This window comes from Dendrobates tinctorius, unplaced genomic scaffold (genome assembly GCF_039654945.1).
Source record: "Dendrobates tinctorius isolate UK_male_01 unplaced genomic scaffold, ASM3965494v1 ptg000342l, whole genome shotgun sequence".
Classification (NCBI taxonomy): domain Eukaryota; kingdom Metazoa; phylum Chordata; class Amphibia; order Anura; family Dendrobatidae; genus Dendrobates; species Dendrobates tinctorius.
The window spans coordinates 3,532,662-3,650,337 of NW_027362008.1; the positions used below are offsets into that span (position 1 = coordinate 3,532,662).

Consider the following 117,676-nt stretch of genomic DNA (forward strand, 5'->3'; position numbering starts at 1 on the left):
ACTGTATACCGGTGATGAATGGTTCATGTATTACTGCCTTACCATTGTGCACTACTGTATACCGGTGATGGATGGTTCATGTATTACTGCCTTACCATTGTGGACTACTGTATACCGGTGATGAATGGTTCTTGTATTACTGCCTTACCATTGTGGACTACTGTATACCGGTGATGAGTGGTTCATGTATTACTGCCTTACCATTGTGGTCTACTGTATACCGGTGAAGAGTGGTTCATGTATTACTGCCTTACCATTGTGGAGTACTGTATACCGGTGATGGATGGTTCATGTATTACTGCCTTACCATTGTGGACTACTGTATACCGGTGATGGATGGTTCTTGTATTACTGCCTTACCATTGTGGACTACTGTATACCGGTGATGAATGGTTCATGTATTACTGCCTTACCATTGTGCACTACTGTATACCGGTGATGAATGGTTCATGTATTACTGCCTTACCATTGTGGGCTACTGTATACCGGTGATGGATGGTTCATGTATTACTGCTTTACCATTGTGGACTACTATATACCGGTGATGAGTGGTTCATGTATTACTGCCTTACCATTGTGCACTACTGTATACCGGTGATGAGTGGTTCATGTATTACTGCCTTACCATTGTGGTCTACTGTATATCGGTGATGAATGGTTCTTGTATTACTGCCTTACCATTGTGGTCTACTGTATATCGGTGATGAGTGGTTCTTGTATTACTGCCTTACCATTGTGGACTACTGTATACCGGTGATGAGTGGTTCTTGTATCACTGCCTTACCATTGTGGTCTACTGTATATCGGTGATGAGTGGTTCATGTATTACTGCCTTACCATTGTGGTCTACTGTATATCGGTGATGAGTGGTTCTTGTATTACTGCCTTACCATTGTGGACTACTCTATACCGGTGATGAGTGGTTCTTGTTTTACTGCCTTACCATTGTGGACTACTGTATACCGGTGATGAGTGGTTCTTGTATTACTGCCTTACCATTGTGGACTACTGTATACCGGTGATGAGTGGTTCTTGTATTACTGCCTTACCATTGTGGACTACTGTATATCGGTGATGAGTGGTTCTTGTATTACTGCCTTACCATTGTGGTCTACTGTATATCGGTGATGAATGGTTCTTGTATTACTGCCTTACCATTGTGGTCTACTGTATATCGGTGATGAATGGTTCTTGTATTACTGCCTTACCATTGTGGTCTACTGTATATCGGTGATGAGTGGTTCTTGTATTACTGCCTTACCATTGTGGACTACTGTATACCGGTGATGAGTGGTTCTTGTATTACTGCCTTACCATTGTGGACTACTGTATATCGGTGATGAGTGGTTCTTGTATTACTGCCTTACCATTGTGGTCTACTGTATATCGGTGATGAATGGTTCTTGTATTACTGCCTTACCATTGTGGTCTACTGTATATCGGTGATGAGTGGTTCTTGTATTACTGCCTTACCATTGTGGACTACTGTATACCGGTGATGAGTGGTTCTTGTATCACTGCCTTACCATTGTGGTCTACTGTATATCGGTGATGAGTGGTTCATGTATTACTGCCTTACCATTGTGGTCTACTGTATATCGGTGATGAGTGGTTCTTGTATTACTGCCTTACCATTGTGGACTACTGTATACCGGTGATGAGTGGTTCTTGTATTACTGCCTTACCATTGTGGACTACTGTATACCGGTGATGAGTGGTTCATGTATTACTGCCTTACCATTGTGGTCTACTGTATATCGGTGATGAGTGGTTCTTGTATTACTGCCTTACCATTGTGGTCTACTGTATATCGGTGATGAGTGGTTCTTGTATTACTGCCTTACCATTGTGGACTACTGTATATCGGTGATGAGTGGTTCTTGTATTACTGCCTTACCATTGTGGTCTACTGTATATCGGTGATGAATGGTTCTTGTATTACTGCCTTACCATTGTGGACTACTGTATATCGGTGATGAGTGGTTCTTGTATTACTGCCTTACCATTGTGGTCTACTGTATATCGGTGATGAGTGGTTCTTGTATTACTGCCTTACCATTGTGGTCTACTGTATATCGGTGATGAGTGGTTCTTGTATTACTGCCTTACCATTGTGTACTACTGTATACCGGTGATGAATGGTTCATGTATTACTGCCTTACCATTGTGGACTACTGTATATCGGTGATGAGTGGTTCTTGTATTACTGCCTTACCATTGTGGACTACTGTATATCGGTGATGAGTGGTTCTTGTATTACTGCCTTACCATTGTGCACTACTGTATATCGGTGATGAATGGTTCATGTATTACTGCCTTACCATTGTGGTCTACTGTATATCGGTGATGAGTGGTTCTTGTATTACTGCCTTACCATTGTGGACTACTGTATACCGGTGATGAGTGGTTCTTGTATTACTGCCTTACCATTGTGGACTACTGTATATCGGTGATGAGTGGTTCTTGTATTACTGCCTTACCATTGTGGACTACTGTATATCGGTGATGAGTGGTTCTTGTATTACTGCCTTACCATTGTGGTCTACTGTATATCGGTGATGAGTGGTTCTTGTATTACTGCCTTACCATTGTGGACTACTGTATACCGGTGATGAGTGGTTCTTGTATTACTGCCTTACCATTGTGGACTACTGTATATCGGTGATGAGTGGTTCTTGTATTACTGCCTTACCATTGTGGACTACTGTATATCGGTGATGAGTGGTTCTTGTATTACTGCCTTACCATTGTGGTCTACTGTATATCGGTGATGAATGGTTCATGTATTACTGCCTTACCATTGTGGTCTACTGTATATCGGTGATGAGTGGTTCTTGTATTACTGCCTTACCATTGTGGACTACTGTATACCGGTGATGAGTGGTTCATGTATTACTGCCTTACCATTGTGGTCTACTGTATATCGGTGATGAGTGGTTCATGTATTACTGCCTTACCATTGTGCACTACTGTATACCGGTGATGAGTGGTTCATGTATTACTGCCTTACCATTGTGGTCTACTGTATATCGGTGATGAATGGTTCTTGTATTACTGCCTTACCATTGTGGTCTACTGTATATCGGTGATGAGTGGTTCTTGTATTACTGCCTTACCATTGTGGACTACTGTATACCGGTGATGAGTGGTTCTTGTATCACTGCCTTACCATTGTGGTCTACTGTATATCGGTGATGAGTGGTTCATGTATTACTGCCTTACCATTGTGGACTACTGTATATCGGTGATGAGTGGTTCTTGTATTACTGCCTTACCATTGTGGACTACTGTATACCGGTGATGAGTGGTTCTTGTATTACTGCCTTACCATTGTGGTCTACTGTATATCGGTGATGAATGGTTCTTGTATTACTGCCTTACCATTGTGGTCTACTGTATATCGGTGATGAGTGGTTCATGTATTACTGCCTTACCATTGTGGTCTACTGTATATCGGTGATGAGTGGTTCTTGTATTACTGCCTTACCATTGTGCACTACTGTATACCGGTGATGAGTGGTTCTTGTATCACTGCCTTACCATTGTGGTCTACTGTATATCGGTGATGAGTGGTTCATGTATTACTGCCTTACCATTGTGCACTACTGTATACCGGTGATGAGTGGTTCTTGTATTACTGCCTTACCATTGTGGTCTACTGTATATCGGTGATGAGTGGTTCTTGTATTACTGCCTTACCATTGTGGACTACTGTATACCGGTGATGAGTGGTTCTTGTATCACTGCCTTACCATTGTGGTCTACTGTATATCGGTGATGAGTGGTTCTTGTATCACTGCCTTACCATTGTGCACTACTGTATACCGGTGATGAGTGGTTCTTGTATTACTGCCTTACCATTGTGGTCTACTGTATATCGGTGATGAGTGGTTCTTGTATTACTGCCTTACCATTGTGGACTACTGTATACCGGTGATGAGTGGTTCTTGTATCACTGCCTTACCATTGTGGTCTACTGTATATCGGTGATGAGTGGTTCATGTATTACTGCCTTACCATTGTGGACTACTGTATATCGGTGATGAGTGGTTCTTGTATTACTGCCTTACCATTGTGGACTACTGTATACCGGTGATGAGTGGTTCTTGTATTACTGCCTTACCATTGTGGTCTACTGTATATCGGTGATGAATGGTTCTTGTATTACTGCCTTACCATTGTGGTCTACTGTATATCGGTGATGAGTGGTTCATGTATTACTGCCTTACCATTGTGGTCTACTGTATATCGGTGATGAGTGGTTCTTGTATTACTGCCTTACCATTGTGGACTACTGTATACCGGTGATGAGTGGTTCTTGTATCACTGCCTTACCATTGTGGTCTACTGTATATCGGTGATGAGTGGTTCATGTATTACTGCCTTACCATTGTGGTCTACTGTATATCGGTGATGAGTGGTTCTTGTATTACTGCCTTACCATTGTGGACTACTGTATACCGGTGATGAGTGGTTCTTGTATTACTGCCTTACCATTGTGGTCTACTGTATATCGGTGATGAATGGTTCTTGTATTACTGCCTTACCATTGTGGTCTACTGTATATCGGTGATGAGTGGTTCTTGTATTACTGCCTTACCATTGTGGACTACTGTATACCGGTGATGAGTGGTTCATGTATTACTGCCTTACCATTGTGGACTACTGTATACCGGTGATGAATGGTTCATGTATTACTGCCTTACCATTGTGGTCTACTGTATACTGGTGATGAATGGTTCATGTATTACTGCCTTACCATTGTGCACTACTGTATACCGGTGATGGATGGTTCATGTATTACTGCCTTACCATTGTGGACTACTGTATACCTGTGATGAATGGTTCTTGTATTACTGCCTTACCATTGTGGACTACTGTATACCGGTGATGAGTGGTTCATGTATTACTGCCTTACCATTGTGGACTACTGTATACCGGTGATGAATGGTTCATGTATTACTGCCTTACCATTGTGCACTACTGTATACCGGTGATGAGTGGTTCATGTATTACTGCCTTACCATTGTGGAGTACTGTATACCGGTGATGGATGGTTCATGTATTACTGCCTTACCATTGTGGACTACTGTATACCGGTGATGGATGGTTCATGTATTACTGCCTTACCATTGTGGACTACTGTATACCGGTGATGAATGGTTCATGTATTACTGCCTTACCATTGTGCACTACTGTATACCGGTGATGAATGGTTCATGTATTACTGCCTTACCATTGTGGGCTACTGTATACCGGTGATGGATGGTTCATGTATTACTGCCTTACCATTGTGGACTACTGTATACCGGTGATGAATGGTTCATGTATTACTGCCTTACCATTGTGGACTACTGTATACCGGTGATGAGTGGTTCATGTATTACTGCCTTACCATTGTGCACTACTGTATACCGGTGATGAATGGTTCATGTATTACTGCCTTACCATTGTGCACTACTGTATACCGGTGATGGATGGTTCATGTATTACTGCCTTACCATTGTGGACTACTGTATACCGGTGATGAATGGTTCATGTATTACTGCCTTACCATTGTGGACTACTGTATACCGGTGATGAATGGTTCATGTATTACTGCCTTACCATTGTGGACTACTGTATACCGGTGATGAATGGTTCATGTATTACTGCCTTACCATTGTGGACTACTGTATACCGGTGATGGATGGTTCATGTATTACTGCCTTACCATTGTGGACTACTGTATACCGGTGATGAATGGTTCATGTATTACTGCCTTACCATTGTGCACTACTGTATACCGGTGATGAATGGTTCATGTATTACTGCCTTACCATTGTGCACTACTGTATACCGGTGATGGATGGTTCATGTATTACTGCCTTACCATTGTGGACTACTGTATACCGGTGATGAATGGTTCATGTATTACTGCCTTACCATTGTGGGCTACTGTATACCGGTGATGGATGGTTCATGTATTACTGCCTTACCATTGTGCACTACTGTATACCGGTGATGAATGGTTCATGTATTACTGCCTTACCATTGTGCACTACTGTATACCGGTGATGGATGGTTCATGTATTACTGCCTTACCATTGTGGACTACTGTATACCGGTGATGAATGGTTCATGTATTACTGCCTTACCATTGTGGACTACTGTATACCGGTGATGGATGGTTCATGTACTACTGCCTTACCATTGTGCACTACTGTATACCGGTGATGGATGGTTCATGTATTACTGCCTTACCATTGTGGACTACTGTATACCGGTGATGAATGGTTCATGTATTACTGCCTTACCATTGTGGACTACTGTATACCGGTGATGAATGGTTCATGTATTACTGCCTTACCATTGTGCACTACTGTATACCGGTGATGAATGGTTCATGTATTACTGCCTTACTATTGTGGACTACTGTATACCGGTGATGGATGGTTCATGTATTACTGCCTTACCATTGTGCACTACTGTATACCGGTGATGAATGGTTCATAGATCATAGATCATAGAATCGTAGAGTTGGAAGGGACCTCCTGGGCCATCTGGTCCAACCCCCTGCTCAAAGCAGGATTCGCTAAATCATCCCAGTTAGATGTCTGTCCAGCCTCTGTTTGAAGACTTCCATTGAAGGAGAACTCACCACTTCTCGTGGCAGCCTGTTCCACTCATTGATCACTCTAACTGTCAAAAAGTTTTTTCTAATATCTAATCTGTGTCTCCTCCCATTCAGCTTCATCCCATTGCTTCTAGTCTTTCCTTGTGCAAATGAGAATAAAGTTGATCCTTCTACAATGTGACAGCCCTTTAGATATTTGTAGACAGCTATTAAGTCTCCTCTCAGTCTTCTCTTTCGCAAACTAAACATTCCCAAATCCTGCAACCTTTCCTCATAAGACAGGGTTTGCAGACCGGTCACCATTCTGGTCGCTCTTTTCTGAACTTGCTCCAGTTTGTTGATGTCTTTTTTAAAATGTGGTGCCCAAAACTGGACACAATATTCCAGATGAGGTCTGACCAAAGAGGAGTAGAGGGAAATAATTACTTCACGTGATCTAGACTGTATGCTTCTGTTAATACATCCTAGAATTGCATTTGCCTTTTTTGCTGCTGCATCACACTGTTGACTCATATTCAGTCTGTGATCTATTAGTATACCCAAGTCTTTTTCACATGTGCTGTCACTTAGCCCTATTCCTCCCATTCTATATATGCTTTTTTCATTTTTATTGCCCAGATGTAGTACTTTGCATTTCTCCCTGTTAAAAACCATTCTGTTAGTTGCTGCCCACTTCTCCAGTTTATTTAAATCTTTTTGAATCCTCTCTCTCTCTTCTCTAGTATTAGCTATCCCTCCTAGCTTTGTGTCATCAGCAAATTTAATCAGTTTACCCTCAATTCCTTCATCTAAATCGTTGATAAAGATGTTGAACAATACAGGGCCCAGGACAGAGCCCTGTGGTACCCCACTTGAGACATTCTTCCAACTAAATGTGCAGCCATTTACGACCACTCTTTGGGTCCGATCACTAAGCCAGTTATGAATCCACCTAACAGTTGCCTTGTCCATTCCATACTTAGTCATTTTTTCAATAAGGATTGTATGAGAGACTTTGTCAAATGCTTTGCTGAAGTCAAGATATACTATATCTACAGCATTTCCTTGATCCACCCAATCAGTAATACCATCATAGAAGGAAATTAAATTAGTCTGACATGACTTATTAGTTACAAACCCATGCTGACTCTGTTTAATCACTTCATTCTTATCCAGGTATTGACATACATGTTGTTTAATAATTTGTTCAAAGATCTTTCCTGGTATAGAAGTCAGACTCACCGGCCTATAGTTGCCTGGGTCCACCTTCTTCCCCTTTTTGAAGATAGGAACAACATTTGCTCTTCTCCAGTCTTCTGGCACTTCTCCTGTTCTCCAAGAATTTTCAAAGATTATGGAGAGGGGTTCAAAAATTTCTTCTGCTATCTCCTTCAGTACTCTGGGGTGTAATTCATCTGGACCTGGAGACTTGAATACATTTAGGTTAGCTAAGTGTTTCCTCACTATCTTTCTGTTTATAGATATCCTGGATTCTTCTATTCCCTTAATAGGACAGTGAATAACAGTTGATGTTACATTTCCTTTCATGTATTACTGCCTTACCATTGTGCACTACTGTATACCGGTGATGAGTGGTTCATGTATTACTGCCTTACCATTGTGGACTACTGTATACCGGTGATGAGTGGTTCATGTATTTCTGCCTTACCATTGTGCACTACTGTATACCGGTGATGAATGGTTCATGTAGTACTGCCTTACCATTGTGGACTACTGTATACCGGTGATGAGTGGTTCATGTATTACTGCCTTACCATTGTGCACTACTGTATACCGGTGATGAGTGGTTCATGTATTTCTGCCTTACCATTGTGCACTACTGTATACTGGTGATGAGTGGTTCATGTATTACTGCCTTACCATTGTGGACTACTGTATACCGGTGATGGATGGTTCATGTATTACTGCCTTACCATTGTGCACTACTGTATACCGGTGATGAATGGTTCATGTATTACTGCCTTACCATTGTGGACTACTGTATACCGGTGATGGATGGTTCATGTATTACTGCCTTACCATTGTGTACTACTGTATACCGGTGATGGATGGTTCATGTATTACTGCCTTACCATTGTGGTCTACTGTATACCGGTGATGAATGGTTCATGTATTACTGCCTTACCATTGTGGACTACTGTATACCGGTGATGAGTGGTTCATGTATTACTGCCTTACCATTGTGGACTACTGTATACCGGTGATGGATGGTTCATGTATTACTGCCTTACCATTGTGGTCTACTGTATACCGGTGATGAGTGGTTCATGTATTACTGCCTTACCATTGTGCACTACTGTATACCGGTGATGAATGGTTCATGTATTACTGCCTTACCATTGTGGACTACTGTATACCGGTGATGAATGGTTCATGTATTACTGCCTTACCATTGTGCACTACTGTATACCGGTGATGAATGGTTCTTGTATTACTGCCTTACCATTGTGCACTACTGTATACCGGTGATGGATGGTTCATGTATTACTGCCTTACCATTGTGGACTACTGTATACCGGTGATGAGTGGTTCATGTATTACTGCCTTACCATTGTGCACTACTGTATACCGGTGATGAGTGGTTCATGTATTACTGCCTTACCATTGTGCACTACTGTATACCGGAGATGAGTGGTTCATGTATTACTGCCTTACCATTGTGGACTACTGTATACCGGTGATGAGTGGTTCATGTATTACTGTCTTACCATTGTGGTCTACTGTATACCGGTGATGAGTGGTTCATGTATTACTGCCTTACCATTGTGCACTACTGTATACCGGAGATGAGTGGTTCATGTATTACTGCCTTACCATTGTGGACTACTGTATACCGGTGATGAATGGTTCATGTATTACTGCCTTACCATTGTGCACTACTGTATACCGGTGATGAGTGGTTCATGTATTACTGCCTTACCATTGTGCACTACTGTATACCGGAGATGAGTGGTTCATGTATTACTGCCTTACCATTGTGGACTACTGTATACCGGTGATGAGTGGTTCATGTATTACTGTCTTACCATTGTGGTCTACTGTATACCGGTGATGAGTGGTTCATGTATTACTGCCTTACCATTGTGCACTACTGTATACCGGAGATGAGTGGTTCATGTATTACTGTCTTACCATTGTGGACTACTGTATACCGGTGATGAGTGGTTCATGTATTACTGCCTTACCATTGTGCACTACTGTATACCGGTGATGAGTGGTTCATGTATTACTGCCTTACCATTGTGCACTACTGTATACCGGAGATGAGTGGTTCATGTATTACTGTCTTACCATTGTGGACTACTGTATACCGGTGATGAGTGGTTCATGTATTACTGCCTTACCATTGTGGTCTACTGTATACCGGTGATGAGTGGTTCATGTATTACTGCCTTACCATTGTGCACTACTGTATACCGGAGATGAGTGGTTCATGTATTACTGCCTTACCATTGTGGTCTACTGTATACCGGTGATGAGTGGTTCATGTATTACTGCCTTACCATTGTGCACTACTGTATACCGGAGATGAGTGGTTCATGTATTACTGTCTTACCATTGTGGACTACTGTATACCGGTGATGAGTGGTTCATGTATTACTGCCTTACCATTGTGCACTACTGTATACCGGTGATGAGTGGTTCATGTATTACTGCCTTACCATTGTGCACTACTGTATACCGGAGATGAGTGGTTCATGTATTACTGTCTTACCATTGTGGACTACTGTATACCGGTGATGAGTGGTTCATGTATTACTGCCTTACCATTGTGGTCTACTGTATACCGGTGATGAGTGGTTCATGTATTACTGCCTTACCATTGTGCACTACTGTATACCGGAGATGAGTGGTTCATGTATTACTGCCTTACCATTGTGGACTACTGTATACCGGTGATGAGTGGTTCATGTATTACTGCCTTACCATTGTGGACTACTGTATACCGGTGATGAGTGGTTCATGTATTACTGTCTTACCATTGTGGTCTACTGTATACCGGTGATGAGTGGTTCATGTATTACTGCCTTACCATTGTGGACTACTGTATACCGGTGATGGATGGTTCATGTATTACTGCCTTACCATTGTGAACTACTGTATACCGGTGATGAATGGTTCATGTATTACTGCCTTACCATTGTGGTCTACTGTATACAGGTGATGAGTGGTTCTTGTATTACTGCCTTACCATTGTGCACTACTGTATACCGGTGATGAGTGGTTCATGTATTACTGCCTTACCATTGTGAACTACTGTATACCGGTGATGAGTGGTTCATGTATTACTGCCTTACCATTGTGGACTACTGTATACCGGTGATGAGTGGTTCATGTATTACTGCCTTACCATTGTGAACTACTGTATACAGGTGATGAGTGGTTCATGTATTACTGCCTTACCATTGTGGACTACTGTATACCGGTGATGAGTGGTTCTTGTATTACTGCCTTACCATTGTGGTCTACTGTATACCGGTGATGAGTGGTTCATGTATCACTGCCTTACCATTGTGGTCTACTGTATACCGGTGATGAGTGGTTCATGTATTACTGCCTTACCATTGTGAACTACTGTATACCGGTGATGAGTGGTTCATGTATTACTGCCTTACCATTGTGAACTACTGTATACCGGTGATGAGTGGTTCATGTATTACTGCCTTACCATTGTGGTCTACTGTATACAGGTGATGAGTGGTTCTTGTATTACTGCCTTACCATTGTGAACTACTGTATACCGGTGATGAGTGGTTCATGTATTACTGCCTTACCATTGTGAACTACTGTATACCGGTGATGAGTGGTTCATGTATTACTGCCTTACCATTGTGGTCTACTGTATACCGGTGATGAGTGGTTCATGTATCACTGCCTTACCATTGTGGTCTACTGTATACCGGTGATGAGTGGTTCATGTATTACTGCCTTACCATTGTGGACTACTGTATACCGGTGATGAGTGGTTCATGTATTACTGCCTTACCATTGTGGTCTACTGTATACCGGTGATGAGTGGTTCATGTATCACTGCCTTACCATTGTGTACTACTGTATACCGGTGATGGATGGTTCATGTATTACTGCCTTACCATTGTGTACTACTGTATACCGGTGATGAATGGTTCATGTATTACTGCCTTACCATTGTGCTCTACTGTATACCGGTGATGAATGGTTCATGTATTACTGCCTTATCATTGTGGACTACTGTATACCGGTGATGGATGGTTCATGTATTACTGCCTTACCATTGTGAACTACTGTATACCGGTGATGAATGGTTCATGTATTACTGCCTTACCATTGTGGTCTACTGTATACAGGTGATGAGTGGTTCTTGTATTACTGCCTTACCATTGTGCACTACTGTATACCGGTGATGAGTGGTTCATGTATTACTGCCTTACCATTGTGGACTACTGTATACCGGTGATGAGTGGTTCATGTATTACTGCCTTACCATTGTGAACTACTGTATACCGGTGATGAGTGGTTCATGTATTACTGCCTTACCATTGTGCACTACTGTATACCGGTGATGAGTGGTTCATGTATTACTGCCTTACCATTGTGGACTACTGTATACCGGTGATGAGTGGTTCATGTATTACTGCCTTACCATTGTGAACTACTGTATACCAGTGATGAGTGGTTCATGTATTACTGCCTTACCATTGTGGACTACTGTATACCGGTGATGGATGGTTCATGTATTACTGCCTTACCATTGTGGACTACTGTATACCGGTGATGGATGGTTCATGTATTACTGCCTTACCATTGTGGTCTACTGTATACAGGTGATGAGTGGTTCTTGTATTACTGCCTTACCATTGTGCACTACTGTATACCGGTGATGAGTGGTTCATGTATTACTGCCTTACCATTGTGGACTACTGTATACCAGTGATGAGTGGTTCATGTATTACTGCCTTACCATTGTGGTCTACTGTATACAGGTGATGAGTGGTTCATGTATTACTGCCTTACCATTGTGAACTACTGTATACCGGTGATGAATGGTTCATGTATTACTGCCTTACCATTGTGGTCTACTGTATACAGGTGATGAGTGGTTCTTGTATTACTGCCTTACCATTGTGCACTACTGTATACCGGTGATGAGTGGTTCATGTATTACTGCCTTACCATTGTGGACTACTGTATACCGGTGATGAGTGGTTCATGTATTACTGCCTTACCATTGTGAACTACTGTATACCGGTGATGAGTGGTTCATGTATTACTGCCTTACCATTGTGCACTACTGTATACCGGTGATGAGTGGTTCATGTATTACTGCCTTACCATTGTGGACTACTGTATACCGGTGATGAGTGGTTCATGTATTACTGCCTTACCATTGTGAACTACTGTATACCAGTGATGAGTGGTTCATGTATTACTGCCTTACCATTGTGCACTACTGTATACCGGTGATGAGTGGTTCATGTATTACTGCCTTACCATTGTGCACTACTGTATACCGGTGATGAGTGGTTCATGTATTACTGCCTTACCATTGTGAACTACTGTATACCGGTGATGAGTGGTTCATGTATTACTGCCTTACCATTGTGCACTACTGTATACCGGTGATGAGTGGTTCATGTATTACTGCCTTACCATTGTGCACTACTGTATACCGGTGATGAGTGGTTCATGTATTACTGCCTTACCATTGTGGACTACTGTATACCGGTGATGAGTGGTTCATGTATTACTGCCTTACCATTGTGCACTACTGTATACCGGTGATGAGTGGTTCATGTATTACTGCCTTACCATTGTGAACTACTGTATACCGGTGATGAGTGGTTCATGTATTACTGCCTTACCATTGTGAACTTCTGTATACCGGTGATGAGTGGTTCATGTATTACTGCCTTACCATTGTGGACTACTGTATACCGGTGATGAGTGGTTCATGTATTACTGCCTTACCATTGTGCACTACTGTATACCGGTGATGAGTGGTTCATGTATTACTGCCTTACCATTGTGGACTACTGTATACCGGTGATGAGTGGTTCATGTATTACTGCCTTACCATTGTGAACTTCTGTATACCGGTGATGAGTGGTTCATGTATTACTGCCTTACCATTGTGGACTACTGTATACCGGTGATGAGTGGTTCATGTATTACTGCCTTACCATTGTGGACTACTGTATACCGGTGATGGATGGTTCATGTATTACTGCCTTACCATTGTGGACTACTGTATACCGGTGATGGATGGTTCATGTATTACTGCCTTACCATTGTGGTCTACTGTATACAGGTGATGAGTGGTTCTTGTATTACTGCCTTACCATTGTGCACTACTGTATACCGGTGATGAGTGGTTCATGTATTACTGCCTTACCATTGTGAACTACTGTATACCAGTGATGAGTGGTTCATGTATTACTGCCTTACCATTGTGGTCTACTGTATACAGGTGATGAGTGGTTCATGTATTACTGCCTTACCATTGTGAACTACTGTATACCGGTGATGAATGGTTCATGTATTACTGCCTTACCATTGTGGTCTACTGTATACAGGTGATGAGTGGTTCTTGTATTACTGCCTTACCATTGTGCACTACTGTATACCGGTGATGAGTGGTTCATGTATTACTGCCTTACCATTGTGGACTACTGTATACCGGTGATGAGTGGTTCATGTATTACTGCCTTACCATTGTGAACTACTGTATACCGGTGATGAGTGGTTCATGTATTACTGCCTTACCATTGTGCACTACTGTATACCGGTGATGAGTGGTTCATGTATTACTGCCTTACCATTGTGGACTACTGTATACCGGTGATGAGTGGTTCATGTATTACTGCCTTACCATTGTGAACTACTGTATACCGGTGATGAGTGGTTCATGTATTACTGCCTTACCATTGTGCACTACTGTATACCGGTGATGAGTGGTTCATGTATTACTGCCTTACCATTGTGGACTACTGTATACCGGTGATGAGTGGTTCATGTATTACTGCCTTACCATTGTGAACTACTGTATACCGGTGATGAGTGGTTCATGTATTACTGCCTTACCATTGTGCACTACTGTATACCGGTGATGAGTGGTTCATGTATTACTGCCTTACCATTGTGCACTACTGTATACCGGTGATGAGTGGTTCATGTATTACTGCCTTACCATTGTGAACTACTGTATACCGGTGATGAGTGGTTCATGTATTACTGCCTTACCATTGTGGACTACTGTATACCGGTGATGAGTGGTTCATGTATTACTGCCTTACCATTGTGAACTTCTGTATACCGGTGATGAGTGGTTCATGTATTACTGCCTTACCATTGTGCACTACTGTATACCGGTGATGAGTGGTTCATGTATTACTGCCTTACCATTGTGAACTACTGTATACCGGTGATGAGTGGTTCATGTATTACTGCCTTACCATTGTGGACTACTGTATACCGGTGATGAGTGGTTCATGTATTACTGCCTTACCATTGTGAACTTCTGTATACCGGTGATGAGTGGTTCATGTATTACTGCCTTACCATTGTGCACTACTGTATACCGGTGATGAGTGGTTCATGTATTACTGCCTTACCATTGTGAACTACTGTATACCGGTGATGAGTGGTTCATGTATTACTGCCTTACCATTGTGTACTACTGTATACAGGTGATGAGTGGTTCATGTATTACTGCCTTACCATTGTGGACTACTGTATACCGGTGATGAGTGGTTCATGTATTACTGCCTTACCATTGTGAACTACTGTATACCGGTGATGAGTGGTTCATGTATTACTGCCTTACCATTGTGGTCTACTGTATACCGGTGATGAGTGGTTCATGTATCACTGCCTTACCATTGTGGTCTACTGTATACCGGTGATGAGTGGTTCATGTATTACTGCCTTACCATTGTGGACTACTGTATACCGGTGATGAGTGGTTCATGTATTACTGCCTTATCATTGTGGTCTACTGTATACCGGTGATGAGTGGTTCATGTATCACTGCCTTACCATTGTGTACTACTGTATACCGGTGATGGATGGTTCATGTATTACTGCCTTACCATTGTGTACTACTGTATACCGGTGATGAATGGTTCATGTATTACTGCCTTACCATTGTGCTCTACTGTATACCGGTGATGAATGGTTCATGTATTACTGCCTTATCATTGTGGACTACTGTATACCGGTGATGGATGGTTCATGTATTACTGCCTTACCATTGTGCACTACTGTATACAGGTGATGGATGGTTCATGTATTACTGCCTTACCATTGTGCACTACTGTATACCGGTGATGAATGGTTCATGTATTACTGCCTTACCATTGTGCTCTACTGTATACCGGTGATGAATGGTTCATGTATTACTGCCTTATCATTGTGGACTACTGTATACCGGTGATGGATGGTTCATGTATTACTGCCTTACCATTGTGCACTACTGTATACCGGTGATGAGTGGTTCATGTATTACTGCCTTACCATTGTGCACTACTGTATACCGGTGATGAATGGTTCATGTATTACTGCCTTACCATTGTGCTCTACTGTATACCGGTGATGAATGGTTCATGTATTACTGCCTTATCATTGTGGACTACTGTATACCGGTGATGGATGGTTCATGTATTACTGCCTTACCATTGTGCACTACTGTATACCGGTGATGAGTGGTTCATGTATTACTGCCTTACCATTGTGCACTACTGTATACCGGTGATGAATGGTTCATGTATTACTGCCTTACCATTGTGCTCTACTGTATACCGGTGATGAATGGTTCATGTATTACTGCCTTATCATTGTGGACTACTGTATACCGGTGATGGATGGTTCATGTATTACTGCCTTATCATTGTGCTCTACTGTATACCGGTGATGAGTGGTTCATGTATTACTGCCTTACCATTGTGCACTACTGTATACCGGTGATGAATGGTTCATGTATTACTGCCTTACCATTGTGCACTACTGTATACCGGTGATGAATGGTTCATGTATTACTGCCTTATCATTGTGGACTACTGTATACCGGTGATGGATGGTTCATGTATTACTGCCTTACCATTGTGCTCTACTGTATACCGGTGATGAATGGTTCATGTATTACTGCCTTACCATTGTGCTCTACTGTATACCGGTGATGGATGGTTCATGTATTACTGCCTTACCATTGTGCACTACTGTATACCGGTGATGAGTGGTTCATGTATTACTGCCTTACCATTGTGCTCTACTGTATACCGGTGATGAATGGTTCATGTATTACTGCCTTATCATTGTGGACTACTGTATACCGGTGATGGATGGTTCATGTATTACTGCCTTACCATTGTGCTCTACTGTATACCGGTGATGAGTGGTTCATGTATTACTGCCTTACCATTGTGCACTACTGTATACCGGTGATGAGAGGTTCTTGATTATTGATCCAAGCTCTGGAACGATCTGTAAAATCCTCGGCAGATGGTTAGTGAGGGGACATCAGTGATGTGTGACAAGCTTTATGTCTCTGCCTCCTTCAGTGCCTGACAGTCATGTGTGACACTCAGCTTCCTCCTCTGCTGGTTGCAGGGTCAGGTTTTGGCTCTGGGTTACTTCTCCTTCCTGATGTTCCTATATCCTCTGGTGGTCGTGTCTGTGGATATAGAACACGGCCGCGTGTGATATATTGGGGGCTGTTATTCGGGAGGTTATAGGGGCAGTGAGACCCCGGGCTGTAGCTCTCCGTGTGTGATCGCAGTCTGCACTTTAGGGTCCGGCTGTATACAGGGGGTGGGGAGCTGCTGTGTTACTGTCTCCCAGATAGAGTCTGTGCCCGCAGCCGGCCGGGTGAGCTCTGCAGGCAGCGGATGGGAGCCGTCCAGGGCTGCAGGGAGATGACACAGCAGGGGGCTTCCTCCATGGGGGTCGTCATCTCAGGCTCCTGCACCAGGTCCGTCCATAACAGATGCATCAGAGACACTAACCCTGGGTCACCACTGAGGAAGGGGCCGAGTCACAGGTGATGTAGTAGGGCGCCCCCTCACAAGTGTAATGGCTGATAACAAGAACACAGGTCCTGCCCTCAGGAAGAAGCTGCTGCACCCAGCAGCAAACGACCTGCGGTGACGTCACTGCCATGTGATCAGGGGGCGGAGCTCAGAAGTGATCACATGACGGTGACGTCACCACAGGTCCTTCACCACCTCTCCTGAGCCGCGCCCACTGATCATATGACGGTGACGTCAGCACAGGTCCTGCGCTCTCAGTGCGGCGGCTCCGTCCTGGTGGTGCGAGCCGCTCGTGTTCTCTGTTATCAGCCAGCAGCAGATCTCCGCGCCAGTCAGGTAAGATCCCTGGAGGGGAAGAGGGGGGGGGGATTTCATTTTTTTACATTGTCCCTGAGTGTTTGGTGGCTGCAGTCTGTGACGCCGAGGAGGGCGGAATCCTGAGGGAATGCTCGTCTCACAGGCCGGGTGCACACGGAGTGAGAATTCCGGAATTCCATTCCGTGGGAAAATCGCATTTTAAATTCCCGCAGAAAAATTAGCGATTTGGAAGCGTAATTAGCAGAATGCTCGCGGTTTCCCGGCGATCTGGAGCATCGCTTGGAGAACTGATTCACAGGTTGGTCGCACTCGTCATACACAGTGTTTGACTAGTGTGTCCAACTTTTTACTGCCGAGGCGGCATCACTAGTAAGATAGGATGCTAAAAATAAAAATCGGGTTCTATGCACCGTCCGGCGCAGCGTCCTCAGGCCTCAGCGGTGCTCCCGTTCCCAGTAATTCCTGGCGAGACCTTTGATGATGTCGCGGTCTCACGAGGAATAGGGACCACTACAGTATCGTGAGACCGCGACATCATCAAAGGTCTCACCAGGCATTACTGGGAACGGGAGCATCGCTGAGGCCGGGAAGGCTGCGCCGGACGGTGCATAGAACCCGATTTTTATTTTTTATTCTCCTTTTTACAGGGATATGGTACCCAAAGCCGGGAGGACAGTCTCCTCTCCTCCGGACCCTGGGCACCATCCGCACATGGTCTGCTTACTTTTCGCATTGGTGTGCACAGCGACATACGGGAAGTAAGCGGAACAATGCGGGTGCGGGATCGCTGCGATTCCGCTAAATAATGAGCATGCTGCATATTCCTCTGCAATGAAAATCCGCAGCATTAGCACAGATGTGTGGAATCCCATCGGAATGCATGCAATGCTGTTTTTTTGGATTTTCGCAGCAAAATCGCACATTAAAAAAAGCGACATGTGAACGCAGCCTTAGGCTGTGCGCCCACGTAACCGTTTTTACCAGCAAAAACGCTTAAAAATCGCATAAAAGAAGCATCCCATTCATTTTGATGCATTTTGAACTTTTTGTGCCTATTGATGCGTTTTTTTCCGCGAAATATATGCTTTGCAGTAAAAAACGCAGCCTGCTCATTAATTTTGCAGAAAATTCCGCGTTTTTAGCTGTTTTCTATGTCTCTGGGTGCGCGCTGAAAAAAGTGCTTCAAAAACGCGCGTTTTCTGGGAAGGAGTCCGGTTTTGATGCAGAGATTTTCTGCATGCGTGGGCACATAGGCTAAGGCTGTGCCCACGTTGCGTTTTTCATGTGTTTCCGCCGTGTTTTTGCCGCAGCGGAGACGCTTAAAAACGCTAATAAAACGCATCCCATGCAGTCCTATGGGATTCCCCGTTGCCGTGCCCATGCTGTGGATTTTTTCGCTGCAGAATCGCATAGCGGTAAAATCCGCAGCATGTCCATTATTTCTGCGGAATCACTGCGATTCCGCACTCATAGGATTGCATTGATGTCCGGCGTTGAGAGGTCCGGCGCCTGCGCACTGCAGTATTCTGCTCTGCCCTCAACAGAGCAAAGCAGTGCGCCTGCGCCGGAGCCATTACAGGATGGGAGAAGAGGATGTCACCGTTAGAAGATGGGAGGCACCGGACGGGACGGCGACACTCATTGGACCGTACCGGACGCCGGGGTGAGTATAATCTAACCCTTTTTTCTTGTCTTTCAGGTTACATCGGGGCTTATCTACAGCATTACAGAATGCATTACAGAACGCTGGAGAGAAGCCCCTGATGGCGGAGGCCACAGCTCAGAGGCAAAAAATAGGTGACAGATTCCCTTTAAGTGATGCTGTTAGTAATTAAACAGCAGTGACTGGAATTTTCTCCTGCTGCTGTCACAAATAGACACCGGCTGTGAAGCAGATCTTCTGACAAAGCTCCATACGTGGTACCAACAGAGGTTAGGATGCAGCTCACATATACCACAAGATTGTAGGAGTGAGGCCAGTCTGACAATCAGACTGCTTCATCATCATCATCATCATCATTATGATTATTTATATAGCACCATAAATTCCATGGTGCTGTACATTAGACGGGGTGACATCAAAATACAAATATCACAGTAAACAAACTAACAATGACAGACTGGTACAGAGGGGAGAGGACCCTGCCCTTGCCGGCTTACATTCTACAGGATGGGGAAGGAGACAGTAGGTCGGGGGTTGCAGTAGCTCCGATGGTGTGGAGGTGGATGCGTGGTCATTACAGGTTGTAAGATTTTTTGGAGAGGTGGGTTTTCAGGTTCCATCTGAAGGATTCGAGGGTGGTGGATAACCAGACGTGTTGGGGCAAAGAATTCCAGAGAATGTGGGATATTTGGGAGAAATCTTGGAGGTGATTGGGTGAGGAGCGAATAAGCGTGGAGGAGAGAAGGAGGTCTTGGGAGGACCGGAGATTATAAGAGGGAAGATATTCAGAGATTAGTTCTGAAATATACGGAGGAGAAAGGTTGTGGATGACTTTGTAGGTCAGCGTTAGTAGTTTAAACTGGATATGCTGGGAAATTGGGAGCCAGTGAAAGAACTGGCAAAGAGGGGACGCAGGAGTGTAGCGAGGAGAGAGATTAATTAGTTAGGCAGCAGAGTTAAGGATGGACTGGAGGGGTTAGAAGGTAGGCCTCAGAAGAGGATGTTGCAGTAGTCAAGGCGGAAGATGATGAGGGCATGCACAAGCATTTTGGTAGAGTGAGGGTTGAGGAAAGGACGGATTCTGTAAATATTTTTGAGCTGGAGGTGGCGAGATCTTGGATGTGTGATTTGAAGGACAGGGCAGAGTCAAGAGTTACTCCGAGGCAGCGGATTACCGGGACAGTGGAAAGTGTGAATTCATTTGTTGTGATAGATAGATCAGGTATGCGAGATGGAGGAAAGATAACTAGTTCGGATTTGTCCACATTGAGTGTGAGGAACCGAGAGGAGAAGAACGCGGATATGGCTGATAGTCACTCTGGGATTCTGGAGAAGTGACATCTGGGCCAGAGAGGTAGATCTGAGTGTCATCAGCATATAGATGGTACTGGAAGCCATAGGACTTTGAGTTGTCCCAGGCCAAGGGTATAGATTGAGAAGAGAAGGGGTCCTAGGACAGAGCCTTGAGGCACTCCAACAGAGAGAGGGTGTGATGAGAAGGTAGTGTGGGAGTAGGAAACGCTAAATGTGTGGTTGGTAAGGTGTGAGGAAATCCAGGATAGGGCAAGGTCTTTGACACCATAGGAAGAGAGGATCTGTAGTAGGAGGCAATGGTCAACTGTGACGAAGGTAGAGGACAGGTCTAGAAGGAGGAGTATAGAGTATTGTCCGTTTGCTTTGGCTGTAAGTAAGTTGTTAGTAAGTTTGGTCAGGGCAGTCTCAGTGGAATGGTGGGGACTGAAGCCAGATTGTAGATTGTCGAAGAGCGAGTTATATGCAAAGTGAGAGGAAAGTTCAGCATGGATGTGCTTCTCAAGGAGTTTGGAAGCAAATGGGATTAAAGATATTGGGCGATAGCTGGACATAGCGCTTGGGTCAAGGGAAGGCTTTTTGAGGATAGATGTGATTGTGGCATGTTTGAAAGCAGTGGGGAATATACCAGAAGTTAGTAATAGGTTGAAGAGATGGGTTAGGGATGGGATTAGTGTAGTGCTGAGGTTGGGGAGGAGATGAGATGGGGTCAAGCGCACAAGTGGTGAGGTGTGATTTGGAGAGAAGATGAGCAAGCTCTCCTTCAGTGATTTTGGAAAGGGAAGTTATGGAGTTAGGACATTGGTCTGGCATACAAAGGGGTTGTGGTGGTCGGACAACAAAGACTTGCCTTGTTTGGTCTATCTTATTTTTGAAGTGCGTGGCACTTGGCACTCGGCCGAGATTAGGAAAATCGGAAGGGGCAGTGGTGGCAGTGATGGGCAAAGGAGGTAGTTAAAAGTATTGAACAACTGTTTAGGGTTGTGGGATAAGGAAGATACAAGGGATGTAGAGTAGGCCTGTTTAGCAAAGGTGAGAGCTGATTTGAATGTGAGTGTTGCTTGTTTGAGTGCAGTGAAGTCGTCTTGGGAATGCGTTTTCTTCCAGCGCCGTTCAGCAATTCTGGATACTTGCCGAAGCTTTTTAGTGGTGTTATTGTGCCAGGGTTGTCTATCGATTCGTCGCACTCTGTTATGCATGACAGGGCGACCGACTCGATGACTGATGCAAAAGTGGCATTGTAGAAAAAAGTGGCACTGTCTGTCATGGAGGGAGGATATGGAGGACAGTGGTAGAATAGATTCAGAGAGTGTGCGAGTGTCTAGATGTGCGAGGTTTCTGCGGGGGTGTGCGTGTTGATGGACATGGGTGACAGGTGAGGAGGACAGTGATGAGAAACTGAGTAGATGGTGGTTGGATAGAGGAAGAGGGGAGGTGGTGAAGTTAGAGAGCAGAGACGGGTGAAGACCAGGTCTAATGTGTGTCCATCTGTGTGGGTGGCTGAGGAGGACCACTGAGTAAGTCCAAAGGATGAAGTAAGGGACAGGAGTTTGGAAGCTGCCAACTGGTGGGTGTCAATGGGGATGTTGAAGTCAACCATGATGATAGTGGGAATGTCAGCAGAGATAAAGTGAAGAAGCCAGGTGAAGAATTGGTCAATAAAGGGAGTTGTCGGGCCCGGAGGTCGGTATATGACGGCAATTTGAAGGTTGGAGGGGGAGTAAATGTGGACAGAGTGAACTTAAAAAGAGGAGAGGACAAGGGAGGGTAGAGGTGGTATTGGGTTAAAGGTGCAGTTGGAAGAAAGGAGAAGGCCCTCTCCTCTGCCATGTCTGTTGCCAGGGCGAGGAGTGTGGGTGAATTGGAGGCCGCCGTAACATAGCGCAGCAGGGGAGGCTGTGTCGGAAGGTGTTAGCCATGTTTCGGTGAGGCCCAGGAAGGAAAGATTATGAGAGGTTAAGAGGTTGTGAATCACGTGGAGTTTATTGCAGATGGAGCGGGCATTCCAGAGAGAGGGAGCAGGGTGGTGGGCGTTAAGGGCACGAATTTGAGGTAGGCAAGATTTAGGGTGTTTATCTTGTGTTGGGAGCGATAGAAGGGGGTAATAATGGGAGGTATGAGATGTGGGGATCCAGGATTGGGAGACATGTCGCCAGCAGTGAGGAGAAGCAGAGACAGAGCAGGTGGGAGGAGAGTGGGCGACTTGTTTTGTGTTTTATTAGGAGAGATCTGAGGTTGAGGAGCAGGTCAGAGGAGGAGGTCAGGGTCATGTACCCACCTCTCAGCACGTGACTTGGTTTTGTGCCTGCAAGCCTTAATCTATCTCTTCTCACTGAATCCAGCATTCAACCTCTGTCCTATGCTGCAGTGGGAGCATAAATCACACCTCGAAACAGACCACACACTCCGTTTCATACACGCTGCCACCACTCACCGAATACACGGGCTATTAGTCTCAGAAATATTACTACTACAGTCTGCCAATTACCAGGATCATACACTTTAAGGCTATGGATTCTTTAGAGCATACAAGTTTCAGACTTATTAAAGTTTTAAGCTTTAATAGAAAAATTACAGTGCTTACAATAAAAGGATATACAAAATATGGAAATAAAAAGTGACATACAAATATGCAAAAACAGTGATAAAATAAAAAGGATAAAATAGCAGAAATACCTGCAATGTTTCCATCTGCAGTTATTCTGTTTCCAGAGGGAGGAGAAGCAAACTATGGCACACATCCGCCTTCCAGGCTGCCCCCACATGTGAACATCTTTCTTTGTGTAAAGGCCTAATTTATAGATTTGACATAGAGATCAGATTTCTAGACCAGCCTCTCATGTTAATATTCTAATTGCTGGTTTGTGACTGGCCCATGACGACTCTGCCAATGAATACATTATTTTCCTCTGAAAACTCTTTGTGTAACCTTTCTCATTGATAGATAGTGTCAAGCTGCGATTGGCATCTCTCTTAGAAGAGTCAGAAGGTGTGAAATGTTTCCACTTTGTGTGTTCTCAGCAAGGCCCTCTGGGGAGACAGGAGACTGCCTTTCTCAGGATAACATATGTTGGGAACTTTGTGAAGAGCTGCAGCCTCAAACAGATGTTAATTACTGCTGGTCATACATCCATATATATACATATTTCACTACACCTCCCTCCTTATGAACGTACATGGGGGTTGGCTTACAGGTCAGCTCCCGAGCGCGTATCTGGCTCCGCCCCACCTTGGCGAGATAAGCCATCAGCATTGCCTTGATCGATTCCTTTCTTATGTTGAATTGTGGAATCATATTGCTGTAATATCAGGCTCCATCTAAGCAATTTCCCGTTGTCCCCAACTACTCTGTTGCGCCAACTCAATGGGTTATGATCTGCTATCACAGTGAAGTTGCGCCCATATAGGTATGGTTGCAGTTTCTGTAGGGCCCACACAGTTGCTAAACATTCCTTTTCAATGGTGGCATACGCCACTTCTCTGGGTAGACGTTTCCTGCTTAGGTAGAGAATTGGGTGCTCCTCACCTTGCTGGTTCACCTGGCTGAGAACCGCTCCTAGCCCGTAGTTGCTGGCATCTATCTGCACTACAAACCTGCAAGTGAAATCTGGGGCCTGAAGGACGGGTGAACTAACCAATGCCGACTTTAGGGCAGAAAATTATTCCTAACACTGAGGGGTCCAGGAAACAATTTGGGGAATCTTCCTCCTGGTCAGATCAGTTAGCGGCTGGGCCAGAGCGCTGTAGTTTGGTACAAACCTCCTATAGTAGTCAGCCGTACCCAGGAAGGACAGTGCCTGCTTCTTGGTTCGTGGGGTGGGCCAGGCTGTAATGGCTTCTACCTTCCCTGGCTCAGGTTTTAGCAGTCGTCCCCCCACCCGGTGTCCGAGGTATTGGACTTCACGCATGGCTACCTGACACTTCCCCGGCTTCACAGTAAGGCCTGCATTGTTAAGCCTTTCCAACACCTGAGAAAGATGTACAAGGTGTTCCGCCCAACAATTAATGAAAATGGCTATATCATCGAGATAAGCAACGGCAAAGCCATCAAATCCTTCTGACAAGTCATTAACCAACCTCTGGAAGGAGGCAGGGGCATTTTTCATACCAAATGGCATCACCGGGAACTCAAACAGCCCGAATGGCGTTATAAAAGCAGACCTCTCCTGAGCTTCTGTGGTCAGGGATATCTGCCAATATCCCCTGCTTATTAAGTCCGTGATAGTGAGATATGATGCATTACCCAGCTGCTCTAACAGCTCGTCTATCCTCGGCATGGGGTAGACCTCACATGTAGTAAGTAGATTTAATTTCCTGTAGTCTACACAGAATCTGGTAGTACGGTCCTTTTTCAGGACCAGAACCACAGGCGAGGCCCAGGCGCTCTGGGATTTTTGTATTACATTCAGGTTTAGCATCTCCTCTATCTGTTCCCTCATGTGTGCCTTCACCTCTGCTGACACCCGGTATGCAGACTGTCTTACTGGGCGATTGGTACCAGTGTCTACATGGTGAGTGGCTAAGTGAGTCCTCCAGGCTCCCCTGTGAAGACTTCTGTGAACTCGCTGAGCACCCCCATCAGCTCCGACCTCTGACTGTGGGATAGCTTGGGGTTAACCTCTACTGACTCCAGGGACTCCCTATACGGAGTCCCAGCCCCCACATCTAGTAACAGATCAGCCTCCCCCTCTTCAGGCAGGCTACAGACAGGAAACACACAGGGCTGCCTGTCATGATGAGCCTTCACCATATTTCCCTGGAATACCTTCTGACGCTTGGCATGCTCCTCTAGGGTCGCTACATAGATAACAGCATTTAGCCGCTTGTGTACAGTGTATGGTCCGTCCCGTGAGGCCTGTAATTTATTCTGTAACATAGGGACCAGCACCCGAAACCTTCTGCCCCTCCTCCTAGGCCCTCAGTCTGGCATTACAGTGGTACCAGACCTTCTGGTTGATTTGGGCCTGGGTCATGTTCTCATGGGCTGGGTTGCTCAGTTTTTGCATTTCCCTGAGCCACAGTACATATTTGACCACCGAGACGCCCGTAGTTTTGGGGTCGCCCTCCCAACAGTCCTTAATCAAATCAAGTGGCCCCCTGACCCTCCCCCCATAAACCAGTTCAAAGGGGGAGAATCCTGTAGATGCCTGGGGTACCTCTCTGTACACAGATGAGGGAGGCACCGCTCCCAGTCTCTTCCTCCAGTCTCCACCAGCAGTTTGAGCATTTGTTTTAATGTTCCGTTAAAACGCTCGTAGAGTCCGTTGGTTTGGGGATGACAGGCGCTGCCACAAAATGCTGCACTTGTATTTTCTCGCAGAGGCTTTCCATCAGATCGGACATGAGTTGGGTTCCCTGATCGGTTACCATTTCCCTGGTGAAACCCACAAGAGAGCAGACAGTCAGTAAAGCCTCCGCCACTTTGTCTGCTCAGATGGAGGACAGCGCCGCAGCTTCCGGATATCATGTACTATAGTCCACCACTGTGAGGATGAACTTTTTGCCAGAGCTGCTAGGGATTTCAAGTGGCCCTATGATATCCACAGCCACTCGCTGGAAAGGCTCATCGATCACTGGCAGTGCTATCAATGGGGCTTTCTGTATATCCCCAGAAATCTGACAAACTATGCAGGATCGACAGTAGTTGGCTATATCTGTCCCCATCTTGGGCCAATAACAGTTATGTGTCAGGCGAGCTTTAGCCATTTCTATTCCAAGGTGTCCATCCAGAGGACTTTCATGAGCAGTTCTCAATAATGGTTCCCTAAATAGATAAGGAACGACCAGCCGCTTTTCACAGTCCCAAGGTTCTGTGGTATCTTTTCTTTTCAATGTTCTTTTTATTGAGTTTTAAAGCATAACAATGAATAAAATGAATCAATGTTACATTATAGAATGCAGTGCTTGACAAATACATTACGGATTATTCAAGATGCCCGCAGTACAAACACACCCTTCCCGTCTGCGTTACGCATTTTTTACTAATGAAATATAGTTTGGTATCTGAGCATAAAGAGAACTGCTCAGATTAGTGTAAATAACAGAACTAGTGTCCCTGGCTCAATTATAACACTCCACTCCTCCAGTTTAGCCATTTGGGACAATAAGATATAAAGTTATAGATAGTGAGAGCAAGAAGAGAGAAAGTAGGAAGAAATAGAAAGTGAATGGCGGGGGGGGGCAGTGGCACGTCGCTAGATAGCGTCCTGTGTCATGTCCGAATGCATGCTTGATCTAAAGATAATCCAAGGTCTCCTGGAATGGTACTAAAGAGAGATTCACTAGTGCTACCAACTCAGCCATGTGGTATAGGTGGTCTATTTTAACCCCTTCCTGACATCAGACGTACTATCACGGGATAGTACGTCTAGCGTGATCAGCGGCGCCCACGTGGTGAGCGCCGCTGATCGCGGTCGGGTGTCAGCTGATTATCACAGCTGACACCCGGCACTATGTGTCAGGGGCGGTCACGGACCGCCCCCGACACGTTAACCCCTTGCACACCGCGATCAAACATGATCGCGGTGTACCGGGAGTTAAAGGGAAGCATCGGCAGGGAGGGGGCTCCCTCCGTGCTTCCCTGAGCCCCCCACGGCAGCGCAATGTGCAGCGCTGCTGCGGGGGGACTCCTTTCCTCCAGGCCTCCGGATCCAAGATGGCGACCGGGGCCTTCGGGGGCCTGGAGGAAGCTGGCTTCCTCAGTGCCTGCAAAGCGCAGGCATGAGGAAGCCTTGTGCACTGCCTGTGACAGATTGCTGATCTGTCACAGTGATCTGTGATGTGACAGATCAGCGATCTGTCACAGGACAGTGATGTCCCACCTGGGACTATGTAATAAATTAAAAAAAAAAATAAAAAAAAAGTGTAAAAATAATTTAAAAAAAATCGCCAAATAAATTAGTAAAAAAAAAAAAAAAATATTCCCCAATAAATTCATTTTTTGAAAATAAAAAAAAACCAAAACAATAAAAGTACACATATTAGGTATCACCGCGTCCGTAACGACCCGCCCTATAAAACTGTCCCATTAGTTAACCCCTTTAGCGAACCCCTTAAAAAAATAAAAAAAAAACGAAGCAAAAAATAATGATTTATTATCATACCGCCAAACAAAAAGTGTAATAACGCGCGATCAAAAAGACGCATATAAATATCCATGGTACCGCTGAAAACGTCATCTTGTCCCGCAAAAAACGAGCCGCCACACAGCATCATCAGCGAAAAAATAAAAAAGTTATAGCTCGCAGAATAAAGCGATGCAAAAATTTTTTATATAAAATAGTTTTCATTGCATAAAACCGACAAAACATAAAAAAAAGACCTAAATGAGGTATCGCTGTAACCGTACTGACCCGAAGAATAAAACCGCTTTATCAATTTTACCGCACGTGGAACGGTGTAAACGTACCCCCCAAAAGAAATTCATGAAACGCTGGTTTTTGTTCATTCTGCGTCCCAAAAATCGGAATAAAAAGCGATCAAAAAATGTCACATGCCCGAAAATGGTACCAATAAAAACGTCAACTCGTCCCGCAAAAAATAAGACCTCACATGACTCAGTGGGTCACAATACGGAAAAATTATAGCTCTCAATATGTGGTGATGCAAAAACTATTTTACAATAAAAAGCGTCTTTTAGCGTGCGACAGCTGCCAAAAATAAAAACCGCCATAAATAGTAAATCAAACCCCCCGTTATCACCCCCTTAGTTAGGGAAAAATAATAAAATAAAAAAATGTATTTATTTCCATTTTTCCGTTAGGGTTAGGGCTAGGGTTAGAGCTTGGTTTAGGGCTGGGATTAGGGTTAGGGTTAGGGCTGAGATTAGGGTTAGGGCTGAGATTAGGGTTAGGGCTGAGATTAGGGTTAGGGGCGTGTTGGGGTTCGGGTTGGAGTTAGAATTGGGGGCTCTCCAAATGCAACATTGCGTCTGATCTCAATTCCAGCCAATTCTGAGTTGAAAAAGTCATATGGTGCTGCTTCCCTTCCAAGCTCTGCCATGCGCCCAAACAGTGTTTTACCCCCACATGTAGGGTAGCAGCCTACTCAGGACAAATTGCAAAACAATTTTTGGGGTCCAATTTCTCCTGTTACCCTTAGGAAAATAAAAAATTGGGGGCAAAAATATCATTTTTGTAAAAAAAAAATGATTTTTTTATTTTCACGTCCGAGCGTTATAAACTTCTGTGAAGCACTTGGGGGTTCAAAGTGCTCACCACACATCTAGATAAGTTCCGTGGGGGGTCTAGTGTCCAAAATGGGGGCACTTGTGGGGAGTTTCAATAGTTTAGGTACATCAGGGGCTCTCCAAACGCACATGACACCCGCAGACCATTCCATCAAAGTCTGCATTCCAAAATGGCACTGCTTCCCTTCCGAGCCCCGACGTGTGCCCATACAGTAGTTTTCTCCCACATATGGGGTGTCAGCGTACTCAGGACAAATTGGACAACAACTTTTGGGGTTCAATTTCTCCTGTTACCCTTGGGAAAATAAAAAAAATGGTGACTAAAAGATCATGTTTGTGGAAAAAATACGAATTTTTTATTTTCACGCCCGGGCGTTATAAACTTCTGTGAAGCACTGGGGTGTTCAAAGTGCTCACCACACATCTAGATAAGTTCCTTAGGGGGTCTAGTTTACAAAATGGTGTCATTTGTGGGGGGTTTCCACTGTTTAGGTACATCAGGGGTTTTCCAATCGCGACATGGTGTCCGATCTCAATTCCAGCCAAAAACGTCAAATGGCGCTGCTTCCCTTCCGAGCTCTGCCATGCGCCCAAATAGTGGTTTACCCCCACATGTGGGGTATCAGCGTACTCAGGACAAATTGCACAATAACTTTTAGGGTGCTGTTACCCTTGGAAAAATAAGAATTGAGGGTGAAAAGATCATTTTTGTGGAAAAAATATGATTTTTTAATTGTACGGCTTTATGTTATAAACTTCTGTGAAGCCCTTGGGGGTTCAAAGTTCTCACCACACATCTAGATAAGTTCCTTAGGGGGTCTAGTTTCCAAAATGGTGTCATTTGTGGGGGGTTTCCACTGTTTTGGTACATCAGGGGTTTTCCAATCGCGACATGATGTCCGATCTCAATTCCAGCCAAAAACGTCAAATGGCGCTGCTTCCCTTCCGAGCTCTGCCATGCGCCCAAATAGTGGTTTACCCCCACATGTGGGGTATCTGCATACTCAGGACAAATTGCACAATAACTTTTAGGGTCCTGTTACCCTTGGGAAAATAAAAATTGGGGTGAAAAGATCATTTTTGTGGAAAAAATATGATTTTTTTAATTGTACCGCTGTACGTTATAAACTTCTGTAAAGCCCTTGTGGGTTCAAAGTTCTCACCACATATCTAGATAAGTTCCTTGGGGGGTCTAGTTTCCAAAATGGGGTCACTTGTAGGGGGTTTCCACTGTTTAGGTACATCAGGGACTCTCCAAACGTGACATGGCGTCCGATCTGAATTCCAGCCAATTTTGCATTGAAAAAGTCAAACGGCGCTCCTTCCATTCTGAGCTCTGCCATGCGCCGAAACAGTCGTTCCCCCCCCACAAATCAGGTATCAGCGTACTCAGGACAAATTGCACAATAACTTTTGCAGTCCAATTTCTCCTGTTACCGTTGGTAAAATAAAAAAAATTGAACCTGAAGTATTTTTTTTGTGAAAAAAAGTTAGATGTTCATTTTTTTTTTAAATATTCAAAAAAATTCCTGTGATGCACCTAAAGGGTTAATAAACTTCTTGAATGTGGTTTTGAGCACCTTAAGGGGTGCAGTTTTTAGAATGGAGTCACTTTTGGGTATTTTCTATCATATAGACCCCTCAAAGTGGCTTCAAATGTGATGTGGTCCTAAAAATAAAATGGTGTTGTAAAAATGAGAAATCGCTGGTCAACTTTTAACCCTTATAACTTCCTAACAAAAAAAAATTTTGGTTCCAAAATTGTGCTGGTGTAAAGTAAACATGTGGGAAATGTTAGTTATCAAGTTTTTTGTGTGCCGTATCTCTGTGATTTAAGGGCATAAAAATTCAAAGTTGGAAAATTGCAAAATTTTCAAAATTTTTGCCAAATTTCTGTTTTTTTCACAAATAAACGCAAGTTATTTGAATGAAATTTTACCACTAACATGAAGTACAATATGTCACGAGAAAACAGTGTCAGAGTCACTGGGATCCATGGAAGCGTTCCAGAGTTATGACCTTATAAAGGTACAGTGGTCAGAATTGTAAAAATTGGCCCGGTCATGAACGTGCAAACCACCCTTGGGGGTGAAGGGGTTAAAGAGCAATTGTTGACGTGTGGGAACATTCTCAGACTTCCAGTGAATGGGTATTAAAAGCTTGGCTGCCGCTATTATATTATTAACCAGTGCGGATAATTTTTTATCACTCGGCCAGACCGGAAAATTCAAAAGGGTGGTTTCCGGCGTTAGTGTGGCTGTCTTTCCAGTTATCTTTTTGATGACACATTCAGTAAGCGACCAAAAGCGTTTTATGACTGGGCAGTGTCATGGTCACGTGTGTCTGGACGCAGAAGATACCGCAAGGCGGACCCATAACACACGTGACCCTGGATACAGCGCCTCCAGTGGCGAATTTAAGTAATAAGGGGGAACCTGGGAAACATTAACAATGGTGGGCCCTGCAATAGGGAATGGGGACGTGGAGACCTCCTGCACTCCCCTGAGCCAGTATCCCTGCACGCCTTACGTTCCCTATACAGGCTCCGCACCTGTCGCCGCACGCGAACCTTAAACCCTTGCTCGCCCTGACCCTAAACCCTCACTAGGGAATCGGTCGGTGCGGAGACTAATCCCACCACTGCACTAGAGACACAAAAGGAAAGAAGACAATACAGGGGAAACACCACTTAGCTTGATGCTCTGTGCTTACGCTCCTGCAACAGAGCCCCACCACCTGCGTGCGTCTTCTCCTCCACCCGGATCCATCACCATAACAGGATCCTTCACCATAGTGCAGCCTTGGAGCAGAGTCCATCACCAGTTGCAGCAGTCCAGTCACAGAGTCCCAAGGATGAGTCAGCCTCTGCCAAGAATCTAAGCATGCTTGAGTCCAGCTCTCGGCAACCAAGTCGAGCATGCCGAGTGCAACTCTCTCCATAGTCGCCACTCCACCAAGCCATGCACGCACTTCCCGCCGACACCATAAACTGCGACTCCTCCACACCATGCCAGCAATTCCTGCAGACACCATTAGCTGCCACTCGTCTCCTCTGGCTGACTGCGCAGGACTCCTCTTCAGCTCCATCCTTCCACCAGGCTCTCACAAACTCAGAATCAATGAATGAATATCACCAGCAGTGATTGCACACCCTGAGACTCATTTATACAGCCCCACACCTGATTCATAATTACGTGCGCATTAAACCTAAAGTGCGATACCACTAACCACCACCGGGGACAGTCAAGTCACTTTGGCAACTTGCCAAAAGGAAAAAAAAGTTCACTCTGTGCTTTTAAAACTGTCAGATCCACTTCAGATCATGACAGGCAGGACCACCATATATGGAGATAGTCGCCTTCTCCGATGCCACATCTCCAACATTTCGTGTGATGATTCACCCGCCAGGCCTGGTATTGTGTTAGTGTCCAGATGATATATTTCACTATCTTATAAGAATTTTCTTGGGTTCTAACACATTTAGTCGGACCATGGGAGTATTTATAGATGTGAAGTACCTGGTCTTGTGAGAAAGCATAGCCCAGGTCTTTTTCCCACTTTGCTATATTTGCGTGTTCCAAACATTGTTCTGCCAGGAGGAGCGCGTAGTATATAGTGGATAATATTTTTGTGGGCTTATTTGATTTAGAACATAGAGTCTCGAAGGGCGTAAGTTTGCACGTGAGGTCAGTGTTGTAGTGAAATCTTTTCAATGTCGTTTTTATTGTGGAATATTGTATGAAGTTAATGTTGGCTAGTCCAGGTAGTTTGCGGAGTTCAGGAAGTGGTGGGAGCACTCCATCAATTAATAGCTGGTCAATTGAGATTCTTCGCCTTGGCGGGGCCTCGTCAGTCGTGGAGTCGATAGAGTGAGTTAAGATGTCCGATAGCAATAATATTGGTGACGAGGGGGGTGTCGAGATGCTATATGTTGTGGCCCAAACTTTTAGCAGTGGCCCCCTTTTGAGTAGGTCAATAAAAGCTGTCTAATGGGTAGAGGCGATAGTTCTTTTTCCACCGCCACCCATTGCTTGTCATGTGAATCTCGGATTATATGTATTGACCTCGATAGCACCGAAGCGTAATCATATTATCTAATATCAGGAGCACCCATTCCCCCCCTTGCCCTTGGCAGGGTCAGTGTGTGGAAAGCTATTCGTGGCTTCGTCTTATTCCACATATACTTAGGAAAAAGTGAATTCACTCTAGTTAAATAAGAATCTGGTATTTGGATAGGTAGCATTGGGAACATATAGGTGAATTTTGGTAATATCAGGCTTTTTAAAAGGTTTTTTCTCCCTGTCCATGATAGGAACGAGTCTCTCCGTGATCCGATTGTATTTACCACCTGTTCTAACAATGGATCATAGTTATATTTTATCAATTCTTTTTCTGTTCTGGCTATTTTGACTCCCAAATATGTGATAAAGTTTTTGGGCCAGGCAAACGGGTATTCCTTTTTCAGTTTATTTAGGATATGTGTTGGGACATTTTAATCTAATGCCTCCGATTTTGACACATTCACTTTGTAATTAGAGACACTGCCATGTTCTTCCAGTATTCTCTTGAGAGCTGGAAAGCTTCTAATTGGCTTCGTCATTGTGACCAGTAAGTCATCGGCGAAGGCTGCGGATGAATAGGTTTGCTTTCCAATTTTTATGCCCTCTGTTTCTGGGCATTGCTGTATTGCAGTTAGAAGCGGCTCCATTGTCGGCACAAAAAGCAGTGGCGACAGCGGGCGCCCCTGGCGAGCGCCATTTCCTAGAGTGAATGTGTCTGTGAGTGAACCAGTAATATCGATGCGTGCCTTCGGATTTTTGTACAATGTCATCATGGTAAGAACTGTTTGTCTCGGGAATCCAAACCCCAGTAACGTTTCTTCTAAATAAGTCCAATCTACCCTGTCAAAAGCCTTTTCGGCATCTGTACCCAGCAGCACCAAAGGGAGTTTGTTCTTTTTCGTGTGTTGCATAAGATGTATTATTTTGTACGCGTTATCTCTCTCCCCCCCCCCCCCCCACAAAGCCCGTCTGGTTTAGGGAAATTACCGACGGTAGGACCTTTGCTAGTCTGTTCGCTAGCATTTTTGCAAATAACTTCAGGTCTACATTGAGTAGCGAGATTGGCCTGTAGCTGCTGCATTGTTCCTGATCTTTGCCTTCCTTATATATTAAAGATGTTTTTGCTTCCAAAGCTTGGGCTGGAAATTGATCTTTGCCCAGAATGGAATTACACATTCTCAGCAGGCGCACATTGAGGATGGGGGAAAAGGTCTTATAATAGGTTATTGGTAGGCCGTCCGGTCCAGGTGGTTTTCCCTTTGGGCTTTTCGACAGGGCTGACCCGAGCTCATCTACTCTAAATGGCTTAGTTAATTGAGATGGTTGCGTTTCTGTCAGTTGAGGCAGATTCAGTCGGGCTAAAAATCTCCCAATTGCCCTCTTCCTATTTTGTTGATCCTCATATGTCTCTTTCTGGCGAATGCTATAAAGTTGTTTGTAATATTCTAGGAACTCTGACTCTATTTGCGCATAATTTTGTGAGTGCTTAATCCTCCTGGTTTTTTAATTGAATGTATATATGTGCGATTTTGGCGCTTTCTTATACTCGAGAGCATAAATTTAGTAGCTTTGTCTCCTTGTACAAACATTCTATTTCGCCACGTGGCATACCATTTTGCAGATTTTTTGTTTAAAAAAATCTTTCATCTGTTGTCTCTTTTTGGTTAGCGCGTTTAGCCAATTTGTATCTGGATGTTTCTTGTGTAAGGTCTCTAGTTCAAAGATCTCTTCGTATAGTGTGTTTGTGTCGTGCTGCCTCTTCTTAGTCAGATATGAAGTGATTGAAATTAGCTCCCCTCTTATTACTGATTTATGCGCTTCCCATAAAGTAGGGATTGGAACATCTTCTGTATCATTTTGTGTAAAATATTGTTCGAGTGTTTTGGATATGCGAGCACGGATCTCTGGGTCCGTCAAAATTGACTCGTTTAGGCGCCATGTTCTTGTGAGGGAAAAAGGCTTGGGTAGCGTCATTTGGAGTGTAACTATTGAATGGTCAGAATGAATGTTTGGAAGTAGTTTTGAGGCAACGGCGTTGGGGAGTAATCGTCTCGGGATTAGTATGTAGTCCAGTCTATGGTAGGTCTTATGAGGATGAGAATAGTATGTGAAGTCTTTGTCACCGGGCTGTAAATATCTCCAAATATCTATCATCTGCATTGCTCTAATTTTAGTTTTAATTTTAATCAAGTCTCGCTGGGAAATTGAGCTTTTCTTTCTTGTGGTGTCCAACTGAGGGTCTAGTGCTACATTCAGGTCTCCCCCTAGGACTAGTGTCCCTTCCCTAAATTTTTCTATTTTCGCAAAGGTTGCCAATAGCCACTTCAAGTGTTTCTTGTTCGGGGCGTAAAGGATACAGATAGTGTACATGTTCCCCGCCAATAGTCCCTTTACGAATATGTATGTCCCGTTTGAGTCTGCTTTTATGTCATGTATCTGAAACGGTATTCCTTTCGCTATCGCCACCGAAGTACCCCTAGATCCCGTTTGTGTGGTTGTAGCGTGGTACCATGAGTGGTAATATGAGCGTTCAAAATTAGGGAGTTTTCCTGATTTTAAAGTGTGTTTCCTGAACCATCAAAATGTCTATTTTTTGTTTTTTAAGCATGTCTAATGTTCGACGTCTAGTGTTCGGCGAGTTTAAGCCGTTTGCGTTTAGAGAGGCAAAAGTAAATACCTTATTATGAATTGCCATAGGGTTGAGAGGTTTGGCGAGTGAATCTTTTTTGTCTTTGTGACCTTTTCTGAATCGGATGCTTCTTGTTACTGGAACTTGGATAAAGGCTGGGGGGGGGGGGGAGAGAGACAGGAGGCGAAAAACAGATAGGAAAAAAGAAGAAAACAAGTCGTGATGAGAATCATGTATAGCATGACAAACAAAAAGTTATAAATAACGTATCTACTGAACTTAATCATTGTACTTGTAGACTTTTTGAGGGAAAACTATTCTATGAAATTCAGAGCCCAGTGGGCCCAATCTAACTAAGTATTCTAGTAATACTAAACCAGTTGCCATCGCTACTAAGCAGCGGTGTCGGTCTGAAACCCAGATATATCAAATCTGGAACCTTATTTTTAACAGTAGAGTCCACGGCCAAACAGCCGACCAACAAGAGGTTCGCTTATTCAGGTTGCTCCGTCATCTCCTCATGAGCTTGGGGATTTAGCCATCTTTTTCCTTTGTTTCTGGAGTTTCGGAGTCCCCACCACCTGCCAGGAAGGTGGATTTGGCAGGTGTCGGTAATTTGAGGCGGCATGAAGCGTCTCTAAGTCTGGATCGTGTTCCAAGGAGATGTCTAGAGTCTTGCAGATTTCTTTGATGTCTGTGGATGATCTGGCTTGAAGTTTTTTGTCTCCCGCTGTAATATAGATTCCAAATAGGAACAACCAACGGTATCGATAGCCTTTTTGTGTTAGGGCTTCTGTCAGTGGTTTTAGAATTTTACGTTTTTTAAGAGTTGTGGCTAACAAGTCCTGAAAAAGTCTGATCTGTGAGCCTTCATATAGGATTTCCTGCGCTTCTCGGGCCCTGCGTAGGATCAAGTCTTTCACCCGGTAGTCAAGGAAACGACACAGCACATCTCTTGGGGGTTCTCCTTGTTTGGGTCTGGGACGCCAAGACCTGTTCACTCTTACGAGTTCAATGTCTTTGGGGTCGTCGTCTAGTAGAAGATTAGAAAAGATCTCAGTGGACGCTTTGGTTAACGCCTCCATAGCCACAGACTCCGGGAGCCCCTTTATACGGATGTTATTCCTTCGCTCTCGGTCTTCGTGGTCTTCTAGTGTAGTTTGGATCATGTGGATCTGGCTTTCATGCTCATTAAGGCAATCATGCATGGAGTTAGCCTGTTGCGTCAAGGTCGTCTGGTAACTTTCAACCACTTCGAGGCTGTGACTTTGTTGTGTAATGTCCTGCTTTATCTCCGCCAGTTCTCTTCCAATAGGTTCCAAAGCTCTTGAGAGGATCCTTTTGATAAATGAGCGGGTCACCAGGGTGTCTTTCGTGGCTCCCCCTCTATCTGAATCACTCTCCAGATCTGTTTCTGAGTCTTCTTCCATTTGAGAGTCTGTTTGCCATGAAGATTTAATAGGGTCCGGGAAAGTGGCTTGCTTCTTCAGAAATGTATCTACATCCGCTTGTGTTAGAGATTTTGTGGCTCTGGTAGTGCTCTTCAGATTTTTAACCATGGTTTTTCCCGTAATTGCTGCTGCTGGGCTCTGAGATTTGCTTTATGTTGTTGTATTGTTAATTTCCCCCTGTCTACATGTTACGGGGTTAGGGGTGCATTCTAAGCTTGGATTCCATATAGGAGAATTGAATTTTCCTGCGACAGTAGGTGGAGGTAATTAGTGGCTCTTGTATTGGTTCAGGGCGATAAGAAGTTGTTCTATCCTCTGGCACAAATTTTATAATAACTGCTATTCGGCCTGAAGGAAGATTTGTCAGGGATTTTTTTTTTTCCTTATTATAGTGGTTGGGATTTTGGAGAAATAGTTCCCCCTGTTGTTCACTGGGGGTTGCTCACTCCTTCCTTTTGGAACTCCACCTGTGTCGCAGGGGTTAAAGATATGAGGCTCCTATGTTACAGTGTCTTCTCTGGTCTCCACTGACTAATGTCAAAATGGCCACTGTGCGGCTGGTATAAAGTTCAGATATCCAGCTCCAATTCCTGTTTTAATGATCAGGATGCCTCGTGCAATCAGAGGTCATATAACAGTAAGAGCGCAGTCACATTGGGGCAGAGAGCATGAGAGCCCAGTTGTAACTTCCCTCCTCTGCCTCAGGATAGCTCCCGGCGTCTTTTCCTCCTCCTCCCTCTCAAGCACCACAGCACCAGAGGAAATATGGCGCCCGCCCGGTCTCAGAAAAGGGCGCGAATCCTACCGCCCACTCCCCGCGACCGGTCTCCACGTCCCCGGTCCAGCGAGGTAGCCAAACACTGAGGACCGCCACCCCCCAGAAACAAGCGTGCACCAACCAGCCTCTGAAGTCCCGGTCTCCGCTCAGTGCGGTCCGGCCGGGAGGAAGGGAGAGGCGTCCGCAGCACAGCAGGCAGGACTCCCGTTCCGTGCTCTCCCGTTGAGCTCCCAGGTAGGAGGGGGGGGAGGGAGGGCCGCGGCAGCGGGGGATCGCTCCCGTCCGGTCCCAAGTGGCGCGAGTGTGTGGCTCAGGGATTCCGTACTTCTGCAGGTTAAACTATTCCCGCTCTGTGGTCCCGAGCTTGTAGATAAGGAGCCTTCCTGTTCTCCTCGCCTGGGACCCCACAGGCCTCTCCACACCGCTTCTGAAAACAGCTGCTAAAACAGGCTATTCTTCTGTTTTGTGTCTGTGCCAGATGGTGCTGTGAGAGACTCGCACCCCTCTGTTGTAAATCCAATTGATTGAAGTTCGTATTCTTCACAGATTATTTAGATTTTTGTCAGGAGCTCCAGACATACACGTCTTTCTGCTTCAGCAGTCAGGCCATGCCCCCGGTTCTGTAGTATCAGTGGGGAGAGTCTCTTTATACTGTCTGCCCTGCTCCAGGATATTCTCTCTTTGTCAGAAGCAGTGGGGGGTTGGTCTGCGAGACATCTGAGCTTCTCCAGACTGACATCTGTCCGCTGGGCCTCCTGGAAGCTCTGACTGTCAGTCTGCAGCCCCAGGCCTAGTGTGAATGCCAGTCTCTGGTCTGAAGCTGAGACTTCATTGTCGGTTATCGGAAACCTTGGTGGGTCTGCCATGTGAGGAGGTGCCTGGGCCACTGTATGGTCCTCCTGTTCTGGCAGTTCTGTCTGAGACTCATCCTCTAATCTCTGGGGTTGAGTCTGAGCCGCAGCCTGACTCCGGTCACAGTGGCCACATACGTACATTCCTGTGCACGGGATCTCTGTAGCATATACTTGCAAGGGAGGGATATAGTGGGACACCATCCTCCCCAAGTCTGTGCCTAGCAACACATTGGTGGGAATAGCCCCTGATACTCCCACTTCTCTCAGTCCTTTCCCTGCTCCCCAGTCCAGGTACACACAGGCCATGGGCACGGCAGGGCTGACACCTCCAGTCCCGGTTATAGACAGTCTTTCCTGGTATGATATCTGCAGGGGTTACCATTGCTGGATGCACCAGAGTCACCTCTGCCCCAGTGTCTCTGAGACCAGTGGTGACTTTATTACCAACAGTGACAGATTGACAGTTCTCATTGGTCCAGATGGCTTTGTGGTTGTAGTTGGGCATTTCTCCCTATCAGGGCAGACAGCGCTAACATGTCCCACTTTGTTGCAAGAGAAGCATCGGCGTGCATCGCCTAAAGAATGTCTATTCCCCGGGACCTCATAGGAGGTGGGCATGGGCAGCACTGGTGATCGGCCGGCAGAGGGAGAAGGGTCCCCGTTTGGCTTACTCCCCTTCCAGCTGAATCCCAATGGCTTCTGCACCTCAGGCATCCTGTTAGCCACATAGCCGTCAGCAATCCTTGCAGCCTGATCCGCAGTTTGTGGCTCCCGATCACACACAAATTGTCGTACATCCGTGGGACACATATGAAGAAATTGATCCTTGACCATAAGATCTGTTAAGTCCTCAAAAATGTTAACAGAAAGTCCCCTGATCCATTGGTGGAACGTGGTCCTCAAGGTGGTCACGACATCCGCATAGCTGTTAGTTGATCCACGTTGTAGATACCAGAACTTTCTCCGATACACTTCTGGGGTTAGGTTGTACTTCCTGATCAGGGCCTCTTTTATTGCCTCATAGTTCCATTATAGAAATCCGCAGGTGTAAAAACACAGAAGTCCGCAGTAAATCTGCACTATATCTGCAGGTAAAACGCTGTCCATTTTACCTGCGGATATAGCAAAATCCATGCGGAAAAATCCGCACCAGTATCCGCAACGTGTGCTCATACCCTTAAGGCAAACAGCAAAAAAAAAATAGTAAACAGTTAAACTTCTGTAGCTAATGGGCATGAAGCATGTCTCTAAAAGGATACAGCAGAAATACAGGATACAGCAGGAACATGCCAGAAATATAACCCCCTGCTATAGATGCTTCATTATTATTATTACTATGTGTCATTATTGCTATCAATCTGACAATCGATCTGCTTCATCCTCAGGTATGTCCACTGGCTGCCTGCAGGATCCATCGGTCGTGGTCGGTGACTTCTTGTAGATGTGATCTGAGCCTTAGTTACAGGATCCATCGGTCGTGGTCGGTGACTTCTTGTAGATGTGATCTGAGCCTTAGTTACAGGATCCATCGGTCGTGGTCGGTGACGTCTTGTAGATGTGATCGTAGCCTTAGTTACAGGATCCATCGGTCGTGGTCGGTGACGTCTTGTAGATGTGATCGGAGCCTTAGTTACAGGATCCATCGGTCGTGGTCGGTGACGTCTTGTAGATGTGATCGGAGCCTTAGTTACAGGATCCATCGGTCGTGGTCGGTGACGTCTTGTAGATGTGATCGGATCCTTAGTTACAGGATCCATCGGTCGTGGTTGGTGATGTCTTGTAGATGTGATCGGAGCCTTAGATACAGGATCCATCGGTCCTGGTCACTGACATCTTGTAGATGTGATCGGAGCCTTAGTTACCGGATCCATGTCTTGTAGATGAGATCAGAGCCTTAGTTACAGGATCCATCGGTCGTGGTCGGTGTCGTCTTGTAGATGTGATCGGAGCCTTAGTTACAGGATCCATTGGCCGTGGTCGATGACATCTTGTAGATGTGATCGAAGCCTTAGTTACAGGATCCATCGGTCATGGTCGTGATCGTCTTGTAGATGTGATCGGAGCCTTAGTTACAGGATCCATCGGTCGTGGTTGGTGATGTCTTGTAGATGTGATCGGAGCCTTAGATACAGGATCCATCGGTCCTGGTCACTGACATCTTGTAGATGTGATCGGAGCCTTAGTTACCGGATCCATGTCTTGTAGATGAGATCAGAGCCTTAGTTACAGGATCCATCGGTCGTGGTCGGTGTCGTCTTGTAGATGTGATCGGAGCCTTAGTTACAGGATCCATTGGCCGTGGTCGATGACATCTTGTAGATGTGATCAAAGCCTTAGTTACAGGATCCATCGGTCATGGTCGTGATCGTCTTGTAGATGTGATCGGAGCCTTAGTTACAGGATCCATCGGTCGTGGTCGGTGACGTCTTGTAGATGTGATTGGAGCCTTAGTTACCGGATCCACGTTTTGTAGATGAGATCAGAGCCTTAGTTACAGGATCCATCGGTGGTGGTCGGTGACGTCTTGTAGATGTGATCGGAGCCTTAGTTACAGGATCCATTGGTCGTGGTCACTGACGTCTTGTAGATGTGATTGAAGCCTTAGTTACAGGATCCATCGTTCGTGGTCGGTGACGTCTTGTAGATGTGATTGGAGCCTTAGTTACCGGATCCACGTCTTGTAGATGAGATCAGAGCCTTAGTTACAGGATCCATCGGTGGTGGTCGGTGACGTCTTGTAGATGTGATCGGAGCCTTAGTTACAGGATCCATCGGTCGTGGTCGGTGACGTCTTGTAGATGTGATCAGAGCCTTAGTTACAGGATCCATTGGTCGTGGTCACTGACGTCTTGTAGATGCGATTGAAGCCTTAGTGACAGGATCCATTGTTCGTGGTCACTGACGTCTTGTAGATGTGATCGGAGCCTTAGTTACAGGATCCATCGGTCGTGGTCGGTGTCGTCTTGTAGATGTGATCGGAGCCTTAGTTACAGGATCCATCGGTCGTGGTCGGTGACGTCTTGTAGATGTGATTGGAGCCTTAGTTACCGGATCCACGTTTTGTAGATGAGATCAGAGCCTTAGTTACAGGATCCATCGGTGGTGGTCGGTGACGTCTTGTAGATGTGATCGGAGCCTTAGTTACAGGATCCATCGGTGGTGGTCGGTGACGTCTTGTAGATGTGATCGGAGCCTTAGTTACCGGATCCACGTCTTGTAGATGAGATCAGAGCCTTAGTTACAGGATCCATCGGTGGTGGTCGGTGACGTCTTGTAGATGTGATTGGAGCCTTAGTTACCGGATCCACGTCTTGTAGATGAGATCAGAGCCTTAGTTACAGGATCCATCGGTGGTGGTCGGTGACGTCTTGTAGATGTGATCGGAGCCTTAGTTACAGGATCCATTGGTCGTGGTCACTGACGTCTTGTAGATGTGATTGAAGCCTTAGTTACAGGATCCATCGTTCGTGGTCGGTGACGTCTTGTAGATGTGATCGGAGCCTTAGTTACCGGATCCACGTCTTGTAGATGAGATCAGAGCCTTAGTTACAGGATCCATTGGTGGTGGTCGGTGACGTCTTGTAGATGTGATCGGAGCCTTAGTTACAGGATCCATCGGTCGTGGTCGGTGACGTCTTGTAGATGTGATCGGAGCCTTAGTTACAGGATCCATTGGTCGTGGTCACTGACGTCTTGTAGATGCGATTGAAGCCTTAGTTACAGGATCCATCGTTCGTGGTCACTGACGTCTTGTAGATGTGATCGGAGCCTTAGTTACAGGATCCATCGGTCGTGGTCGGTGTCGTCTTGTAGATGTGATTGGAGCCTTAGTTACAGGATCCATCGGTCGTGGTCGGTGACGTCTTGTAGATGTGATCGGAGCCTTAGTTACAGGATCCATCGGTCGTGGTCGGTGACGTCCTGTAGATGTGATCGGAGCCTTAGTTACAGGATCCATCGGTCGTGGTCGGTGACGTCTTGTAGATGTGATCGGAGCCTTAGTTACAGGATCAATCGGTCGTGGTCGGTGACGTCTTGTAGATTTGATCGGAGCCTTAGTTACAGGATCCATCGGTGGTGGTCGGTGACGTCTTGTAGATGTGATCGGAGCCTTAGTTACCGGATCCACGTCTTGTAGATGCGATTGAAGCCTTAGTTACAGGATCCATCGTTCGTGGTCACTGACGTCTTGTAGATGTGATCGGAACCTTAGTTACAGGATCCATCGGTCGTGGTCGGTGTCGTCTTGTAGATGTGATTGGAGCCTTAGTTACAGGATCCATCGGTCGTGGTCGGTGACGTCTTGTAGATGTGATCGGAGCCTTAGTTACAGGATCCATCGGTCGTGGTCGGTGACGTCCTGTAGATTTGATCGGAGCCTTAGTTACAGGATCCATCGGTCGTGGTCGGTGACGTCTTGTAGATGTGATCGGAGCCTTAGTTACAGGATCCATCGGTCGTGGTCGGTGACGTCTTGTAGATTTGATCGGAGCCTTAGTTACAGGATCCATCGGTCGTGGTCGGTGACGTCTTGTAGATGTGATCGGAGCTTTAGTTACAGGATCCATCGGTCGTAGTCGGTGTCGTCTTGTAGATGTGATTGGAGCCTTAGTTACAGGATCCACGTTTTGTAGATGAGATCAGAGCCTTAGTTACAGGATCCATCGGTCGTGGTCGGTGACGTCTTGTAGATGTGATCGGAGCCTTAGTTACAGGATCCATCGCTCGTGGTCGGTGTCGTCTTGTAGATGTGATCGGAGCTTTAGTTACAGGATCCATCGGTCGTGGTCGGTGTCGTCTTGTAGATGTGATCGGAGCTTTAGTTACAGGATCCATCGGTTGTGGTCGGTGACGTCTTGTAGATGTGATCGGAGCCTTAGTTACAGGATCCATTGGTCGTGGTCACTGACGTCTTGTAGATGCGATTGAAGCCTTAGTTACAGGATCCATCGTTCGTGGTCACTGACGTCTTGTAGATGTGATCGGAGCCTTAGTTACAGGATCCATCGGTCGTGGTCGGTGTCGTCTTGTAGATGTGATTGGAGCCTTAGTTACAGGATCCATCGGTCGTGGTCGGTGACGTCTTGTAGATGTGATCGGAGCCTTAGTTACAGGATCCATCGGTCGTGGTCGGTGACGTCCTGTAGATGTGATCGGAGCCTTAGTTACAGGATCCATCGGTCGTGGTCGGTGACGTCTTGTAGATGTGATCGGAGCCTTAGTTACAGGATCCATCGGTCGTGGTCGGTGACGTCTTGTAGATTTGATCGGAGCCTTAGTTACAGGATCCATCGGTCGTGGTCGGTGACGTCTTGTAGATGTGATCGGAGCCTTAGTTACAGGATCCATCGGTCGTGGTCGGTGTCGTCTTGTAGATGTGATCGGAGCTTTAGTTACAGGATCCATCGGTCGTGGTCGGTGTCGTCTTGTAGATGTGATTGGAGCCTTAGTTACAGGATCCATCGGTCGTGGTCGGTGTCGTCTTGTAGATGTGATTGGAGCCTTATTTACAGGATCCATCGGTCGTGGTCGGTGTCGTCTTGTAGATGTGATTGGAGCCTTATTTACAGAATCCATCGGTCGTGGTCGGTGTCATCTTGTAGATGTGATCGGAGCCTTAGTTACAGGATCCATCGGTCGTGGTCGGTGACGACTTGTAGATGTGATCGGAGCCTTAGTTACAGGATCCATCGGTCGTGGTCGGTGTCGTCTTGTAGATGTGATCGGAGCTTTAGTTACAGGATCCATCAGTCATGGTTGATGGCATTTTGTTCAAGTGATCAGAGTCTGTTGGACCACTATGGAATATTCTGTTACCGTTAAATAATTGTCCGTGCTTGTATTCCTCCTACAATTCATGGCTCTGAGGACCTGCTTCTCTCGAGGCTCAGCGACTACGGTTCTGTATCTTGCGTTATATTGTCCTCTGTGATTTCCATCTTCTCCTTTATCATGAAGATAACGGCAGGACGAGATCCCTCCAGCTGATCCAGTGCTCATCCCTCCTCCTGAATGACCCCCAAGGATGGACGAGGACAGGAATGAGATCACCAGGAGATTATTACACTTTGCCCTGGAGATCATCTCCCTGCTGAGCGGAGAGGTAACTCCTCTACATTTGTCAGTAGGATTTTCACTAGTACTTCATATACAGCTGGGATTGTGTTTTCCATCTTTTCCCTAAGTGTCTTTCTCCATACACAGGATTACACAATAGTGAGGAAGACACCGGGGGACTGTGTGACTCCCATCATCCATCTCCAGGAGTCAGGAGGGCGGAGCCAGGGCCCCATCACAGAGCCTCCCCCGCACTCCCCGATACATGAGATGAACAAGAAGATCCTGGAGCTCAGCAACAAGATGATCGAGCTGCTTAGCGGAGAGGTGACTGCTGGGACATTTTACAGGACAGCACTGGAGGATTCTGGGTGATGAGGGGAGAGGTGACTGCTGGGACATAATACAGGATGGCACTGGAGGATTCTGGGTGATGACCGGAGAGGTGACTGCTGGGACATTATACAGGACTGCACTGGAGGATTCTGGGTGATGAGGGGAGAGGTGACTGCTGGGACATTATATAGGACGGCACTGGAGGATTCTGGGTGATGAGCGGAGAGGTGACTGCTGGGACATTATACAGGACGGCACTGGAGGATTCTGGGTGATGAGCGGAGAGGTGACTGCTGGGACATTATACAGGACGGCACTGGAGGATTCTGGGTGATGAGAGGAGAGGTGACTGCTGGGACATTATACAGGATGGCACTGGAGGATTCTGGGTGATGACCGGAGAGGTGACTGCTGGGACATTATACAGGACAGCACTGGAGGATTCTGGGTGATGAGGGGAGAGGTGACTGCTGGGACATTATACAGGATGGCACTGGAGGATTCTGGGTGATGACCGGAGAGGTGACTGCTGGGACATTATACAGGACTGCACTGGAGGATTCTGGGTGATGACCGGAGAGGTGACTGCTGGGACATTATACAGGACAGCACTGGAGGATTCTGGGTGATGAGGGGAGAGGTGACTGCTGGGACATTATACAGGATGGCACTGGAGGATTCTGGGTGATGACCGGAGAGGTGACTGCTGGGAAATTATACAGGACTGCACTGGAGGATTCTGGGTGATGAGCGGAGAGGTGACTGCTGGGACATTATACAGGACAGCACTGGAGGATTCTGGGTGATGAGGGGAGAGGTGACTGCTGGGACATTATACAGGACTGCACTGGAGGATTCTGGGTGATGAGCGGAGAGGTGACTGCTGGGACATTATACAGGACGGCACTGGAGGATTCTGGGTGATGAGCGGAGAGGTGACTGCTGGGACATTATACAGGACGGCACTGGAGGATTCTGGGTGATGAGAGGAGAGGTGACTGCTGGGACATTATACAGGACGGCACTGGAGGATTCTGGGTGATGAGGGGAGAGGTGACTGCTGGGACATTATACAGGACTGCACTGGAGGATTCTGGGTGATGAGGGGAGAGGTGACTGCTGGGACATTATACAGGATGGCACTGGAGGATTCTGGGTGATGAGCGGAGAGGTGACTGCTGGGACATTATACAGGACGGCACTGGAGGATTCTGGGTGATGAGCGGAGAGGTGACTGCTGGGACATTATACAGGACGGCACTGGAGGATTCTGGGTGATGAGAGGAGAGGTGACTGCTGGGACATTATACAGGATGGCACTGGAGGATTCTGGGTGATGACCGGAGAGGTGACTGCTGGGACATTATACAGGACAGCACTGGAGGATTCTGGGTGATGAGGGGAGAGGTGACTGCTGGGACATTATACAGGATGGCACTGGAGGATTCTGGGTGATGAGAGGAGAGGTGACTGCTGGGACATTATACAGGAGGGCACTGGAGGATTCTGGGTGATGAGAGGAGAGGTGACTGCTGGGACATTATACAGGATGGCACTGGAGGATTCTGGGTGATGAGGGGAGAGGTGACTGCTGGGACATTATACAGGACTGCACTGGAGGATTCTGGGTGATGACCGGAGAGGTGACTGCTGGGACATTATACAGGACAGCACTGGAGGATTCTGGGTGATGAGGGGAGAGGTGACTGCTGGGACATTATACAGGATGGCACTGGAGGATTCTGGGTGATGACCGGAGAGGTGACTGCTGGGACATTATACAGGACTGCACTGGAGGATTCTGGGTGATGACCGGAGAGGTGACTGCTGGGACATTATACAGGACAGCACTGGAGGATTCTGGGTGATGAGGGGAGAGGTGACTGCTGGGACATTATACAGGACGGCACTGGAGGATTCTGGGTGATGACCGGAGAGGTGACTGCTGGGACATTATACAGGACTGCACTGGAGGATTCTGGGTGATGAGCGGAGAGGTGACTGCTGGGACATTATACAGGACGGCACTGGAGGATTCTGGGTGATGAGCGGAGAGGTGACTGCTGGGACATTGTACAGGACGGCACTGGAGGATTCTGGGTGATGAGAGGAGAGGTGACTGCTGGGACATTATACAGGACGGCACTGGAGGATTCTGGGTGATGAGGGGAGAGGTGACTGCTGGGACATTATACAGGACGGCACTGGAGGATTCTGGGTGATGAGAGGAGAGGTGACTGCTGGGACATTATACAGGACGGCACTGGAGGATTCTGGGTGATGAGAGGAGAGGTGACTGCTGGGACATTATACAGGACGGCACTGGAGGATTCTGGGTGATGAGCGGAGAGGTGACTGCTGGGACATTATACAGGATGTCACTGGAGGATTCTGGGTGATGAGAGGAGAGGTGACTGCTGGGACATTATACAGGACGGCACTGGAGGATTCTGGGTGATGAGGGGAGAGGTGACTGCTGGGACATTATACAGGATGGCACTGGAGGATTCTGGGTGATGAGCGGAGAGGTGACTGCTGGGACATTATACAGGAGAGCACTGGAGGATTCTGGGTGATGAGGGGAGAGGTGACTGCTGGGACATTATACAGGACGGCACTGGAGGATTCTGGGTGATGAGGGGAGAGGTGACTGCTGGGACATTATACAGGACAGCACTGGAGGATTCTGGGTGATGAGGGGAGAGGTGACTGCTGGGACATTATACAGGACGGCACTGGAGGATTCTGGGTGATGAGAGGAGAGGTGACTGCTGGGACATTATACAGGATGGCACTGGAGGATTCTGGGTGATGACCGGAGAGGTGACTGCTGGGACATTATACAGGACGGCACTGGAGGATTCTGGGTGATGAGGGGAGAGGTGACTGCTGGGACATTATACAGGACGGCACTGGAGGATTCTGGGTGATGAGGGGAGAGGTGACTGCTGGGACATTATACAGGACGGCACTGGAGGATTCTGGGTGATGAGAGGAGAGGTGACTGCTGGGACATTATACAGGATGGCACTGGAGGATTCTGGGTGATGAGCGGAGAGGTGACTGCTGGGACATTATACAGGACAGCACTGGAGGATTCTGGGTGATGAGGGGAGAGGTGACTGCTGGGACATTATACAGGATGGCACTGGAGGATTCTGGGTGATGACCGGAGAGGTGACTGCTGGGACATTATACAGGACTGCACTGGAGGATTCTGGGTGATGACCGGAGAGGTGACTGCTGGGACATTATACAGGACAGCACTGGAGGATTCTGGGTGATGAGGGGAGAGGTGACTGCTGGGACATTATACAGGACGGCACTGGAGGATTCTGGGTGATGAGAGGAGAGGTGACTGCTGGGACATTATACAGGATGGCACTGGAGGATTCTGGGTGATGAGCGGAGAGGTGACTGCTGGGACATTATACAGGACAGCACTGGAGGATTCTGGGTGATGAGGGGAGAGGTGACTGCTGGGACATTATACAGGATGGCACTGGAGGATTCTGGGTGATGACCGGAGAGGTGACTGCTGGGACATTATACAGGACTGCACTGGAGGATTCTGGGTGATGACCGGAGAGGTGACTGCTGGGACATTATACAGGACAGCACTGGAGGATTCTGGGTGATGAGGGGAGAGGTGACTGCTGGGACATTATACAGGATGGCACTGGAGGATTCTGGGTGATGACCGGAGAGGTGACTGCTGGGACATTATACAGGACTGCACTGGAGGATTCTGGGTGATGAGCGGAGAGGTGACTGCTGGGACATTATACAGGACAGCACTGGAGGATTCTGGGTGATGAGGGGAGAGGTGACTGCTGGGACATTATACAGGACTGCACTGGAGGATTCTGGGTGATGAGCGGAGAGGTGACTGCTGGGACATTATACAGGACGGCACTGGAGGATTCTGGGTGATGAGAGGAGAGGTGACTGCTGGGACATTATACAGGACGGCACTGGAGGATTCTGGGTGATGAGGGGAGAGGTGACTGCTGGGACATTATACAGGACGGCACTGGAGGATTCTGGGTGATGAGGGGAGAGGTGACTGCTGGGACATTATACAGGATGGCACTGGAGGATTCTGGGTGATGACCGGAGAGGTGACTGCTGGGACATTATACAGGACGGCACTGGAGGATTCTGGGTGATGAGCGGAGAGGTGACTGCTGGGACATTATACAGGACGGCACTGGAGGATTCTGGGTGATGAGAGGAGAGGTGACTGCTGGGACATTATACAGGATGGCACTGGAGGATTCTGGGTGATGACCGGAGAGGTGACTGCTGGGACATTATACAGGACAGCACTGGAGGATTCTGGGTGATGAGGGGAGAGGTGACTGCTGGGACATTATACAGGATGGCACTGGAGGATTCTGGGTGATGAGGGGAGAGGTGACTGCTGGGACATTATACAGGATGGCACTGGAGGATTCTGGGTGATGAGAGGAGAGGTGACTGCTGGGACATTATACAGGAGGGCACTGGAGGATTCTGGGTGATGAGAGGAGAGGTGACTGCTGGGACATTATACAGGATGGCACTGGAGGATTCTGGGTGATGAGGGGAGAGGTGACTGCTGGGACATTATACAGGACTGCACTGGAGGATTCTGGGTGATGACCGGAGAGGTGACTGCTGGGACATTATACAGGACAGCACTGGAGGATTCTGGGTGATGAGGGGAGAGGTGACTGCTGGGACATTATACAGGATGGCACTGGAGGATTCTGGGTGATGACCGGAGAGGTGACTGCTGGGACATTATACAGGACTGCACTGGAGGATTCTGGGTGATAACCGGAGAGGTGACTGCTGGGACATTATACAGGACAGCACTGGAGGATTCTGGGTGATGAGGGGAGAGGTGACTGCTGGGACATTATACAGGACGGCACTGGAGGATTCTGGGTGATGACCGGAGAGGTGACTGCTGGGACATTATACAGGACTGCACTGGAGGATTCTGGGTGATGAGCGGAGAGGTGACTGCTGGGACATTATACAGGACGGCACTGGAGGATTCTGGGTGATGAGCGGAGAGGTGACTGCTGGGACATTGTACAGGACGGCACTGGAGGATTCTGGGTGATGAGAGGAGAGGTGACTGCTGGGACATTATACAGGACGGCACTGGAGGATTCTGGGTGATGAGGGGAGAGGTGACTGCTGGGACATTATACAGGACGGCACTGGAGGATTCTGGGTGATGAGAGGAGAGGTGACTGCTGGGACATTATACAGGACGGCACTGGAGGATTCTGGGTGATGAGCGGAGAGGTGACTGCTGGGACATTATACAGGATGTCACTGGAGGATTCTGGGTGATGAGAGGAGAGGTGACTGCTGGGACATTATACAGGACGGCACTGGAGGATTCTGGGTGATGAGGGGAGAGGTGACTGCTGGGACATTATACAGGATGGCACTGGAGGATTCTGGGTGATGAGCGGAGAGGTGACTGCTGGGACATTATACAGGAGAGCACTGGAGGATTCTGGGTGATGAGGGGAGAGGTGACTGCTGGGACATTATACAGGACGGCACTGGAGGATTCTGGGTGATGAGGGGAGAGGTGACTGCTGGGACATTATACAGGACGGCACTGGAGGATTCTGGGTGATGAGCGGAGAGGTGACTGCTGGGACATTATACAGGACGGCACTGGAGGATTCTGGGTGATGAGGGGAGAGGTGACTGCTGGGACATTATACAGGACGGCACTGGAGGATTCTGGGTGATGAGCGGAGAGGTGACTGCTGGGACATTATACAGGACGGCACTGGAGGATTCTGGGTGATGACCGGAGAGGTGACTGCTGGGACATTATACAGGACGGCACTGGAGGATTCTGGGTGATGAGCGGAGAGGTGACTGCTGGGACATTATACAGGACGGCACTGGAGGATTCTGGGTGATGAGCGGAGAGGTGACTGCTGGGACATTATACAGGACGGCACTGGAGGATTCTGGGTGATGAGGGGAGAGGAGACTGCTGGGACATTATACAGGACGGCACTGGAGGATTCTGGGTGATGAGGGGAGAGGAGACTGCTGGGACATTATACAGGACGGCACTGGAGGATTCTGGGTGATGAGGGGAGAGGAGACTGCTGGGACATTATACAGGACGCACTGGAGGATTCTTGGTGATGAGCGGAGAGGTGACTGCTGGGACATTATACAGGACAGCACTGGAGGATTCTGGGTGATGAGGGGAGAGGAGACTGCTGGGACATTATACAGGACGGCACTGGAGGATTCTGGGTGATGAGCGGAGAGGTGACTGCTGGGACATTATACAGGACGGCACTGGAGGATTCTGGGTGATGAGGGGAGAGGTGACTGCTGGGACATTATACAGGACGGCACTGGAGGATTCTGGGTGATGAGCGGAGAGGTGACTGCTGGGACATTATACAGGACGGCACTGGAGGATTCTGGGTGATGAGGGGAGAGGTGACTGCTGGGACATTATACAGGACGGCACTGGAGAATTCTGGGTGATGAGGGGAGAGGTGACTGCTGGGACATTATACAGGACGGCACTGGAGAATTCTGGGTGATGAGCGGAGAGGTGACTGCTGGGACATTATACAGGACGGCACTGGAGGATTCTGGGTGATGAGCGGAGAGGTGACTGCTGGGACATTATACAGGACGGCACTGGAGGATTCTGGGTGATGAGCGGAGAGGTGACTGCTGGGACATTATACAGGACGGCACTGGAGGATTCTGGGTGATGAGGGGAGAGGTGACTGCTGGGACATTATACAGGACGGCACTGGAGAATTCTGGGTGATGAGGGGAGAGGTGACTGCTGGGACATTATACAGGACGGCACTGGAGAATTCTGGGTGATGAGCGGAGAGGTGACTGCTGGGACATTATACAGGACGGCACTGGAGGATTCTGGGTGATGAGCGGAGAGGTGACTGCTGGGACATTATACAGGACGGCACTGGAGGATTCTGGGTGATGAGAGGAGAGGTGACTGCTGGGACATTATACAGGACGGCACTGGAGGATTCTGGGTGATGAGGGGAGAGGTGACTGCTGGGACATTATACAGGACGGCACTGGAGGATTCTGGGTGATGAGGGGAGAGGTGACTGCTGGGACATTATACAGGATGTCACTGGAGGATTCTGGGTGATGAGAGGAGAGGTGACTGCTGGGACATTATACAGGACGGCACTGGAGGATTCTGGGTGATGAGGGGAGAGGTGACTGCTGGGACATTATACAGGACGGCACTGGAGGATTCTGGGTGATGAGCGGAGAGGTGACTGCTGGGACATTATACAGGACGGCACTGGAGGATTCTGGGTGATGAGCGGAGAGGTGACTGCTGGGACATTATACAGGACGGCACTGGAGGATTCTGGGTGATGAGAGGAGAGGTGACTGCTGGGACATTATACAGGACGGCACTGGAGGATTCTGGGTGATGAGGGGAGAGGTGACTGCTGGGACATTATACAGGACGGCACTGGAGGATTCTGGGTGATGAGGGGAGAGGTGACTGCTGGGACATTATACAGGACGGCACTGGAGGATTCTGGGTGATGAGCGGAGAGGTGACTGCTGGGACATTATACAGGACGGCACTGGAGGATTCTGGGTGATGAGCGGAGAGGTGACTGCTGGGACATTATACAGGATGGCACTGGAGGATTCTGGGTGATGAGCGGAGAGGTGACTGCTGGGACATTATACAGGATGGCACCGGAGGATTCTGGGTGATGAGAGGAGAGGTGACTGCTGGGACATTATACAGGACGGCACTGGAGGATTCTGGGTGATGAGGGGAGAGGTGACTGCTGGGACATTATACAGGACGGCACTGGAGGATTCTGGGTGATGAGCGGAGAGGTGACTGCTGGGACATTATACAGGATGGCACTGGAGGATTCTGGGTGATGAGAGGAGAGGTGACTGCTGGGACATTATACAGGACGGCACTGGAGGATTCTGGGTGATGAGGGGAGAGGTGACTGCTGGGACATTATACAGGACGGCACTGGAGGATTCTGGGTGATGAGCGGAGAGGTGACTGCTGGGACATTATACAGGACGGCACTGGAGGATTCTGGGTGATGAGGGGAGAGGTGACTGCTGGGACATTATACAGGACGGCACTGGAGGATTCTGGGTGATGAGCGGAGAGGTGACTGCTGGGACATTATACAGGACGGCACTGGAGGATTCTGGTTGATGAGGGGAGAGGTGACTGCTGGGACATTATACAGGACGGCACTGGAGAATTCTGGGTGATGAGCGGAGAGGTGACTGCTGGGACATTATACAGGAGGGCACTGGAGGATTCTGGGTGATGAGCGGAGAGGTGACTGCTGGGACATTATACAGGATGGCACTGGAGGATTCTGGGTGATGAGCGGAGAGGTGACTGCTGGGACATTATACAGGATGGCACTGGAGGATTCTTGGTGATGAGCGGAGAGGTGACTGCTGGGACATTATACAGGACGGCACTGGAGGATTCTGGGTGATGAGGGGAGAGGTGACTGCTGGGACATTATACAGGACGGCACTGGAGAATTCTGGGTGATGAGCGGAGAGGTGACTACTGGGACATTATACAGGAGGGCACTGGAGGATTCTGGGTGATGAGCGGAGAGGTGACTGCTGGGACATTATACAGGATGGCACTGGAGGATTCTGGGTGATGAGCGGAGAGGTGACTGCTGGGACATTATACAGGATGGCACTGGAGGATTCTTGGTGATGAGCGGAGAGGTGACTGCTGGGACATTATACAGGACGGCACTGGAGGATTCTGGGTGATGAGGGGAGAGGTGACTGCTGGGACATTATACAGGATGGCACTGGAGGATTCTGGGTGATGAGGGGAGAGGTGACTGCTGGGACATTATACAGGACGGCACTGGAGGATTCTGGGTGATGAGCGGAGAGGTGACTGCTGGGACATTATACAGGACGGCACTGGAGGATTCTGGGTGATGAGCGGAGAGGTGACTGCTGGGACATTATACAGGATGGCACTGGAGGATTCTTGGTGATGAGCGGAGAGGAGACTGCTGGGACATTATACAGGACGGCACTGGAGGATTCTGGGTAATGAGCGGAGAGGTGACTGCTGGGACATTATACAGGACGGCACTGGAGGATTCTGGGTGATGAGGGGAGAGGTGACTGCTGGGACATTATACAGGATGGCACTGGAGGATTCTGGGTGATGAGGGGAGAGGTGACTGCTGGGACATTATACAGGACGGCACTGGAGGATTCTGGGTGATGAGCGGAGAGGTGACTGCTGGGACATTATACAGGACGGCACTGGAGGATTCTGGGTGATGAGCGGAGAGGTGACTGCTGGGATATTATACAGGAAGGTACTGGAGGATTCTGGGTGATGAGGGGAGAGGTGACTGCTGGGACATTATACAGGACGGCACTGGAGGATTCTGGGTGATGAGAGGAGAGGTGACTGCTGGGACATTATACAGGACGGCACTGGAGGATTCTGGGTGATGAGCGGAGAGGTGACTGCTGGGATATTATACATGAAGGTACTGGAGGATTCTGGGTGATGACGGTGTCGTTGTTGTCAGGTTCCTATAAGGTGTCAGGACGTCGCTGTCTACCTCTCAGTGGAGGAGTGGGAGTATCTGGAAGGAAACCAGGATCTATACCAGGACGTGATGATGGAGGAGCACCGGCCTATTACACCACGAGGTGAGGAGGGATATTATAGACTGTAGTGCAGTGGTATCCAGTAATGAGTAGTGATGAGGCAGTAACCCAGCAAAGTTCAAAACAAAATGGATTTTAATGTCCAACTCACAGCAAACCATAGCACATAATATCCTCCGCATCACATCCGGGAAATATTGCCTCTGGATTTCAGTCAATAAACATGCCAGTCCACCTCCGGATCACTGCTGGGCACAGGACACTCTACCTCCGAGACCTGTTATCGTGGGTGACTGCAAAGTCGTGTACGCTGTGTGTGCCAGGCCTTTCAGCTCCCTTGGCTGTTTGGCTCCTCTTGCCTGTGTTGCCTCTCCAGAGCTTCCTGCTCTGCACTCTTGCAAGACAAGGCTGACACTCACCCTGACACACCCAAACCCTTTACTACAGGGTTTTTAACAGGAATTTGTAGCCATGGGCCACATGGAAAAACTGGGCTGGGAATGAAACAGACTGCACCACCAACATCCTGTAGTCTGTTTCAAAACACAAAAGCCCAAAGCAGGTTTTCCCTAAATCTGCATTGGACAACCAGCATGTCCAAAACATATACTCACTTTTATTCTGCATTGCTATCACAGCTATGGCTGTGACTGCAATGCACTCCCATGGCCTCAATACACCTCTTTGCGCAACCTGGGGGGAACACACAGTGATCTACACTGGTCACTGCCTCACAATACTCACACACATATTGCCGTGATCACTGGTTTTGAGGTTTAAATCTTGAAGGGAACCTGACATGTGAAGAAAAAAAAAAACGCTATTAGGGCTCATACTCACATGCGAGAAACTCGGACGAGTCTCGCACATCAATACCCGGCACAGCTGCTGGTACTCGAATCAGAGCGTTCAGCTGCTTGAATTTCTATGCAGCAGAACACTCCGATCAGTGCCGGCGGCAGTGCTGGGTATTGACGTGCGACACTTGTCCGAGTTTCTTGCATGTATGAGCGCTTACTCTGCTGACTTGGGGTTATTAGCATTAGTCGTGTGGCTGTGCACTTGCCAGCCTGGCTATTGGAAGAAAAGTCTGCAGGGATGTAACCTTTGGGACATGTCTCTTCTTTTTAATACTGTGGTGTAGTGACCACTGTGTCCGCTAGGGGGCGCTGTGTGGATGTCCTAGGAGAGATGATGAATGGTAGAATACTGAATGACCGTTGTGTATCTCAAGGTGGGTGGCCTTGAAATGGAGACTTATGTGTGTGTTGATCAGCAGTAATAATGCTGAGGTGCTGTTTCAACGTGTCCGGCAGAAGTCTCCAGGTAGCTGGTGAGTTGGGCGCGACTAGTTACCTACAAATCCACCCAGGGGTGTGGTTAAGAACGATATTGTAAAGAGTGTGAGAATGGTTCAAGGACCTGTGATGAGCTCATAGCCATGTGACCTAGTGGCCGTGGCTAAGGACCATATAAGGTGGCCAGGGTAGGTCACATGGGTGAATGCTTGGACCCGGTTGGTCCGTTGTGGAAGGTCCCGCTGGGAAGATTGGGGTTCCTGCCTGATATCTGTGAATGCTGTGAGTAATGTTATGATTGGGTCACCGAGGAGGAAAACCAGACCAAGCTAAGCCACAGAAAACCAGAGAGGTTGGTAACTAGCAGATTGCAGACCCCTGATACACACAACTAGCAGTAGCCGTGGAGCGTACCTACAATGATTCTAGACGCCTCGACACAGCCGGAGGACTAAATAAGCCTAAAGCAAGAAGAGGGGAAATCTAAACTGCCCCAGAGCAGACCCCAAAGGAATAGATAGCCCCCAAACATATATTGTCGATGAAAACACAAACACAGGTAGGAAAATAGGCTGAGCAAACGATGGGGCCCACACTAACTAGAAAGGACAGGAAAGGAAAGATACTGTCTGCAATCACACCTAAAAACCCTGCAAAAATACACTTCTGATAGCAAATAAACCCCTGAAGTCACTAGACTTCCCCCATTATATCAGCACTCTGGCATATTCTGAAAACAGAGCAAAAAGAGGACAATCTAATAAGGGACAAAAAGCAAACTGTCACAAACAGTAACATCAGAATGGAAATTCAGCACAGCCCCAGCCGGGGCTGGCTGACCACACAAAACTGAATAGACAAAACCAAATCAAATGTGAACAATAGCAAAGAACACTTAGCTTGAGAATGCAGGGACTGAACTGGAAACTAAGATCTCAGGAGGCAGGAAAAATCACCAGCAGGGATAGAGGGAGTCGGCTGTCTTAAATCCAGTCAGAGACTCCAGATGTCCAATCGTCGTCCTCATTATCAGGTGGCAGATGTCTGTTAATTAGATCAGCTTCATTACCTCCTGTAACCAGTGAGCCTGGAAAGAGAACTCACGACTCTTCTGCCAATACAACCAGCTCCACCACCCTCGCCAGCAACCAGAGGCAGACCAGAAAGTGAATTCACTACAGTACCCCCCCCTTGAGGAGGGGTCACCGAACCCTCATCCACGCCACCAGGCCGATAAGGAAGGGCCCGGTGAAAAGCACGAACCAATCTATCGGCATGAATGTCAGAAGCAGAGACCCAAGAATTATCCTCCTTGCCATAACCCTTCCATTTGACCAAGTACTGGAGTCTCCGTCTAGCCAAACGAGAATCCAATATTTTCTCTACCTCATATTCCACATTGCCTTTAACCAATACAGGGTCAGGAGGTGCCGCCATAGGAACTACTGGCTCAACAAACCTCTTCAACAGAGATTTATGAAACACGTTATAGATCTTGAACGTAACTGGAAGAGCCAATCGAAAAGAAACAGGATTAAGAATCTCCAAAATCTTATAAGGTCCAATAAATCTTGGCTTAAACTTAGGAGACGCAACCTTCATAGAGATATTCTTTGACGACCACCAAACCATATCACCCACTTTAAACCGGGGACCAATGGTCCTATGCCAGTTGGAAAACCGCTTGGCCTTTTCCTGAGAGAGGGACAACTTATCCACCACTTGGTCCCAAATCTGCTGCATTCTCTCTACCACAGTGTCCACACTTGGGCAGGCTGAACATTCCACTTGCCCTGAAGAAAATTGAGGATTCTGTAACCCAAAGTTATAGAAAAAGGGCAACATCAAAGTGGCAGAACTAGCTGTTTAGCGCGAATTCGGCCAAGGGCAAATATGAGACCCAGTCATCCTGATCAGCAGATATAAAACATCTCAAATAGAACTCCAAAGTCTGGTTTGTTCTCTCCATCTGCCCATTGGTCTGAGGATGAAACGCAGAGGAGAAGGATAACTGAATTCCCAGATTGGAACAAAAAGCTTTCCAGAATCTGGAAACAAACTGGACTCCTCTGTCCGAAACAATGTTCTCAGGAATCCCATACAACCGAACCACCTGTTGTAAAAACAAGGGCACCAACTCTGTATAAGTTGGCAACTTTGGGAGTGGTACAAGATGGACCATCTTAGAAAATCTATCTCAAATCACCCAGATAACAGTCATTCTCTGAGAGACAGGAAGAGCAGAAATAAAATCCATTGAGATATGGGTCCATGGCCTCTTGGGCACCGGCAGGGGCATCAACAACCCACTAGAATGCGAGCAGGATTTAGACCGAGAACAAGTCCCACAGGACTGCACAAAATTCCTGACATCATGAGATAAGGCAGTCCACCAAAAAGACCGACTCACCAAATCTCTGGTACCAAAAATACCTGGATGACCAGCCAATGCAGAGCAATGAACTTTAAACATCACTCTCTTCCTCCACTGGTCAGGAACATGCAATTTTCCCATAGGACAACGCTCAGGTTTGTCCTCCTGAAATTCCTCCAGGGCGCGTCTCAATTTGGGCGAGATGGCAGAATTACCCCCTCACCTAGGATCGTAGTAGGCTCGGTCACAATAAGAGAATCAGCAAAGAAACTCCTAGAAACTGCGTCTGCCTTAACATTCTTAGTGCCCGGAAGAAAAGAGACCACAAAATTAAAACGCGTGAAAAACAAGGCCCACCTAGCCTGTCTAGGATTCAAGCGTTTGGCCGACTCCAGATAAATCAAATTCTTGTGGTCGGTGAGGACCACAACTTGATGTCTAGCTCCCTCCAACCAGTGTCTCCACTCTTCAAATGCCCATTTCATGGCCAACAATTCCCGATTCCCCACGTCATATTTACGTTCAGATGGGGAGAACTTTCGAGAAAAGAAGGCACAGGGATTCATTTTAGAAGTCATCGGATCTTTTTGGGACAAAACAGATCCTGCACCAATCTCAGAAGCATCTACCTCCACCTTAAATGGAAGTGAGACATCAGGTTTCCATAGAACCGGAGCAGAAGTGAATCTCCGCTTAAGCTCCTGAAATGCCGAGACTGCCTCTGGAGACCAATTCAGCACATCAGCGCCCTTCTTGGTCAGATCAGTCAGTGGTTTGACAATACGAGAAAAATTACCTATAAATTTACGATAAAAATTAGCGAAACCCAAAAACTTCTGGAGAGCCTTCAAAAAAGTAAGCTGAACCCAATCATAAATGGCCTGTACCTTGGCCGGGTCCATTTCAATAGTCGACGGAGACAAAATAAATCCCAAAAATGAAATCCTCTGTACACCAAAGAGGCATTTCGATCCCTTAACATACAGGGAATTTTCCCTCAAAATCCGGAACACAGTCCGGACATGTTCCACATGAGGATCCCAATCACTGGAAAAGATCAAAATATCATCCAGATAGATGATCAAAAACTTATCCACAAAGTCCCGGAAAATATCATTCATAAAGGATTGGAAGACAGAAGGGGCATTAGTGAGCCCAAAAGGCATCACCAGGTACTCAAAATGTCCCTCCGGAGTATTAAACGCCGTCTTCCATTCATCACCGTGCTTGATGCGAATAAGATTATACGCCCCCTGAGGTCAAGCTTGGTAAAGCAGCAGAATAAATCTGGAGAATAAATCAGACATCAGAGGTAACTGGTACTGATATTTAACCGTCATCTTGTTAAGGGAATGATAATCTATACACGGTCTTAATGAACCATCTTTCTTGGTCACAAAACAAAACTCAGCACCTAAGGGTGACGAGGATGGTCTAATATGACCCTTCTCCATCGACTCCTTGATATAAGATCGCATAGCATCATGTTCGGGTACCGATAAGTTGAAAAGCCGACGCTTGGGAAATTTATACCCGGGCATCAACTCAATTGCACAGTCATAACTCCTATGAGGAGGCAAAGACGCAGACTTACTCTCACTAAATACATCAGAGAAATCAGCCAAATAATCAGGAATATCATGAGACTGGGGAGAGGTGGAGAAAACAGGAGCGTCCCTAAGAACACACTGACAACCCCAACTCACCACAGACCCAGATTTCCAATCCAAAACTGGGTTATGAGTTTGCAACCAGGGAAAACCCAGAACAGTAGTATCATGCAAATTGTGCAGCACCAAAAACTTACAATTTTCTTGGTGGTCTGGGGCGACCCGCATTATCACCTGGGTCCAAAACTGAGGTTTATTCTCCGCCAAAGAAGTAACATTAATACCCCTCAAAGGAATAGGCGTCCGAGGTATCATGGGAAAACCACAACGTTTAGCAAAGTCCAAATCCATCAGATTCAAAGCTGCTCCTGAATCTACAAAAGCTTTAGCGGAAAATGTGGATAAGGAGCAGATCAGAGTAGTTGCCAAAAGGAACTTAGGTTGTATACTGCCCACAGCAAATGTGTGTGCAAAACGTTTCTCTCGTTTACGGCAGACAGAAATAGTATGAGAGGCGTCTCCACAGAAAAAACACAGCTTATTACGCCTTCTAAACTCCTGACGTTGCGCCCTAGACAAAACCCTATCACATTGCATAGGTTTAGACGTTTGTTCAAAAGGTGGCAGCGCCTCCCGTGTAGTTTTATGTTCACGTAAACGCCGATCAACTTAAATGGCTAATGACATAGAATCATCCAGACCAGAGGGAACAGGAAATCCCACCATAACATATTTTACGGTTTCTGATAAACCCTTCCGAAAGAGAGCTGCCAATGCACCATCATTCCATGTAGTAAGGACCGCCCACTTTCAGAATTTTTGACAGTATAACTCTGTAGAATCCTGACCCTGATTCAATGCCAATGGGGTTTTCTCAGCTTGATCAACAGCATTAGGTTCATCATACAACAACCCCAAGGCTTGAAAAAATGCATCCACATTAGTCAGAATAAGATTTTCAGGTGTCAGAGAAAAAGCCCAATCCTAGGGATCGCCACGCAGCAAGGAGATGACAATTTTAACCTGCTGCACAGAGCTCCCCGATGAGTTAGGCTTCAAGGCAAGAAATAATTAACAATTATTCTTAAAATTCAAAAATTTAGATCGATCCCCAGAAAACACATCAGGAGTAGGGATTTTTGGTTCAACAGCAGATGATTGAGCGAGATAGGCGGAAATTCCCCGCACTTCAGCAGCGAGCTGCTCAACACGATCAGACAATTGCTTAATCTCCATTAAAGAAGAAATCCTCCCACAGCCCCAGAGAAAAAGAGCTAAAAATACATATAAAAAAAAAAATGTGACCCTTTTTTTTTTACAATTCTTTCTTGCTTGTGAGTACCCTAGAATCTGCGGTTTAGGCTGGTGATTCTGTTATGATTGGGTCACCGAGGAGGAAAACAAGTCCAAGCTAAGCCACAGAAAACCACAGAGGTTGGTAACTAGCGGATTGCAGACCCCTGATCCTATCCACACAACTAGCAGTAGCCGTGGAGCGTACCTACGATGATTCTAGACGCTTCGACACAGCCGGAGAACTAACTAAGCCTAAAGCAAGAAAAGTGAAAATCTAAACTGCCCCACAGCAGACCCCAAAGGAATAGATAGCCCCCAAACATATATTGTAGGTGAGACAAGATAAAAACACAAACACAGGTAGGAAAATAGGATGAGCAAACGATGGGGCCCACACTAACTAGAAAGGACAGGAAAGGAAAGATACTGTCTGCATTCACGCCAAAAAACCCTGCAAAAATGTCCAACACTTCTGATAGCAAAAAAACCCCTGAAGTCACTAGACTTAACCCACTATATCAGCACTCTGGCATATTCTGAAAACAGAGCAAAAAGAGGCCAATCTAATAAGAGACAAAAAGCAAACTGGCACAAACAGTAACATAAGAATGGTAATTCGGCAAAGCCCCAGCCAGGGCTGGCTGACCACAAAAAACTGAATAGACGAAACCAAATCAAATGTGAACAATAGCAAAGAACACTTAGCTTGAGAATGCAGGGACTGAACTGGAAACTAAGACCTCAGGAGGCAGGAAAAATCACCAGCAGGGATAGAGAGTGTTGGCTGTCTTAAATCCAGTCAGAGACTCCAGATGTCCAATCGTCGTCCTCATCAGGTGGCAGATCTCTGTTAATTAGATCAGCTTCATTACCTCCTGCAACCACCAGAGGGAGCCCGGAAAGAGAACTCACGACTCCTCTGCCAATACAACCAACTCCACCACCCTCACCAGCAACCAGAAGCAGACCAGAAAGTGAATTCACAACAGAGTAATGGCTGCACGTGCCTGAAAGTACCCAGAGGAGGGAATGAACGTCTGCAGTGAGAAACAGCCATGAGGTAACCCTGCTGATATGAACTTTGTGTTGCTGCTGTGGGTTTATGATGCCTAATAAACCGCATGGAGGTATGATTTTGTGGAAAACCCGTGCCGGACGTGATAATTTGGCTGCCAAGCGAGTGATCCCCTACTTGAATAACAGCGCTACCTCACAATTGGTGGAGAATGCTATGGGCAGTGTTGTAGCCTTGTTGCTAGGTGCAACGGAGGAGGACTGCAAAATTCAGAGAAAGAGACTGTGGATTGCTATAGGGTGCCTCTGTGGATAAGAGGTACCCGATGACCTGTGTGGCCGACACAGGTAACGGACAGGTGTTCGTGTGGTACTGAACTGGGTCAGTGAGAGAGACTGTGTACCTGGAGGGTTCAGTGAGCAAGGTCCTGGAGGGTCAGTGTTGGGAGATTCTAGGAGAAGAGTCGCATCCCTGGAGCACGTGGTATGACCTTGGACCTGGTGAGGCGTGAGTGTTGGGCAGTCTCAGGCGGAGACGGATGTCCTGAATAGCATCCGCCAAGCCCCTGGACCTGGTGAGGCTGATGTGTTGGGAAACCCTGGGAGGAGGGTCGGCTCCCTGAATAGCACCCGGTGCGCCCTGTGTGTTGGACGTCTCAGGCGGAGACGGAACGTCCTGAATAGCACACAGACAGGACACGTGAGTTTTGTGTGGTGTGTTTTTTTTTTTTTTCTTTTCTCAACTCAGCCTGCGGTGGCTCAGTGGGAGTCAAGAAGGTGACAAGTGGCTTCTTGTAACTCAGCGGGGTTACGAAGGGGACAATCGGCTTCCTGTAACTCCACGGGGTTACGAAGGGGACACTCAGCTTCTGGTAACTCGGCGGGGTTACGAAGGTGACACCAGCAGCTGTGTGTGAACGGTGTCGGAGATCGGTGACAGCAGGAGCTGTGGTGGTGCCAACAAGGACTTGTGTGGTATCGTAAGAGACATAAACTGTGTTGTTTGAACTGTGGTCTAAGGTGACTGGTAAAACGGACATGGGGATATCCCGAAAGGGGGCGGTGGCCCAAATCGGGGTGGTAGCCCAAAAGGGGGTGGAGTCCCAGAAGGGGGCGGTGACCCAAATCGTGGTGGAGTCCCAGAAGGGGGCGGTGACCCAAATTGGGGTGGTCCAGAAAGGGGCCGGTGTGGCAAAAGAGGAACCGCAGTGTGCATGTATGTTTCCAGAATGTGGGATATTCTTTCCGGATGATGACTGGCCGCAAGTGTGTCCTGTGATGCTGCATCGGGAAGGAATCTCGGGACGGTTGGACTCAGAGTCAGGTGACTCTGACAGGAATTCCTTTCACTTTCTGTCTGACCGAGAAAATGGTCCAGGTTCGCTGTAAACATGGGGTCACGGTGAACTATGCGGTAGACAGAGTAATGTTTGAGGGGTTCGGAGGCAGTGAGTGCCAAGGTGGCAGTATACCACCAGACTTAGTGTATGCCTTGGAGTGGGGTCGGGACTTTGTCAGGTTTGATGACATAAGCCAGGAGGTTGGAGACGGTCCTACTGTTGGGCTAACCGATGATAAGACGGTGACGGCTCCTGACGTGGAGAGTTCAGAGGTAGAAGTGACCGGCAAAAGGGGTACGTCTGCCCAACGGATGGACCTGACATCTCATGACCGGACTGACGTTGACCTAGTTGATAAGACTGCTGGAGTATTGGCACGGTTAATGGGTAACTGGAGGGATTGCTCGGCAGGTCGGGGTGACGCAGACTCTGGGGGTGACTGTGGCTCTGAGAGAGAACGGGAGCACAGAATAGAAGGGCTAGAGAAGGAAGTCTCTGAGCTCAGAGGTCACCTATCAACGTGGCAAGACGTGAACAAGACCCTTAAGGAGGAGATGGAAGAACATATGAAACGGGAAAGAGTCTTAAGACAAGCGACCGAGCACAGGGTCGAGGAGCTCGAGAAAAAAGTTGTGGAGCTCAAAGAAACTGTAAGAGGTCTTCTGTGGGAGAAGAGCTTGGACGAAGATGTACAGCGTCCGGGCCCAAGTGACAACAAGACGGAACTGCCAGTACCAATCGTGGCAAAAGAGCAACGAACTGAAAAAGACAGTCACCCGGTCGCGTCAACAGTAGTGAGGGAAGTGTCCGTGGTAAAGCCAGAGTCTTCTGTCCAGGAAGAGAGAGAGACCACGACCTTCACCTCTGTAGTCGAGGTAGCCGAAGACATGCAAGAAGCCTGTGCTGAGGAAGGTGTGCATGAGGCTTTCAAAGAGGCGGTCAAAGCGTGTAAGGTGCACTGGGCACCTGAGACTCGGCAGTTGGTGATAATATCAGCCAGAGAAGATACATCAAACCGAGTAGCTGTCCTGAAAGAAATGCATCTGCAATGTCTTCACGCCAAACAGCTGGTTAGGCGGAGTAATATGAAAGCTGCTCGACGCCTAGAGTTAGCAAGGGAGGCTATGGATCAGCTGGGTTTGCGGAAAGGTGTAGTTCCGGTTCCCAAAGGTCTGATTGGGAGAATCATTGGAAGATTCGGGAAGGTAATGTAAGACCTTGTAAATATCTGTGGTGAGGGTGAGGATCCCTCCTGATGATGAAGACCAGATATCCAGTGAAGAGGGTAGGATTCCCATCATGGTGGTTGGCTCCGTGGAAAGCCTGAGAAACTTTCGGATGCTATTGGAGTATCGAGTGAGGTACCTGCAAGAGATTGAGCAGTTGAGGCTGGACCGTCGGCGAATCAATAAAGAGGTACGGAACACCAGGTGGCAGCCGCCTTCAACCCAAGATGTAAGGACCCGAACGGTTCCACCAAGAAGTGACATGACAGATGGCCGAAGAATGTCAGCAAGTGGTAGTTCGACTGGCAGGACGACGTTGAGAGACCGTAGTTCCTGTGACACGCTGAATGAGTCAGACTCAGGCCAGACAGTAGGCTTAACTGAGACTTATGACCATACTGACCGGGAGAGCTGGTCGGGGAATGGAACAAACAGGGAGAGGAAGGTGGTGACCAAACAGTGTCTGATGACGCAGACAGGCTGTGACTGGAGGGCCAAAGATCAGGGCCAATATTCTGACCGCTGGGGGCGGGGGAGGCCTAACGTAGGAATGAGGCCGTAAGACAGATGGAGACCGTTCTCTCGATCTGTGGGGCAAGGTGTAATGAGTGCCTGGTCTCGAGATCCTGGTGTAAAGGTGTGTGTTCAATCCCACAAGTTTGAACAAAGGGGGGAGGTATGTGGTGTAGTGACCATTGTGTCCGCTAGGGGGCGCTGTGTGGATGTCCTAGGAGAGAGGATGAATGGCAGAATACTGAATGACTGTTGTGTATCTCAAGGTGGGTGGCCTTGAGATGGAGACTTATGTGTGTGTTGATCAGCAGTGATAATGCTGAGGTGCTGTTTCAACGTGTCCGGCAGAAGTCTCCAGGTAGCTGGTGAGTTGGGCGCGACTAGTTACCTACAAATCCACCCAGGGGTGTGGTTAAGAACGATATTGTAAAGAGTGTGAGAATGGTTCAAGGACCTGTGATGAGGTCACAGCCTTGTGACCCGGTGGGCGTGGCTACAGACCATATAAGGTGGCCAGGGTAGGTCACATGGGTGAATGCTTGGACCCAGTTGGTCCGTTGTGGAAGGTCCCGCTGGGAAGATGGGCCTTCCTGCCTGATAACTGTGAATGCTGTGAGTAATGGCTGCACGTGCCTGAGAGTTCCCAGAGGAGGGAATGAACGTCTGCAGTGAGAAACAGCCATGAGGTAACCCTGGCAGCAAGGGTATATAACTGTGGTGAGGCTTGAGAGCCTGTGCATTGAACAGTGCACAACCTGTGTGACCTCAGGGTTTACAGAGTGAAGCTCTGTCATGGACGCTATGCTGCTGATATGAACTTTATGGTGCTGCTGTGGGTTTATGATGTCTAATAAACCGCATGGAGGTATGATTTTGTGGAAAACCTGTGCCGGACGTGATAATTTGGCTGCCAAGTGAGTGATCCCCTACTTGAATAACAGCGCTACCTCACAATACCTACAAAAAAGCAGAGAAGAAAGTATACACAACTTTTGGGATTAACCTGTGCAAAAATATTTATTCCAAAAATTACAATATCAATTCACACATAGGCATAGACAAAACAGATCAAAACAGTTAGAAAGCCAAATAGGCAAAGAGACAAGAGCACTGACCGATGAAATTAGAACCCTGGACACAAAAGCCCTTAAAGAAATATAAGATACATGTTCATTACCAATATTCAGGTTACAAGTGAATAACAAATATTTAGCCGGCAGCTAAACATATACGGTATCTATAAAAGGGATAACAGGGAATAACAGCTATAACCTCATATAGGGTAGCTGCTGTCAGAGCAGAGCTCGAAAAAAGTAGTGACATACAGCAGGACATAAGTGTAGCTATTACTAGAACAGCACTTAAATCATGTAAGAAAGATATATAGTCATCATACCACGCATGCCCCTGATGAAGACACTTGTTGTCGATACGCTTGGGGTCTGACCTCCCCATGGACCGCATTTAACACTTTCTCATTCCTGTGTACGCTTGACCTCTTGGACATTTCACGTTCACAGTTGTTGGCCGGGATTCATGGGTGACCAATGTTGCTTGTCTGGTATGATGACTATATATCTTTCTTACATGATTTAAGTGCTGTTCTAGTATTAGCTACACTTATGTCCTGCTGTATGCCACTACTTTTTTCGAGCTCTGCTCTGACAGCAGCTACCCTATTTGAGGTTATAGCTGTTATTCCCTGTTATCCCTTTTCTAGATATATGTTTAGCTTCCGGCTAAATATCTGTTATTCACTTGTATCCTGAATATTGGTAATGAACATGTATCTTATATTTCTCTAAGGGCTTTTGTGTCCAGGGTTCTAATTTCATCGGTCAGTGCTCTTGTCTCTTTGCCCATTTGGCTTTTTAACTGTTTTGATCTGTTTTGTCTATGCCTATGTGTGAATTGATATTGTAATTTTTGGAATAAATATTTTTGCACAGGTTGATCCCAAAAGTTGTGTATCCTTTCTTCTCTGCCTTTTTATGTGTAGTACGGCCTTATACACATGGTAGATCCCTGTTGTTTCTGTTTCAGTGGTGCCCGCTTATCTCTACAACTTCTCTTTAATACCGTCACTTGTGACATGGACAGTTGGAGCTCCGCAGTGTCATCTCTGCTCCATCGTCTTTTTGCTGCATCTTTTTTCGGTCATATTAATAGGTCATAATCTCCCGTCATATGCTGGAACAGTCAGAAGTTTCCCATGTGTGACTGGCCACTTGGTTATCCGTGCAGATTGTAATGTTCCTCCATGTGTGATCATGCTGAAACTCGTCACTCGTTGCAGCTCTGTAAGTTCTATGTTTTGCACACGAGCTCCGCTCTATTCAGATTGTATGTGGACTCGGGACTAGTGATAAGCGAATTTATTCATAAAACGATCGCCAAACATAAATTTGGCACAAATATGGCCCATTTGGATTCGGGATCGGAAACGCAAGCAAAATTTTATAAAATCGTTGCCCCTAAAGTATTTTGAGCACTTTGGCTACGATAATGGTGGTGTATCGTGAGCGGTTGTCATGTGTTTGATGCGGGGAGGGGGGTTTGCAGAGCTCAGAGGTGCGGCGTTCTTGTAAACAGTCATTTTTTTTTCCCTAACTTTAGGTGTGCACCTTGCGGCTAGCCAATCAGGGCGCAGGAAACATCCACAATGTCCTGACACAACGGCTTGTGTCATTGGCTGCTCAAATCACATGTCCCTCTCCATATAAAGAGCGGACATCTTGTTTTAGCGCCATTTTGACACTGTAACAGCGCAGAGAAGCTGCTCCTGACGCTGCCACTGTTAGCTGCAAGATTTCAGCTAGTTAGCTAGGCGGTTGTTTCTTTCTCAGGTAGTTTAGCCAGCTAGTGACCTGTGTGGCTGAGAAATTGACCTTCCAGCAGATTTTTTAAATTTTTTTTGCCATTACTGAGGTCCACAGACAAAGCCAGCAGGGCAAATGTCCTACAAGTGTGTTGTGCACAGCTTCTATTGTGCTCCATGCACGAGTATAGGGTTCTAAACCTTATTTTTTCACTAGGTAAATGTGATACAGCTAGGCATAACCCACCTTGTCATTTATTGCTGTGGTGACATTGTTCTGCGATTTGACTGTTGTGCATGAAAAAAATTTTTTGGGGCAGTTGCTACCGTGATTCATCATGCCTTATATCACCTTGTTATCTAGTGGCGGTGAAATTCCACTGTCTGCACAGCTCAGGCAGATCAAAAAAATGTCTTCCTGTTGCTAAACGTGATAACAGCCCGCCATATCCCCCATTGTAATTTTCTGGTGGTGAAATTAAGCTGTCTGCAGATCTCACGCACATCAAAAAAATGTTTTCTGTTGCTAAATGTGATACAGACCGTCATATCCCACGTTTTAATTTTGTGGTGGTGAAATTGTGTGTGCCGAGCTGTTGCACCTAAAAAAAAATATTTTGGGGGGTATTACAAATATGATACAGCAGGCTAAATCCGATTTTGAAATTGTTTGGAGCATATCTTCTAGGCTATACAGGCGTCACCCACACTAAAAATAAAATTAACGTACAGTAGGTGAGATCTCATTTTGAAATTGTAGCATCTACTGTATGTTATACAGGTCTCATACAGAAACCTCAAAAAATTTGTTTGGTTACTAACATCGTACAGTAGGGGACATCTCAATTTCAAATTGTTTGTAGTATCTAGTGAATGTTAGACAGGCCTCATCCACAGGCCCAAAAATTTCCTCTGTTACTAACTTCATACGTTAGGGGACATCTCACTTTGAATTGTTTTGTTATATCTACTTTGTTATACAAGCCTTATCCACAGGCCCAAAAAAGAATCTTCGGTTACTAACGTCATACAGTAGGGGAGATCTCACTTTGAATTTGTTTGTAGTATCTAGTCTATGTTATACAGGCCTTATCCAAAGGGCCCCCAAAAAAATTGCCGGAGATCTCATTTTAAAATTGTTTGGAGCAAATCTTTTTTGTCATACAGGCCTCATCCATACTAAATCCGTACTCAAACAATTCTTTCTTCTGTGACTAACGCGATTCAGCACACCATATTTTACCTTGTCATTTAAATTCAGCTGTTTGTGTTTACGGAGCTGGTGCAGCGTTAACAATCTAATTTTTTATTGCTAATACTGAGCTCCTACCACACTATCTGAGCAACATGACAGAGAAAAAGTGAAGTTGTGGTGGAAGGGGGATTAGGCTTTGTGTACGTGGGGTAGGTGGTAATGTTTGTGATAGCAGTAGTGAACCAACAACGTCAAGTCCTATGCAAAGACAACTGACAACTTCTGTTACTGGACAGGCTACTCCACTACCTTTCTTTGGCAGATGCACAGCGGTACGCCTTGTTGATGAGGCCCAGAAAGAGCATGTGCTCGAGTGGATGGCAAGCGCAGCTTCAAGTGGCCTCTCCTCCTCGTCCTCCGGGGTGGCACCCAAAATCCCTTTGCTTTCCCATTGTCATAACTCTCCAACTGTATAACTGACTGCAGGGAACCGCAGATGGGTGAGTCCAAGGCAGGACTAAGTAGGGTCCGAGCAGCATTCTTACCTTCATCGCCAGACGTTAACCCCCAGGGGGTAATGATCCTGATAAGACTCAGATATCTGTACTGTGGACTGTACTGTGCTGTCAGGGCAGGAAGAGGAGGAGGGTGACTCTAAGGTCAAGGAATGTGATAATACACAGGATGATGATGAGGTGTTAGATCCCAGTTGTCGTGAACACAGAGGCACACAGCTGAGTAGGTCATCTGAGGAGGAAGACGGGGAGGGTACATTGTGCCGTACATTGCAGACACATTGTGATGCAGCCACGATGAGCAATGCACCATCAGCCACAACGAACAATGCATCATCAGCCACAACTGTGCCTGTGACCAGCAGCGTTCGCTGGTCTGCAGCTCGCAAGGGTTGCCTAGTCTGGCCATTTTTTAATACCGCAAAGGATGAGCCAACTCACGTAATCTGCCAACTTTGCAAAAAAAGAACTGAGTAGAGGGAAAAAGTGCAATAATTTGACTGCTACAAGTATGAACCTTCACATGCGCAATCAACATGCGTTACTCTGGGAATCCCACTGCGCTAAAATGTGGACCAGCGGACCTCAACAACCATCAGCCGTCTCATCAGTCACATCTGCTGCTTCTTCCCCTCCTCTGTTACCAGGCCACGTGTTGTGATGCAAGTCTCCGACCGCAGAACCTCAGGTTCTTTACCCGCTCCAGTCACGCTGACCGAACAACGGTAACGGAAGCGGACATGCCTGGTGTTTTTGACCGATCTCCGAGAACGAGCACACCACAACTTTCTCCCATACACCTCTCTCTAGCAGTTTGTCTGATTCACCATACTCCGCCCTCTCATAGCACTGCAGCCAGACCACGACTCCGCAGTTGTGGTCACGTAAAATATTTTTTCCCCTTGCACATGACAAAGCTAAGAGGTTGAACTTCACCATCTCCAATCTGTTGGTTACCGAAATGCTGCCTTTCTGCCTGGTAGATACAGACGGTTTCCGAAAGCTGATGGCCGTCGCAGTCCCCCAGTACCAATTACCCAGTTGCCTTTACTTTTCTAAGAAAGCTGTGCCTGCGCTACACCAGCATGTCGCAGACAGCATCACCCGTTCTTTGACTAAATCTATGTCTGCCAGGGTGCGTTTCTGCACAGACAGTTGGATGAGTAAGCATGGCCAAGGGCGTTACATCTTGCTGACTAGCCACTGGGTGACTCTAGTAGCTGTGGGGACAGGCACTGCTCCACAAGTCTTGGAATCCCCAAGGCATGCAGGGCAAACCTCTACATTTCACACTTCCTCCACTGTTTGTCTCCTTCACCTCCTCTAGGGCCTCCACCTGCACCCTCAACCTCTGCTTTTTAATGAGACACACGTTCGAACAGTGCAGAGCGAATCCCCACCACCTCCGTACTATGCAGCCAAGATTCAACGCCATCAAACAGTGTTAAAATTGATATGCCTTGGAGAACTCATACAGCTGAAGAGTTGTGGACAGATCTCCAGGCCAAGTTTGAGCAATGGCTGTCTCTGGATGAACCTGGATCCAAGGAAGAGATATTCTTCTCCATTATACTATTTCTACTCTGTTAAAATTGATGCCACTTCAGTGGTGTCAGGCCCTAAGTTTTGGAAATTTGAACACTCCTGGTTGGGTGTCCATGTGATGGGTTGGCTCTAGTGGAAGAGATGTTGATCCCTATTATACTATTTCTCCTCTTGTGAAATTGATGCTACATTGGTGGTGTCTGCCACTAATTTTTGTAAATGTGAACACTCCTGGTTGGTCTCCTTCATGCGTGTTGCCTGTAGCAGTAGGCCTCCGAGACAGTCAGGCCGCCACAACCTTGGACTCAACTACCTGTGTTACTATCCTTAGATTTGTCTGACAATGGAAGACTACAAAACTGATATTTGTGCCACCCGATTGTGGCTCAGCATGAAAGCAGGTAGAGGTGTTGCATGTGGTATCAGGGCTCCCAGCAAAGGGGGCCTACACCGATCCCTCACCCACCTCGTCTTACTGTGAATGCTGTCCCAGACCCCGATACCTCATGCCTGGCTGATTGCTGCAGTGCCATGCTACAATCCATACTGTGGGTGAATTGAGGCCACTTTCCTGGTGTCTGCCCCTCATTTCATGTGTTTTGACAGCATTTGGGGTCATTATAAGGTGTTGTGCATGGTTGTCATGTGTCCCTGTTCGTAGTACGTGAACCGTGATCTACCGTAGTTTCATTCTTGTGTGAGTTTGTGCCCATTGCCTTATAGGGAACCTGTTATGTCAATAAAATGCTATTGTCCTGCAGGTATGGGGTTAATCGTCATCTAGCATTTTAGAGCCGTGCGGTCGCTATACTGGAGGCCTGGCTACCGGGAGGAAATTAACTTTATTCCTCCCAGCAGCCTCTGGCTTTCTCTTATAGTTTCGGCTTCAGTCACTGCTCAGTACATGGTGAATGGCGGTGGTAACTGCACCCCGGCACTGACCGACAGCCGGCTCAGGGATGCAGATCTGGTGGAGCAGGGAGCTGACCGCTCAGACTTCACCATTCAGCGTTGGGCGACCGAGTGTCTCAGCAGCGATGACGTCATTAGACTGCGCCTCTTGTGGAGCCTCAGTGTCCAGAGCAAACACTGGAGCAGCACTCTATGAGAATGGGAGTGAGGTGAGTAGTGTTCGTTTGCTTGTTTCTTTTTTTTTTTTGTCGTGCATATGTGCAGTGTATATGTGGAGCCATCATCCTCTTGTTTGAGATCATATAGGGGGCTGTGGGGACAGAATTCATTTCATCATGGTGGTACGTGCTGCACAGTCATGGTCTCTGGTGTGGCCCTGCTCCTACTCTAGTGCATTAATCTGCGCCGTGTATGTGTCATGTAAACTGCACATCAGTTTGGCTGCAGCATGGCCGTCTTTCATATCCTCACCCACTGGTCTCAGTTGTGTGATCACTTCCAGCATTAGTTACTTTATCTGCTCCTGTGTCTCCCTTTCTTTGCCGAGTTTCATTGCTGTTTATACTGGATCTTTGCTTCAGCTTTTTTTCTTCCCAGGTGCCTTTAGCAGTGTTCTCTTGTCTTATCTGAACCTATCAGTTATCCTCCACTAATAAGCTTATAGCTCCTGTCTGTCTGTCTTGTCCCATTCCTGAATGTTAATCCGTGGTCTCTCTGTAGTAATAACTCCCCACAGGTCTTACCTGGACAGTAACATTTCCCTTTTCTACTTCCATAGCTGGTTCTTGTCATTATTCAGTTTGGCCTTTCTAAGTTTAAAGGGTAACTGGGCTATCGGGTAGCTCTTCAGAATACAGGAGGGATAGAACCATTTCTGGACACTTTGTCATCTATATTTTGCACTTTTCCCCTCACCATGCTTCTCTGTAACTTGCAATCCACTGTTTACCGGGGATAAGAAATGAGCTGCAGTGATTTCTCCCATAGACCGCTCAGTACAGAGAGGGGGGGGATTCCTGCTCTTCGTTCACTTTTTAGCTCACTGAGACAAGCTGCAGCAGCACTGAGGACATTATATAGCTGAGCTGTTGTGACGTCCGGCAGTTGCGAGTCTGAGCTGCATGTAAGACAGCACCCCGAGAAACCCCGAGACCCTTTACCCCCATACAGGGATCGGGAATTACAGCGAAGCCCAAGAGGTAGCTGCCTATGAGCGCAGCGGACCGGAGCAGGACAGTCGCCAGGAAGGGACTAAAAACCGGGACCAAAAGCGTAGTCAGGAGTTAAATCAGAAACCGGGAGAGCAAAAATCCAGGCTAAGGTCAGAGTCAAAAGTAGCAATTAAACACTAGCTCACTGGGGAAACCAAATGTCACGGGGGCTTAGTTCAACTAAGGCTGAAATACCCGGGGCCCCTGTGGTGTCCCTTTTACTAGGGGAAACCCTGTCTGACCCTCAACCCAGGGTTTTTGCTGAAGGTGCAAATGCCTGAGCCTCCGACCTTTCCTTATCTCCTGCTCAGCCCTGCACTTAACCCTCCACCCAGTGAGGAGTCACACCACCAAAGCTCCCACACAAATAATGACAGACAGGGAGAACTTAAACTGCACTGCGCCGCACACACGCAGGAATAAACAGTAATGTGAACAGGGCACAACTAAACACAAATATGGGAAGGAGAAAGGATAACGACGGATCATACGACACCAGATATGAATCTCTCTCTCTTGAACACCTCCACTCCAGACCGGAACCACTTGGTATGAAACACAAGCTATAATCGGCGACGCCCATATGCCAGTATGACTATTTAAAGACCGTGGGCGTGACTAACCTTCCAACCTGGTCTCCAGCAGGATTAACCCCCGAGAGCCTGAAGATCAAACCAGCGCCACTGAGGCTATAGTGGCTGGAGGTGGAACTACCTCTGCCTGCCGGATGCTGTGGTGTGAACAGCGTCCGACATGACAGTACCCCGTCTTCTACGAGGGACCCCAGGGCCCTCAAGACTCATAGGACCCGGCTTGTCCGGATGACGACGGTGAAAAGAACTGACCAGCCGATCCGCATGTATGTCTGAGGCTGGAACCCAAGACCTCTCCTCTGGACCATACCCCCGCCAGTGCACCAAATACTGAAGAGTACGGCGTACTACTCGAGAGTCCACCACCTTGGCGACCTCGAACTCTAACTCGCCATCCACCATGACTGGAGGTGGCATCGGCGTCGTGTCCACCAAGCCTACCACCTTTTTCAATAAAGCCCTGTGAAAAACGTTATGTATTCTGTACACCGCAGGAAGTTCCAACCGATAAGCCACTGGGTTAATGATGGCAGAAATCCTAAAAGGCCCAATAAACCTTGGACCCAGTTTTAAAGATGGGATTTTGAGTTTTATGTTCTTAGTAGCTAACCACACCCATTCACCCACACACAGGTCCGGACCTGGCACGCGTCTACTGTCAGCCACCCGTTTGTACCTGGCACTCATGCTCAACAAACGCTGTTTCACCCGCCTCCAGACTGATGACACTTGGGCTCCTAGCTGATCCTCCTCCGGGACACCCCCGGAGTCACCCTGACGTAAGGTACAAAACTGAGGATGTTGACCGTACACACAAAAGAATGGAGACTCTCCTGATGACTCTTGGCGGTGATTATTTAATGCGAATTCGGCCAGAGGAAGGAAAGTAGACCACTCCTCCTGGTTGTCGGACACAAAGCATCGTAAATACTGTTCTAGATTTTGGTTCATGCGCTCAGTTTGTCCATTAGACTGTGGATGAAACGCCGATGAATGTGACAACTTGATCCCCAACCTAGAGCAAAAAGCTTTCCAAAACCTCGCCACAAATTGCGTACCCCTATCAGATACTATGTCAGACGGTACTCCGTGGAGTCTGACCACCTCCTTCACAAATACCTGAGCCAACGTCTTAGCATTGGGCAAAGAGGACAACGCCACAAAATGCGCCATCTTTGAAAAACGGTCAACCACCACCAGGATGACCGTGTTCCCTGCCGAGGCTGGCAAGTCAGTGATAAAATCCATGGAGATTTCTGTCCATGGCCTATTGGGTACCCCCAGAGGCTGTAGCGTGCCAGCAGGACGGGTTCGGGGTGACTTAGCCCTAGCGCACGTGATGCAAGCTGCCACGTACGAGACCACATCCTGCCGGATTTTGGGCCACCAGAAACGACGCGATACCAGCTCTAAGGTGCCCTTCACCCCTGGGTGACCAGCCAGTACCGAATCGTGGTGTTCCTTCAACACCTTAGGCCGAAGATGCAGGGGTACAAATGATTTGTTGGCGGGAAGTCCTGGTGGTACCTCCTCTTGGGCCTCGGCAATCTCCGCCTCTACCTCAGTCGTGAGAGCCGAGACCACTACCCCTTTCTGGAGGATGGGTACCGGCTCTTCCCGAGGTTCTCCCCCCGGAAAACACCTAGACAAAGCATCCGCCTTGGTGTTTTTAGCCCCGGGACGGTACGTCACAAGAAAATTGAAACGAGTAAAAAACAATGCCCAGCGAGCCTGCCTAGGAGACAGACGCTTAGCCGACTCCAGGTAGAGCAGATTCTTATGGTCGGTGATAACTGTGACCTGGTGAGCCGCCCCCTCCAAGAAGTGTCGCCATTCCTCAAAAGCCAGTTTGATGGCCAACAACTCCCTGTTGCCGATATCATAATTCCGTTCGGCCGGCGACAGCTTCTTGGAGAAGTAGGCGCATGGATGCATCTCGCTCAAGGACGAGCCTTGAGACAGTACTGCCCCCACTCCCACCTCCGACGCATCAACCTCTACCACAAAAGGTTTAGACACGTCTGGTTGCACCAGAATGGGGGCTGAAGCAAAACTATTCTTCAGACGCTCAAATGCACGTATAGCCACCTCAGGCCAGTTCGCCAGATCGGCACCCTTCTTTGTTATGTCCGTGAGCGGTTTGGCGACAGTCGAAAAGTGTTTTATAAATTTCCTATAATAATTCGCAAACCCAAGGGACCGCTGGAGTGCTTTCAGACTCTCCGGCCTCTCCCATTGCAACACCGCTTGCACCTTAGCGGTGTCCATTTTAAAACCGGCTGCGGACACAATATATCCCAAAAAGGGCAACTCCTGGACAAAAAATAAACATTTTTCCAGCTTAGCATAGAGCTGGTTCTCCCGGAGCAACTGTAACACCTGCCTAACATGCTCCAAATGAGTGTCCCGATCGCTAGAATAAATGAGGATATCATCCAGGTATACAATCACAAATCTCCCCAGGACATGAGCAAATACATCATTAATAAAATGTTGGAAAACGGCAGGCGCGGTGGTCAACCCAAACGGCATAACCAGACTCTCAAAATGACCCTCAGGAGTGTTAAACGCCGTCTTCCACTCATCCCCCTGACGGACCCTTATGAGGTTATACGCCCCCCTGAGGTCCAGCTTGGAAAACCATTTCGCCCCCGCTACCTGGTTGAACAAATCCGGGATCAACGGCATTGGGTAGGGATCACGGATAGTAATCTGGTTTAACTCTCGGAAATCCAGACACGGGCGTAACCCCCCATCTTTCTTCTTAATGAAGAAAAACCCCGCGGCTACAGGCGAGGACGAAGGCCGGATGTGACCTTTGCTCAGACTCTCCGCGATGTAGTCTTTCAGAGCTTGTCTCTCAGGACCAGAAATATTAAACATCCTGGCCTTAGGTAATTTGGCCCCGGGTTTTAACCTAATAGCACAGTCATAGGCTCTATGTGGAGGCAGTTCTGAGCAACCCTTCTCCGAGAAAACATCCGCGAAATCCTGCAAAGCCTCCGGCAGGCTGGGCGTCACGGCGGACACACATGTGGCCAAGCAATTGTCTTGGCAGAAACCACTCCATTGTACTATGTCCTGAGTTTTCCAATCAATTACCGGGTTGTGCCTGGACAGCCATGGAAAACCCAGGACCATTTGAGCTGGGAGATTACGGAGGACCCTACATGTAACCGACTCAGAATGTAGGACCCCAATGTGGAGTTTCACCTCTGCCACAAACTCAGTAATCTCCCCTTGAGGGAGGGGAACAGCATTAATGGTCACCACCTGTATGGGGTGAGGAAGTTTTTCGATCTTAAACCCGGCGGTGTGTGCAAACTCCTCATCTATGAGATTGGTGGCGGAACCGCTATCCACAAACACTGATATAGGTAGCTCTCTGCCGGCGATAATAACCTTGGCAGGGAGCATACATTGAGATACCATCATGGAGGATATGCATACGCTCAGTTGGGTCTCCTCCATACCCTCTGAGCTTAACAGTTTTCCGCCGGTGTGACCCTCTTAGGTAGTACCGGGCAAACGTTAACATAATGACCTCCTTTACCACGGTAGAAACATGCTTCGGGCTTCCGGAATCCCGGAGCGCGAGGCTGAACCTGTGCCACGCCAGCAATCTGCATAGGTTCAGGGGACTCATCTACTTCAACCACACCTGCACCTCTGTTTTCCCCCAGAGGTAGCGTCTCCTGTGCCCCCTGACAAAAACGGCGATCAATACGTATCACCAAACTCATGGCAGACTCCAATGATGCCGGAGTCTTATACATCAGGAGGGCTTGTTTCACCCTCCCTGATACCCCATGAATAAACTGGCTCCGCAGTGCTGGGTCATTCCACTGTGTGTCTACAGCCCAGCGGCGAAATTCCGAACAATAGTCTTCTGCCAAGCGCTCCCCCTGGCGGAGGGCGCGGATTTTAGATTCCGCTAGAGCCAGTCGGTCAGGGTCATCGTAAATGAGCCCGAGGGCAGAAAAAACATTATCGACCGAATGAAATGTAGCAGAGTCAGCTGGTAAGGAAAATGCCCATGCTTGGGGGTCACCACTCAGTAATGACAACACCAGCCCTACCCGCTGGGCCTCATTACCTGAGGATATTGGCCGCATGCGGAAGTATAATTTGCAGGCCTCCCGAAATACGACAAATTTGCTGCGATCGCCTGAAAATCGTTCTGGCAGCGGAAACTTCGGCTCTGCACCGATACCTGCAGATGCCGTTTGCACCTTTGCTACTACCAGGCCCTGCTGCTGAACTGCCCCTTTCAACTCGGAGACCTGTATGGACAGCGCCGCCAACTGGCGGGTTATGGAATCTAATGGATCCATGGACTCCTGAAAAAATGTGGGCCGATTATAATGTCACGGGGGCTTAGTTCAACTAAGGCTGAAATACCCGGGGCCCCTGTGGTGTCCCTTTACTAGGGGATACCCTGTCTGACCCTCAACCCAGGGTTTCTGCTGAAGGTGCAAATGCCTGAGCCTCCGACCTTTCCTTATCTCCTGCTCAGCCCTGCACTTAACCCTCCACCCAGTGAGGAGTCACACCACCAAAGCTCCCACACAAATAATGACAGACAGGGAGAACTTAAACTGCACTGCGCCGCACACACACAGGAATAAACAGTAATGTGAACAGGGCACAACTAAACACAAATATGGGAAGGAGAAAGGATAACGACGGATCATACGACACCAGATATGAATCTCTCTCTCTTGAACACCTCCACTCCAGACCGGAACCACTTGGTATGAAACACAAGCTATAATCGGCGACGCCCATATGCCAGTATGACTATTTAAAGACCGTGGGCGTGACTAACCTTCCAACCTGGTCTCCAGCAGGATTAACCCCCGAGAGCCTGAAGATCAAACCGGCGCCACTGAGGCTATAGTGGCTGGAGGTGGAACTACCTCTGCCTGCCGGATGCTGTGGTGTGAACAGCGACCGGCATGACACCAAGACTATATCTGGCGGCCTGCAGGACAGGCTCCAAAGTATTGGAAGGATACGGCTATCCCTCACAGGCTCACAGTCTGATGACCTCATATGGACCGCCCCCAGAACCAGGCCAGATGGCGATGCACCAGCTCCTTCACATCTGACAGAAGAGCGCAGCCTGCACCCACCAGACACCTGCGCAGGGGCCTCTTCTCTGTCACCATCATCCCCCACAGGAGAAACACGGCGATGCCCAACGTCAGAGGCATGCGTCAAAGGAGCGGCACCACCACTTGAAGGAGTCTGGCGCCTCCCAGCGGCAGAGGCAGGAACACCAGCCCCTAAGTCCGACGGCGACGTGACAGTCCGGCGCCTCCCAGTGGCTGAGGCAGGAACACCAGCCCCCGAGTCCAACGGCGACGTGACAGTACGCCCCCTTCTAAGAGGGGCCTCCGGACTCTCAAAACCCGGTTTGTTGCGATGAAGGAGATGAAACTTCCTGATCAAACCCTTGGCATGAACGTTACTGGCAGGAACCCAGGACCTTTCATCCAGACCGTAGCCCTTCCAGTGCACCAGATACTGCACGGATCCTCTCACTAAGCGGGAGTCAAGGATACACTGGACTTCGTATTCCAAGGCACCCCCGACCAAAACTGGAGGAGGAGGGAACTGGACAGGACGAATCGGAGAGCGGTACAATTTGAGAAGGGACTTATGGAATACATTTGGCAGTTTAAATGATTGTGGGAGTTTCAGACGAAAGGCTACTGGGTTAATCACCTCAATAATTTTATATGGACCAATAAACCTGGGACCCAGTTTGGCAGACGGCACTTTAAGCTTAATATTCCTGGTAGAAAGCCAGACTTTGTCTCTATCTCCCAGGTGCGGGCCCTTGGAGCGCCGTCTATTAGCAGAAGAAGCTTGCCTAGTCTGAGCCCCTTTTAAGTTTATGTTGACTTCTGACCAGATAGTTTTTAACTGATGTGTAGATCTTTCTACCCCAGGGAGCTCTGACATCTTAGCAGAGAATGAACCAAAGCGTGGGTGCAGCCCAAGATTACAGAAAAAAGGGGTAGTCTTAATGGACTCCTGTTACTGATTATTCATGGCAAACTCTGCTAACGGCAGGTGTTCCACCCAATCGGACTGATGCTCAGAGACATAACAACGGAGATACTGCACAAGAGCTTGGTTAGTGTACTCGGTTTGACCATTGGTTTCAGGATGATAGGCAGAGGAGAAGGACAATTCAATTCCAATCCGATTACACAATGCCCTCCAAAATTTCTAAACGAACTGGCTACCCCTGTCGGACACAATATTCACAGGAGCACCATGCAGTCGTACAACATGAGAAATGAACAGTTTGCTCAGGGTCTCGGAATTGGGTAATCCAGACAGAGGAACAAAATGACACTGCTTGCTGAATCTATCCACCACCACCCCGATACACGTCTTCCCTTCTGAAAGCGGTGTGTCACTAATAAAGTCCATGGAGGTATGAGTCCAAGGACCCTCAGGGGTAGGCAAGGACTGGAGCCACCCGGCAGGGCGATTATGGGGGGACTTAGCGCGAGCACAGGTTTCACAGGCCAGTACATAGTCCTTACAGTCCTTTACTATAGTTGACCACCAAAAATTCCTGGTTACAAGTCTGATGGTGTTATTGATACCTGGATGCCCTGCAAGGACAGAATCATGCGATTCCTTCAGAACTTGAAGGTGGAATGTGGCCGGGACAAATAATTTTGGGGGAGGAGTAGTGTCAGGGGCTTGTTCCTGGGATCTACGGATTTCTTCCAGAAGATCCAAAGACACAGCCGAAATAACAATCCCCTTAGCTAATATTGGAGTCAGTTCAGAGTCCTCGACCTGTGAGGGTCAAAAACTTCGAGAAAGGGCATCAGCCCTTACATTCTTACTAACTGGTTGGAAAGTGATCACAAAATCAAATCTAGAGAAGAACAAGGCCCACCTTGCCTGTCTAGGATTCAGTCTTTTTGCTGACTCCAAGTAGGTCAGGTTCTTGTGGTCAGTAATTACACTGATGTTATGTTTGGCACCTTCGAGGAAGTTGCGCCATTCCTCGAAGGCCCATTTGATTGCCAATAATTCCCGATTACCTACAGTTGTGGCCAAAAGTATTGGCACCCCCGCAATTCTGTCAGATAATACTCAGTTTCTTCCTGAAAATGATTTCAAACACAAATTCTTTGGTATTATTATCTTCATTTAATTTGTCTTAAATGAAAAAACACAAAATAGAATGAAGCAAAAAGCAAAACATTGATCATTTCACACAAAACTCCAAAAATGGGCCAGACAAAAGTATTGGCACCCTCAGCCTAATACTTGGTTGCACAACCTTTAGTCAAAATAACAGCGACCAACCGCTTCCGGTAACCATCAATGAGTTTCTTACAATGCTCTGCTTGAATTTTAGACCATTCTTCTTTGGCAAACTGCTCCAGGTCCCTGATATTTGAAGGGTGCCTTCTCCAAACTGCCATTTTTAGATCTCTCCACAGGTGTTCTATGGGATTCAGGTCTGGACTCATTGCTGGCCACCTTAGAAGTCTCCAGTGCTTTCTCTCAAACCATTTTCTAGTGCTTTTTGAAGTGTGTTTTGGGTCATTGTCCTGCTGAAAGACCCATGACCTCTGAGGGAGACCCAGCTTTCTCACACTGGGCCCTACATTATGCTGCAAAATTTGTTGGTAGTCTTCAGACTTCATAATGCCATGCACACGGTCAAGCAGTCCAGTGCCAGAGGCAGCAAAGCAACCCCAAAACATCAGGGAACCTCCGCCATGTTTGACTGTAGGGACCGTGTTCTTTTCTTTGAATGCCTCTTTTTTTCTCCTGTAAACTCTATGTTGATGCCTTTGCCCAAAAAGCTCTACTTTTGTCTCATCTGACCAGAGAACATTCTTCCAAAACGTTTTAGGCTTTTTCAGGTAAGTTTTGGCAAACTCCAGCCTGGCTTTTTTATGTCTCGGGGTAAGAAGTGGGGTCTTCCTGGGTCTCCTACCATACAGTCCCTTTTCATTCAGACGCTGACGGATAGTACGGGTTGACACTGTTGTACCCTCGGACTGCAGGGCAGCTTGAACTTGATTGGATGTTAGTCGAGGTTCTTTATCCAACATCCGCACAATCTTGCGTTGAAATCTCTTGTCAATTTTTCTTTTCCGTCTACATCTAGGGAGGTTAGCCACAGTGCCATGGGCTTTACACTTCTTGATGACACTGCGCACGGTAGACACAGGAACATTCAGGTCTTTGGAGATGGACTTGTAGCCTTGAGATTGCTCATGCTTCCTCACAATTTGGTTTCTCAAGTCCTCAGACAGTTCTTTGGTCTTCCTTCTTTTCTCCATGCTCAATGTACACACAAGGACACAGGACAGAGGTTGAGTCAACTTTAATCCATGTCAACTGGCTGCAAGTGTGATTTACTTATTGCCAACACCTGTTAGGTGCCACAGGTAAGTTACAGGTGCTGTTAATTACACAAATTAGAGAAGCATCACAGGATTTTTTGAACAGTGCCAATACTTTTGTCCACCCTCTTTTTTATGTTTGGTGTGGAATTATATCCAATTTGGCTTTAGGATAATTCTTTTTGTGTTTTTTTTCATTTAAGACAAATTAAATGAAGATAATACCAAAGAATTTGTGTTTGCAATAATTTTCAGGAAGAAACTGAGTATTATATGACAGAATTGCAGGGGTGTCAATACTTTTGGCCACAACTGTATGTCATAATTCCTCTTGGGGGAATAGAATTTTCAGGAAAAGAAGGCACATGGACGAAGTTGAGTGAGGGATGCAGTGCCTTGCGATAGCACTGCTCCTACTCCAACTTCAGAGGCATCTACCTCTACAATAAAGGGGCGGTCCAGATCAGGCTGAACCAATATCGGGTTAGAGGAAAAACATTCATTTAATACAGAAAATGCATGAAATGCTTCAGGCTTCCAGTTAACCACATCCACCCCTTTCCGAGTCAGATCAGTGAGTGGTTTGGCTATCTCAGAAAAACCTTTAATGAATTTACAATAGTAGTTGGTGAAACCTAGAAATCGCTGCAGCGCCTTTAGAGACTTGGGTTGTGCCCACTCCTTAATGGGTTGGATCTTAGCAGGATCCATGCGAAACCCTATAGCTGGCACAATGTATCCCAGAAACTGTACCTCCTCAGTCATGAAAACACATTTCTCCAGTTTGGCGTATAAAGAATGTTCTCGAAGTCTCTGGAGGACAGAACAGACATGTTGGACGTGTGTCATAGGGTCAGCAGAATAAATCAGGATGTCATCCAAATAAACGACTACATATACCCCACAGATGTCTCTGAAGATATCGGTCACAAAATTCCGAAACACGACAGGCGCGTTACTGAGCCCGAAAGGCATTACGAGGTACTCAAAGTGGCCGAGGGGTGTTTTAATCGCGGTTTTCCACTCATCTCCCTTTCTTATACGAACAAGATTATATGCTCCTCGGAGGTCAAGCTTAATAAACCAACGGGCTCCCAACAGCTGATTAAAAAGATCAGGGATGAGTGGAAGCGGATACTGGTTTTTCACAGTGATTGCGTTTAATTCCCGGTAATCAATGCAAGGTCTGAGACCACCATCTTTCTTTTCCACAAAAAAAGAACCCAGCCCCAACAGGTGAGGTGGATGGTCTAATAAACCCTTTACGTAAACTGTCTGCTATGTAGTCTTTCATGGCCTGATGCTCTGGACCAGAGAGATGAAATATTCTCCCCTTGGGGAGACGAGAATTCGATAACAAGTCTATGGGGTAATCGTATTCTCTGTGAGGGGGTAATTTCTCTGATTCTAATATAGAAAAGACATCCTCATAATTCCTGAATGCATAAGGTACCCAGGGAGGCTTGACTTTAACTTGGTTCACTGATAGCGATTTACAGTTGCCCTGACACGCTGGGCTCCAGCGCACAATATCACCCAGGTGCCAGTCTATGACTGGATTATGTTTGAGTAACCATGGCATACCCAGAATAACTGCGGATGATAAATTATTGATAACAAAAAATGACACATGTTCAGCATGTAGTAAACCCACTGACATTGATACTTCCTCAGTGACAAACTCCACTCCACCCTGGATGATAGATGTGCCATTAATCGCAGTGGTTTTAATGGGGGCATTAAGTCTTAGCAGTGGTACGCCAAGATTCCTTGCTAGCAGGAAATCTATGAAGTTCCTTTCTGAACCACTATCCACATAAGCCTCCAAACACACAGATTTCTTAAGGTAAGACAAAGAAATAGGTAAAAGGACTTTGGCGGCATTAGCGGGCACCTAGGCAGGCATGGCCAGCAGGGCTGTGGAGTCGGAGTCGGAGTCGGTGCTCATTTTGGTGGAGTCGGAGTTGGAGTCGGTATAAAATGGACCGACTCCGACTCCTAAAATATATAATAAATTGGGTACAGTATTCAATGCAGGATGTGCTGAATATTTTTTTATAGGAGTTTGGGAAAGTTATGAAATGTCCTATAAATGACTGTTCTATTCCTGATCTAAGGCTACATTCACACAGCGTTTTTCCTGTGTTTTTTGAGGATACGTTTTTCAGCTGCAAAAGCTGATCAGCTTTTTAAAAAACTGCATCACCTGAAAGGTTTTTGAGCTCATAGATAATGTTTTCAATAGCAAAAGCAGATTAGAAATCTGCTCTATCTATCCATTTATCCATATCTGTCTATCCATATCGTATCTGTACCAAAAAGAATGAAAACCGGGTAGTACACCAATATATATTCTGTTCTATCTAAATATCTTGATTATTGGATCATAAAAATGATTAAATGTCTGAGGTTCACATTGTACTACAATAAATTTTTCACTTAAATATAAGCAATATGTGTGGGAGTCGGAGTCGTGGAGTCGGAGTTGGAGTCGGTGTAAGGGAAATTGAGGAGTCGGAGTCGCAGGTTTGGCTTACCAACTCCACAGCCCTGATGGCCAGAACTACCCAGCTGCTGATGTCCTGGGAGTGAAGACTTCTGACGTCCAGCGTTTTCCCAGAGGTCTCCAGACTGTGGCTTGTGCAGCATGTTAGTGCAAGATGATGGGAGTGATCCTACACAGGCTGAGCAATGAAGCAGGTAACCTGCTTTAGCCACAGAAAAAATTCAGGGAAAAGTAAGGTAATGCCTTTGTATATATCCTGGATATATAAAAACGATTTTGGGCCAGATATAATGTGACGTCCGTCAGTTGCGAGTCTGAGCTGCAAGTAAGACAGCACCACTTTACCCCCATACAGGGATCTGGAATTACAGCGGAGCCCAAGAGGTAGCTGCCTATGAGAGCAGCGGCCGGAGCAGGACGGTCGCCAGGAAGGGACTAAAAACCGGGACTGAAAGCGTAGTCAGGAGTCAAAAGTCAGAAACCGGGAGAGCAGCAGAGGTACAAAAATCGGCAGGCAGTAGCAGAGTCAGAAATCCAGGCTAAGGTCAGACTCAAAAGTAGAAATTAAACTCTAGAACACTGGGGAAACCAAGACTATATCTGGCGGCCTACAGGACAGGCTGCGCAGGGGCCCCTTCTCTGTCACAACCATCACCCACAGGAGAACCACGGCGATGCCCAACGACAGAGGCATGCATCAAAGGAGCGGCACCACCAGTCGAAGGAGTCCGGCGCCTCCCAGCGGCCGAGGCAGGAACACCAGCCCCCGAGTCCGACGGCGACGTGACAGTCCGGCGCCTCCCAGTGGCTGAGGCAGGAACACCAGCCCCCGAGTCCGACGGCGACTTGACAGTCCGGCGCCTCCCAGTGGCTGAGGCAGGAACACCAGCCCCCAAGTCCGATGGTGACGTGACAGTCCGGCGCCTCCCAGTGGCCGAGGCAGGGACACCAGCCCCCGAGTCCAACGGCGACGTGACATCTGTGTTGATCTGAATCAAGCTGTGATGTGAAACACTCGTTACAGAGCTCTGCACCTTGTTTTCAGTAGATGAGCTCCCTATAATGTGCTGTAAGTGCATCCTTAGTCCTGCTCCACTCACTCCAGCACTGAGAGGTGAACGGGGCAGGTGACGTCACATCTATTGATACCTGCCAAGAAGTGTTCAGGATTGCCAGGTATCGTGTGACCATTCTTTTATTAATCACGAGGAACCTTCTCCTGATCAATCTGAGATTGTTACAAGTACTCAGAAAGGAGGCAAATTTTTTTAATATGTTGAATGTAGAAAACGCTTATCAAGAAGTTTAGGTCCTTTACACACACAGAAGGATTTACACTTTTTGGTTCAGAATGTGAGAAAAGCTATACACATATCGGTATCTTGTGCCTGTTGATTACTTCATGTCCGTCCATTTGCTCTGATAGGTCTCTGCACTATGGGGGGAAGACTGGCTATAATATAGAATTAATGGTTTCACAGATCAATATATACAGGGGGTCATGTATTCAGTCTGTTGTGTGGTTGTCTCTCCCACAGATGGATCCAGGAGGAGAAATCCACCAGAGAGATGTCCCCGTCCTCTGTGTCCCCAGGACTGTCCAGAGGAGAATCACAACATCCCGGAGGATCAACAGGTAGATGACATTGAAGCCCCCACAACATCTGACCATGAAGTGATGGGACCTGAGCTCATCTTACATTTTTTTTTTTAGGGTGAAGATCTGATTGATATTAAGGTTGAGGTTATACATGGAGCACAAGAGGCGATCGCAATATGGGCCGATCAGCAGGGTGAGGGGGGAAGACTGTCACGTCTGTTCTGTGGTCACCTACTACTACTCCCATCATCTCATCATCACATGACACAATCTATCCCTTCACTGTGTGTCTCCACAGATGGATCCAGGAGGAGAAATCCACCAGAGAGATGTCCCCGTCCTCTGTATCCCCAGGACTGTCCAGAGGAGAATCACAACATCCTGGAGGACCATCAGGTAGATGACACTGAAGCCCCCACAACATCTGACCATGAAGTGATGGGACCTGAGCTCATCTTACATTTTTCTTCTTAGGGTGAAGATCTGATTGATATTAAGGTTGAGGTTATAGATGGAGCAGAAGAGGCGATCGCAATATGGGCCGATCAGCAGGGTGAGGAGGGGAGACTGTCATGTCTGCGGTCACCTACTACTACTCCCATCATCTCATCATCACATGACACAATCTATTCCATCACTGTGTGTCTCCACAGATGGATCCAGGAGGAGAAATCCACCAGAGAGATGTCCCCGTCCTCTGTATTCCCAGGACTGTCCAGAGGAGAATCACAACATCCCGGAGGATCATCAGGTAGACGGCACTGAGCCCTGTACCGGATCTGTATATGGGGGGACATTTCTGATAGAGGTCATAGGTGTCACAGATTTTGGTGGTTTCTTGTATTCTGCTGATTGTTACATCTGATATATCAGGAGGAAAATCTGACAAGTATCAACGTTGAGGATGAAGCAGAGGAAGGACCGAGGATGAGGGGAGGTCAGTCGTGTCTGAGTGACTGGAAGGAGGAGATTTCAATAGGTGTTGCAGGTATGTAGTGAATTTAGAAAGTAAAAACCGAAGTTATAACTTGTTAGTTCTACATCTATTGTGCTATGTGTAATGTACGACCAAAAGGACTTGGAAACAAACCTAGAAACTGTCCCCAGGGTGTTCTATCAATCCTGTCCTTTACGAGTTAGAAGTCTTTCCATAAGTCTTTACCTTTAGTTTATATTTATGTCTGGTTTAGGAACCAAAGAGAGCATCAAAAACTGTGGTGTTTAGAAAGAAAAAGAAGCTGTGTACGAAACTCCCCTTAACGACGTTGTCCTCTTTCAGTTAAATATCTACTCTGGCTGCAGTTTGTTATAAAACAACAAGCCGTGCCGTACTCATCTTCGCCGCTGCACCTAGTGTCTGGTATTGGCTGTGGCACAGACATCACTTTGATAGTGCAGCAGCCAACGGTGATCTCAGTGGTTCTGCCAGTTTAGACGGAACGCCCCTGCAGAGCCGCTGAGCTCACTGATTGGCTTCCAAGCTGTTGACGTATCGTCAGCACCGCAACCAATGCCCAATCAGTGATAAAGGGAATCTGTCAACTAATCCATGCTGCTCAAACTGGTATCAGGATGAATCAAAGCCTGGATACACAATTGACGCCAGTTTTATATTTTTTTATGTTTTAGAAAAAATATACTTTTAAGACCCAGCCGGGAACTATAGACATACAAGACTAGTGCAGCTTCACCCCCTCTGAAGGTGATTGATAGGTATCTTCATTAGCGACAAACCTGTTAGTCACCTCTAGCACTACTAGATGTGACTGACAGGTCTCTTGTTATGAGACCTGTCAGTCATCATCAGCAGTTTTATTGTAAGCCTGCAGGGAGCAGAACTGTACTTGTTGACTTGTCTCTGTTCCGGCCATGTTCCCCAGCCGGAGCTTTTAAAGTATTATTTTCTTAGAAACGCATATATCTGACTGCAGCATACAACGGGTTCCCTTTAAACAGTGTTTTAGAAGACTGGAATCACACACATACAGTTTTTACACTAGTTTTGAATAAGTTTTTTTTTTTTTAACTTAAACTGTTATTCTGTTATTGGATTAAAAATCATGTACCTCATCTTCCTCCATAATCCTATTACAGCTTTGGGGCAAAAAACTGTTTCAAAGAGTGCAAGTGTTCTTTGGTCAGCCTAATGGGAATGTTTTATGTACTTTGGCTTGTGAAGAAACTTACCAAATCCACTTTAATCCTAACAGAAAATCGCATTAGGAATTCTGAGGAAAATGTAATTTCATTACTAAATTGTAAAGTTGAAGATGAAGATATGAAGCAGCTGTCCTCAGGACTCAATGTGAATTTAGGACTTCACAGTTCAGATGTAAAATATAATTTCCTTTATCGCAAAGAATATTTTCCTGACCAATCTCTTGTTACTAAAAGTACATGTCAGAAAGGAAGCAAAAGATTTCAATGTAGTGAATGCGGAAAACATTTTACAAGAAGCTCAAGTCTTTATACACACAGAAGAATTCACACCGGGGAGAAGCCATACTCTTGTTCAGAATGTGGGAAAAGCTTTACAGATAAATCAACTCTTGTCATACATAAAAGAATTCACACAGGGGAGGAGCCGTATTCATGTTCAGAATGTGGAAAGCGCTTTAAGATCAAATCCAGTCTTGTTAAGCATCAGAGAATTCACACAGGAGAGAAGCCCTATTTATGTTCTGAATGTGGGAAATATTTTAGACATAAATCAAATCTAACTCAGCATCTGAAAATTCACACAGGAGTGAAGCCATTTTCATGTTCAGAATGTGGAGAAAGCTTTACCTGGAGACGAGATCTTGTTAGACATCAGAAAATTCATACGGGAGAGAAGATCTTTTCATGTTCACTATGTAGAAAATTTTTTACAGATCAATCAATTCTTGCTGTTCATGAGCAAAATCACACAATAGAGAAGCCATTTTCATGTTCACTATGTGGGAAGTCCTTTATGTATAAATCAGGTCTTTTAAAACATGAAAGAATTCACACAGGAGAGAAGCCGTATTCGTGTTCTTTATGTGGTATGTGCTTTACAGCTAAATCAAGTCTTGTTAAACATGAGCAAATTCACACAGGGAAGAACTATTCATGTTCATAATGTGAAAAATGTTTTATACGTCAATCGCATCTTGTTATGCATCAGAGAATTCACACATGAGGGAAGCTGTATTCCTCTACAGAATGTGAGAAGTATTGTATAGGTAAATCATACCTTACTAAACCGGTGAATTCACACAGGTGAGAAGACGTTTTCATATTTGAAACGCAGGAAATATTTTTTCACATCAGTCAGATAATGCTCTACATCAGAGAAGTCAGAGAAGTCACACAGGAAAGAAGCCGTATTCCTGTTCAGAATTTGGAAAGGGCTTTACAGGAAAATCACGTTAAACATCAGCGAATTCACACAAGGGAGGAATGGTATTCCTTTTGTATGTCCACTGGCTGCTGCAATACCATAACCCATCTTTCCTGATCCCAATCACCCTGTATCTCTCTGCTATTACTGGTATGTCCACTGGCTGCTTTCTCACCCTACTACTTGATGCTAACACACAATTTGGCCTTATCTGTCCATTTGAATCTATCTCTGTTTGCATTTTCTCTTCTGACTTCTAATTAATTGTCTCCTGTGTCTGTGTCCAGTCTCCCTGCTGCTCCTCCCTTCTGATCTGGGCTTTTTTATGTGCAGTTAACTTGCTATAAATTCCAGAGTCATCGGTCTCTCTGAACGTGGTCTGTCTCCATAAGGATGGCTCTTTAAAGATAACAGCAGAAATATGCCAGAAGTGAACAGTGTTTATATATGCTAAATTTATTTGTCCTTCACACTTACTCTCACCATGCTGACATACGCTCTAACAGTTTTGGCTCCATTACTCCTCACTCTCCTTCGCTGTCTGCAAACACCATCACCCTCTAACCAATTAATATTCTCTCCTCTCTTACCTACCCACCTGATCTCCTCCGCTGACCTGCTCCTCGACCTCAGATCTCTCCTAATAAAATACAAAACAAGCCGTCCACCCTCCTCCCACATGCTTTCCCTCTCTCTGCTTCTCCTCACTGCTGGCGACATATCTCCCAACCCTGGACCCCCTCAGCTCATACCTCCCATTATTACCCCCTTCTATCGCTCCCAACCCAATACAAACACCCGAAATCTTTCCCACCTCAAATCCGTATCCTTAACACCCACCACCCTGCTCCCACTCTCTGGATCACTCTGTGATGCCCGCTCCGTCTGCAATAAACTCCATGTGATTTACGACCTCTTTACCTCTCGTAATTTTTCCTTCTTTGGCCTCACCGAAACATGGCTGACACCCTCTGACACCGCCTCCCCTGCTGCACTATGCTATGGCGGCCTCCACTTCACCCACACTCCGCGCCCTGGCAACAGACATGGGTAGGAATGGGCTTTCTACTTTTTTCCAACTGCACCTTCAACCCAATCCCACTTCTACCCTCCCTTATCCTCCCCTCTTTTGAAGTCTACTCTGTCCGCATCTACTCTCCCAACAGCCTCCAAGTGGCTGTCATATACCGACCTCCGTGCCCGACCACTGCCTTTATTGACCAATTCTCCACCTGGCTCCTTCACTTTCTCTATGCTGACATTCCCACCATAATCATGGGTGACTTCAACATCCGCATTGACACCCACCTGTCAGCAGCCTCCAAACTCCTGTCCCTTACATCATCTTTTGGACTTACTCAGTGGTCCTCCTCAGCCACCCACACAGACGGACACACATTAGACCTGGTCTTCATCCATCTCTGCTCCCTATCTTACTTAACAACCTCCCATCTCCCTCTATCCAACCACCAGCTACTCACTTTCTCATCCCTGTCCTCCTCACCTGTCACCCATATCCAGCAACATGCGCACCCCCGCAGAAACCTCACACATCTAGACACTCGCACACTCTGACTTTATTCTACCACTGTCCTCCATATCCTCCATGACACAGACACTGCCACTAGTTTCTACAATGCCACTCTTGCATCAGCCATCGACTCGGTCGCTCCTGTCATGCATATCAGAGTGTGACGAATCAATAGACAACCCTGACACAATAACACCACTAAAAAGCTTCGGCAAGCATCCAGAATTGCTGAACGGCGCTGGAAGAAAACACATTCCCAAGGCGACTTCACTGCACTCAAACAAGCAACACTCGCATTCAAATCTGCCCTCATCTCTGCTAAACAGGCCTACTTCACAACCCTTGTATCTTCCTTATCCCACAACCCCAAACAGTTGTTCAATACCTATAACTCCCTCCTCCGCCCACCACTGCCCCCTCCGACTTCCCTAATCTCTGCCGAGGACTTTGCCACACACTTCAAAAACAAGATCGACCAAACACGGCAAGTCTTTATTGCTCAACCACCACAACCCCTTTGCACACCAGACCAATGCCCTAACCCCATAACCTCTCTATCTAACATCACTGAAGGGGACCTTGCTCATCTCTTAAAATCACACCTCACCACTTGTGCACTTGACCCTATCCCATCCCACCTCCTCCCCAACATTACCACCACTCTTATCCCATCCCTAACCCACCTCTTCAACCTATCACTAACTTCTGGTACCTTCCCTTCTGCTTTCAAACATGCCAAAATCACGCCTATCCTTAAAAAGCTAACCCTCAATCCAACAGCCACGTCCAGCTATCGCCCAATATCGCTGCTTCCATTCGCTACAAAACTCCTGGAGCAGCACGTCCACGCTGAATTTTCCTCCCACCTCTCATCTAACTTGCTCTTTGGCAATCTACAATCTGGCTTTCGTCCCCACCATTCCTCTGAGACAGCCCTGACCAAAATTACCTACGACCTACTTACAGCCAAAGCTAACGGACAATACTCTATACTCCTGCTTCTAGACCTGTCCTCTGCATTCGACACAGTTGACCACTGCCTCTATCCTGGATCTCCTCATACCTTTCCAACCGCACATTCAGTGTCTCCCACTCCCACACTACCTCTTCATCCTACCCTTTCTCTGTTGGAGTCCCCCAAGGCTCTGTTCTAGGACCCCTTCTCTTCTCAATCTATACACTTGGCCTGGGGCAACTCATAAAGTCCCATGGCTTCCAGTACCACCTTTATGCCGATGATACTCAGATGTACCTCTCTGGCCCAGACGTCACCTCTCTGCCCTCCAGAATCCCAGAGTGTCTATCAGCCATATTCTCCTTCTTCTCTCGCTTCCTCAAACTCAATGTGGACAAATGTGAACTGATCATCTTTCCTCCATCTCACAGATCTTCGTTACCCAACCTATCTATAACAATTGACGACACCACGCTTTCCCCCGTACCAGAGGTCCGCTGCCTCGGAGTACCCCTTGAATCTGCCCTGTCCTTCAAACCGCACATCCAAGCTCTTTCCACCTTCTGTCGCCTCCAGCTCAAAAATATTTCCAGAATCCGTCCCTTCCTCAACGCTCAATCTACTAAAATGCTTGTGCATGCTCTCATCATCTCCCGACTTGACTATTGCAACATCCTTTTCTGTGATCTCCCTGCTAACACCCTCACACCTCTCCAGTCCATCCTTAACTCTGCCGCCCGACTAATTCATCTCCTCGATACTTCTCCGCTTCTCCCCTCTGCAGATCTCTTCACTGGCTCCCATTCCCTCAGCGTATCCAATTCAAATTACTAATACTGACCTACAAGGCCATCTATAACATGTCTCCTCCATATATCTCTGAACTAATCTCCAGATATCTTCCCTCACGTAATCTCCGGTCCTCCCAAGACCTCCTTCTCTCCTCCACACTTATTCGCTCCTCACCCAACTGTCTCCAAGGCTTCTCCCGAATATCCCCCGTCGTCTGGAATTCTTTGCCCCAACACATCCGGCTATCAACCACACTCCGATCCTTCAGAACCTGAAAACCTATCTCTTCAGGAAAGCCTACAGCCTGCAATGATCTCCGCTGCCTCCTCACCTCTACTGGAGCTACTGCCTCACCATCACCAGAGCTGCTGCAACCGCCAACCTACTGTAGAATGTAAGCCCGTAAGGGCAGCGTCCTCTCTCCTCTGTATCAGTCTGTCATTGTTAGCTTGTTTACTGTTAACGATATCTATAACTTTGCATTTAACCCCCTTCTCATGTACAGCACCATGGAATCAATGGCGCTCTATAAATAAATAATAATAATGTTCTGAATGTGGGATATTGTTTGGTGATGATCACTAAGTTTGCTTTTTAACAAAGTCACCAGAGTCATGCTAGTGAAGTCACGCCTGAATGAATTCAGAAACGACTGAAGCCGGATTCATGTTCAGCGTTTGGGAAATAATTTGCACCCATTCAAGTCTTGTTCACCATAGGAAATTTCATGGAGTGGAGAAAGTTATAATTATGTTGAAAACGTGGAAAGTGGTTTACAGAAAAATCTGATCTTGTGTAATGCCAGAGAATTAACAAAGGTGAGACGTCCCATATAATTTTCAGAATGTGGGGAAATTGCAGAAGTCGTTGTTCTTGATATAGAAGGGTTAATATTTTCTTATATATTTTGTCTAATATTCAGTAGTCTCATAGATGCAGATTATGTTTAATATTTTTCTTAAGGTTTCATATTTGGTCTAATAGTTGAATATACAATGCTTTGTGGCACCCGATGACTAAGATTCTCCTATCATATATATGAGAAAGAGGCGGCTGGTGGAAATATCCAGTGGGAGCCACATTTATCAACATAAGAAAACTGCGCACAGGGAACAAACAATTGTCTATGCTCGTGACCGATGTGCTTTCTTTTCTCCGAGCGCTCGTGACTCAGAGTCCCACTATTTGGCCTCACTGGTGATCCTGTAATCTGATGCAGAACAAAACGGCTACAACATTATGTAAATTGTTTTACAAGGAAATTGTGATGTACAATAACAAATTATATTGTGGTACTGTGTTAGCCAGAAAAATCGATGTGATACTAACTAATTGGCTAACCAGAAAATAATATATGTTTGCAGCTTTCAGAGCACAGAGGCGCCTTCTTCAGGCAGGATTACAAATAGATTAATAAGTAAAAGGCACAAGATTTAAGGGATACTACAGTAGGACATTTCTTCATGAGGTGGGAAGGGTAATTTATTCATGAGGTGGGAGGGGTAATTTATTTGTAATCCTGCCTGAAGAAGATGCCGCTGTGCTCTGAAAGCTGCAAACATATATTATCTGGTTAACCAATAACGGTATCACTCTGTGAATACTTTTGTCATCATTGGGCAGAATGCAGAAGTGGTGATGCGTTTCTAATAGACACTTCCTCTGATTGTTCCACTCTTGGTTTTGGCTTCCAAATACTGAACGTGTGAATGTGGCTTTAACCCCTTCACGACCAAAGACCTATATTTACGTCTTTTGCTGACTGGCATTTAACACACGCAGACAGGAAGCGCATCACAAATCCGGCCCATTGTCATCCCTGTCATGTGATCGCAGTGCGCCAGTGGGTTGTCATGACAGCCAGGAATCTGCAGAAGACCCCATGCTTGTCATTGTGAATCTCCTATGAACGCCGTCTCATGGCCCTGCTATGTGTAGTACGAGTGATCTGACAATCGCAGCTTCAAGTCTCCTAATGAGACTATTAAATACAGTGAATAAAAGTTTTAAAACAAATTAAAAAAGTAAAAAATACAAAAGTTCAAATCCCCCCCCCCCACACATGGCCTTACTGCTGTAAAAATGAAAAAGTTAGGGCTCTACCACCTGAGGAAGAGCACCATGGTATAAACATTGACTATGTGACATATGGCCGACATTACTGCTATAGAGAATACAGTTATAACATAAAGGGTCAATTCATGAAACCCCTAGGCTGCAACAAGGCCACCGCTCTCTGATGGGACCTTAAATTCATGAAACCTCCGGTTGCAGCAAGGTGACCGCTCTCTGATGGGACCTTAAATTCATGAAACCCCCGGCTGCAACAAGGTGACCGCTCTGATGGGACCTTAAATTCATGAAACGCCTGATGCAACAAGGCGACCGCTCTCTGATGGGACCTTAAATTCATGAAACCCCTGATGCAACAAGGCGACCGCTCTCTGATGGAACCTTAAATTCATGAAACCACTGATGCAACAAGGTGACCGCTCTAATGGGACCTTAAATTCACGAAACCCCTGGCTGCAACAAGGTGACTGCGCTCTGATGGGACCTTAAATTCATGAAACCCCTGATGCAACAAGGTGACCGCTCTAATGGGACCTTAAATTCTTGAAACCCCTGATGCAACAAGGTGACCGCTCTGATGGGACCTTAAATTCATGAAACCCCCGGCTGCAACAAGGTGACCGCTCTCTGATAGGTCCTTAACCCTCAGATTTTTCAAATGTGCTGAAAGTTTAGAGATTTATGAGGCTTTTGTTCCAAAGCAAAACCAATCAACAGATCATGGGAATAATAATATGAAACCCAGAAGGATAATATACGTAGGAAGTGTAAAAAAAAAATACTCTCCTCCCACCTGTCCGTCACCCCCACAGCAGTCTTCAGGTCCTCACCAACTGTTCTTTTCGTCTTCCCCCTTTAGCCGTTGCTGGCGTCCTCTTCGGCCTGCTTCACCAGGCATCTTATTTCACTGCGCTCTGTGGACCATGTTGTGACATCGCGATGTGCATCGCCTGAATTGATTCTTGTCATGCTACTATGACGTACGGCATGGTGAGCAGTGACATCAGAGGCCGGCATAAAGTGAAGCAGGCTGAGGAGGATGGTGAGAAGAAGAGGAGCAGCTGGCTGCGGGACAGGGGAGCAGTGTGCTTAGTTTTGTTTTTTTTTTTACTTTTTGTTGGCCCTCCTAGAATGGTGGTCGCCATCTTTAGCGATCGAATGATGCAAATTGCAAGAAATCCGTATTCTGCAGAAAATTATTTTTTTATAATTTGAGAAGAATTAAATTCCTCTCAGATTTTTGTTCTCACCTCTACTTAATACGACACCGTGCTCGCCATATTAACCCCTTAAGGATGCCCTTCCCAACCACGGGGGTTGTCTCTCTGAACGAACAAATATAAGGTGACCCCACTGAACGTCGCCTTGCCCTAATACTGCCTGTTAGACACCTGCCTGTGTATCCTATGTGATGTGACAGATTTTCTGTGCCCTCCATGTCATATCATAAACAATCCACAAGACCAAAAGACAGATATTAGGGGCACGAGATTTCAAGGTGAAACATTACTCCTCTGAAAATCCAGTTCTCTCATCCGTCTCTTTCTGTCACATTTCCTCTCTTCAGTCAAAGGTTCAGCGGAGACATCAAAATTTTCCATATTCCGGTGTAATGTAAAATGTCTGTAAGATCTGTATGTTAAAGTAAAGTATGATGTTTCTAGAACCTTCTAGAAATCTCCCATTGCTACACACTGAGGAGACCAGCCTGTCACATAGCTGCAGCCTTCCCCCTTGCCCCTCCTTAGCAGAGGTGTGTGTACAGCTCTCTGCCGGCACCTGAAACCTGATACCGGGCATTTCCTCTCGAAGCCTTCTCACTTCCCCCCTCCCTGCAACCAGGAACGGAAGTCTTTTGTTCCCTGGACTTGTGGCCTGAATAGAGGTATAGGAAATATTAAAAGATGCTCTAACGGGCACTTCTCTCGTGCTAGAGATATAATAACCATATCGCTGCATAGGCAACAAACCCAGCGTTCTATCCTCTAAGTTGCAAAATCCTAATCCCTCCTGAAACTGAGCTATGGATTGCTCCCAAACAGAGTGTCCTAAGTATGACATGACTGATGTTCTATTACATTCGATGAACTACAACCTATGAGGCCCTCAGTGTGTTGATACGAGCTTCCCTCGTTGAGATATTGTTATCATAAGTTTTTTAGTTAATTGGCAACTTGGAGAAAGGGGGGATGAACTTCTGCAGACTGCCCCTTTTGAGGTGTCACAGACCCTGGGCTATAAGGCACCGCTCCCTTACAATGAGTCAGTGGGAGCTACAGAGTACATGCTGACAAGACGTGCAGATGAGTGGAGACGTGTGGCTCCGCCTTCTCCCCCCACCTGGTCTGCCTGATACCGACTAAGCACATGTGAGTGTTACTTTGTCTTTTTTAATCCCTTTATGCTATATTTGTATTGTACATATTTGATGTCTCAATTTATAGCAACTTTTATCTGTAATCACTGCCCATTTGGGAAATAAATGATACAATTATTCAGTCTGCCTTCATGCTCTAAGAAACGAACTATGCGCCTTTTTTAGATAATTACGCTACTGTTCGGGTTAGCTTCGAACCCCTCCATTAAGTCTATAACTTAAGTGGAGAAACTAGGAGCTGGTGACAGCGTGGTGTGCGCGGCTGGCGAGGCTAGCTGGCAGTACAAATGGGTCTTATATTGCTGAATGAGTGGTTGAGGCCACAGCATTGATAATTCCCTCACTGCCGTAGCCTAATTGCCCGTGCACCACAAGCAGCCCGTCCGGCGACTAATTATCCTAGGTGCAGTTCCCTGACCTGAGGGTAAGGGGGGCGCTGGAGAGCTGAGAGTTCCAAAGTGGAGCTAAAAAAGTGGGATATACATAAATCCCCGCAGTTCTTGGAAGGTTGTTAGCAGTGGTGGGGCATCCAAACACCCCCCTGCGGTAAATTGTTAGAGCGAGATTAGCTTGCTGCATATTTTTGTCACATGGTGCCGGTGGTGGGATAACTAAGATAAGCCCCCACTGTGCCTGTGATAGCCGTGTGCCGGCAGTGCGACGCGTCCCACCGTCCGCTGACATACCAGTGTCAGTGGTGGGAATGTGGCGTATTGGTGGCACTGGCCGTGCTGTTCGTCGCATATTGGTGGCAGCGGTGGGATAATCCTAGAGCATTAGTGATTTGGTTTGAGCAATCATTCCTCTCACTAAAGACCTGCACGGTTCCTGCGGTGATCCTGCATCATAGGTTTTGGAGAACAGACTCAGTCGTTACTAGTCCTGAGACATTTTTGTGTACTTGCAAGTATTCCCTCCCTTCTTCCTTTTTCTTTTCTATCTTTTATTTGGCAACCATGGCGGCAAAAGGAGAACACTGGTACAGACAGCAGAAAAAGGAAAACCTTGCTGCAGTATGCACGTACCGAGGCATCGACGCCACAAGCAAAACCAAAGATCAATTGATTGTGTCTCTGGTGCAGCTGGACAACGACCAGAGCCCGGCGGGCGCAGAAGTCGGCCCTAGCCAAGGTGGCACTGCACCTGAGGTCCAACCACCGTATGCCAGCCCCACATGCAACCAGGCCAGGCTGGAGCCCTACCTGATCCAGCAAGCTCGGGACAGAGCGGAGCAGCGAGCCGAGCGGGAGGAGGAGAGAGCCGAGCGGGAGGTGGAGAGAGCAGAGCGCCAAGCAGGCTGAGAGAGCCGAGCGCCAGTCGCAGAGCGCCCATGAACTGGAAGTGCTCCAGCGGGGGGGGAATGACCCCACAGCCCGAAGCAGTGAGCCCAGCAGCACCCAGAGTTCTAAACCCCGGCCAGAGCATTTTCCCGTGATGGAGAAGGATGGGGACTTGAACCTGTTTCTGCAAGCCTTTGAAAAAACCGGCAGACAGTACCAGCTGCCTAGCGACAATGGGCCAGGTACTTGACCCCAGGGCTAAAGGGCAAAGCTCTGGAGGCGTTTGCTTCTCTCCGGCCAGAAGACGATGACTATGATGCCATCAAGCAGGCCCTGATCGCCAAATACCGGCTGACGCCTGAGGTATACCGAAAGAAGTTCCGGAACCTCCAACGTGGCCCACACAATAGCTATAGCGATGTGGTGCAAGGACTCGGGACCCACTTTGACCAGTGGATCCATGGACTGTCAGTTAACACCTTTTGAGCTGCTGCGGGACCTGATGATCAAAGAACAGTTCCTGCATCTTTGCCCAGCTGAGGTCCGACAGTTCATCCTGGACCGCGAACCACCGAACGCGGACAAAGCGGCGCAGAGACGCGGAGGACGGTCACCACCAGCTGGAGAGGGGGTAAGCCTGCAACCAACCCCAGTGCCCCAGCTAGCCGTCCCTCCGGAGACCCTGTCCCTGTTGCCACCCCAGGCCTACTACTGACAGTCGCCTGTGTTACCACTGTCACCGGCCTGGTCACCTCAGTTTCACCTGTCCGAGGAAGTCGAAGAACCCCCCAGCCAAGGCCCCTGGGCCCAACGCCTCTGTTCTTTTGGTGGGAGGTGTGGTTGGGAAGATTGACGACAACGTTCAACCTGTCCAGGTGGGGGCCCGTCTTGCTACAGGCCTCAAGGACACCGGGGCTGAACGAACTCTAGTCTGTCCTGGACTGGTGGCCCCTGAAGAGTTTTTTTGAGGGGAAAACCCTGACTATCACCGGGATTGGAGGCACCCGTTGTCCCTTGCCAGCGGCCCGGGTTTTGCTTGATTGGGGTGCTGTGAACGGGTTGAGGGAAGTGGGAGTGTCTGAAAACCTGCCCACTGATGTTTTATTGGGGACTGACTTGGGGAGGATGGTTGCACACTATGTCCCTGACACCCCTCCCCAATTTGATAATAAGGGTAACGTTAACCCTGATGATGATGATGATGATGATGATGGGAAACTGAATGTGTTACCTGCTAATGATGTGATGAGTAATGATGCAACTAACAATCATTCTCTCCCCAGGAATGATGGTGATGTAACTGTACCAAAGAAATCTGATAACCATTCTTTTCCTAGGAATGATGATGTATCTGAGCTGACTGAACCTGTTAACCATTTCTTTGAAACGGTAGATGTGTCCACAGGTACCCAAGTGCTCAGCCCCATCAATCTGCGGAGTGAGACAGCGGAGGAACCCCGGGCAGGAGCAAGCAACAGTGCTCAAGGAAATGGGGAGGTGCATGGGGACCATGAGGAAGGTAATGCCATTCAGCTGACCAGTGCCACCGAGGAGGGTAACTGGCCCATAAGTAGCACTGCTCCTGAAGTGTTGGGGGGTGGATGGGGAGGTAGAGTCCATAGCCGCGCCGACTGGTGGGTCTGTAGAAATCCCCAGGGAGACAGCATACATAGCAGCTGTCACACGCAGTCAGAGTGCCCAGATCGCAGGTAGCGCCGTCTTCTGGACCCTCTTCTGCTACCGGAGAGTCTGAACCAGAGGTGAACCCAGAGCAGGTTCCCGAGGGTCCCAGAAAGGTAGGGACCCTGACGTCACTTCTGGCAGCCTCCAGCAAGGAGTTCCAGGCTGCTCTGCACTCCGATGCGAGCCTGGAGAAATTGAGAGGTCTCGCCGAGACACCCACCTCCGAGTCTGTCAAGGAGAGGGTGTTCTGGGAACGAGGAAAGTTGTACCCGGAGATCCCCAAAAGGAGTGGTTGAGGGAAAGACAGCTGGTCATCCCCCTACAGTTCAGAACTGAGTTGTTGCTGATTGCCCATGAGATTCCACTCGCTGGACACTTGGGGATCAGCAAAACAAAGGCACGGCTGTCTCAACACTTCTATTGGCCCAAGATGGGGACAGATGTAACACAATACTGCCACACCTGTCAAAAAGTAGGTAAGGCGGGGCCTGCTCTTAAGGTTCCCCTTATTCCTTTGCCGGTGATAGAGGAGCCTTTCCAGAGAATTGCGGTGGACATTGTAGGCCCGCTGGCCGTCCCCAGCAGCTCTGGAAAGCAATACATTCTCACCGTGGTAGACTACGCTACCCGGTACCCAGAGGCAGTAGCTCTGTCTTCAACCAGGGCAGATAAGGTGGCTGACGCGCTGGTGACCATCTTTTCAAGGGTAGGATTTCCCAGGGAGATGCTTACCGATCAAGGGACCCAATTCATGTCTCGCCTAATGGAGGCTCTCTGTGAGAAAATGCAGGTGAAGCACCTGGTATTGAGTGCGTATCACCCACATTCTAATGGTTTGTGTGAACGCTTCAACGGTACGCTCAAACAGATGCTCCACATGCTGGTTGAGACCCAAGGGCGTGACTGGGAGCGGTACCTCCCACACCTGCTGTTCGCTTACAGAGAAGTTCCGCAGGCCTCGATCGGGTTCTCCCCCTTCGAGCTCCTGTATGGCAGGCGAGTCCGGGGACCCCTTGGGTTGATAAGAGAATCCTGGGAAGACGAGCCAAACCCCACAGAAGTGTCCATCGTGGATTATGTCATGCGCTTCCGTGACAAGATGCAGACCTTGACGCAGTTGGTGCATGACAACATGACGCAGGCTCAGGCTGACCAGAGGCACTGGTACGACCAGGACGCCCGGGAGCGGACCTACCAGGTGGGTCAAAAGGTGTGGGTGCTGGTCCCCGTACCAACGGATAAGTTTCAGGCAGCCTGGGAAGGCCCATGCGTCCTCCACCAACAGCTCAACTCGGTCACCTACATGGTCACGCTTGACCATGCTCGGGGTAGGCGCAAGGCCTTTCACGTCAATATGCTGAAGGCGCACCACGAACGTGAAGCTTGCGTCCTACCGGTCTGCAACCTGCCCGAGGATGGGGAGGAAGATCCCCTCCTGGACATGCTGGCCCAAGCCAAGGCCAATGGGTCCCTTGAGGACATGGAGATAAGTGGTTTGCTAACCGTATCTCAGCGGTCGCAGTTGGTGGAAACCCTGGAACCCTTCTGGGTCGTGTTCACCAACCGACCTGGGAGGACATAGTTAGCGGTTCATGAGGTGGACACCGGGAATCACGCCCCACTACGGCGAACACCTTATCGAATATCTGAGGAGGTGCAACAGGTCATGCGCCAAGAGATCAATGAGATGTTAAGGCTGGGGGTGATTCGACGGTCAAAAAGCACGTGGGCCTCACCTGTAGTCGTGCCTAAAAAGGATCGAACTACCCGGTTCTGCGTGGACTACAGGGGGCTCAATGCCATCACAACCTCTGATGCCGCGCATCGAGGATCTGCTTGAGCGGTTGGCAAAAGCAAGGTACATATCCATCATGGATCTGAGTCGGGGATACTGGCAGATTCCCCTGAGCCCTGAGGCACAGGAGAAATCCGCCTTTATCACCCCCTTTGGACTGTACGAGTCCACAGTCATGCCCTTCGGCATAAAAAGTGCCCCTGCCACTTTCCAGCGGATGGTCAACCACCTGCCCCGGAGACTGGAGGAGTACGCAGTGGCGTACTTGGACGACATCGCCATCTTCAGTTCCACCTGGGAGGAACACCTTCAGCATCTCCAGGAGGTGCTCAAGCGTCTTCACCAGGCAGGCCTGACCATCAAGCCGGGAAAGTGCCAGATGGGCATGAGCGAGGTCCACTACCTGGGGCACCGGGTAGACGGGGGTTCCATGAGTCCAGAGACTGAAAAGGATGCAATCGCGTCCTGGCCCACCCCCAGGACCAAGAAACAGGTGAAGTCCTTCTTGGGCACTGCAGGGTACTATAGGCGGTTCGTGCAGGACTATAGCGCCCTTGCAAAACCCTTGACCGACCACCAAGCAAAGGCTACCCCAAACAGTCAACTGGACAGATGACTGTGAGGCGGCCTTCCAAGCTTTGAAAGCAGCCCTGTGCAGCTCTCCAGTGTTGAGAGCAGTCAAGAGCAGTCACCCGTTTCTGGTACTGACCGACGCCAGCGAGTTTGGCCTCGGTGCTGTGCTCAGCCAGGTCGACTCGGGAACCAGGAGCACCCCGTGTTGTACCTGAGCCAGAAACTTTTGCTGAGGGAAGTGACATACTCCACCATCAAGAAGGAGTGTCTGGCCATGGTGTGGGCACTGCAACATTTGCAGCCCTACCTGTACTGGCGCACCTTCATGGTAGTTACTGATCACAACCCTCTGAGCTGGTTGCACACAGTGTCCGGAACCAATGGAAGGTTGCTCCGCTAGAGCCTTGCCCTTCAACAGTACGATTTTACGGTACAACACAAAAAGGGCAGTGAACATGGTAATGCCGATGGGTTGTCCTGCCGGGGTGAACCCGCTGAGGTGCGCATGGCCGATTACCGAGAGGTAATGCCTCCGTAGCGCCCTCTAAAAGGGGGAGGTGTAATGTAAAATGTCTAAGATCTGTATGTTAAAGTAAAGTATGTTTCTAGAACCTTCTAGAAATCTCCAATTGCTACACACTGAGCAAACCAGCCTGTCACATAGCTGCAGCCTTCCCCCTTGCCCTTCCTTAGCAAAGGTGTGTACAGCTCTCTGCCAGCACCTGAAACCTGATACCGGGCATTTCCTCTCGAAGCCTTCTCACTTCCCCTCTCCCTGCAACCATGAACGGAAGTCTTTTGTTCCCTGGACATGTGGCCTGAATAGAGGTATAGGAAATATTAAAAGACGCTCTAGCGGGCACTTCCCTCGTGCCAGAGATATAATAACCATATCGCTGCGTAAGCAACAAACCCAGCGTTCTACCCTCTAAGTTGCAAAATCCTAATCCCTCCAGAAACTGAGATATGGATTGCTCCCTAACGGAGTGTCCTAAGTATGGCATGACTGATGTTGTTCTATTACATTCAATGAACTACAACCTATGAGGCCCTCAGTAAGTTGATACGAGCTTCCCTCGTTGAGATATGGTTATCATAAGTTTTTTTAGTTAATTGGCAACTTGGAGAAAGGGGTGATGAACTTCAGCAGACTGCCCCTTTCGTGATGTCACAGACCCTGGGCTATAAGGCACCCCTCCCTTACAATGAGTCAGTGGGAGCTACAGACTCCATGCTGACAAGACGTGCAGATGAGTGGAGACGTGTGGCTCCGCCTTCTCCCCCCACCTGGTCTGCCTGATACCGACTAAGCACATGTGAGTGTTACTTTGTCTTTTTTAATCCCTTTATGCTATATTTGTATTGTACATATTTGATGTCTCAATTTATAGCAACTTTTGTCTGTAATCACTGCCCATTTGTGAAATAAATGATACAATTATTCAGTCTGCCTTCATGCTCTAAGAAACGAACTATGCGCCTTTTTTTAGATAATTACGCTACTGTTCGGGTTGGCTTCGAACCCCTCCATTAAGTCTATAACTTAAGTGGAGAAGCCAGGAGCTGGTGACAGCGTGGTGTGCGCGGCTGGCGAGGCTAGCTGGCAGTACAAAAGGGTTTTATATTTCTGAATGAGTGGTTGAGGCCACAGCATTGATAATTCCCTCACTGCAGTAGCCTAATTGCCCGTGCACAACAAGCAGACCGTCCGGCGACTAATTATCCTAGGTGCAGTTCCCTGACTGACCTGAGGGTAAGGGGGGCGCCGGAGAGCTGCGAGTTCCAAAGTGGGATATACATAAATCCCCGCAGTTCTTGGAAGGTTGTTAGCAGTGGTGGGGCATCCAAACTTCTCCCTGCGGTAAATTGTTAGAGCGAGATTAGCTTGCTGCATATTTTTGTCACATGGTGCCGGTGGTGGGATAACTAAGATAAGCCCCCACTGTGCCTGTGATAGCCGTGTGCCAGCAGTGCGACGCGTCTCTCCATCCGCTGACATACCCGTGTCAGTGGTGGGATCGTGGCGTATTGGTGGCACCGGCCGTGCTGTTCGTCATATGCGGTATTTCTGATTGTTGCTTTTTTGACGCGTTGTGCTTTGTTAGTTGCAAATTAATGTTTCGCTTTTGCAAATAAAACGATGCAAATTTTGAAACTGAACTTTTATCATCATAAACCAGATGTCATTTTAGATGGTCCTACCACCCGAAATCTAAGTGACATTCCTGTGTGTCTACTTGACGTTGGCTTCATCTTTAGAACAGCGTTTGTTAAGGTTTTAGGTGGGTTAAACGTTTAGCTGCAATTTGTTTCTTTGATGAAATTTACAGCGTCCATATTCTAAGGGAGCTGTTCACATTGGAAATGACTTTTAAGTGGCCTCCATATTGGAAAACCCCCAAATTGATGCCAAATTAAAAACTGCACCCCTAAAAGTATTCAGAACCGCATTCAGCAAGATTGTTAACCCCTCAGGTGCCTCATAGCAATTAAAGCTGCACAGAATGTAGAAAGTATATAGATTTTTACTCCACTAAAATGTTGCTTTAGCCTCAATGTTTTCATGTTCATGAGGAGTAACAGGATAAAATTTATCCCACGATTTCTCTTAAAAGTTCTCCTGAGCCCAACAATGCCCCATATGTGGTCGGAGACTGTTTGGCCTCACGGCTCGGAAAGACGCCAGAGCTGTTTGATTTCTGAAGTGCAGATAGAATAGATATTGTCACATTGGCAGAGCCTCTGAGGTACCAAAACAGTAGGAACCTCCACATGTGACCCCATTTTGGAAACTGCAACCCTCAAGGAATTCATTTAGGGGTGCTGTGAGCATTATGGATCCACAAGTGAAGTACTTTACAGGATCTTTTATAATTGTACTGTGAAAATGAAAAGCATGTTTCCACTAAAACATTCCCTTAGCTCCAGATTTTTATTTTACAAGGTGAATCAGTTGCACAGTTTTTTCAATATCCCCACATGCTGGCGGAAATGACTGCTTGGGACAGCGCAGTGTTTGGAAGGTCAATTTAGCTAGAATTATTTTGATGGAATTACTTGCATGCGCCATTTTCAGGGCCCCTAAGGTGCCAAACAGAAGAAAAGAACAAACCGACTCCATTTTGGAAATGCCACCCTTCTGGGGGTTTACCTACAGATGTGGTGACTATTTTGGCCTCACAGTTCTTTGCACTTTTCAGTGCACATTTGTGGAGGTGCCCGGTACATTGCGCCCATACATTGTGCCCAGCTCGTGCTTCTGGAGACATGAACCCCATAAATGAGGTGGCTATTCCACTATAACCCAGTGGGGCTTGGAAGGGAGAAGGGAAACATTACATCAACTGTTCTTCACTGTCCTATTAAGGGAATAGAAGAATCCAGGATATCTATAAACAGAAATATAGTGAGGAAACACTTAGCTAACCTAAATGAATTCAAGTCTCCAGGTCCAGATGAATTACACCCCAGAGTACTGAAGGAGATGGGAGAAGAAATTTTTGAACCCCTCTCCATAATCTTTGAAAATTCTTGGAGAACAGGAGAAGTCCCAGAAGACTGGAGAAGAGCAAATGTTGTTCCTATCTTCAAAAAGGGGAAGAAGGTGGACCCAGGCAACTATAGGCCGGTGAGTCTTACTTCTATACCAGGAAAGATCTTTGAGCAAATTATTAAACAACATGTATGTCAGTACCTGGATAAGAATGAAGTGATTAAACAGAGTCAGCATGGGTTTGTAACTAATAAGTCATGTCAGACTAACTTAATTTCCTTCTATGACGGAATCACTGATTGGGTGGATCAAGGAAATGCTGTAGATATAGTATATCTTGACTTCAGCAAAGCATTTGACAAAGTATCTCATACAATCCTTATTGAAAAAATGACTAAGTATGGAATGGACAAGGCAACTGTTAGGTGGATTCATAACTGGCTTAGTGATCGGACCCAAAGAGTGGTCGTAAATGGCTGCACATCCAGCTGGACGAATGTCTCAAGTGGGGTACCACAGGGCTCTGTCCTGGGCCCTGTATTGTTCAACATCTTTATCAATGATTTAGATGAAGGAATTGAGGGTAAACTGATTAAATTTGCTGATGACACAAAGCTAGGAGGGATAGCTAATACTAGAGAAGAGAGAGAGAGGATTCAAAAAGATATAAATAAACTGGAGAAGTGGGCAGCAACTAACAGAATGGTTTTTAACAGGGAAAAATGCAAAGTACTACATCTGGGCAATAAAAATGAAAAAAGCATATACAGAATGGGAGGAATAGGCCTAAGCAACAGCACATGTGAAAAAGACTTGGGTATACTAATAGATCACAGACTGAATATGAGTCAACAGTGTGATGCAGCAGCAAAAAAGGCAAATGCAATTCTAGGATGTATTAACAGAAGCATACAGTCTAGATCACGTGAAGTCATTATTTCCCTCTACTCCTCTTTGGTCAGACCTCATCTGGAATATTGTGTCCAGTTTTGGGCACCACATTTTAAAAAAGACATCAACAAACTGGAGCAAGTTCAGAAAAGAGCGACCAGAATGGTGACCGGTCTGCAAACCCTGTCTTATGAGGAAAGGTTGCAGGATTTGGGAATGTTTAGTTTGCAAAAGAGAAGACTGAGAGGAGACTTAATAGCTGTCTACAAATATCTAAAGGGCTGTCACATTGTAGAAGGATCAACTTTATTCTCATATGCACAAGGAAAGACTAGAAGCAATGGGATGAAACTGAATGGGAGGAGACACAGATTAGATATTAGAAAAAACTTTTTGACAGTTAGAATGATCAATGAGTGGAACAGGCTGCCACGAGAAGTGGTGAGTTCTCCTTCAATGGAAGTCTTCAAACAGAGGCTGGACAGACATCTGTCTGGGATGATTTAGCGAATCCTGCTTTGAGCAGGGGGCTGGACCAGATGGCCCAGGAGGTCCCTTCCAACTCTGCGATTCTATGATTCTAGTCATGGAACACTACTGGGTCCCAACTGGTTTGGGAGCACAATTTTTTCTTTATTTGGGGGGGGGGGGGCTTGTCGCTTTTCTCCAGCTTTTGAGTTGTCAGTAATTTGGAACCCAATTCCTACTGTATTGACCGATGACGCCCAGGTTAGGGCTAGTTATTTACGGGACTAATTGAGGTTTGTTCTGTACCATTGTGGGGTTACATGACATTATTTTGATTGTTTTTAAGGCTCGGTTCCCATTTATCCAGTGCATTTTACTGAACACTTACAGGCCTAAATCCTTTAAAACACGAACCGATGAAATCCCTGCTGGCGACTTTCACTCCAGTGAGGCAGATGGAGTCTCTTTGGCCTCCATGCGGCCTCATTTCCTGCTCTATTTAGACTTGTACAAAGCCCTTAGAAAGATGGATAACAGCAGAAAAGATGGAGTCCAAAGTGACTCTGCCTCCTTATCACTGTGTGCGGGATTACTTGTATCTGTCCATGGCACCATATGGCGTCGATATCATTTATTACAAACTTCAATTAACTCTTCATGAAAAAATCCACAATTCTGTCATTTTTATTTGTACAGCACATGATCAGTGAAGAAGTGGTGCGTTAATGTTATTCTGTGGTCAGATGGTGCAATATATGCCAATATGCTCATACGTGCATGTATTGTGTAAATGTCGGTTTTATTACTTTTGCACCATAAATAAACTATTTGAAAAATGTCCTGTGTTTTTCTGTCTCCTTAAGGTTTTATCTTTCTGTTGCTGGAGTTCTGTTTGGGCTGAATTTCTGCAAAATTTAGTTTTCCTTGTTGCCATTTTGTGGTACATTCAGCTTTTTGGTCATTGATTTATGTTACATGTTTTCTGTACTTGATGACTTTGTTTTGTTCTTCCAGTTGATATCATAATGACAATACAAATATGAGAATGCTTTTATTGTTTTACTACGGTTTTTTATTGCAGCGTTCGCTGTGCCGGATACATCATGATATTGTTTCATTCCGCTGTCGGAGATCATACCAATTATGTGGAAGCTGGCACGTTTACGCTGCGGGAATGAAGAGCCTTGGGATTCCAAAACAGTTGTTGTTACCAACGCGTTTTTGCACTGGATCAATGTTTTTCTAAAAGTATAAAAGCCAAATGAGCGCAGAAATGTGTTGGTATTAATAAAAAAAAACATTTTGGAATCCAACAGCTCTTAATTCCCGCAGCGCAGCCACATAAACGTGCCAGCTTCCATTTTTGCCATTTACCCCTGGAAGAACCTTTTCCTCCATCCATGTGGCAGCAGCAGCTTTAGAAGCCTTCATAGTGTTGTGCCGGCACACAGCACCTCTAGGTGAGCTCTACCCTTGATTATACCTGCCCCTTACCAGACTGTATTGCCCGATTTTGTGTGTGATTCTGTCCTTCTCCAGAACTTCTCAATGCCAATTATATGACCCTTTGTTGGACATTTGTTTAAAACCTTTTTTTTTTTTCCAAGACTTTATTTTTTATTTGTAGTTCGGAGGTTCTCGGGCAGGGTACACGTATCCATCCATCTCGCCCAATATGAGAAAAACTGGTTCCCATCTCTTCCCCATTTGAGGCCTGCCTGGGCACACAGAGAGGGGACTACTTACAGCTAGGGGCCACCCATATGAGGTTACCGTGTCATGGTTGGTGGCTTTTATCATAAACATGTTGTCCACGTAGCTCACTATTTTTCCGTGTTCAGCAATAGCGGAATTCATGCATTCATTAATGGCAGTGTGCTGACGCATCGTGTATGAGGACGTGTTATACTGAGTCTGCAGATGAGATGCCGCGTCTCGGAAGGATCTTGTAGCCATTGGTAAATGACAGAAACTGAGGTCGTTGTGAGACCTCCACTTGCCTTCCCAACCCTTCAGAATCCCACAATTGTGCTATGTTGGATTGACAGGCTCACAGCAATCTCCTGCCGTAAAACTTCTGAATGACGCTGTCACTGTTGACACTGACATATAAAGGGTTCAACTGCAGGGATCTGTGTTTTAGCCAATCATTGCCATTACTCCAGGAGCCCGGCTTTGAGTTTTTGTCTAGTGGAACAGGTACACAAGCTGTAACCACCCAATCAGCTTGTCGTATTTATCTGTCATGGAGTGTTAATTTACCAGCAGTCATGGTGGATGTGTGCAGATATAAGGGATTAATCAGTTCATCCAACCCCTGATAATAACAAGCCCAGAGCATCCTCCACCATCTGTACAGCCGGCGCAATGCCGTCAGGGGTAACGTCCTCCTTAAGTCACCAAAACTAAACTCTCCCATCAGGCACAGAGAAGTGCGATCCGATAATGCACAGAACACGTCTCCTCCAGAGTCCAGTGGTGGCAGCTTTACACCACTCTATCTGACGCTCGACATTGTGCTTGGTGATGTGGGACTGCATGCAGCTTCTCGGCCATGAAGCTCCCGGACTCTGAGTCTGGACTCTCCAGTTATGGGGTCAGTAGAGAGGTGGTGATTTTCTGTCCTCTGCTCCTCAGCACTTGGCCCCCCCTTCTCTGTGACTTTACGGGTCTCCATGGCTGAGTTGCTGCGGTTCCTTCCACTTGTCTATAATATCACCCACAGGTGACGGGGGAAGATTCAGAAGGAAGTAATGTCATGGATGGACTTGTTACCCGAAGGTTCATGATACAGGACTGCACTGGTATCAGTGAGTTTTTTACCACCATCTTTTCTGTCACACATTACTAAAGGCGAATGGCATGGTGATGTTATACCTGGGGCCAACGGTACTGGATGATATACTCCAGGGGTCAGTGGGGCCAGATTTTGTATCCTGGAGGACAACAGGGTTGGATGTTATACACCAGGGGGTCAATGGGGCCAGATGTTATACAGGGGCTTCTCACAAAATTAGTCATCAAAAAGTGAATTTATTTCAGTTCTTCACTACAGACAGTGCGTCTCATCTATTCTCTAGAGTCATTACACACAGAGTGATCTATGTCACGGGTTTATTCCTGGTAATGTTGATGATTATGGCTTACAGCCAATGAAAACCCAAAAGTCATTATCTCAGGAAATTAGAATACTTTATAACACCGGCTGGAAAAATGATTGTAAAATCTGAAATGTTGTCCTCCTGAAATGTATGATCAGTAAATGCACTCAATACTTGGCCGGGCTCCTTTTGCATCAATTACTGCATCAATAATAATAATAATAATAATAATAATAATCTTTATTTATATAGCGCTAACATATTCCACATCGCTTTACAGTTTAACATTTTCAAACACAACAGTCATAAGTAACAACGTTAACAAAACAATAATTAAAGCAAAATAAGACGACCCTGCTGGTGAGAGCTTACAATCTACAATGAGGTGGGGGAGATACAGAGGACAGGGGTGTATTTACAATGATGGTCCAGCCATCTTGAGGGAGTGAAGGGTAGATGGTGTCACGATAATATAAATATGATGTAAGGTTTTCTTTATCATCACACATTTCTAGAACAATCCATGGCTTCACTGACACTCTCCCGAGACACGCTGTGGGCTTTTAACCCCCCTCCCTGCTCCTTTTCACTACACACTCTGTGTAACATGAGACTCCAGTGTGTGATTTCACCCTCCCTCCTTCTACAAGCTAAAACTGGTAGGGAGGCTTCCAAACCGCATAGTGACCCCTTTATTCACTTAAGAACTTAAAAGTATGGCATATCTTGACCGTAATTAGTGATATAGGTGTAAAAGTTACATATTTGGAGCCTACATCGATAGAACCACACCCCAGTGAATTTTCTAAGCTCAGGGACCTGCAGAAGCCAAGCCATGTTTGGATTTAAATGAACACTAACGTCATGCTGAGAAAAATGATCCTTTGTTCTTCGCTCTACGAGGTTCCTTTCCTGAGATATACTTATGAGTTTTTTAGGCATTTCTGAAAACGGGATTGCTTCCATAGCTCCGCCCACTTCAGTGATGTCACAAGCAGAGGGAATATGATCACAAACCTCAGTCTGAGGTCATTCAGACCTTGGGGAGATAGCATATACCATCCATGCTGTTGGCTGAATCCTTGCCTTTGGGAACCCCTCCCCTGTCCCACCACATGGCTTACCCTGGACTGAGATATCTGTTTATTTTTCACCTTTAATCCTTTATTTTGTAACTGCCTGTACATTCTATAATTATATCAATTTGTAACATCTTTCTCTATATTTGTAAACACTGCCTACTTTTTGGAGTAAAATATAAAATTACTAGCTTTGTTTCTCCTTGCTCTATAACGTATCTCCAAGACCTCCGTGCTAAATTAAGCCAATGCTACTGATCTGGTGTTTTCTGACCCAATCTTAATTAGAACCAGGATCTGGTGGCGGTGTAGTGTGTTCTGGACTTTTGGGGGAGATCCTGGCAGTGACAGACAGAGTTTGATAAGTGTATATCCCGCCTGGGACCGGGAGTAGTCATCTCCCTCACTGCTGCCTTCCCATTAGCCCGTACACGGTGAGGCGGCCCATCCGGCAACTGCTTATCCTAGGTGCAGTTCCCTGACTAACCTGAGGGTAAAGGGGGTGCCGGAGAGCTGCAAATGCCAAACCAGAACTGGAAAGTGGGATATACATAAATCCCTGCTGAAGAACTGGGGGCAACCGAACACCCCCAGTTCATGACTTATTGGTGGGAGAGGTGGGAAAACCAAATCTATCCCCCCTGTAATTTGTGACAGATGGAGATGGTGAATGGGCTACACATGCACACTTACACATAAAATGACTGATTAGAGAACATGATAGGCTGCTCTGTGCAAGTTGTGGCTGGTCCTAGAATCGGGAGTGGGAGGTGCGGATTAGTGCAGAGGTTAGTCGAATATCGTTTGCAGGGCGCAGCTGTCGGTTAGGCTGAGAGACAGAAATGAGAGAGGAGATGGGGGGTGCTGCACTGTGGAGAGCTTTGTGGGTGAGAACAAGTACTTTGAATTGGATCCTATAATAAATGGGCAGCCAATGTAAGGACGTGTCCATGTACCGATTAGCCAGATGGACGACCCTGGCTGCTGCATTAAGTATGGACTGGAGAGGGGAAGTTGAGTAACGGGGAGGCCAATTAATAGAGCGTTGCAGTAATCCAGGCGGGAGTGGATCAATGCTACAGTGAGGTTTATTTTGTTGTTTCCATGGTGAGAATGTATGTATATCCCACTTTCTCAGTTCCACTTTGGAACTCGCAGCTCTCTGGAGCCCCCCCTTACTCTCAGGTCAGTCAGGGAACTGCACCTAGGATAATTAGTCGCCGGACGGGCTGCTTATGCACGGACAATTAGGCTACCGCAGTAAGGGAATTATCAATGCTGTGGCCGCAGCCCCCCTTTAGCAATATAAGACCCTTCTGTCCTGCCAACTAGCCTAATCAATTGCACACACCACGCTGCCACCATCCACGCTTTTCTTAATTCACAGAGTTAAATTAAGAGGGTCCATGGCAAACCCCTGAAATCAGTAGCGATTATCTAAAAGAGGTGCATAGTTCGTTTCCTAGAGCATGAAGCAGACTGAATATTATATCATTTATTTCCCAAAAAAAGTCGGGCAGTGGTTACAAGTACAAAAAGTTGTTACAAGCTTGAGACATTACATATGTACAAATACAAATATAAAACAAAGTGGATGAAAGAAGAAAGTACACTTACATGTGGTCAGTTGGTGTTAGGCAACCCATGCGGCTTGGAGGGGGATGGGCCGCAACCAAACATTCCAAGACATGGGGGTAGGTCTGTTCAGCATCAGAACTCCAGCTCAAGTGACTGGAATTTGCTAGGGAATACCCATAGACTAGGATCTGTGACCTCATGAAATGGGCGGTCTGGAGAGGTCCAACCTCCCTCTCTCCAAGTTAGGATTTGGCTACAAAACTTAGAATAGCTATATCTAAACAAGAAAAGCCTGTACCAACACACATAGGGCATCATTGTTTGTGATTTACCGAATTGAATCCGAAGACACCAAGCATGCCATACTCAGGACACTCTGTTTGGGAGCAATCCATATCTCAGGTTCTGGAGAGGTTACAACTGTGAAAATTAGGAATTAGTAAGCTGGCATCGTGCCCTTCGCAGAAATGTGGGTTTTATATCTGCTGCATAGGGTTTTTACAATATGACTCGTTTTAATACTTCCCATATACTGGCATATAACCTGTGTTTTCAGACAAAGAGATCTTTTCCCCCTAGCTGTGCTTCAAGAGGAAATGCACGGTTTCAGGTTACCAGCAAGCACAGAGCTGATAAGGAGATAGCTGTGGAGGACAAATGCTTACAGAGGAAGTGCCCTATTACCAACAGCTAGAGAGGGGGAGGCAAGGGGAGGAATGCTGCAGCTATGTGACAAGCTACAATGTCCTCAGCCGAGTGAAATGGGAGATTTTCATCTGTGTGTGGGGGAAGGGAAGATTCTAGAAGGTTCCAGAAATATCATACTTTACTTTAACATACAGATCTCACAGACATTTTACATTACAGGTACTGAAAGCCAAATCTGCTGATGGTCTGTCCAATTGGGGCCGTGTAGAGAGAGAAGAGAAGGGGGCCAAGGACTGACCCTGAGGTACCCCGACAATGAGAGGAAGAAGTGATGACGTGGAGCCAGCGAACAAAACACTGAAGGAGCGGTCAGAAAGATAGAAAGAGAACCAGGAGAGTGGTGTCCTTAATGTCTAGTGACTGGAGCCTAGAGTGTAGGAGACGGTGGTCAACAGTGTCGAAAGCTGCAGAGAGGTCGAGAAGAATGAGCAGAGAGTGGTCACCGTTACATTTTGCTGTCAGAAGGTCATTGGTCACTTTGATGAGTGCAGTTTCAGTCAAATGTAGGGGGCGGAAGCCGGACTGTGAAAGGTCTAGGAGGGAGTGAGTGGAGAGGTAACGGGTAAGGCGGGAGTAGACTTGGCACTTTTTAACTCTCACCAAGGGCTCTTCTCCCACAATTGCTTACTTTGGCTGGACGGCCTGGTCTAGGAAGACTTCTGGTAGTCTTCCATTTAAGAATTATGGAGGCCACTGTGCTCTTAGGAACCTTGAGTACTGCAGAAATTCTTTTGTAACCTTTGCCAGATCTGTGCCTTACCACAATTCTGTCTCTGAGCTCCTTGGCCAGTTTCTTTGGCCTTATGATTCTCATTTGGTGTGACATGCACTGTGAGCTGTGAGGTCTTATACAGACAGGTGTGCGCCTTTACAAATCAAGTCCTATCAGTATAATTACACACAGCCGGACTCCAATGAAGTAGAACCATCTCAAGGAGGATCACAAGGAAATGGACAGCATGTGACTTAAATATGAGTGTCTGAGCAAAGGGTCTGAATACTTATGGCCATGTGATATTTCAGTTTTTCTCTTAATAAATTTGCAAAAATCTCTACATTTCTGTTTTTTTCCGTCAAGATGTGTACATTAATGAGAAAAAAAAGAACTTTTTTGAATTTACCAAATGGCTGTAATGAAAGCGTGAAAAATGTAAAGGGGTCTGAATACTTTCAGTAACCACTGTATGTGTATGTATGTGTGTGTGTGTGTGTGTGTGTGTGTGTGTGTATATATATATATATATATATATATATATATGTGTGTGTATATATATTTATTTTCCTGAAAATCGAAATGACCCAAAGAAGAGAGTCGTCTAATCACTTATACTGCACGAGGAACGGCATAAAGAAAATCAAACCAATTCTTCACCTGCTGTTGATTTGTTCATTCTGTCTCCCAGAGATCGCAGTAAGGTTCAGCTCACATTTATCCTACGTTCTGCACTGAATGCTTACATCAGGGTTTTGTGTAAATCTCTGAAATATGTGATTGAGACAGAACCCCCGGCGGAAGATTCCCTATAACGAGGCAAATGGAGGCACTGTGGATGCAGTCTGACCTGTGTTCCAGTAGTGCTGTCTTTTAGGTGAGCATAAAAGTGCCATCAGCCATAGTTGTGTGCACTTCTGAAAAGGACAACACTGAACAGAGACCATACGGAGTCCAGAGTAACTCTCAGCTTTAGATGGAAACACCAAAGTAAGTGCTCAGCATAGAGCGCCAGATAAATGTGATCCCAATTGTTATGTAAAATGTTCCTAACAAAAGCTTCAAAACAATCTACAGAAAAAAGCAAGTCCCCACTCATATCCATCAACTGTTAATGGAAATATAGGGGGTTCTACTTTTCTGGTAGCACAAAGGCTCTGGAAAAGCAAAATTGTCCTCGCCCCCCAATAAAAATCCAGCGAATTCTGATCTCCCAAATCCAAATGCCCCCTCCTTTCTGAGCTCCACAGTGTGCCTAAATCACATTTAGAGTCCACATGTTTGGCATTTCTGTAGTAATGAGAGCCCTCCTAATTTACAGGTGCCTGTCTCCAGAAGCGTGAGCTGGTCACTACCACGTACTGGTTACTACCATGGCTGTTTGTATTTTCACTCAGCAACATCCACTGCTGCTTGTTTCTGGAAAATACCCATGGAATCAAAATCGTCACTGCTTTTGTAGATAAATTCCTAAAGGGATATAATTTCTAAAATCAGGTCACTTGTGGGGGGATTCTGCTCTTCTAGCACTTAGGGGCTCTGTATAAGGAGTCCGCAAACTAATCTAGGAAAATAACTAATAATATTAGTGTGCGCTTGGAACAATCAAAGAAGAGGGAAATCTAAATTGGGTGGTTCCCTGAGGAAGAAGACAGTTAGTCTTTGAAACATGTTGGAAAGTCCATTGGTCCCCGTCGCAACCACCAGCAAGTGAAACTGACGTGGTCATGTGCTGACTCACATCACGAAGGTCCTGTATACCTGGAGCAGCTCACAGATGCCGGGAGCACGAGAGGCCACTCACGTCTGCTCCACAGCTGGAGGTACACTGACAGGAGGCTGCCACCGGCCGGGGCAGCCCCTGTAACTCGTCTATACCCCAGTGTACAAACCCCCCCTCCTTTTCCAAGCGCTGGAGCAAAAAGCGCTATTTTAACTTGCACCGCTTACTGGAGTGAGGACTTCGCATCGCATTATCTTTACAGGTACCGCTCTCTGACTTGTGCATTTACTATTGTGGCTACTCTGCACAGCCGTTCACAGGCTGCAATTTGACTTTGACTTTTTATTTTTTATTTTTTTTTTTTTTTTTTAAGGATATAACCTGTTCAGTGATTTCAGGTTTTTACCCTCACTCATGCCTTTTTAGTTTGTGATTGTTCAGGTTGGAACTAAGATTGCCACCAGCATCTATATATATTCTTTTTCCCTTAAGCACTTCTGAGGTCTTACAATTGACTATTACTAATTGCTATTTTCTCGCTATTATCCAGCTACATAAAGAGCACTTATAAGAG

The 117,676-nt window shown here is 46.9% G+C and overlaps 1 protein-coding gene across 1 annotated transcript; it reads left to right on the plus strand.

The window, feature by feature from the left end:
- The first annotated feature begins 17,833 nt into the window (after positions 1-17,833).
- LOC141074935 (uncharacterized) lies at positions 17,834-98,139 on the plus strand. Its single transcript, XM_073562261.1, has 11 exons — positions 17,834-17,955; positions 44,831-44,975; positions 45,077-45,256; positions 54,883-55,006; positions 86,865-86,962; positions 87,041-87,119; positions 87,225-87,322; positions 87,401-87,479; positions 87,580-87,677; positions 87,800-87,914; positions 89,137-98,139. The coding sequence occupies exons 2-11, from the start codon at positions 44,898-44,900 to the stop codon at positions 90,027-90,029; spliced, it is 1,842 nt and encodes a 613-aa protein (XP_073418362.1). The 5' UTR covers positions 17,834-17,955; positions 44,831-44,897; the 3' UTR covers positions 90,030-98,139.
- The last annotated feature ends 19,537 nt before the right edge of the window (positions 98,140-117,676 follow it).

Bases quoted from the DNA above. Each gene is read 5' to 3' on its own strand.
- LOC141074935 (XM_073562261.1), top strand. From the start codon at position 44,898: ATGGACGAGGACAGGAATGAGATCACCAGGAGATTATTACACTTTGCC. The intron at 45,257-54,882 runs GTGACTGCTGGG...CGTTGTTGTCAG, and splicing joins TCGAGCTGCTTAGCGGAGAG to GTTCCTATAAGGTGTCAGGA. The intron at 87,678-87,799 runs GTAGACGGCACT...CTGATATATCAG, and splicing joins ACATCCCGGAGGATCATCAG to GAGGAAAATCTGACAAGTAT.